Source organism: Schistocerca cancellata, chromosome 3, assembly GCF_023864275.1.
Source record: "Schistocerca cancellata isolate TAMUIC-IGC-003103 chromosome 3, iqSchCanc2.1, whole genome shotgun sequence".
NCBI classification, from domain to species: Eukaryota; Metazoa; Arthropoda; class Insecta; order Orthoptera; family Acrididae; genus Schistocerca; species Schistocerca cancellata.
In genome coordinates this window covers 10,437,275-10,581,453 of record NC_064628.1, presented here as the reverse complement: position 1 = coordinate 10,581,453, position 144,179 = coordinate 10,437,275, and the positions used below count along the sequence as shown (strand labels likewise).

At 39.4% G+C, this 144,179-nt stretch overlaps 1 protein-coding gene across 3 annotated transcripts; it reads left to right on the top strand.

The window, feature by feature from the left end:
• The first annotated feature begins 33,998 nt into the window (after positions 1 to 33,998).
• Positions 33,999 to 136,080, top strand: LOC126176780 (uncharacterized). Of its 3 annotated transcripts, XM_049923948.1 has the most exons (6): positions 33,999 to 34,283; positions 34,369 to 34,606; positions 36,762 to 36,950; positions 74,524 to 74,768; positions 98,887 to 99,041; positions 132,843 to 136,080. In XM_049923948.1, exons 2-6 carry the CDS (start codon positions 34,504 to 34,506, stop codon positions 135,343 to 135,345), a joined length of 3,195 nt encoding a protein of 1,064 aa, XP_049779905.1. In that variant the 5' UTR covers positions 33,999 to 34,283; positions 34,369 to 34,503; the 3' UTR covers positions 135,346 to 136,080. The 3 variants fall into 3 exon arrangements, with proteins under 3 accessions (XP_049779905.1, XP_049779907.1, XP_049779908.1); XM_049923950.1 differs by lacking the exon at positions 33,999 to 34,283 and having other exon boundaries at positions 34,304 to 34,606; XM_049923951.1 differs by lacking the exons at positions 33,999 to 34,283; positions 34,369 to 34,606; positions 36,762 to 36,950 and adding an exon at positions 69,723 to 69,839.
• The last annotated feature ends 8,099 nt before the right edge of the window (positions 136,081 to 144,179 follow it).

Genomic DNA, 144,179 nt, shown 5'->3' with positions numbered 1-144,179 from the left:
CAATATGATCATTTACTAAGCAAAACTTTATAAGCCTCAGTTTTAATAACTTTTAATTTTTGATTTGACAGCAAACTGTTATAATACCTGTTTGTAATACTTTATTACTTAAAATTCTGTTTTTCACTTTAGTTTTTTTTAGCAAGCTCACAAACTTTAAATTGCAAAATTACTTTCAGCAAACATTATTTTCTTCAGCTCACTCTTTTGCTACATTAACTTTTACTTTCTTTTCACTATGTTCATGAGGCATTAATTAGTAAAACAATGGGCTTTAATGTTCTTTCAATAAGGACACTCAGTATTCACTTTAGCATGGGAAGGATCCTAACTGGAAATGTGACAGAGGATAAATCAAGGTAAGTTTTCATAAATAGTATTTTGGTTTACCTGATAATGGAAAACAAAAAAATCATCCACATGTGATGATCCTTCACTGTACATTTCTGTAATTCCCTGGTTTCGTTACAGTGATTGCGCAACGTGGTGGCGAGTGCATGTTGGTGTTTCGATCTGCAGGTAGAAATGTTGGACTCTGTCATTTCTTGGTGGCGATGATAGAAACCAATTCCAGAATAGTTCCATCCAAGGCTTTGGCATATTGGAAAATGACACGAAAAGCCTCCCTCGGCACCAGCACAATACAGAACTTTTACATGACCAGTTGACAGTTTGGTAGCTTGTCCCTGACTGACTCTTTGTTCCACCTTTCTATCCATGCCAACCACATCTTGTGCACGTGACACAGTTCCGTTTCCAAAGGGAACCACACCACCTTTTAGATACAAAATATCTAAGAACCCTAAGTGAAGGTCAGCAGTTTACATAACAGCAAGCAATCACTTTAAACAAAACATATTGTTTACACATAGTGGTAGTTCTACACAAAATTATTTAAATAAAATTATTCAGTTTTAAAGATAACCAAAGTGATAATATGAGAAATACAAAACATATCATTTGCTCATATTGTACATATTACAATCTAAAAGACATCAAAGTTTTCAACTGAGAAAAGATTTTACATGTTTTATACAGTATTGAATTAATAATAATTACAAAAGCTCAACGATATAATCTTGAATAAACAAAAAGCAAAATGAATCAGTAATGGGTTAGGTAGGGTCTGACATGTGGTGTTAAACATGCCCTATGTTTCGTTGTGGTTTCCCGTAAGAGATACTTCAAGGAAACATCTATTACACCTAAGTGGTTTTGGCAAAAAAAAAAAATTATTCCATCCAACTTCAGTTAGGAGAAAAATACACACTAAGAAATTTCATACATTTCTTCCAAAACATTTTGAAAACAAGACCTATACAGAAATTTTCATTCTCACACTGGTTTAAGGAAACTAATTTCATCATTACACAGGGCATACATTAAAATTTTCTGTCTCGTCAACATATATGCTATATCACTGACAGACAAGCTGTATACAAAATAATCTGCACATTAGTAAAATAGGTATACAATTCTAGAAAAAGATATATATACATCTACAAAAACATAATTAGCAAAAACAAAAATATTTTTTTAATCTTATCAATTTTAAAGCTGCTCTTCGTTGATAGCAATCCAAAATGTTTGTTGTGCATAAACACATTACCATATTCAGAATCTAACTTTAATTATCATTGCTGTGTTTTAAAACAAGACAGTTCGAAATTTTAAGTTACACTAGAAAACCTAGTCTAAAAACATCTACAACTATTTGAACAATATTCCATATACATTTTACAATAACTTTTCACTGACTTCAATAAGAATAGTCAACCAATAACACATTGATCAAAAAACGTAACTTACTTCACTGCCTGCCTCAGCAGTAGCAGTCCATGTTATAAATAATTAAACACATTTTTCTATATACACAAAAAAATTTTCAAAAGAATCATTACATTATTCACATTCTGCTCATTATTGGTTTGGCAGTCTTTGTATGTAAGCAATTAGGCATATAAACACAATTTTGCACAAGACCATTAACAGGACACTTTTTCGGTAGATACACTGCCCAATACTAATCTTGGCAGTTCGTGCACACCCATCAATCACTTGCCCCATAATGGCAAGTCCTTCACTGCCTGCTACAGTTGGTAGTACTTACTTCATTATCTATATACCTGCCCTATATGAGCAAGTCCTTTGGCTATTGTTCATGTAGCATTTTAGGTAGTTCTCTGCTTCAGAACTAATTGGCATTTTTGTTGGTTTGGTCTGTTGCCCAATAACAAATATTTGAGCAGTTTATTGCCATCATCTCCAGGTTTTTTCATCATTTCGTCACATCTTTGGTATAAATTGCATTAACAGTATAAAACATAAAACCTGCAACTTTGAAACAGTAATTAGACACTGGTAATAATAAACCTTTCCATACACCATGACAACGTCAGGTAACATAGACATCATTAATCAAGAAAAATTTAAATGACATTTTTGGTATAATGACAATGTTAAGGAGATATCTGAGAGTACCAGAGTTGTGGTTTTTCTCCCCACTTCCTTTCTCAGTAATATTTCTTTTATAGTTAATATTCAGTTTAATTATTTTTACACACATTTAGGTTATCACATATGCCAAGATCAAGACAATAACTTTATATCCTATTGCAGGTGATCTCTGCCAACCTTTTGTGGCACTTGCACATACATCTCATATCTGAGGTTTATCTCCTCAGTTTTGAACACACATACAGTTTTTCAACATCATATTTATCCCTTTTTTCAAAAATATTTACATTTAGTCATATTATAGCGTTCATTTACCTTGTTACCATACGCTTAAATATATTTAAGTGGTAGAAATTTAAGTATTACTATGTAATGGAACATACAAAATGTGTGAATGTAACAAAAACCAACAATATTTTTAGTGTATTTTTTCAGTGACTTTTTCGGTTTCCATACCTCAGTCAGCAAAAACACAACCCATAGAGGATGACTTTGCTGTCTGTCTGTCCAGCTATTGACCCTTGTATGCATGATGTTGGCCTTTCAAGCCCAGGATTTAGTTAATCACCCACTTAATTACATTAAAACCACATAAAATTGGATCCTTATGTAATGCTTAAAACTGCATTTACGATGTCTCTCAGTACTATGGGATTTAACTGCTGAGGTCATCAGTCCCCTAGAACTTGTCAAACGCCCTCCTGGGTATAACTCGAGAAAAGGCCATGAACGTAAAATTAGAGAGATTCAATCTAACGTGGATGCTTGTCAACAATCATTCTTCCCGCAAACTTTCCGTTAATGGGACAGGAAAAGGGAGATGAGACAAAAAAATGGTTCAAACGGCTCTGAGCACTATGGGACTTAACATCTGTGGTCATCAGTCCCGTAGAAATTAGAACTACTTAAACCTAACTAACCTAAGGACATCGCACATATTCATATCCGAGGCAGGATTCGAACCTGCGACCGTGGCGGTCATGCGGTTCCAGACTGTAGCGCCTAGAACCGCACGGCCACTCTGGCCGGCTGCGTTTACGATTTATAAACACATTTAAGTTGTATTTAATGTTGCAAAGATTTTATGAAATCAGTGTTTTCTTAATGCTATGTGAATACTGCATGAAGGGGGCCTTTCAGGCCTACCTCGGATAATTTTATTCTGGCAATTGTTACACAAGTCAGAATCTAGTGACAACAGTAATGAACTTACTACTCATTGTAGAAGTTGACCCCAGATGTGAAAGAAGTCGCTCTCATAACTGATGTAAATAATTGTGTTTGTCACTCTCTCTGTTTTCCTTTCTTCTCTCATTCTCTGACAAAGTAATTATTTAGACTCCCTTTCTAATCAAGGTACGTTTTTTTCCTACAGTATGGAATCATCCAGTACATCTCGAAAGAGAGAATGTAATTCTGCTGTAAATGCAGATGTTCCAAATGTATCAATGATTATTTCTGAATGGTTGGATGAATCTGAATCTAGTATTGCTTTTGAAGATGAAACTGATCCTGCATATAAATCTTTCTCATACAGTGCAGAATCTGAAGAAAATAGTAACGAATATTCTGATGTAAATCAACTGGGCTTACTAGCAAAAGTGTGCCTGACAACAGACAGCTGCCAACAAATTCAAACAATGTAGGAAGTACACAACAGCCTGCAAACTTCTTATTGGGTGCGATTAGATAAGATTAGATTAGTACTTGATCCATAGATCAGGTTAATAAAAGGTGTCTATACAAGTTATTACATTACACAAAATATTACATGACACTTAATTTTTTGTGGGGGTTGGGGAAATTACCCTCTTACTGTATCCAAAAATTCATCTAATGAGTAGGAGTTGATATTAAGAAATTCTTTTAATTTCCTTTTAAATCCTATATGGCTGTCTGTCAGACTTTTGATGCTATTAGGTAAGTGACTAAAGATTTTAGTGGCAGTATAATTTACCCCCTTCTGAGCCAAAGTTAGATTTAACCTTGAGTAGTGAAGATCATCCTTTCTCCTAGTGTTGTAGCCTTGTAAACTGCTATTGCTTTTGAATTCGTTCAGATGGTTAATAACAAATTTCATAAGTGAATATATATATTGTGAGGCTACAGTGAAAATCTCTAGCTCTTTAAATAAGTGTCTGCAGGATGATCTTGGATGAGCTTGTAACACTACCGCCCTGTCGGACGTGCGTTAGCTCAATAAAGCCTGTACTGTAATAAGTTCACGGGCTTCACCTTGTAAACAAGGATTTAGTACATAAAATGACCGCGTGTACCTAATGGAAGCAAGATCGAACCTACATTCAGTTAGTAACTACAGTGATGCGTCAAGCAAATGTAAAATACAATTACGCGTTCGCATGGACAAGAAGTACACACAGTAGATATTACCAATGATTAATAATTCAGTCGCCAGCCTAATTAGGCATTGAATGAGTTTTTCCCTGTACAAGTGTGTGCATGTACAAGCATAACAACACGTAATACTGTTGCGTTATAAGACAAAGTTAGGAACCAGAAAGAATCTACTGAACTAATGTTCTCTCCTTTTGTACTAGTTTGGACGAGTTAAATTTACACCACACCACACAGCAATGATTACTACGAACTGCATTGTGTATACTGGTCAGACTGAAATCGGGCATAGATTACCCTAGAATTAGCAATTTTGACAGCATACATACAATGTCACTATTAAAATTGGAAAAACACTAATACACTTAGTGTTTGATATAGAAATTAATTTTACTGTTCAAATCTGATCAGTACACTTCAAGATGTGAAAGAATGGGCAAGAGAAGGGGGGGGCCCTGAAACTGTTATAGTTGTTATATTGAAACTAGTAAGTCCTGAAGGTAAATTAACACTCAAAATTATCAATCTGTGGATAACTGCTCTTTAGTCTTATTTTTGAATTAATTAGTTATCATTATTTCAGTCACACATTAATTAAATAACATCGCTAGCTCAATTCAAAATTTATCTTTCAATTTAATCACACTGTTGTTCTTTACTAACATTTACTTTACCATACCTACATTTAAACTGCTTTATAGCATAGCTTTGTCTACTGATAATTCTCGTTAATACTATCTTTGAACTTTCAGTTCGGGATACTCGGGTTGCACAATATGTGGTAAGGACCCTATCTAGGTCAGTGATAAGGATAAGTAACGGCTAAGGCAATTCTGATAAAAGTCACGTTATTATTGAACAGTCAAAACAGTTTCGACACTGGTCCACACAGATACACTTCTAAAGATGAAATAACTGTTTGACCTGTGCACGTCGGTGCGGCGGATGGCGGGCAGCGAGATAGCGGGCTGCACAGCACACATACAAGCACGGCTCAGGCTCTCACTGCATCGGCACTTTCCTTCTTCTTAGCGTCGTAATCTTTCCAATTTTGTGCCTGAGGAAATAGCCATGCCAAGTAGTCGTCGGAATCGGCCCATCCGAGGCTCAATGGAATCCACTTTTCCTAGATAGCCTCCTCAGTACAGTACATGTTCCTCTGACCGATGCCCAACTCCGACTGTAATACTGAGCCCGTTGTGCCGAACCGCGCCAGTGTGCGTTTTCCCGCGCTTGCCTGCATCCACCTTTTCCCGCTCCCCTACAGGTAGGGAATTCACCACAGGTTTTCTACTACACATATCCTAATGCATTACCTACGTATGGACCAAGTGTATAAATTACAATTTTCACATCATACAATAGTTTTAACATTAAATACACTTTCCTTTGGTTATCAAATTGCTTGAAATCTAACATAAATAATAACATTCATTTCAAAAGTTGTTAACAGTTTCTTTAACATGACACGAAAAGAAAAAGAAATTCAAAACATTATTTATATTACTTTACATAAATTCAGAAAGAAAAATTTATCTAAATTCATAAAGAAAGAAAAAAAAACTATTATAGGTATAGTGGTTAGTGTTACACATGCCTCTGTTTCCAGAAAATTTTCTTAAGTCTAAATTTTATGGGAACACTAAATTGAACAATTATACACTGGTTCTGAATCTTTACGTAAATGTCCAAGAAGATTTACACTACATATTTCCTTTCACTCACTGCATATAGGTTTACACTATTTTAACATATCAAGACCAATTTCTCGTTATTTACTTAAGTGCCTTTTGCACAGTCCAACTTCCCATCCTAACATTACTAAATTAGGAATTTAATCATTTTTTTTAAAGAAATAATTTAAAATTCTGGAATACAAACATTTAACTACAAAAACAAATGCATATTTCGTATACACTATAAGATAATAGGTCGCTGCTTGCTTTGAATAGCAGTCCATTTCTTAACTTACTAAACAAAACACACACACAAAATTTTCAGAAAATTATCTATACATATTTGCTGCCTATTATGCGGATTTGGGCAGTCCATTACACTTCATATTGTCACATCCCCTGGATCACACTTACAATTTTCCATCGATGGTATTTGGCAGTCCTTCATATTATGGTTCATACATCGCCCATTTTCATTTTCGACAGTTCCATCTTTTATCTGGCTAATAGCACTTATCCTTTCTTTTCAGTCCTTTTTTTCCATACATTTTTATAGTCACAGTACAATTGGTAATCTGAAACTCACATAACTACATTAGCAAACTTTCAATGGTATACAGACATTTACAAAGATTAGTTACATTTCAAATAACTTGGGTTCAGCATAAGATACAGCACATTTATTCGTTCCTGGGAACATACAGTTTCAGGTCCACAATATTTCTTACACCTAAAGGTCTTTTGGATTTAGGGTAGATCAGGTAGTAAGCATTATCGTGTGGAATGTTCTGTATTATATATGGTCCATTATAAATATATTTAAATTTTGAAATTTCATGGTTTAGTTCACTAGATTTTTCGTGGGTTTTTAAAAGAACATAATCTCCAATTTTAAATTTTGAAACTTTTAGATTTTTATCGTGTCTTCTAGATCTAGATTCGGCTTTTTGCTTTGCCCTTTTTATTACCAATTCTTACTTTTGATTCAATCCCAAACTTGTACAAGGTGGAAACTCTAGTTTTTCTTCAATTAAACTTTTACTACTTCTACCTAACAAAATTTCTTCCGGTGGGAATCCTGTAGTTTCATGATGTAAAGTGTTCATGACATTCTCAAAATCCGATATGAATCTGCCCCAGGTTCTAATTCAACAAAACAATAATTCACTTTCAGATAAAACTGAGTTACAGTAATAATAAAGTTACGCATAATTTTAATAATATATACAAATACAGCATCCTGCCCCTGCTCGTCTCTTTATTAACATGGCAGTCTTTTACAGTTCATAAAACATTCACATAGGTCTGGTGGCTTCTTTGGTTCCGGGAGTTCAAAGTCATTAATTACCTGAACTCTTTGCGAAATAAACTCTGAGTCGTCTGGTGGTTCTTTCTTTCTTTGTTCTGTTTCAACGTCTGGATTTTGTTTTGACACTTCGTCATTGTTAGGTACAATATCGCAATTAACTACATCCCCTTTATTTTCACTGATTTTCTCATACCCTCTTTCAGTAAAAGTATATTCACTTTCTTTTACACCTGAAAATTCATCTTCACTAGAGTCATCACTACTCTCTTCCTCAACATCAGATTCATTTAAGTACGCTACTCTTGTACAACAGGGAAAGTTAGTATATTCAATTTTGTCTGTATTTGCGTATGTTTCATCATCTGAACTATCGTCGGAATCCGACCATTCCGGATCGCTTTCAGGTTCTAACATAAAAGCTTTTCTGAGACAGGCACTAAGTTCTTCCTCGGTATTGTCGTCAGGCTTGGATTTTAATTCAATCTCCTCTTTTGGCAAAACGGCCGCATCCTCAACTTTATTCACATCCACTGTGACTTCATATTCGGTGTAATCCTCGTGGACTTTAATTACTTTCAGGTAATCATCTGTCCCTTCTCCACGGTGCCTCTCGGTAGCAGCTTGTACTATTGGCGGATTGTTAGCAGAAGTTATTTCTTCGTCAATGCTGAGGATTTCATCCTCCAACTCCTTCCTATTATTAATCTGCGTCCTATTGGCAGCACGCGTACTTTGCGCGGCGCTATTTATTCTTCCTTCTTCAACGTTGGGCCACGTCACATTATGGACGTCCCTACTATTTCTCTTTCCACCATTTAATTTCGTCGCCTCATACTCCTTCTTAAAATCCTCCCACTCACATTGCTTTAGGCCCTTGTACAGATCGTCGATCTGCACACGCCAATCCGTTATTTCTGCTAATTCATTATCGCCTTCTACCTCCTTGCAAACACTGCTAACCGCACCTCTCTGAGTACTCACAGTCTCATTTATTGTTTCCTTTGCCACGGAATTATCACTCGTAGAATTTTCATTATGTCTTACGGCTACGTTCGCACCTACTGCTGCCGTATTGCTAGCGGCTTCTCTTTGAACAGATGTTCCGCTAGGCTGGGCCGTTGCCCTCTGATGCTCCACTCGCCTGTTAACCTGGAGTATTCTGTGCGGCCGATATGACTCATGCTGGCTCGCACCTGACGCTTGTCTCGCCACAAAACGTTGCGTCGCTTCACGCCTGTCTCTAACCTGTCTCATTACATTACGGTCGGTCCGGTATTTTTCCTTAAATCGGGGCCGGTATGTATTGTCCGCTTCCGTTTGGCCCGCAACGTTCGCGGAAATTAGTTTCCCGCGTCGTTATTGTTTTGCGCGGTATACTCTCGATCGCGACCTGTATAATTTCCTCTGCCTCTTCCTCTGCCTCTTCCTCTCTGTACTACATTGACGCGAAATCCATCGCCGTCATTTCTTTCGTCATTGTGTCGGGTATTATGGTTGCCAAAATTTTGATAATTGGCACGACTTTCGCGCCAATGATCCTCGTCTTCGACTCTTTCGAGAAATGCTTGGAAGCTGCGATGATTGCTTCCTACATACCTCTTTGAATCCTCCGGAAGCTTTTTATATAGCTCCCAGATAATTTCCGAATCGGATTTTCTACCTCTTAAATGCGTCAATTTCCGGTACCAATACTCGCAGAAATCTTTCAAAGAATTCCTGCCCCTATTATCATGCTGTTTGGCCATGATGAACTCGCGCCATAAATGGTCCTGCTTTTGTTCAGACCAATATTCTTCCGTAAATTTTTGCCTAAATTCTTCGAACATCATTCGTTCGGTATTTAAATTGATTCCCCAGCGCTTAGCGTCACCTGCTAAAGCGCTAATTACAACGTTTATCTTTTCCTGATCAGACAAGTGCTCAGGAAATATTCTCTCGCAATTTTTGATAAAATCTAACGGATGCCACCCGTTATGTTTCTTGGCTGGATCGAAGCGTTCCTCGCCTTCTAACAGCTTTGTAATTGGTGTGTCATTACAGACAACACCAGGCCTATCTTTTATTTTGCTCTCCAGATCGAAAATTTTGCCTTGAATTTTCGTACAATTTTGAACACATCCGGTTACTTTTTCACCCAAATCTCTTTCATTGTCTACAACTACCTTTTTCAATTGTGATATCCCATGTTGACATTCGTTTACGATCTCAGTTTTAAGACCGAAAACTTTTTCGTCTACCTTAGTTTCAACCAGAGGTTCTACTTTCTCTTGGATGTTGAGAATTTCAACATCGAATCTACTGTTAATGTTACCAATTTCCTCCTGCATAGTATCCATATTTTTGTTAATGGTGTCAATTTCAAATTTCATACTATTTACCACAGAACTTAAATTTCCCACTTTTTGTTCTACCTGCTCTATTTGTTTACTAATTCTAATTCCTTGATCTTTGACCTGTGCTCTAATTTGATCAATGTGTGTTTTAAGCTGCTCGTTTTGTGTTTTGATCTGATGGCCCTGTGTTTTAAGTTGCTCGTCAACGTGCGTTTTAAGCTGTTCATTCTGTGTTTTGAGCTGCTCATCAACGTGTTTTTGAAGCTGCTCAACCTGATTACCGACTTGTCTTTGAAGCTGATCACTCTGTGTTTTTATTTGCTCAGTCTGTCCTGCAATTTGTCTGGTTAATTGTTCAAATAAGTCGTTCATGCTTAAAATTTTTACACTGTTTTGTTCTACAAAATCGGTATGTTCCGATTCTACTTCAGAAATTTCTTTCGGTTCTTTCTTTATCTGTGGTGAATCAAATATGTCAGTGGATTCGTTCACGTACCCACTATCCTTTACAAAGTCACCCTCTACTTCCTGTTTTGTCCCTTGCTGTGTTCGAGACGATCTCGATATTTCAATCTGTTCATTGACGTGTTCATGGTATTGTATGTACGCCAATTCTCTTCCGCTAATGCCATCTGTTATCTGGCCGCGTAAACTCCTGCTACTGCCAGCCGCTTTCTCCATTTCGCTCGGCACATCTACCCTGTCTACGTTCCTGTCCATATTGAATGCCAATTACACCACACTATTATACTTGACTTACACTGCGGTTTAATTTGCTGAACTGTATTGCTGTTCGAGCCACTGAACATCCACTGTTCGGTCTTTACTTTAATTTGTAACCAACAACACTGGATGTCCTGTCACCGGGAAGCCACTTGTAACACTACCGCCCTGTCGGACGTGCGTTAGCTCAATAAAGCCTGTACTGTAATAAGTTCACAGGCTTCACCTTGTAAACAAGGATTTAGTACATAAAATGACCGCGTGTACCTAATGGAAGCAAGATCGAACCTACATTCAGTTAGTAACTACAGTGATGCGTCAAGCAAATGTAAAATACAATTACGCGTTCGCATGGACAAGAAGTACACACAGTAGATATTACCAATGATTAATAATTCGGTCGCCAGCCTAATTAGGCATTGAATGAGTTTTTCCCTGTACAAGTGTGTGCATGTACAAGCATAACAACACGTAATACTGTTGCGTTATAAGACAAAGTTAGGAACCAGAAAGAATCTACTGAACTAATGTTCTCTCCTTTTGTACTAGTTTGGACGAGTTAAATTTACACCACACCACACAGCAATGATTACTACGAACTGCATTGTGTATACTGGTCAGACTGAAATCGGGCATAGATTACCCTAGAATTAGCAATTTTGACAGCATACATACAATGTCACTATTAAAATTGGAAAAACACTAATACACTTAGTGTTTGATATAGAAATTAATTTTACTGTTCAAATCTGATCAGTACACTTCAAGATGTGAAAGAATGGGCAAGAGAAGGGGGGGGCCCTGAAACTGTTATAGTTGTTATATTGAAACTAGTAAGTCCTGAAGGTAAATTAACACTCAAAATTATCAATCTGTGGATAACTGCTCTTTAGTCTTATTTTTGAATTAATTAGTTATCATTATTTCAGTCACACATTAATTAAATAACATCGCTAGCTCAATTCAAAATTTATCTTTCAATTTAATCACACTGTTGTTCTTTACTAACATTTACTTTACCATACCTACATTTAAACTGCTTTATAGCATAGCTTTGTCTACTGATAATTCTCGTTAATACTATCTTTGAACTTTCAGTTCGGGATACTCGGGTTGCACAATATGTGGTAAGGACCCTATCTAGGTCAGTGATAAGGATAAGTAACGGCTAAGGCAATTCTGATAAAAGTCACGTTATTATTGAACAGTCAAAACAGTTTCGACACTGGTCCACACAGATACACTTCTAAAGATGAAATAACTGTTTGACCTGTGCACGTCGGTGCGGCGGATGGCGGGCAGCGAGATAGCGGGCTGCACAGCACACATACAAGCACGGCTAAGGCTCTCACAGTCTCGGCACTTTCATTCTTCTTGGCGTCGTAATCTTTCCAATTTTGTGCCTGAGGAAATAGCCATGCCAAGTAGTCGTCGGAATCGGCTCATCCGAGGCTCAATGGAATCCACTTTTCCTAGATAGCCTCCTCGGTACAGTACATGTTCCTCTGACCGATGCCCAACTCCGACTGTAATACTGAGCCCGTTGTGCCGAACCGCGCCAGTGTGCGTTTTCCCGCGCTCGCCTGCATCCACCTTTTCCCGCTCCCCTACAGGTAGGGAATTCACCACAGGTTTTCTACTACACATATCCTAATGCATTACCTACGTATGGACCAAGTGTATAAATTACAATTTTCACACCATACAATAGTTTTAACATTAAATACACTTTCCTTTGGTTATCAAATTGCTTGAAATCTAACATAAATAATAACATTCATTTCAAAAGTTGTTAACAGTTTCTTTAACATGACACGAAAAGAAAAAGAAATTCAAAACATTATTTATATTACTTTACATAAATTCAGAAAGAAAAATTTATCTAAATTCATAAAGAAAGAAAAAAAAATTATTATAGGTATAGTGGTTAGTGTTACAAGCTCCAGCAATTATTCTGATTACACGCTTTTGTGTAATGAACACTCTTTTACTCAATGATGAGTTACCCCAGAATATGATGCCATACGAAAGCAGAGAATGAAAATAGGCGTAGTTAGCTAATTTACTGAGATGTATATCGCCAAAATTTGCAATGATACTAATAGCATAAGTAGCTGTACTCAAACGTTTCAGCATATCCTCAGTGTGTTTTTTCCAGTTCAACCCCTCATCAATGCATACAGCTAGAAATTTTGAATATTCTACCTTAGCTACCGATTTCTGTTCGAAGTCTATATTTATTAATGGTGTCATTCCATTTCCCGTGTGGAACTGTATATACTGTGTTTTATCAAAGTTTAATGAGAGCCTATTTCCAGGAAACCACTTAATGATTTTCTCAAAATCATCGTTTGCAATTTCACCAGTTAAGTCATGTCTTTTGGGTGTGATAGCTATACTTGTATAATCGGCAAAAAGTACCAGCTTTGCATCTTCATGAATATAGAATGGCAAATCATTAATATATATTAACAACAGCTGAGGACCCAAGACCGAGCCTTGTGGCACCCCATTCTTGATTGTTCCCCAGTTTGAGAAATCACTAGTTTTTTGCATATTATGTGAACTGCTAATTTCAACAAATGATTTAAATTCATACCACAGTACTTGAGCTTATCTAGAAGTATTCCATGATTTACACAATCAAAAGCCTTTCAGAGATCACAAAAAATCCCAACGGGTGACTTCCGGTTACTCACAGCAGTTAATATTTCATTAGTGAAAGTATATATAGCATTTTCCGTTGAAAACCCCTTCTGGAAACCAAAATGACATGTTGTTAAAACTTTATTTTTACAAAGGTGTGAAGCTACTCTACGATACACTACTTTTTCAAGAATTTTGGATAAGGCAGTCAGAAGAGAGATTGGGCAGTAGTTGTTGACATCAAACGTGTCCCCCTTTTTTTATGTGGTGGTTAATAATGGCATACTTCAGTGTATCTGGGAAAATACCCTGCTTCAGAGAGCTATTACGTATGTGGCTAAGAATCCCACTTATTTCTTGGGAACAAGCTTTTATTATCCTGCTGGAAATGCCATCAATTCCATGTGAGCTTTTATTCTTGAGAGAGTTTATTATCTTCCTAATTTCAGAAGGAGAGGTGGGTGGAATTTCAATTGTATCAACTGGTGTGGGTGAGGCCTCTTCCATTAACTGCCTTGCTTCTTCTGATGAACATTTGGATCCCATTTTCTCTACAACATTTAAAAAATGTTTATTCAAAATGTTTTCGATTTGTGGCTTGTTGTTTGTCAAGTTTCTATTCGCTTTGATGGTAATGCCAATCATCGTGTACACTTGGTTGCCCTGTCTCCCTTGTAATAATATTCCAAATTGTTTTGATTTTGTTATCTGAGGTATTAATCTCAGACATGATGCAACTGCTTCTGGACTTTTTAATAACCTTTCTTAATGTAGCACAGTAGTTTTTATAATATTTGGCTGTTTCTGAGCCATTGCTCTTTCTTGTTGTTAGATACAGTTCCCTTTTGTGGTTACAAGATATTTTTATTCCTTTAGTAAGCCAAGGTTTTTTTTGCATGGTTTCTTATAATTAGATTTAAGTACTTTCTTGGGGAAACAGTTTTCAAATTCTCTTACAAGTGTATCATGAAATAAGTTATATTTTAAATTAGCATCAGGTTTCTTGTACACCTCATCCTAGTCTAACTGCTGAAGATTTTCTCTGAAATTTCTAATTGTTGAGTCATTAATTGAATGCACAACTTTGGAAGGTAGTTTAGAATTACTGAATGGAGCTATGTCATATACTGTAACTAGCTGAGCACCATGATCAGAAAGGCCATTCTCAACAGGACAAGAATTTATGTTCTTAAACTTATCTTGGTCTATAAAAGTGTTATCTATCAATGTGCTGCTGTCCTTTACTACCCGAGTAGGAAAATTAATGACAGATGTCAAATTGATAGAACCGAGCAAGACTTCCAGGTCATTCTTCCTATTATACTCTTTCAGTGAATCAACATTGAAGTCTCCACAAATAATAATTTGCTTTCCCCTATCTGACAGATAGCACAACAAGGCATGCAAGTTTTCCAGGAATACATGAAAGTTTCTTGAAGGGGACCTACATACTGTTACAATTATAAAAGAACCCTCCTTCACTTTAAGTTGACAGGCATGAGCTTTTATAAGTTGCGCTAGACAAAACATTTTTGTATCTAAGCTTTTTACACAGTGATAACTTTTGACATATATGGCAACTCCTCCTCTCACCTTATTCTCTCTACTCATATGTGCAGCTAGTTTATAACCACTGATATATACCTTTTCCAGATCAGACACAATGTGATGCTCAGACAGGCATAGTATATCTATTACATTATCAGATTCAATGTCATCTAAACAAACCAGGAGCTCATCTACTTTATTTTTTACTTTACTTTTGTGAGAATCTACTTTTTTCTTTAATCCACCAATATTTTGGTTAAATATGGTGACATTATTAATTACTTACCTCTTGTGAGAATTTTGTGAGTTTTGGACCTCTTTAGCACCTGCCTGCCTTAACTTCTCATTGGACACTGATATTAGTCTAAAAAAGAGGTACATCCATGAGTACTAGTGGATTTCGCTAACAACCCTACCAGTTTACCCTTCCCTTTCCTATTGAGGGACTCACTGCAGCAAAGCACCACCTCCTTCTGGCAGAAAGCTTATGCATAATAATAATGAAAATTTCTCCAAGTCGTGTCAGGGGAAGTCACACACAAATATCAAAACATGCTGGGAGTTACTTCATCACAAATAAGATTGTGGATGAAAGACGATGATCAGCAGCTATAAAAGGTCAAACATGGCGTAATGTCACAAACGAGGAACTGAATGCATTTTTTGGAATTCTCCTATTAGCTGGCAGTTACTTAGCTTATGTTCCTATAGGGGAATTATTTACCAACTTTTCTGGCAACACTGTTCATATGACAAATTTGTCTATAAACAGGTTTGAAGAAATAAGGAGAGCCATAAGGTTCGATGATAACATACTTGACAAGCAAGGAGGCAAGATGATAATATGTCAGCTTTTCGCAATGTGTGGGAACTATTCATAAGCAACTGCAGGCAAAGGTTTCATTCTGGAGAGCGCTGCACAATAGATGGACAGCTAGTGTTTTTCACAAGGAATTGTAAATTTCTACAGCTTATTCTAAGCAAACCAGGAAAATATGGAATAGAGATGTTCTGGTTCTGCGATTCTTTGACATCATATGCTATAGATGAGCTAGCGTAATCACGAAAAACTCCAGATCGCCCTCGTGAAGCTAATTTGCAGTTCATGTGGTGAAGACTCAGGCAAAGTCGCTCAGAGGAAACTTTACCAGTATTTCCCTGTTTCAAGATTTATTGAAGGATAAAATTACAGCAGTCGGCACTCTTCGCCATAACAAACCACAAATTCCACCTAAAATGAACCCGTGTAAGACACGAGAGGTTTTGTCTTCAACATTAATATTCAGAGATGATTTGACTATTGTGATCTACATACCGAAGAAGAATAAGAGTGTTGTGCTACTATGTTCCATGCTTCATGATGCCACATTTGATGAGACTCATAAAAAGAAGAAGCCAGAAATAATTCTATTTTATGACAAAACAAAATCTAGGGTGTTGATTCTCTTGATCAGATGGTATGTACATACATTTGCAAAAGGCAGGGAAGGAGATGGCTGTTTGTATTGTGGGCTAATGTAATGGATGTAGCAGCTGTAACTGCTTTCTGTCTACTCACAAAACAACATACTGAATATCACAATGGAAAATCACATAAAAGGAGGATTTTCTTGAAAAACTTGGCTCTAGATTAGATTATATTAGATTTACTTTCATTCCAATTGATCCGTAGTGAGGAGGTCCTCCAGGATGTGGAACATGTCAGAGAAACAACAATACATGACAAATATTTACAACTAAAACAAATAAGCTAATGTACCATTCCACAGGTCCCAAGTGGAATGATCGTCATTTTTTAATGAACACTATATGAAAGTCATTTTATAAGTACTGATGCACTGAATTTAAAATGAGAAAGTTTTTTATTTATTTATAAGGTAATAAACATGTAATACAACTACTATCATACTTATTTACAATGAACACATTACTGCACTGAAATGGTGCAGAAGTTAGATTTTATATATATATATATATATATATATATATATATATATATATATATATATATATATATATATATATCAGTTGGTTTTACTGAGAAATTCATCAATCGAGTAGAAGGAGTTGGCCACCAATAAATCCTTTAGGCTTCTCTTAAACTGAATTTCATTGGTTGTTAAGCTTTTTATGGCTGCTGGCAAGTTATTGAAAATGTGTGTTCCTGAATAATGCACACTTTTTTGTACAAGACTAAGTGACTTTAAATCCTTGTGAAGATTATTCTTATTTCTAGTATTGATTCCATGTTAGTATATTGACATTCATGACCTGCTCTACTCATTATTTAAGTAGATTAGATTAGATTTACTTTCATTCCAATTGATCCGTAGTGAGGAGGTCCTCCAGGTTGTGGAACATGTCAGAAAAACAACAATACACGACAAATACTTACAACCAAAACAAGTAAGCTAATGTACCATTCCACAGGTCCCAAGTGGAATGATCGTCATTTTTAATGAACACTAAGAGTCATTTTACAAATACTAATGCACTGAATTTAAAATAAAAAAGTTTTTATTTATTTATAAAGTAATAAACATGTAATACAACTACTGTAATACTTATTTACAATGAACACATTACTGCACTGAAATGGTGCAGAAGTTATGTTGTACTTATATACAAATCAGTTGGTTTTACTAAGAAATTCATCAATGGAATAGAAGGAGTTGGCCACCAATAAATCCATTAGGCTTCTCTTAAACTGAATTTCATTGGTTGGTAAGCTTTTTATGGCTGCTGGAAAGTTATTGAAAATGTGTGTACCTGAATAATGCACACCTTTTTGTACCAGACTAAGTGACTTTAAATCCTTGTGAAGATTATTCTTATTTCAAGTATTGATTCCATGAATTGAGCTGTTGGTTTGAAAAAGTGATGTATTTTTAATGACAAATTTCATTAAGGAATAAATATATTGGGAAGCTGTAGTTAGTATCCCTAGATCCCTAAACAGGCTTCTGTAGGATGTTCTTCAGTTCACACCACATATAACTCTTACTGCACGTATTTGTGCCCGGAAAACTTTAGCTTGGCTTGATGAATTACCCCAAAAAATAATCCCATATGACATTATGGAATGAAAGTAACCATAGTATGCCAGCTTTTTCATTTTTATATCCCCTATGTCTGACAAAATTCGCATTGCAAACAGAGATTTGTTAAGACGCTTCAGCAGTTCTGTGGTGTGCTCCTCTCAGTTGAATTTATTATCGAGCTGTAATCCCAAGAATTTAACACTGTCCACTTCTTCTATCTTCTTGTCATCATATGTTAGACATATACTCTTGGGACACCCCTTACAAGTTCTGAACTGCATGTAGTGTGTTTTTTCAAAGTTTAGTGACAAAGAATTGGCTAGGAACCAGTGATTAATGTCCACAAATATTTTATTGGCTGATCTTTCTAAGACTACACTTGATTTGCTATTTATTGCAATGTTTGTATCATCGGCGAACAAAACAAACTTGGTATCTGGTAATGTTACTGATGAAAGGTCATTGATATTACACAAGAAAAAGTAAGGGCCCAAAATGGAACCTTGTGGGACCCCACATGTAATTAGTTCCCAGTTGGATGATGCCTGATAGATTGATACATGTCTCTTTCCTAATAACACCCTTTGTTTCCTGCCAGAGATATAAGATTTGAACCATTTTGCAGCATTTCCCGTTACACTATAATATTCCAGTTTACTTAAAAGGATATTGTGATTTACACAGTCAAATGCCTTTGACAGATCACAAAATATACCAGTTGCCTGCAATTTTTTGTCTAATGAATTAAGCACATTTTCACTGTAAGTGTAGATAGCGTTCTCAATATCAGAACCTTTTAGAAATCCAAACTGTGACTTTGACAGTATGTTATTTGAGATACGATGGTTATAAAGACGACTGTACATTACTTTTTCGAAAATTTTTGAGAATGCTAGCAACAGTGAAATTGGACGGAAATTTGATGCTATTTCTTTATCTCCCTTCTTAAACAGTGGCTTAACTTCAGCATATTTCAGCCACTCAGGAAATATTCCACTGATAAACGACTGGTTACACAGATAGCTTAATATGTTACTTAGCTCAGAATCACATTCTTCAATTAACTTTGTTGATATTTCATCATACCTACTAGATGTTTTTGATTTTAAAGATTTTATGATGGACATTATTTCTGTTGGGGTAGTGAGGGTCAAATTCATATTATGTAAGTTACTTGATATGTCTGGTCTAAGGTAATCCATAGCAGCGTCTACTGGACCTGACAACCCCATCTTTTCAGTAACAGTTATAAAAAGTTTGTTAAAAAGTTCTGCAACACTATACACATCTGCCACCAATGTATCATTTACTCTTAATGCTATTTGTTCCTCTTCATGTCTGGTTCTACCAGTCTCCTCCTTCACTATATCCCATATTGTCTTTATTTTGTTATCTGATATGACTATCTTTTCCTTGTAATATATTTGCTTTGACATCCGTATTACAGTCTTTAGGTTTTTGCAGTATTTCTTATAATGTGCTATAGCATCAACATTGGAAATGTTTCGGATTGACAGATACAGTTTTCTTTTTGTTTTACAAGATACCCCTATTCCTCGAGTAATCCATGGCTTCTTTGTAGACTTTACTCTAACCTTGGTAAGTTTTGGGGGAAAGCAGTGTTCGAATAAGGTAAGCACTTTATTAGCAAAAATGTTATATTTTTCATTCATGCCATGAGCACTGTAAACATCAGTCCAGTGAATGTCTCTGAGGAGTGTACTAAAATAATCAATTTTTGGCTTACTGATTACCCTCTTGAGCTCAGATTTAACAGATTTTATATCCTGTTCAGTATTAACATTTAACAGAAAGAACTGCATGTCATGTTCTGAGAGGCCATTGACTATTGGTTTTGTAATATAATTTTGTTCATTGGACTTTTCTATAAAGATATTATCAATGGCTGTTTGTGAACAAGTGGCTATCCTAGTGGGGAACTTTACAGTGGGAATTAAGTTGAATGATAGTGTTACTAACTCAAATAAGTTCTTATTGGGAGAGTCTTTAAGGAAATCTACATTGAAATCACCAGCAACCACTATTTCTTTGTTTTTGGTTGTTAAATGGGCCAGTACAGCTTCAAGGTGGTTTACAAACAGATTAAAGTTACCTGCAGGTGCTCGATATACACTTAATATTATGAAGGATTTTTTGTGAAATTCTAATTCTGTTGCACATGCTTCCATATGCTGTTCTAGGCAAAATTTATGAATGTCTATGTTCTTAAATTTATGACAGTTCCTGATGAATGTGGCAACTCCTCCTTTCTCCATTTCTGATCTACAAAAGTGAGATGCTAACCTAAACCCTGTAACATTTAAAAGTTCTATACTAGTGGTCACATGATGTTCAGAGAGGCAGATTATGTCAGCTGGGTTTGAAGACTAATTCATCTATGCAGATAGTTAATTCATTAATTTTATTTCTCAGTCCTCGCATATTTTGATGCAATATAAAGATAGCTGACATTTCACATTGACTGAGTTAAAATTGGGTGGAGTTAAAATATCTGCTGACATTTGAAAATTCTTAACCAATGGCTGTTTATGCTGATGTAATAAGCTGGAATTATATTTTTTGATTTCTTTCTCAAGCTGAAAGTTTGTCTCAGTTCTAACCTCTCTTAAAATTTGCTTTCTTTCTGTCCTCCCTACCTTAAAAAAGGGTCTTTTCTGAACCCCATAACCACTGGTATTTTACCACTCATGACAGTGCCTCCCCCCTTTAACTTTCCTGCTAATTCCCCAGCCAATTTACCCTTCCCCTTCCAGTTGAGGTGAAGGCCATACCTAGTATAATCCCACCTACTGAGAGAATCAACAGGAACCACACCAATGTGTGACCCTGCACCTGACATAAGCAGCCGTTCCAGCTCCAAATTAACTCTCTTGACAGAAGAGTTCAAATGAGGTCGGTCATGGCGCCCAAGAACAGATACAAACTTAACACTAGTATGCTTCGCTGCTGATACAATCTTCGCCAGGTCACACTCTATACTGTACCCAGGATCTCTGTCAATACTGTTGCCTGCCCCACCCACTATAACCATGGTGTCTTTCTTAGTGAAATCTTTGCAAAGTGATCCTAAATCCTCTGTCACCTGCTCCAGACCAGCACTAGGTTTAAAAAAAATTGGTGACATGGTATTCTGATCGTAGTTCATCCTGCAACTTATTTGTCCACATATGGAATCCAGAGCCAGAACTCGAAATTTGCAAATAAGTGTCATACAAGCATTAGCCAGATGTGGTGTTAAAAGGTGCCAGGAAGTGGATATCAACCACCAAAGAAGAAGGCCTTGAAGAAGATGCTTTTTGTGTCCACATGAACTGGAAGGGGAAATTGCTCAGTTTTGTTCAAAATGTTCCAACAATGTATGCAATGAACAAAATGTGATTTTTTGTGAACATTGTTTCCAGTAATGAGTAAAGCTTTGTGACAGGCAGACCAATCTTTATTTGTATAATAAATATGTTGTGTACCTCAATTTTGGTGAGCCCATGTTATGTGAAACTTAGCCATTATCTTTCTTCCGGTTTTGTATTTGGATGCTTTATGCATACTGATTTGCATTGTGCCTCTCCAATGTACAGTTCATAGTTTATTTCAATGTCAATAAAAGTTATTGTACACTATAATAATAAATTCAGTATTCATTGAATTAAAACTTATTCCATTGAAATTATTGTCCACACCTTTTCTTTAATATTTTTCTAATTAAACTAGCTACATACATGTTTTATGACTGTAAGATTTCATAATAAATAATGTAACAAAACTGAGAAATAATCATTTTTATGGAAATCCCATTGGGGGTGTCTGAGGCCCCATGTTCCATAATGTCAGTCCAAACGATCATGCATCCAAGGGTTAAGACATCTCTTTCTCAGGAAAGGGCAGAGGTAACAAGTTGAAATTTCTGTCCCATACTAAGATGTATGGTACCTTGGTGGTCTGACAACTTTCTAAGTCAATGCACTCAAAAGATGTGACCATATATGTCACATAATTCTATACTCGCATACACACTCAGCAGAAGTTAAATGGTACTTCCTGTTTACCTGTCTTCATAAATTTGGGAAGAAGCAAGGTTTCACAACACAAGTAATGGAAAAAATCCGAAAATTTGAAGTTCATAATTACTTCACACATAAAAATATATTTTGCGGTTTGTTGTCCACCTGTCTGTTTTTATCATGATGGGGTATACATTTCAAGTTAAAATTTATGTCTGACACTATAGTCTACTTTCCCTTGGTGGGGTAAAAAATTTAAGGTTCTAAGTAAATGCTGTCAAAAGATACAGCCATATATATATATATATATATATATATATATATATATATGACATGTTCTGATACTATCAAACTCACATATCAAAACCTGCAGACAAACGTTCTATATAAATGCCAGGCCTTGCGTTGCTGAAAACAAGAAGTTGTAGGATCGAGTCTTCGTTGGATGACAAATTGCTTTCGTCTCGACTTTAACCTAGCCATAACCTCTCAACAGCGTAAGGAGTCAACAGAAGCAACACATGGTTCAGATTCCACGTTAAACTGTAGGTATCTTTTCCCCAGCTGGATAACTGAAATAGCTTAGGGACATACAAATCGCCAAAGCGGCACCCAATAGAAAGACTTGCAGCACGCCACTAAGCCACACAAAATTATTATTATTATCTACAAATGTAATTGTGCCAGCAGCTTGCTGCAGTGGTAACACTGGTTCCTGTCAGATCACTGAAGAGATATTGGGATTGGTAGCACTTAGGTGAGTGACCATCCAGTTGTGCTGAGTGCTTTTGGGAAGTGGTGTCCTCTCAGCCCTTCTGAGGCCAATTCTTTAGCGACTTGGCTGAGAAATAGCGGCTCTGCTCATGAAAACTGTCAACAGCTGGGTGAGCAGTATGCTGACCACATGCTGTTTCATATCTGCATCCTGGGATGCATATTGGTCTGTGGATGAAAAGGTGGTCAGTCAATACTGCTGGTTCTTGCAAGGCTTGTTTGGACAGAGAATAAACATTCATAATTAAGTTTTATACAGAACCCTCAGGGCACCAGTCCTACTCACCTTTGTCTTGTTTTTTACAATCAGGGTATTGTCACCACTGACATTGCACATTGCAAAATGATTTATTTGGATCTCAAAGAGAAGAAAATGTCGGAAATGTTCCGACTTCTCCGCTTGCCACTCCATTTTCTAGCGTCCACAGTTCCACTCACAACTTCCAAATGATAATATGTAAAGTCAAATAGCAACAATTAACAATGACAATCGATAAATAAGCCCATAACAACAGAAATACCAATACACAAAACAGAAAGCCGGCCGCTGTGGCCAAGCGGTTAAAGGCGCTACAGTCTGGAACCGCGTGACCACTACGGTCGCAGGTTCGAATCCTGCCTCGGGCATGGATGTGTGTGATGTCCTTAGGTTAGTTCGGTTTAAGTAGTTCTAAGTTCTAGGGGACTGATGACATTAGACGTTAAGTCCCATAGTGCTCAGAGCCATTTGAACCATTTTTTTGAACACAAAACAGAAACGTTACTCTGGATGTCGAAAGGAAGCAATGATGGATGCTTGACGCTTGTACGGAGGTGGAGTGATAGTTTCAAACGTAGTTCCAGCCTCTTGCGCCACCTGACGTCACTCAGCAAACGGCGGCAGGAGCGTATATGACCGGCCCAACTCAGCTTCTGCACATATGTCTTTTCAGCTCTCTCCGATTTGTGCCAGATGTTGCAACTATGTCCTTATAAGAGGAAAACCATGTCAGTCCCTGAAGTCGGTAGTTTAATTCTTGACGACGATGGTCAGATAGCCACCAAAACCTTGAGATTTTTATTCGAACTGAGATGGCTCGAAAACCGAAAAAATTTTACCCAAAAATTCTACAAACTTATGTTCCAACCTAATACTACTACTACTACAACTACTATTTATTTTTACCTTTACGTCCAAAATAAGTGTCTATAACATATTCAGAAATTTTAATGAGATGATACAACCTGGAACATTTCAAGGACTTGATAATTGTGTACCACACTCTTTAATTTATACGTTGACTGCATCACAGAAATCTCAAAAATTATAAACAAAACCCTTTCAATAAATCGCCCAGGTAGACCGCTCTTTGCAGACAACATAGTGATTATAGCTGGACAGAACAGGATCTACAACTTGTACTGTACCTGCTTGCTGATATAACCACTGGCAAAATTTAACTATTTCCACATAAAAACAGAAAAGGATGAAAACCATTTAGGAATATCCTCAGGGTATTGGAGCAACTTAAATCAATGAAAGGTCTTCTGGGCCAGACTGTATACCAATTAGGTTCCTTTTGTACCCTGAAAGGAATGCTGATGCAGTCACAATCATATGCAACCGCTTGCTCAGTGAAGGATCCATGCCCAAAAATTGGAAAGTTGCACTGGTCACATCAATATTCAAGATGGGTAATAGGGTAATCCACTAAATTACAGGCCCACATCGTTAACAACGAAATGCAACAGGATTTCGGAACATATATTGTGTTCAAACATTATGAATTGCCTCAAAGAGAACACTGTATTGACTCATAGCGAACACAGGTTTAGAAAACATCCTTCTTGTATAACACAACTAGCTCTTAACTCACACAAAGTGTTGAGTGCTATCGACAAGTGATTTGAAATTGATTCCATATTTCTAGATTTTCTGAAGGGTTTTGACACCATACCTCACCAACAGCTTGTCATGAGAAGATAAAAATCAACTACAAAACGATTTAGATAAGATATCTGTATTGTGCAAAAATTGGCCATTGACTCTAAATAATAAAAGGTGTGCGGTCATCCACAGGAGTGGTAAAAGAAATCAGCTAAACTTCGGTTATATGATGAACTAATTAAATCTAAAGGCCATAAATTCAACTAAATGCCTCGGAATTACAATTACGGACAATTTAAATTGGAAAGAACACGTATAAAACGTTTTGGGGAAGGAGAACCATAGTCTGCGTTTTATTCACAGAACATTTAGCATATGCATCAGATATCCTAAAGAGGTTGCCTATATTACACTTGTCTGTCCTCATTTGGAGTACTATTGCACAGTTTGGGATCCTTACCAGATAGGGTTAATGAAGTACATCAAGCAAGTTCAAAGAAGAGCAGCACGTTTTGTATTATTGAGATATAGGAGAGAGAGTGTCACAGACATGATACAGCATTTGGGATGGAAATTATTAAACCAGAGGCGTTTTCGTTGCAGTGGGATCTTATCACGAAACTTCAGTAACCAATCATATCCTCCTGCAATGGAACTGTTCTGAGTTTCACTCTCACTGAAGCAAGCTGCAAATTGATATTCACCTACCTCAGATCGGCGTCTGCTCAGTGTCCCTTCTTCTCTGCACTGTAGATGCTTACAAAGCGGTGAAAAAGCAGCGTTGACGAAAACAGCATCTAATATCTACAATTGCTGAGGCCACGTAAAGCTCGTTATGATTGTTCTGTCAATATTCATAATAAATTCTTGGGTGCAAAACGGAGTCCTGATCTTCATTGAAAGTTCGGAAATATGCTAAAAGTAGGTTTTATTTTCTTTGCTTGGACATGTGTCATCAGCCCACATGTAGTATGCAAAACTCCTATTATAAGTTCCCAGTTTATGTCACACGTAATGCAGCCAGAATTGTCCTAAGTCCATTCCAAGAATAATCACGCGAATATGCACTCACTTTCTACACATAACGTTGACTTCTACATAAGTCATCAGTGGATTTCTTTCACAAAAATTTCCCGCCAAATATATTATTCTGTAGTAGAACACGTGGAATTTTCTAAATCCAAGTCACATGCATATATCTCCCCAACAAAATATCTCACGACTCTCAAACTTTTACAAAATGTTCATAGCAACAAAAGATACCATTACAAATCTATCTGAATTCAAAGGAGCGAACATTTCTTCATCTTACACATTTTATGGATGGACACATTTAACATGACCTTTGCATCTCAAAAGCGTCGGCAACTCTGTCGATGCCATTGCTCACAGTGCATATACTGCTTGATAGAGTGCAGGAAAGACTTCGCTCTGATAGGTTGATCAAATGAACAGCCAATCAGATCAATCTTTTAAGATCATATTCGTGCCTAAACTGTTCTGAGCCAATCACTACATCAGATTCATTGGCATCACTTCAACAAGCAAATTATTACTATAATGTTTATTAACTGAAACTAAACGAAAATTAATCTTGAGATAACTTTAGGAAATCATTACTCTACAAATATAGCTATTTGTAGAGTAATGTGGGCACAAACATCTTTCCCACACTGTGATTGCGTAACGCATTACATAAAATTAATCTTGAAATTTAACATCTGTCCTGCATACACACTCTCACTCACTCGCATTTACTCCAACAACAACAGAAGATTACAAATAATAATTTTGTCTGAATTTTACATTACGAAAATGAAAATTAAAGTTTTAATATGAAAATCTCAATTAATTAATTCTGCACACTGAGAGTTCTGGTTATGTTTTGAAATAAAACCAAAAGATAAACTATTATAGTTCCTAACTGAATTTAATTCCCTGTCGGTTTTTGGTATTTTTGGTAATTTTCTATAATTTTGAAAATACCCCAGCCAGAAAGCTGAGATTTTGCAACCAGCTTCTTTTTAAGACTACATATTAAGTTTTATCAAAATTGAATAATGTTTAGTATCGTTTATTTAGAATCTTAGGTGCTTGAATATTCTGTCGCCAGAACTGACACAACCAGCACTTCCGACGGCCGTGCTAGCGACAGGTGCGAATGAATCACGCCGAGATACAAGTGGCTGTCACCGCCACCGGCTCCAAAGCTACGAGCCCGTACTGCATTAAAACACTATTGCGGATTGTCTCGCGACATTCCAGTCCGAACGCGAAAATATTTTATTGACGTCGACCTACATAGGGAGAAACGATCTTCATAATAAAATAAGGGAAATCGGAGCTCGCATGGAAAGATATAGGTGTTCGTTTTTCCCCTGCTCTGTTAAAGAGTGGAATACTAGAAAATTAAAGTGAAGCTGGTTCGATGAACACTCTGCCAGGTACTTAAGTGTGATTTGTAGAGTAGCCCTGTAGGTGTAGATGTAGAGCTAAACGTGTAATTAATAGTAAGGCAGCAGACTAAGTTAATAAATTCCTTTATCTTGGGCACAATATTACTTACATACGAAATGACAATGTGAGTACAGAAATACAGAAATTCCAGTACCGAGGTCTTACAATGAAGCAGCATTTAATGTGAATGAAAAATAGTGAAGTACAAGAACAAACAGAAAGAGAAAGCAAAAAGCAAAAAAAAAAAAAAAAAAAAAAAGAAAACCGAAAAAAAGAAAGAAGGAAAAAAGGATTTATCAAAGAAAAGATGGTCAGAGTAAAATAATTGGGTTTACTAGCAAAAACTACTACTCCAAAAATCGAAAAATGATTAAAGGCGTCATCATGCTGTGTTCAGCATTAAGCACATGATTACACAACTGCTTTTGTCAAAAACACCTCAAGTCGTACTGCATAGGCTGCTAAAAATACGGCGAGTCTGCAAAAACCCCACAAGTCTAGACTGCAGCTAGCTAGAGCACCAATAGTCACTGGTGCTTCAGGCAGCTGCAGCTCTGCTGAACTCTGGATAAACCACTGACACATTACACTTTGTTTAGAATTTCCCTCATTCTTCTAGGTTATACTCCTGTTCTCCAAGTTTTTAAGTTAATATGGACACAAATCGTTCAGAGTGGCTGCAAAAGAGAACAAGAAAGACGAAAAATGTGGATAATATACATGATGCCAAAATGTATGGTGGGAAATACGTCAACCACACAGGAACTTGGTACCAGCTCGCATGACATTAAAGTACTGCAGGTTCATAGCAATATATTTTTATTATACCGTCATTATTCATTGGTATTGCATACATTACCATAAGGTGACCACTTTTAAAAATCCAAAATAACTACATTTGAAATAGCTCAAATGTCAGTTTTAATTCTATTTGTCTTCATCCTTCTTTTAAATTTAAGAGGAAGAATGACATAAAATGTACTTCTTTTACTTGTACTATAAAACTAATTTTGCAGAACAAACTGTATATGTGATGTTTAAAGCTTCCTAATTTTTTTTTCACAACTGTATTGGTTTTATTTCACAACAATCTAGGCATTGACCAAAGAACCAATACTGTACTGGTAAAACCAGCACGAATAGCTACCTTAAATAAGATCATTGTTCTTGTTACTTCCTATAATTTCTTTGGTTTCTTATCTAAGGCATATGCAGCGATTAATCAGTTTATCTTTAAAAGATAATCAGTTTCTTTGTCTGTTTTTAGCTGGGTTTGAGGCTGCACTCTTTTGAGAAAGTGGTGAAAGAAACCCAGCATAGCATCATTGAAGACTTTAACAAAATGATTTAGAAGTAATCTCAAGATAGTCATCTCAGTAGTTTAATAGGCATGCATGGTATTGCGAATTTTCGGCCAAGAACAGATGATGAGAAGAATATGACTTGTAGGGCAACGACATTCAGCTGTAAAGTGTGGGTAACAGGAGGAAATGTTGTTTGCAAAAATGTATTTTTAAGTTGTCTTGGAGATAGCTAAGAGAGATTGGGAAAACTGGAAAATAACTTAGTTAATTGTGGGAGCTCACCAAAAGACCACACTGGTAAATATTTGAACCGGCAGTGCCAAGCACCAGAGCAGCTTTAAAGATTATTGAAGAAGTCCATATCATATACTTCCCTGCCTGGAAATCCCATTTCCCACTCAGACATAATCCCAATAGGCGCTCTTTGCCAGAAGACCTCACTGTCAAGGATGTGCATGACGATTTGCTTAACGACTACTGAATAAATGTGCCCTATAAACTTTACTTGCAGATTTCCAGAACATTCAACAGCCATTGCAGATGACCCAGATCTGACACTTCCAAAGAATGCAATTCGCTTCAGTAAAATATTAAAGTAGCTAAAGAAGATGCAGGGAGAAACTTTTGAGGAAAAAAAAGCTGTTCACCTCAAAAAAGTGGAACCTTTGTTGGATTAAACATGAGTGTTAATTATGAAAACTGGACAGGGAAAAGTTAACTGCATCTCGATTGATTTTATGCAGAATTTACCTCTTCCTCATTTAATAACAAGTGTTGCAGTTAAATGTGTCAGTTGTGTATTATGTCTTTGGGACAAACGATTTGGTCACAATAAATGTCACAGTATAGAGATATTTGGAAAATGAGGGAAAGAAAAGGTCCCTATGAGGTCATCTTAATACTGCTACATTTCACAAACTGGATTTGACATTCAGATTTAACAGAGGAGCTGTTTTCAATAAATGACAGTTGTCCAGGGCATAGGAAAAATAAAACAATGGGTTACTCCTCTTCTGTGTGGTGCTCATTCTAAAATTTTTTAAAAGAATTGCACACTGTTTCCCTATTCATGGTCATAGCTACTACTAAATTGACAGGATTTTTCAATTATTTCTTCTCAACCCAGGAAGACTGCCACCACTGAACATCCCAAAACCTGGGATGAAAGGATTCTGCTGGCCTAGACGCAACCATCTCCATTTTTTGGAGGTATGCATCCACCATGATTTCAAGGATTTTAGGAAGCAACCACCAGGGTGTTTTTAAAAACGAAAAGCCAGTATTCTGGCAATTTCACTTAAACAAAGAAAGCTATATGTTTGCATACCATAGTAACTTGGAGCTGTCACATCATAATAGCTCTAAAGTTCAAAACTCCCAACACAATCAACTTACCAAGAGCTTCCACATCCCCTCCTGGAGTGAAGCCTGCAAAGGCTAAATATATATTAAATCTTGCAGAATATCGAAAATCGTCGCACTAAAGAGAACTACACAAGACTGTTTGGTACAGCTGCATCAAAGGATTGATATCTACAACCAGTAGACAATGATGACAATAGTGATGGAGATTAATGTTTTGAGATGTCATTGTATGGTGTATATGACTTTTTCGTTATCTACCTTTAGCAAATAAGTGTTTAACTAACACAAATCATAAGACATTACCTCAAATTTTCCAGTAACATATGTGTGATATGTAACTATTATATTATTCAGTATAATAGTAGCATTTACATTGAATTCCGCAGAAAACCCACTAGTGCAATCCATTTTCCTTCACCACACCCAGAGAATATAATTTGGTTCTACTGAAGCAGTTCTGATAGCATTCCTGATGCCTACAGGATATTTAGACAAAAGAAAATCGAATGAGCAACTTATGGGACGAAGACATTCGTTTTTTTCCACATTGTGATTTTTCTGACTAGCGGGTTTTTTCCTGGCAAACCTTCAACTGAGTGTGAAAGAAACTAAGATATTTTAGTGTTATCAGGAAACTGCCTAAAATTTCTATCTATAGTTGTAGCTTAACAATATAACTTGGTCCAAATCAAAGGCTGTAAACTAAGAAAGCGAACAATGGAAGCTACTAAATAAAGGAATTTTATTATATTTTATATATACTACAAAAACAAAAATTCGAAAACACTTAAAAAGAAAATGTTATTACAGAGTGGAAAATTTTAAGAAAGAAGTAGACATGTAACACATATTTCAATTTTTGCATTATAATAAAAGAAAATGGTTAAAAAATGGTTCAAATGGCTCTGAGCACTATGGGACTTAACTTCTGTGGTCATCAGTCCCATAGAACTTAGAACTACTTAAACCTAACAAACCTAAGGACATCACACACATCCATGCCCGAGGCAGGATTCGAACCTGCGACCGTAGCAGTCGCACGGTTCCGGACTGCGCGCCTAGAACCGCTAGACCACCGCGGCCGGCTGCATTATAATCTATTTGTGTGTATGTCCATATGTGTGTGTTTTACTTTAATATATGTCTTTTTTCTTACTATATGTGGCTATGTAGGCTATATAACTACATTCACTGATGAGCCAACAATGTTTCAGTCAAATGATTTTACATGACAATAAACATTCTGTTCTATACCTTTTCATTTGTACAAATGGTATGTGTACTGTTTATAAATAAAACATCTTCTCTACTTGATATTTCTTGTATGTAGTTGAGTCACTCATTGCTGGAGGATATGTTTCTGGAAACTGAGGAAATTTACAGTTGACGTTTTGCATGCAATATTTTGATTACTATGCTCTATTTCTTCGTTAAATGTTGGTAATTACGTCATTATATATTCTATAGACTTTAACTAGTCAATTGAGACTGCATGTCGAGCTTTACTTGTTTATTTGTGTATTTTCCATGTTATGCATTTGTGTGCAGTCTATGTCATCATGAGTAATGTACAAGAGGCTATATAAAGCTTACTAACATGTTAGGAAACATATATACTATAGTGCTACACGAAATTAAGATACACATAATAAAAGAAAATAGATGATGAAACAACATGGGTGATACACAAAACTTTCTCCACATTGTTAAGTTACTTCCAAAGGAATATACAACAAAAGTATAGATGGCGTGCATGACAATTTTCCCATTGCAGTTAATAGTAAAATATTAGCAGAACATTATTTAGGTACTTGTATATTCATTATGCACATATAACAAGAAACTAGAAGAAACAAAAATGTTTAGAATGGAGGTACAAATGTATCATCTTTTGGTCTGTTTTTAGATTCTTTAAAAGTATAAAACACTATCTTTTTCAGCCATTTGAGGTCTTATTTTTACAGGAATTAAGAGAGACAACTTGTGCCTGCACAGATAATGCACTGAAAAACCTAATACTTACATATTTGTAACTGCCCTTTTTTTTAACTTCGTGTTGTAGTCATGTCTGTCTTTAAGTTTTGATGTGTGTTATGACTATGAACAATTTGCCTATGGTTATATCTGCAGGAATTTTCCTGAATGTAAAAACTGTGATTGTGTATATAAGGTATTGGGATTGGCATTAGATCTAATAGTTTGAAATAAAGGAAATATGGTATAGCACTCCAGAGATGCTCCTGAGGCTTTCTTATGTCAACTGATTTTTTCCTGGACCCTAGATCTTTACACCATAGACAGACACCGTAGATTAGATAATGAAATAGATTATTTGTGAAAGCTTTTGAGACATATGTTCTTTGTGACTCTCCCAAGTTAATTTCGTATCTAGGTATATGCGACGTGTTTGGTAGAAGTGGACTCAACATCAACATTGCACAAGCTGAAAGAAATATTTACAGTTTTTTCGTAGTTAACAGGTAATCCATTTCATCACGCTACATATTGGGCAATCTAAGATTATCTTTACATTGTTCCTCCAGTTTATTTACGTCCTTTTCAGAACTAATGAAAGCTGTATCACCTGCATGAAGCATCGATTTGCAAGTCATGTTGTTGGGTGCATCATTTATGAATGTTGTTAACAGTCATCGCACAAGCACTGATTCATGGGTAACATCTCTGGTAACATTCAGAAACTGTGAATTTTGATCATTATAGTTTAAAATTTGTTTCCTGTTTCCGAAAAAATCATTTAATAAGGTAGAGTTCCAGCTCTATAATTCTATAACTTAATAGTTTCTCCAGTAATATTCTGTGGTTTACACACTCAGATATCTTGTTGAAGTCCACTAGTGTAGCTTCAGCAGATAATTCTGGTTCAAAAGAGGAATGCACAAAAGAAATATTGTTTTCAACCATTTTAACCATTAATAGCTGGGACCTAAACCCATACTGAGATTTAGTCAATATATTAGATTAGATTAGTACTTGAACACTCTTTTACCCAATGATGAGTTACCCCAGAATTTGATGCCATTCGAACATAGATAATGAAAATAGGCATGGTAAGCCAATTTACTGAGATGTATATCGCCAAAATTTGCAATGACCCTAATAGCATAACTAGCTGAACTCAAACGTTTCAGCAGATCCTCAGTGTGTTTTTTCCAGTTCAGCCCCTCATCAATGCATACACCTAGAAATAAATTAATTTTTTGACAAATAAATTCAAATAGGCAGTTGTAGCTTTTACACAAAGTACACCTGTTCATGATTTTACTCCCTTACATTTATTATTGGGGTTTTAAATGAAGTTATTATTTGCTCTACATTTGGCAAATCTGTCTTCTGATCTGTAGCGTCTTTTGAATGTAATTTAATACAATCATTTTCAATGTGTAATATTGACTATTAGGTCAGTTATCCAAATTTAGTGGACAAAAATGAATTATCAACTCTGCTTCACTAATCAAATGCTTTTATTTTACTGAATAACATATGTTCCCTTTCTCAGAACACATTTTGTTTGATTATACATACGTTCTCTACTTGCAAGGCGAGAGATTTAATGAAGGCTCTATAGTAAATGATTGAAACATTGGAAGTCAGTTCGAGAGGATCAGGTTTCAAATTTCTATCCGGTTTTCGGCACTTAACAAAATAAGATTACAATATCAATAAGTGGCAGTCGAAATCAGTCAACTCTTACAAATTAGCTGTATGTAACAGTTTGTAGGAATATGAAATGGAATCATCACATAAGCTCTGTTGTGAGAAAGACACCTGGATGATTTCGCTCATTTATTTGGTGAATTCCGAAGTTGCATAACGTGAATGTCAGAATGGTTTCATTGAAAGGAGACATTGCTGCTTCCTTCTCCACTGTCAAATTGTTCGCAGTCGTCGACGTAGGTTAGGCTCTAATCTGCTAGCACTCCGAGTATCAAGTTATACTTCCTCTGCGCTCTTCAGACAATCGCACCATTCGTGTAACGGAGCAAGGCCCATGTGTCCTTGAAAGCTGCGCATGACGTCATCATGATGTCATAGGCGATGCTAGCGCCAACACAAGAACGTTTGGAGAGATGTGGCAACGCAGATTATTCAAACCTTTGTTTCTTTGTTCAGAGATACTTCCTGAATAAAGTTTATAGCTTTCGAACAATCCAAACTCTTTAGTAACGGTTAAAAGCAGAAAGGATCGTAGACCTTTCTATCATTATATGCAAGTATTGAGAGAAGAACTGGCAACATCGCCTGTTCCAGCTCTCTATATACTGCGCATTATTTTTTTGACGCGACAGTAGCGCAAAAAGAGAATGTTGCGTTGTCTCCTGAATGGTATGTTCTTCGCATTACTCAATCCTGACGCAAACATGCTAATTGCACAAGGAACTATGTTGAAGGTATGGTAGGGAATATCTTTGTTATGTTGTGCGACAAATGTTTGTGGCGCGTTTGGCGGGTGACGTTTGTTTTGTTGCTTTGCAGAAAGAATGCAGATTTTATGGATTGTTGCAGAGCTGGTTGTTGTTAATAGTAACGGTGTAAAATAACAGAAAGCTAACTATATAGGAAGTTATACGAATATTTTGATGTGTATGCTTGCAAAGGGAAAGAAGAAATATGGATGAAGAAGGGGAGGAACCCTTTGTAGCATTGGACTCTTTACTAGAAGTGAATCTTGTTGAAGATACGACTGCTGGAACGCCTACACTTGGTGAAGGAGGTAATATGAAGAATCAGTTATGTTTTAGCGTTGTCTTATTCATAATTTAAAGAAAGATGTAGAGCTATCTCTTTTTAAGCGTCTGTTAAAGGTGCTTGTTTGGTAGGAAATTAATGGGTTACGTTTCGTAACAATCCGTTGTTGTTGTTTTAAGAAGATTAGACTATCGTATAAACCAATTTTTAAGAGGGTCGCTGTCTTTTGCTAAATAAAAAACGTGACAACTTTTATGTTGCCGTAGTATACAATGTGCAGGACCTCGGTTTACGCTGTAGACCAGTCTTGTCGCCGCAACAGATTACATTTGCTAGAACTGTGGATTAGCTTAGATTCAGTTTTTCTTCCATAGACCCAAAACTTATTTAAGCTGTTCTAACAGTCCTTGTTAAGACGTTCATCTATAAAATAGGAGTTCCTTACCAAAACGTCTTTCAAACTCTGTTTACACTGTATTTTATCTGAAACCCAAGTTTTTAATTTTTCTTGGCAATTTATTGAAACTGTATGTTCCTGAATATTGGTGAGTGAATTTAGGTTTTCATGTAGATTGTTATTCCTAGCATTGTTACTATGTTTTGAGCTACTGGTTGGAAATAGGCATATTACTTGCAACAAATTTAATTAAGGAAGAAATATACTGAGAAGTAGCAGTTAGAATACAAAGTTCCATAACAGGATCGTACATTACGTTCATGAATTTACACCGCAAATGAGTCTTATTACACGCTTTGGACGCTGAAAACTTTTTCTCAGTTTGACGAGTTACCCCAGAATATGATCCTGTATGTCATGATTGACTGAAAGTAGCCAAAATACGCAAGTATTTTTTTATATTTGTATCTCGTATATGTGACATTATTTTCACTGCAAATACAGGCTTGTTTAGGCACTACAGTAAATCTGTGGTAGTCCTTTCGTACTGAATGTATTATCGAGTTGTAATACCAGAAATTTAACTCTGCCAGTGTCTTCAGTCAGCATGTCTTCATATATTATAACCATGCTGGTTACAGGATCTGAACTGCTTAGAGTGGGTCTTTTCAAAGTTTAATTGCAGTTAATTGTTTTTAAACCATTTATTACTGTCAGTGAAAATTTGATTAGGAGCCATCTCGAAATCTGTACTTGACTGGCTACTTATTGCAATGTTTGAGTCATCTGCAAACAAAAGAAACTTTAAACATCTGGCATTGTAACAGACGAAAGGTTATTTCTGTACTGAAGAAAAAGCAAGGGACCCAACATGGGACATCAGGAACACCTCATGTAATTAATTTCATATCAGATTAAGACTGACTGCTTACTCCACAAGTATTTCTGCTTGCTCCACAAGTACTTCGCAATTACACTCCTTTTTTCCTGTTTGGTAGGTAAGACTCGAGTCGTTTTGCAGCACTGTTAGTGACACCATATTCTAATTTGCTTAAGAGTGTGCTGTGATTCACACATTCAAAGACTTTTGACAGGTCACAGAAAATGCCAGTAGCCTCTAATTTGTTATCTAATGAATTATGGACGTTCTCACTGTATGTATAAATAGCCTTCTCTATATTGGAACCATTAAGAAAACCAAATTGTTACTTGGACAATATATTACTTGCAGTCAGATGCTTAAGGAGATGCTTGAACACGTCCTTTTCAGATATTTTTGAAGAAGCTGGCAATAGTGAAATTTATTGAAACTTTGATGGTATCTGTTTGTCCCCATTCTTTTAAAGAGGCCCAACTTCAGCATATTTTAGCCAGTCTGGAAATGTTCTGCCAATAACAGATTGATAACACAAATAACTTGGATAGAACTCAACTTGCATGAGCACTGTTTGTTGATTTGTTGTCATAACGACTAGAATAATTTGATTTTAAGGATTTTGTGATGAATGCTACTTCCTTAGGGAGATGTAAGTGTTGATTTTACTAAAATTATTTGTAAAGCCTGGTCTCAGATATTCCATTGCACTGTTCACTGCACCTGATAACACGGGCTGTGAGTTACAAAACCAAAGTACTTCTTTAAGAGGTTTGCAACACTACATGCTGTTTGTTGTTGTTAATCGTTGTGTTTTCCAGTACCTTATAAGTGCTGTCATCAGAAATGACCATAGTCATTATGATATGATCAGTTAAGCAAAAGTTCAGTTGTGATTATGTTTTCTAGATCCTTTGAAAGATGGCGGTCTAGAGAGCAGGCCTAATAGGCTTGGAGAAGACGCTGTGAACAGTAACATAAGTTATGCTAAAAATACAGGGCTGGATAATTGTGTGCCAGACTGTAATTTGGATCCTATTCAGATTGCATGGGGAATGGATTTGGAAGAGGATACATTCTACAAGGATCTCTTCAAAGGTAAGGCTCAGAACAAAATAAGTTCAACACATTTATCATCCTACATTTGCTGACAGAATAGACTGGGAGTTACTGTGTTTGAATGTGCATATTCCGACATTTTTATACCGTTTCTCTGTAGAGTAACTCATTTATCGCGCAGTATTTGAAGGGTTGCATGCTAGCTGCTTTGGTTGAAGAGCATTGCGAGAGAACATGTAGGCCTTGTTACGCAGCATTACTCTGTTAGTGGGAATTGCAGATTTTGTAGTGACCTCCGATCTTGCTGTAAAGACACAAAACTGGTGGTTTCGCACCCATTAATTGAAATTGATAACAGTGAAATTTTTGGGGGAAATTCAAGCCGAAAGGAAAGGCACATGCAAAGTGGAGGTGCTGTATTTGTTGCATTAGACAAAAAACTCAAATCCACCAAGATATAAATTGAAGCTGCATGTGAAATTGTTTGGGCAAGACTCAGTATCAGTGGTGGGAAAAAATGATAATTGGTTCCTTGTGTCACCCACCAGACTCATCTCGTGATGTAACTGAAAGCTCAAGAGAAAACCTCAGTTCACTTGTACATAAGTTCCACAGTCATACTGTAATCATCAGTGGAGACTTTAAATCATCCACCATTTAATTGAGAAAATTACAATTATGTTAGTGGTGGGCAGGATAATCCATCCTGTGAAACTTCACTAAATACCTTCTCTGAAGACTACCTTGAACATATAGATAGGAACCCCACTGATGAAGGAAATGCATTGCATCTAATGGCAGCAAATAGACCTGACCTCTTCGTGGATGTCCACATTGAAACCAGTATCGGGGACCATGACTCGGTTGTGGCAACAATGATTACCAGAGTATCAAGCATTAAGATATATATGTTCAGTAAACTAGATAAAAAATCAGTAATGTCATATCTCAATTAGGAACTCAAAACATTCAAAACAGGTCAGCAGCAAGTTTAAAAGGACAGTTGATCACGCAGTGGATAGATATGTACCCAGTAGAACAGTTAATAATGGGAGGGAGACTCCATTGTTTACAGTCACTGTAAAGAAACTTCTAAAGAAACAGAGATTACTGCATAATAGATGTAGAACAAAGTGATGGTCTGCAGATAGAAAGATTCTGAATGGAATTCATTCTGTCAAGAGAGCAATGTGTGATGCGTTCAGTGACTACCGTTTGAGAACATTCTCAAATGACATTTCACAAAATCCAAAGAAATTCTCATCATATATAAAGGCTGTTAGTGGCACCATAGTTAGTGTCCAGTCCCTAGCGAATGAGACAGGAACTGAACTTAAGAGTAGCAAAGCAAAAGCTGAAATGCTTACCTTTGTTTTCAAATGTTTCTTTATAAAGGAAAACCCAAGAGAGCTGGCCCAATTTAATCCTTGTACCACTGAAGAGATGAATGAAATAAGTATTAATGTCAGTGGTGTTGAAAGACAGCTGAAATTGTTAAAATTGAAGAAAGCTCCAGACCCCAATATAATCCCTGTCAGAATGTATAATGATTTTTGGCTGAGTTAGGCCTTCTTCTCACTGTAATCTATTGTAGATCCGTCAAACAAAATACTGTGCCCAGTTCTCGGAAAATGCACAGGTCACACATGTCTACAAGAAAGGTAGTAGAAGTGATCCACAAAACTACCGCCCAATATCCTTTGCATCGATCTGTTGTAGAATCTTAGAACATATTCTGAGCTCAAACATAATGAGGTATCTTGAACAGAATGATGTCAATGCCAGCCAACATGGTTTTCAGAAACATCAGTTGTGTGAAACCCAACACACACTTTTCTCATGTGACATACTGAAAGCTTTGGATCAAGGCAGCCAGGTAGATGCAGTGTTTCTTGATTTCCGAAAAGCATTTGACTCAGTATTGCACCTACACTTATTGTCAAAAATATGATCATATGAAATTTGTAACTGGATTGAAGACTTTTCGGTAGGAAGGACACAGCATGTTATCTCGTATGGAGAGTCGTCGTTAGACGCAGGAGTAGCTCCGGGTGTGCCCTGGGGAAGTTTGTTGGGATCCTTGGTGCTCATGTTGTATATTAATGACCTTGCAGACAGTATTGATAGTAAAATCAGACTGTTTGCAGACGACACTGTTATCTATAATGAAATACTATCTGAGAGAAGCTACATAGATATTCAGTCCGTTCTTCATAAGATTTCGACGTGATGCAAAATTGGCAACTTGCTCCAAATGTTCAGAAATGTAAAATTGTGCACTTCACAAAATGAAAGGAAAAAAAAAGTTGTACCATATGACTGTATTATCACTGAGTCACCGTTGGAATTGGCCAACTCATACAAATACCTGGGTGTAACACTTTGTAGGGATATGTAATGGAATGATCACAGAGATTCATTTGTGGGTGAAGCAGATGGTGGACTTTGATTTATCAGTAGAGTACTGGGGAAGTGCAATTAGTCTACAAGAGAAATTGCTTAAAAGTTACTCAGGTGACTCATCCTAGAATGTTGCTTAAATGTCTGGGCCCATACCAGATAGGACTAACAGGGTATATTGAGTGTATACAGAACAGGGCAGCATGAATGGACACAGGTTTGTTTAATTTGTGGGAGAGTGTCACAGAGATTCTGAAGAAAGTGAATTTGCAGACTCTTGAAGAAAGATGTAAACTATACTGAGAAAGTCTATTAACAAAGTTTCAAGAACCAGCTTTAAATGATTACTCTAGGGATACACTACAAGCCCCTACGTATTGCTCACACAGGGATCGTGAGGATAAGATTAGAATAATTACTTCATGCTCATAGGCATTCAAGCACTCATTCTCCCCAGTCTCCATACGTGAGTGGAAGAGGAAGTACCCCTAATAACTGGTATGATAGGATATACCTACTGCCATTCACCCCATGGTGGTTTGCATAGTATATATGTAGATGTAAATGTAGATTAATTAGATAACTTAAGGGGTAAGTTGCAATGAAAGGAATATTTTACGTGTGTGTCTGAACGGAAGATTTTTTGGCAACTATTACCTCATTACATACTTAACCTTGTCTTCAAGTGGTACATAGTGGGGGCCATCGCATATTTGTAGATTCCTGAATGAATACTGTCTCCTGAAACTTTGTGGGTTGCCATTTCAAGTTTTTTACCATATCAGTGACACTATTGTGAATAAAAGAAACCTATCACCACTTGTGCTGCCTGTGTTTGTAGCCTATGTGCTCAGCAACTTCTGCTAGTCCAATTTGGTATGCTTCCCATACATTCTAGCAGTATTCTAGGATGAACCACACAACTGTTTTGTAAGCTATCTTTGGCTGCATTACAGATCAGCTTGTCACAACAACTGAGATTTGAAGTCAGGGGCCGTGGGGGATGGAGAGAGATTCTGCTGCCTGCCTTTCTCATAATTGAGCCTGTGTGATCATTCCATTTCATCTACACCAACACTATGCAAACCACCGTGTGGTGCATGGCAGATAGTAAGTCCCATTGTACCAGTTATTGAGGTTGCTCTGTGTTCCATTCACATATGGGGCACAGGAGGAATGATTGTTTAAATGCCCCTGCATGTGCAGTAATTATTCTGATTTTATCCCCGTGATCTCTATGTGAGCAATATGTAGGCAATTGTGCCATATTCCAAGAATCATCTTTTAAGGATGTTCTTCAAACTTTGTTAGTAGACTTTCTCGAGATAGTTTACAACTGTCTTCAAGAGTCGTCCAGTTTAATTCCTTTAGTATCTCTGTGATACTCTCCCATGGATCAAAGAAACCTGTGACTATTTGTGCTGTCCTTCTCTGTATACATTCAGCATTGCAGGTTAGTCCTACTTGGTATGGGTCCCACACACTTGAGCAGTATTCTAGAACTTGTCGCACAAGTGATTCGTAAACAATCTCCTTTGTAGACTGATTGCACCTTCCCAGTATTCTACCAAGAAATCGTAGTCTACCATCTGCTTTATCCACGACTGAGCTCATGTGGTCATTGCATTTCATATCCCTACAAAATTTTACACCAAGGTATTTGTATGGGTTGGCCAGTTTGGACGGTGACTCATTGATATTTTAGTCATAGAATAAAATGTTTTTTCATTTTGTGATGTGCACAATTTTACATTTCTGAACATCTGCAGCAAGTTACCAGTCTTTGCATCACTTTGAAATCTCATCGAGATTTCACTGAATATTTGTGCAGCGTCTTCCAAATAATACTTCATTATAGATAATAATATCATCTGCAAAAAGACTGAGGTTACTATTAATATTGTCTGCAGGGATCCCCACACACTTCCCTGGGGCAAACCTGAAGTTACTTCCCATATGACCATTTCACAAGTGTACCGTGAATATCAGGAATCTGGTAAAACATCAAATCTCCGACATTGATGTGGTCGGAAAAAGATTCTGCAAGAACAGGTCCATCGATGAGAAGAGAATTGTTCGACATGACAGAAGTGCGAATTGCTGCAGATTTCAATGCTGCGCCAAGTGTCAGCATATGAACCATTCAATGAAACCTCATCGATACGGGCTTTTGGAGCCGAAGGCACACTTGTGCACCCTTGATGACTGCATGACACAAAGCTTCACACCTCGCTTGGGCCAATCAACATCAACATTAGATTGTTGACGACTGGAAACATATTGCCTGATAAAACGAGTCTCGTTTCGGATTGAATTGAGCAGATGGACATGTACACTAATGGAGACAACTTCAGGAAACCATGGTCCCTGCATGTCAGCAAGGGATTGTTCAAGCTGGTGGAGGCTCTGTAATGTGTGGGGCGTGTGCAGTTGGAGTGATTACGTATGTAAGCATCCTGTCTAATCACCTGCATCCATTCATGTCCATTGTACATTCTGACGGATCTTGGGCAATTCCAGCAAATGAAGTGGAGCTTCGGGAGGAGTGTATTTATTTATTTTTTCTCATTTGTTCGGTGTCCTTAAAAGCAATTTGATTGTAATTGTGTGGTCCAATATGCAAAAATTGTTAAATGAGTTTTACTTGAAATCTATCATTCAAAGAAATTTAAACATACACTTTAAATTTTGACTTCTGAGTTATTTAACTGTTATAGAAAATTATTTCAAATTTGGTTTTACTTTTGTGTAACTCGCAACTGAGCAGCAAAAACATCAAACATAATGAACTGATTTACTTCCAAGAATATTACTTGAAAATGAAAATATAACAGGATTATAATTAGCCTCGGCATATTTGTACTTTTAAGAGCATGGACTCAAATATTGAAATTATTGTGGACTCGCACAACACTCGAAGAATACTCCTCTTACCATCATATTCAGGCTTTGGTAGTCGAATCATGGCTCTGCGTAAGCTGAAAAGTAAAATCTTAAAATTAATGTTGCTCTCCGCTATGGCTCATTGCTGTGAAAAAATGTTTGTTAAATGTTATGTTGGCGATCACTGCGATTCCGCTATGATTTCCCTTTCTAGGTTGACGTATAATGGTGTATGTTGAAGCAGCGGCTGCTAAAGTTGTGGAGCTTTAAACGTCTTAAGAAAAATTAATTCCCTGGAACGAACATGACAGGGGATTCACAATACATCAAAATAACTCACATATAAACTTTAATGTACCATATTAACAAAGTTAACAGTACAAATGCTTACATTATTTTCATGGTACAGTATGTCTGCTTCCTATTACTGGAAACAATCGAAAAGAGGGAGGGAGGGAAGAACAATCTAGGAGCGTTCTTCACCCTTGTTAATTGCATGCAAGTTATTACATTTAAGGAATTTACTCCTTGGTACTAAGATTAAATTTAATATTTGTTATAAAACAGGAAAATTTTACGCTGCCTATTCGGTCAGTGAATCACGTAAGGTTTGTTTGCATTTATTTCGATGCGAGATACACTTCTTGTTCCAGACATGAAGACTAGTTGAGCATATCTGGAATGCCTTGCAACGTGCTGTTTGGAAGAGATCTCCACCACCTCATATTCTTACAGATTTAAGGACAGCCCTGCAGGATTCATTGTATCAGTTCCCAGCAGCGCTACTTCAGATATTAGTAAGAGTCCATGCCATGTCGTGTTGCGGCGTTTCTGCATGCTCGCAGGGCCCCTACACGATATTAGACAGGTGTACCAGTTTCTTTGGCTCCTCAGTGTAGATATGGACATCCTCAAAGTGGTCAGGTATATTTGTTGATATTAGATCCAATATCTCTACAAACCGTTATCCGAGCTATTTGTAGCAGGTACCTAGTTCCAATTGTTACTTGCTTATTTATATATTTTATTCCATTTTATTTGTTTATTTGTCCGTAGACCATTAAGGGTACATTAGGCAATGATTGAATAGAATAAGGGAAAGGAATCAGTATAAGACGAATGAGTAGCTTTGAGAGGTGAAATTGTGAAGGCAGCATAGGATGAAATAGGTATAAAGGCGTGGCCTAGTCCTTGGATAACGCAGGAGATATTGAAGCTAATTGATGAAAGGAGAAAATACAAAAATTCAGTAAGTGAAATAAATTAAGCAGGTGAAATGGAAAATCCGTCAAAGAGAGAGAGAGAGAGAGAGAGAGAGAGAGAGAGAGAGAGAGAGAGAGAGACAGGATTTGCAAACTGGCTAAGCAGGAATGGCTAGGGGACGAATACGATGATTTAGAAGCATATATCACTAGGGGAAAAAATAGATACTCCCTACAGGAAAATTAAAGAAAGGATTATGAAATATAGACTGGTAATAGCGAGAGAAGTGTTTTCGAAGAAGAGAAATTTTTTAACATTGAATGTAGATTTAAATGTTAGGAAGTCCTTTTTTGAAAGTATTTGTGTGACACGTAACCTGTTGTGGAAGTGATACATGGATAATAAACAGTATGGAGACTAGAAGACAATAGAAGCTTGTGAAAAGTGGTGTTAAAGAAAAATGCTCAGGATTAGAGGGGTTGATCACATAACTAATGAGGAGGTACAGAATAGGTTTGGGAAGAAAAGAAACTTGTGGCACAACCTGACTACAAGAAGGTATTGTTGATAGGGCACATTCTGAGACATCAAGAGATTACCTATTTAGGAATGGAGGTAAGTATGGGGCACAAAAATTGTAGAGGGAGACTCTTAATGGCTTTGGACTACAATTTAAGTGCGAGGTAAATATACTAACTTCCACTTCTTTTACTAGATGACTTGCTTGACATGATTGGCCGACTTTCCTTGCTGGTTAGCCTGCTGCTGCAAACACTCTTTCACTTTCTTCTCCGAAGTATGCTGCTAGGTACAGAAATTTTCTAAGACCCTCCCAACTCTCTCAACTCTTTTTATAAGTAGACATAGCAATTTCATTTGCTTCAACTAACGATGTATATTTGAATTTCAGACATATTACAAATCTCACTTGTCATATAAATATATACTGCTTCGTAAGCCTCTCGTATCTCGAAACTTTGGAAACAAACAAATTTACATATAAGAGAAAGTTGGCTTAAACACCATGTCCAGTCTCAACATGAACCATAATACTCATCTTCCCTTCAACAAGGCTAAGAGAAAAGTTTTTCTCAAGAGTACCTTCTCGACTGTTCTTGTTATTATAACAACAGTCACTGACACTATTATCACAGAGTCACATAAATACCCCATGGTCCTCTCGTATGCACTTTCACTAAGACTTCTATGGATCACCCGACAGGTACTTGTCAGTACGGTTCGACCGCCGCGTCTACATTCTTCCTGCGACTGAATTTAAACATACACACACAGAGATGTGATGGGCAGTAGGTAGGATTCCATAATCCCACACTCACATCTAAAATATCGTGTGTTTGAGACGGTAGAAGGTTGAGTGGGTTCTAGAATTTACGCAGAAATTCTCGAAACGCTATATATAAATCCCCCCCTTCAGATCGGACACGCGATATTTTATACACAATCATTATGTAAATAATATCACTCATAGCAACATTTCGTATCATAACAATATACTTTTCTTAAACATGTTTATACATACATTTCACTTGGATGTCCAGACATGAGCACTTATTTGTGGTTCAGTCAGCTTCCCTAGTATTTAGGAGTTGTACGGACTCTTTCCTTATTTGTAAACTTCAGGTGTCCATGACACATGAGTAATCTACTTTCCGTTCTTTTACTTTTTATTTTTTTTTCCTGAGTATGTACTATTTTTTGTAGTTTGGAGGAACTCTGGGCAAAATGGAAGTGTTCTTTTTGACACTCGTAAACTTACACAAAACGTAACAATGCTAGTTGTGCATAGAATTCAAACTTTCCAACATAATCCCTATAAAATTTGTGACTTTTGTCACGATACTGTCCCCTTCTCCCAGGATCAGTACCTCTACCTTGCTTGTGGATTGACCTTATGAGAGCACTTCCTCTTTCCATTATGGTAGGTACGCCCCTTTATAAAACCCCTATTCTTTCGGCCACAGGTCGTCCTATCTTCATGTAGGTACGTCTGCCCTATATACTTCGCAAATGCTGGGTACGCCCCCCCCCCCCCATCCTTTTAAGTAGGCCTCATGGTTCATTACCCTAGTACACATTCCTGTGTATACTATAATTAAGTTTTCTCTGGTAAAATTAAAAATCTATTCTACACTTTGCATTCACTTTTTACTGCATCATTTACTCCCTAGAGCCCTACTCTACTTCTCAACTTCTGTACTCTTAGTAGATACTGTGTCTATATATACTATTCAAGTCCCACTATCCTACAATTCGTCAGTGTACTTATTAAGCTGATATTCCCTCTCTCTCTCTCTCTCTCTCTCTCTCTCTCTGTCTGTCTGTCTGTGTGTGTGTGTGTGTGTGTGTGTGTGTGTGTGTGTGTGTGTGTGTGTGTGTGTGGTGCATATTTCCCTTTGTACGTATATTCTTTCCCCTACAATACGTGGAGATTCTCACATCGTGACAGGCTTTTTAGTCTGTAATTTCAATGTTTGTGTCTAAATGTATTTTTGTATGTATGCGGATGTGTGTTCGTGTAGTCGGATTCTTCGGCCTTCTTGTCTAAAGATAAGATGTAGGTTATTAAAAACTACGGAAAAAAGAAAGGACTTCATCGATAGAAGTTTGTGAGTATGGAAAGAGGGAAAAATAGATAGGTCCTCAAATGAGAGGTAAGAAAGGGGGAGAAAAAAAATTGATATGGTTGCTAAGATCTAAGATGAGAAAGAAGATAGCCCCAAAGATAGGAAACCCTTCCCACCCCCCTCCCCCAGGATGCCTACCCCTCAGGTACTTGGGTGAGAGGCCGGAGGAGATTTGGTGTTAAATCATCTCCTACATAACAGACATTCCCACCTTCACCCTTGAGGTCCCCGAAGGATATCTTAGCAATCCTATGGAAATGGCAAATGGTGAAGAATTGGGCACACTTGTTTGCGAGGGATGTTTGAAAGGTGTGATGTGTGTTTTTTGTTAGCCATGATTTATTTACTCTTGTAAACCATGCTTTTATTTACAATACCCACCCCTTTCAAAACCTATACAACCCTCCCATTTATGTAAAATCTCATAAAAGGTATAAAATACTCTACAAAATAGAAAATTTATACACTATAGTATCACAGTTGTTTAATTATTCACCTCATATTATATTATCCATAAATATAATACTCTATTCATTTTATTTTGTGTCGGTATCACTTTCTTTCTTATTCTGTGATTCTCCTAAGTTTTCTTTATCTTGTAGTCGTATTCCAGTTTTTATAAGCGCTATGATTATAGGATAGTTTAAGATGTTAGGAATAGATGACAGAATAGTTTCAGATTTTAAAGGAATTCTGTGCAGGAAAACTGTCTAGTATTGCCGAGGTTGGGAAATATCTTTGATCCAGTGCCGATGCACAGAGCAGTCCGAGTTGTAGTGGGGAGATGTATAGTCTCAACGTGCCCCGTGTTTAAGTTTAATGATTTTGCTGTTTCCTCTTTGTTTATTGCTTTCATGTCAAATGAAAACAAATTGGATTTCTGTGGCCGGGAGCTATCAAGTGAATTAAAATGCATTCACATAATTACGGAAGGGTAAAATATATTATTAGTTTTAGGTTTTATTTTATTTCCATCTTTCTGATAGTTGAGCATTAATCACCTTGCGTAACAATGAAGTTATTTTTGTTGGTTTTCTAAAGAAATTTGGATTTTATTAATCTTTTCCTCTGAGGCAATCAATGTATTTGAAGCAAAGTGTTTCATATGCATGTTTTCATCTTCTAGCACCTATGCCATTATGCCATAATAAAGAACCAAACACGAGAATATAGTACTGGTACTCCAAGAAAATTTACCTATGAATCTGCACTGTAAGCCAAATTATGCATTTTAGTATGGTTCAAGAAATTCCGATGCTTGTGGGGTACCCTCTGATGGCCTGTTTCTTTTATAGTATAATGTAAGATCCTTTAATGTTTTACAATTACAAACACACGGGCTTCCTGCATCATTGTAGCTGCACAAGCGCAGTGATGCCTGTTATCTTGTGCTCTCTGGTAACTCCTGAAATGAACCTATTTCTAACAGTTTGCGGGAAAATATTGTGAATGATTGTTTGAAAAGCGTTACTTTCAAAGTAAATTTCCTTTAACGCAAGATGAACTATGTGCAAGAATATATGATGAATTTCTTACATCACAGAGCATTTGACTCTCATTTAAAAATCAACTCTGTGAGGACAATCATGAAAATAAATTTTGAGCCCAAGAGATCAAACATTTATGTCATTATTAAAAATTTTATTGGCACATTTGTGTGATGTATCTGAAAGTATAATGCACAAAAAAAAAATCAACATTATATGTGAAAGGTTCTCTTGCAGCTTATTCATCTTCGAGACCAATATTATATGTGAAAGCTTTGCTTTTCTTGTAACAACACTGTTGTTGTTGTTGTTGTTGTTATTGTTGTGGTCTTCAGTCCTGAGACTGGTTTGATGCAGCTCTCCATGCTACTCTATCGTGTGCAAGCTTCATCTCCCAGTACCTACTGCAACCTACATCCTTCTGAATCTGTTTAGCGTAATCATCTCTTGGTCTCCCTCTACGATTTTTACCCTCCATGCTGCCCTCCAATACTAAATTGGTGATCCCTTGATGCCTCAGAACATGTCCTACCAACCAGTCCCTTCTTCTAGTTAAGTTGTGCCACAAACTTCTCTTCTCCCCAATCCTATTCAATACCTCCCCATTAGTTATATGATCTGCCCATCTAATCTTCAGCGTTCTTCTTTAGTACCAAATTTCGAAAGCTTCTATTCTCTTCTTGTCCAAACTAGTTATCGTCCATGTTTCACTTCCATACATGGCTACGCTCCATACAAATACTTTCAGAAACGACTTCCTTACACTTAAATCAATACTCGATGTCAACAAATTTCTCTTCTTCAGAAACGCTTTCCTTGCCGTTGCCAGTCTACATTTTATATCCTCTCTACTTCGACCATCATCAGTTATTTTGCTCCCCAAATAGCAAAACTCCTTTACTACTTTAAGTGTCTCATTTCCTAATCTAATTCCCTCAGCATCACCCGACTTAATTTGACTACATTCCATTATCCTTGTTTTGCTTTTGTTGATGTTCATCTTTTACCCTCCTTTCATGACACTATCCATTCCGTTCAACTGCTCTTCCAAGTCCTTTGCTGCCTCTGACAATTACAATGTCGTCGGCGAACCTCAAAGTTTTTATTTCTTCTCCATGGATTTTAATACCTACTCCGAATTTTTCTTTTGTTTCCTTCACTGCTTGCTCAATATACAGATTGAATAACATCGGGGATAGGCTACAACCTTGTCTCACTCCCTTTCCAACCACTGCTTCCCTTTCATGCCCCTCGACTCTTACAACTGCCATCTGGTTTCTGTACAAATTGTAAATAGCCTTTTGCTCCCTGTATTTTACCCCTGCCACCTTCAGAATTTGAAAGAGAGTATTCCAGTCAACATTGTCAAAAGCTTTCTCTAAGTCTACAAATGCTAGAAATGTAGGTTTGCCTTTTTCTTAATCTAGCTTCTAAGATAAGTCGTAGGGTCAGTATTGCCTCACGTGTTCCAATATTTCTATGCAATCCAAACTGATCTTCCCCGAGGTCAGCTTCTACCAGTTTTTCCATTCGTCTGTAGAGAATACGCGTTAGTATTTTGCATCTGTGACTTATCAAACTGATTGTTTGGTAATTTTCACATCTGTCATCACCTGCTTTCTTTGGGATGGGAATTATTATATTTTTCTTGAAGTCTGAGGGTATTTCGCCTGTCTCATACATCTTGCTCACCAGATGGTAGAGTTTTGTCAGGACTGGCTCTCCCAAGAGCGTCAGTAGTTCTAATAGAATGTTGTCTACTCCCGGGGCCTTGTTTCGACTCAGATCTTTCAGTGCTCTGTCAAACTCTTCCCGCAGTATCGCATCTCCCATTTCATCTTCATCTATATCCTCTTCAATTTCTATAACATTGCCCTCAAGTACATCGCCCTTGTATAGGCCCTCAATATAATCCCTTCACCTTTCTGCTTTCCCTTCTTTGCTTAGAACTGGGTTTCCATCTGAGCTCTTGATATTCATAGAAGTGGTTCTCTTTTCTCCAAAGGTCTCTTTAATTTTCCTGTAGGCAGTATCTATCTTACCCCTAGTGAGATAACCATCTACATCCTTACATTTGTCCTCTAGCCATCCCTGCTTAGCCATTTTGCACTTCCTGTCGATCTCATTTTTGACATTTTTATTCCTTTTTGCGTGCTTCATTTACTGCATTTTTATATTTTCTCCTTTCATCAATTAAATGCAATACTTCTTCTGTTACCCAAGGATTTCTACTAGCCCTCATCTTTTTACCTACTAGGTCCTCTGCTGCCTTCACTACGTCATCTCTTAAAGCTACCCATTCTTCTTCTACTGTATTTCTTTCCCCCATTCCTGTCAATTGTTCCCTTATGCTCTCCCTGAAACTCTGTTCAACCTCTGGTTCTTTCAGTGTATCCAGGTCCCATCTCCTTAAATTCCCACCTTTTTGCAGTTTTTTCAGTTTTAATCTACAGTTCATAACCAATAGATTGTGATCAGAGTCCACATCTGCCCCTGGAAATGTCTTACAATTTAAAACCTGGTTCCTAAAGCTCTGTCTTACCATTATGTAATCTATCTGAAACCTGTCAGTATCTCCAGGCTTCTTCCATGTATACAACCTTCTTTTATGATTCTTGAACCAAGTGTTAGCTATGATTAAGTTTTGCTCTGTGCAAAATTCTATCAGGCGGCTTCCTCTTTCATTTCTTAGCCCCAATCCATATTCACCTACTACGTTTCCTTCTCTCCCTTTTCCTACTACCGAATTCCAGTCACCCATGGCTATTAAATTTTCGTCTCCCTTCACTATCTGAATAATTTCTTTTATTTCATCATACGTTTCTTCAATTTCTTCGTCATCTGCAGAGCTAGTTGGCATATAAACTTGTACTACCGTAGTAGGCGTGGGCTTCGTGTCTATCTTGGCCGCAATAATGCGTTCACTACGCTGTTTGTAGTAGCTTACCCGCACTCCTATTTTTTTTATTCATTATTAAACCGACTCTTGCATTACCCCTATTTGATTTTGTATTTATAACCCTGTATTCACCTGACCAGAAGTCTTGTTCCTCCTGCAACTGAACTTCACTAATTCCCACTATATCTAACTTTAACCTATCCATTTCCCTTTTTAAGTTTTCTAACCTACCTGCCCGATTAAGGGATCTGACTTTCCACGCTCCGATCCGTAGAACGCCAATTTCCTTTCTCCTGATAACGACGTCCTCTTCACTAGTCCCCACCCGGAGATACGAATGAGGGACTATTTTACCTCCAGAATATTTTAACCCAAGAGGACGCCATCATCATTTAATCATACAGTAAAGCTGCATGCCCTCGGGAAAAATTACGGCCATAGTTTCCCCTTGCTTTCAGCCGTTCGCAGTACCAGCGCAGCAAGGCCCTTTCGGTTAGCGTTACAAGGCCAGATCAGTCAATCATCCAGACTGTTGCCCCTGCAGCTACTGGAAAGGCTGCTGCCCCTCTTCAGGAACCACATGTTTGTCTGGCCTCTCAACATATACCCCTCCGTTGTGGTTGCACCTACGGTAAGGCTTTCTGTATCGCTGAGGCACGCAAGCCTCCCCACCAATTGCAAGGTCTATGGTTCTTGGGGGGAAGGTAACAACACTATATATATATTAATTTAAACCATTAACTTTTCCTATTTCTCTGTATGCGCTACTTAACAGTGATGTTGCTTTTGGCGGACTACATCACGTGTTCTGCTGTCATTGGCTGGAGAGATCACGTGACATGAGCCATAACTGGCTTACAAAAGTGCATCGCAATCTCAATTTCAATGCTTTGGAAAATAACATGTGGTGTTTGGTTGAATTCGAATTTATACTTTAGTAATACAAAAATATGCAGCGCACATGTTGCTACACATCAAATATCTTTCCAAAATGCTCTTTTTCTTTTTAAAAAAATGAAGGGTGTGCAGGTGAAGTGTATTTTCACCCGGGAGAAAGTGTATTTTTTTACCGTAAAATCCAGGAATTTTTTTTTCTTGTCCACGTTTACACCCTGTTTAATCTTCTTTTACAAGTTTTCCCAAGATTATAAATTCTCAATATTTACTGTACCCCATTCTGAGGCTTCGCCTAGAAGGTACACCACAGCAAATTCTATCTTCTTAGACTCTTCCCAATTTTTTGGTAATGCTTGGTTAAATCTTTTTAAGAAATGGGTCGGATGTACATCTCCGTCCGGCTTAAACTTACGGAATTATCTAGATAACCCTGAATTAGCCCCCCCCCCCCCCCAATAGTAGATCAGTCATCACTTCACTAGTTAATACCACATTAGGTGAAGTTACCCTTTTATCTACTTTATCCTGGATGAGCTTGAATTCTTTCCACAGGTCATCTATACCTTTCCTGGTATCATTAAGTTCAGAAGATAGAATAGGAGTTACGTTTCCGGACGTTACTCTCTCAGTAACTTTTCGATCTATAATTTCTTCAACCTGTTCCTCCAAACTACTTGTATTTATGATATCAGAGTTCACTAATTTCTCTTTGAAGTTCTTTTCCACATTATCTACTCGTGTATTAACACCTGTAATTTGCGATTGAATTAATGGCATTAAATTATCCTGCTTAACGACACTCTCTTTCAACGTACTCAACCCTTGCTTTACAGCATTAAATGTAACATTACACACATTTTCAAATGATCCTAACTTCTCATTAAGCTCTGATTCTACACTATCACATTTGTCTTCAATATTCAGTTCTAACCTTTTTATCAAATCCTGAAAATTATCATTCTGTTTCTGACTAAAGTCAGTGAACATTGATTTACATGAATGGTCGAGGAACTAGTCAATTCATTCTTTAAATCTAATTTTAAATTCTCTATCTTACTATTTAAGGCATTGAATTCAATCTTTAAAGCATCCATGCCTTCGCATAGACTACTAAATTCTTTGCTTTGTGAGTCAACTTTGGTAAAAACAGATCTATATTTGCTGCTTGACTACTTAACGTTTCACTCTGGTTATTTAACTGAGAATGTACTCAGTCTAGTTTTTCACTTAGAGTCGCATTTTGAGCATTTAAAGCTGCACTCTGGGCATTTGTTTGAGAATGTACTGAACCTGGTTTTTCACTTAGTCGCATTTTGGTCTTTGATTAAGTTTACTACCTCAGCCCAGTCTGGCACGTCTTTACTAACTCTCATGGCCACAGCTGGTTCTTGAGTTTCCTCGGCTTGTTGTATGTTATCTATATTATTGCAAGCTTTAGATCTTGTAAGCATTTAACTAACTGTAAGTATGGTAACCACCCTAATAAAGTTCACTGAACAGTTTGTACCACTTTGTACTAAAACAATAAAGTTCTGTTTTTTGCTCATCCAGCAGAGAATAAGCGCTGCGTCGGTGAGCGGATGTGGAGGCAGGTCAATACCGGTGAACAGCAGCTGGTGTCGGCAGCGTGAGAAACACACTGGAATCTTCTTCTCTATTTCTCAATTCAGAATTTTGCTCCTTTAAATACTTAAACATGTTCCCTTGTTTCGAAGTAAATTCTTTGTCGTATTTGGTTTAGTTACTATGGCAACATACAACAGCTTCTTTCCTCGATTTTTGGTCAAAGAATTCCTGGTTTTTCAGTCCTGTTTCACTGGTCGCCATGTTCTAACGTTTTGTGATAACTTCCTTAATAGGAGTTCTCTTCTAAAACTTTGCTATTTCGGCAACACCGTCGGTATAGTTGCCTTTCAAGCAGAATAAAATTCTTACTTTCAATACGCATAAATAACTTTCTGTAAGTACCTCATACCATCGAACATTAGAAACAAACTAATTTACACATAAGAGAAAGTTGGCTTAAACACCATGTCCAATCTCAACATGAACCATAATACACGTTTTCCCTTCAACAAGGCTAAGACAAAAGTTTTTCTCAAGAGGACCTTCTCAGCTGTTCTTGTTATTACAACAACAGTAACTGACACTATTATCACAGAGTTACATAAATACTCCATGGTACTCTTGTACGCACTTTCACTAAGACTTCCATGGATCACCCGACAGGTAATCGTTGGTGCCATTCGACCACCGCGTCTACATTCTCTTCCAGCGACTGAATTTAAACGTGCGCACACAGACATGTGACACGCAGTAGGTAGGATTCTATAATCCCACACTCACGTCTAAAATACTGTATGTTCGAGACGGTAGAAGGTTGAGTGGTTCTAGAATTTAAACAGAAATTCTCGAAACACTAAAAGACCAAGAGATGAATATAGTAAGCATACTCAAAAGGATGTAGGTTGCAGTATTTGTGAGCAGATGAAATGGCTTGCACAGCATAGAGTAGCATGGAGAGCAGCATCAAACACTGAAGATGATGACAACAGCAACAACCATATAAGTATGACAGTATCGGATATCTCAGATACATTACAGAGATGATAGATATGTATCTAACCCTTCAGCAAAGTAGGAGATGAGTAATTGAGGATAGGGCAGGAAGTAGGCCACAGCCTAATCAAAGGAACAATTCCAGCATTCATCTTGGCAACTTCGAGAAACCATGGAAAACTCTACTGAGGATGGCTGGATTGAGAAAACACTGCTCCTTCTGATTGTGAGTCCAGTGCATTAAGACTGACACATCACTTTGCTGTGTATATGATTGGAAAGGGAATCACAAAACAGTACACAGTTTACATTGTGATTGCAACATGCAAATAAGTAAATCAATGATATTGTAAGAACATGAAATTTTGAAAATAAAATCTCGTATGAGAAAATGTAAACACTCAAGCTGAAAAGTGTAACACATGAACACACAATAACCTGTTGAAGCTGTGTCCATAACTAGGCTGGCACGTCATCAGTGGTGGTGTATTACACTGCGCTTAAAACGGAAACCAGAAAACCAACAGTAGAAAGATCCTTTTGCAAAGACAAACACGGCATAGATGGTACATCAGTTATAACAATCAGAAGATATCTACGATAAATGAGATCCCAGTATTCGTGTAGGGTAACATATTCACTTACGTTGTGGAAACATTTCTCAACAAAAAATAATTTTAACTCTTGATCTAAAGGCTGTTTCCATCTCCAACTTCTTTATGTATGTTGACAGTGCATCATAAAAGAATGAAGCCAAAGTGGCTCATTTCTTTGGGTATGGGATATGGGTTGCTCCAACTTGTTCTTTGGACCCACAGTTGTGAGTATTTCAATTGGTAATTGGAGTTGATTTGCAGGTTACAAAGTTTAGCTCTTGTCATCAACACACATTTGTATATGTACAAGGAGAATTCAGTAAGCAAATACAACATTTTAAATTGGGCCCTACAGTGTGCCTTAGTGGACCTATGTGACAAGGTTTGAATAATCCTTTTTGGTAATATAAAAATTTCATTTTATTGACTTATTTTACCCCAGAAAACTATCCCATAAGCTACAAGACCACAAGACCCTTGGGGGGGGGGGGGGGGGGTGTAGCCATTCAAGCACCATCTGAGGAGGAAACATTAGAAATAATTCTCCAAGCAGAACTGAGTCCCTAGGAGAGATTGGTTACCTGGTCCTTGCAGTTTGTCTTGACCTGCATACATTCCTAAAAGTATTGTGCAAAATACCCTTTCTAACTCATTTCTGCCCAGTAGTTTTGATTCTTTTTTCCAAATTGTACATGAAGCACAAGGACTTAAAGAACAGTCATCTATTTTGAGATTTTAGCATGTATTGATGCTGCTGACGTGTTGATCTTATGCTGAACCAACTCTATCTGTATCTGTAGCCCCACGCTGTACATTGAAACATTCACGCAAAGCTGTTTTGCCAGTTTTTCAGATATTCATTTCCTTATGGGCGCAGACCACACAGTGTAATTTTGTTGCTCTGCATTTCTCATTTGTTGGCTGGGACACACAACATACTGTCTATATCATGTATGCAGTGGTAATACTTAATATTCGGTGGTGTATTGGCAATTTTATCTGAACCTCAAAGCCACAGAACATGCTTAATGAAATTGGTGATAATGAGGACCTTCAGGTATTGGCATAGGCCATCATTTTGTGTGTGTGTGTGTGTGTGTGTGTGTGTGTGTTGCATGCAATTAGTATCTGTTTGTCATGTTCTAATTGAGTTTCGCATTAATTCCAAACTTTGCTGCTGAAAAAAGACCCTGTCTGCACGTGCAGATTTTGTGAAGTAACATTAACAGTAAATATAATCTTAAATATTTAGTAATGTTTCATATCATAATGCAAGTACATTATTTTTTCATAGTTGGTACATCATTTTTTTCATAGGAATTATGGGATTTTGAGATATGATTGAAAAACAGTTGAGACCAGTGAGACAGGTAGTTTGTGTTCAAATTTGATTTTACAAACATTCACTTTTCTCAATACTTTGTTTCTGGGCTTTAGGTCCTAATGGTTATCAGTGCCTCATAAAACTGTTTTCTTCACATTAAGGGTCAGTATACTGGTGTTGAACCATTAAATATTGGTGTTGAACCATTAATGCAGGGGCTTGGGGACTTGATTAATTGTTATGGACATAGATTCCTTGACATCACTTACCTTGACATTAGTGTCATGTGTAAACAAATTTGAGTCTTGTGAATAAAAAAGAGAACATTTTCCAGAAAAGATTCTCAATTTTGTATCAGTACAAAATTCAAAGCATATTCTCTGACGTTGGAGTTTCTCCTCACAACCTCACCTCCTTTTTGACAAGATACTTGGTGTGTGTGTGTATGTTGTCTGCCGTGTCTGACATAGAACAAATGCATAATCTTAGATTTTGTTCAACATGCTCAAACAGGCAAACTATTCAATGTACAAATATGGAACTACCATCAATATATTCTGGAAAGGTTACACCGTGTTTCAATTTCACTTTTAACCTTCTGTCGGGTTGTCGCAGCGAGATCGGGTGCGGTGTATCAAATTGATCACACCGTTTATTCACTTGATCATTTATTAAATTCTGTTTACAAAACATATTATCAGTGCCATATATATTTAAAGAAAGACAAAGATGACATACGAGCACAACTGCAGTAGAAATATTCATCATTCAGATTTCTTATCGTCAATGTTGGGCTTTAGTAACAAATGATAAAAAACTTCGATTTTTCATTTGCTTCTTTATTATATTTCACTAATAAAACACATTACAAATGACAATTATCTTTACAGAAAGGCTATTATGACACTGGAGCAGAACAACAATGATATTACAACTCATTCATTTGTTTCATGGTCACTTTTTGACTGTGGTAACAAATGCGGAATTTTTCCATATTCAGAGCAAAAAGGTTCAATGTGTATCAAACAGATAGGCTTCTGACACATTTTGCAACAAAATTTTGTCAGTCTTTTTTTTTCTGTGCAGGTGTTACACCTTTCCCTCTTGATCCCAGTCCCTTGTTCTTCGTTTCTGCTTGTGTCTTCTGCTTCTTCTTCACTCGTTGGCCTATATTGTTGTAGCCACAGTTGAAGGTCTCTGTGAATTCCTGAGGTGCCCAAGCATCTACGAACCAAGTGAGGTAGAACTAACGCATGTGAGACTTGCTTCAGGAATCTTCTTCGGATAAAATTCTCGTTGTTGCCATAGTAAATTACTTGTGAATTGATTCCACTCATATTGATCATTGGAAAAAATATGACCATGGGCCAACGGCACACATTTCTTGCTACATTGTATGAAGCGGTCAACTTATCTGTAGTGACGACTCCACCCTTTGTGCTATTGTAATATGTTACAATGGATGGCTTCTGTTTATCTCCAGTGTCATCATCTACTGAATTATCTTCATGCAAACTTGATGCCAAGATAACACACTTCCCCTTTTTATGAACGTAGGAAACTAGAGTACAGCCTTTCTTGAAGCCAAAAAGTGAACTATGGACAGCCCTGCCTTTACTGGTAGCAAACTCCAGAGGAATCTCACGCTTGTTTTTCTTCATCGTCCCAACAAAAGAAAGATTTTTTTTCTTCTTAGCTCTTCTATCAAACCAATACTAGTAAACCATTTGTCTGCTGTCACATTTCGACCCGACTGATAAATTGGTTCACATAGTCGCAGAACAACATCTGAAGGTTTATTGCTAACATGGTACAATCCTTCTGGCTGCAGCCCAGCGTATATTTCCAGATTATAGAGATAAAATACTTTGGAATCCACAAGAGCATATATTGTAATTCCATATTTGTTTGGTTTGCTAGGTATGTATTGGCGAAAACTGCACCTTCCACGGAATCCTTCAAGTTTCTCATCTACTGTAATGTTTTCTCCGAGGGTGTAGGATTTCTGGCAATTCTGTACAAACAGAGAAAATATTTCCCGAATCGCTGTTATCTTGTCTAATTTTCTCCTTTCATCGCGAGTCAGACGATTGTCAAATCTAAGGCGCCGCATGATGGATCTGAAACGTTTAATGTTCATAACGAGTCGAAATTTTTCAATTCCATCCCAATCACCTCCCCACAGATCTTCTAAGCTTTGTCTGTTACTTTTGTTAACACCAGCCAAAAACAGAAAACCAATGAAAACTTTTAATTCAATAATATCTATAGGTTTTACCTCTCTCTCTCACTGAAAAGAAGCTTTGATGCTCTCAATATACTGATTGGTATAAAGAACTATAATAGACAAAATGTCGTCATCTATGAGGCAATTCCAACATTCCAAAGGCGTTCTCAATGCTTTCGCCGCACCTATAGGACCAGGTAACTTTCGAATAATATTCTGGGCCCTGAAACGTACTCTCTGCGATGGTGGAACTTTATTCCATTTTGTCTCTTTGTCCCTTCCAGTATAATAATGCTGGCTTTCTTCAAGTACTTCCTCGTCGTTTTCACTGCCGTTTTCCTCTTGTTTCTGAATCTTCCTGCCGAACTTCAACTGCGTTATCACAATCTGTGTCTACTTCATCTTCAAAATCCTCTTGAACTTCATCATTATCCTCTTCGAACAACGTTTTTTGTGTTTCTGCAACATGATTTCGGTCAAGGAGGTTGTACGTCTTACTGTAGCCTGCCATGATCAAGTGTCTCACACCTAAAATGATAAAATTCCTATAAAATAACGCAGTCAGGCTCAGTGTATCAATTTGATACCTGATACTCAAACATTCTTAACTGACGATTAAACAGTCTGATAAGAAAATAAGTGCATTACACATTGTATATTAACATTGTACTACTTACTAAGTTATGTTGATAACCAAAGAACTGAATTGTTGAAATGCAACACGAAAGGGCGCAGTGTATGAAACTGATCAATCAGCACATATATCGACAACAGAGCAGTCGTATCGACACTGAAGCACACAACAGTGACAAGCGTTCGGAAAAGGCTAGCTACTAGCGAGTAGGCGTCAGTGCTGCCACTCGTTGACAAATAATTTACAGTAAACTTCGAGGTGTATCAGTTTGAACAGCCGCACCCGACGGAAGGTTAATTGAGGCAACAAATTATTAAGACGATTATGGACACTTTACTAAAATGTGTTTTCTGACATTGTTACCAAATTTTCGATGTGCACGAAACTTTCTCTTTATTTAATTTATGTGAACTCACTATACGAACAAATTCTTATGAATTCATCACATTTTCATCTACACCAAACTGGAACTCTGTCAGAGCTTACTAACATGAATTAATTATGGTTGCGAGGTATTGAATAGAATTGTGGAGAAGAGGAATTTGTTGCACAGCTTGACTAGAAGAAAGGATCGGTTGGTAGGACATGATCTGAGGCATCAAGGGATCAACAATTTAGTACTGTAGGGCAGCATGGAGACCAAGAGATGAATACACTAAACAGATTCAGAAGGATGTAGGTTGCATTAGGTACTGAGAGAAGCAGCAGCTTGTACAGGATAGAGTAGCGTGGAGAGCTTCATCAAACCAGTCTCTGGACTGAAGACCACAACAACAGCAGCATGAAAAGATCGGATTCAGAATACAGCTTTCTCCTCCAGTTACTTGTTCAACAGAGCCTTGTCTGAGCAATGGCATCATACAGGGTACAAGGGGTTGTGTCATCTGTACAGAGTCATCACAGGCAGCTAGTCAAGTTGCAAAATCCCAATACACCACTTACTAGCCAGTGAGGATATTCACACACAGGTCAAAACCAGACAGAGCTACTACTAAATCTACAGTCAAATGTTACATTAGCAGTTGTAAATCAGAGCTACAGTTACAGAATAAACATTTGCTGGTACATAAATGAAAATAATGAATTCTTGAAAATGTATTTGGATAGATGAAAACCCAAGGTGCCGGGTGAATTTTCTATAACTCTCCTTATTTCCTAAACCTCACCAGTCCTTTTACTTCTATTTTCCTGACTTTTCCTTCCCCTTCGACGCTTCCGCCAGGAGAAGAAAACACTGGCTCCGAAAGCTTTGCATATTTCCTTAACTTTTATATTTCTCCTGCCATCACTCAGTAAATTGAGTTTTGATTTATCCACTTACATTAACAATAAACATGTGGAGATTTAGTAAAATATGAGTCTTCATGTATCAAGTCTCAAAGGTTACTTGAATTGTTTAGGAACAGAATCGTAATCCTTGTAAATACTTTTTTAAAAGAGAAAGAAATGACAATGTTATAAATCAAAAAATTTACTCACCAAATGGTGGCAGGAGAACACAAACATGAAAGGAGGTTATACTTATGCAAGTTATTGGAGCCTGTGGCTCCTCCTCCTGGCTGAAGGGTTCAAGGGGAAGGAAGAGGACTGGGGCGGATTAGACAAAGGGGTAGATTTCACTAGTGTCACTAGGAACTGTGGGTCAGGGCAGACTTACCAGATGGGATAAGGAAAGACTGTTGGGGACTCCACCGGACAAGTTGAAAACCTGAGACCTTAAAGGTGGAAGACAGGGTAATATGCTAAACAGAGATTACTGCTAAAACATCATGCATAGACTAATAAGTGTGAAAAGCTAAGTGCATTGTATGTAATAGAAGTTGGAGGGGGATGATGAAAAATAGACAGGTCATAAAATGAAAGAGGTAGAAAGCTAAAATGGAGTTAAGAAACGAGAAGTTACTGTGAAGAAATGGTTATACAGAAGAAATTATCGTAAATTGAGGTCAGGTGGATGGTGAGAACCAAGGACATACGTTAGTGCTAATTACCACCTGCAGAGTCCTGAGAAACTATTGCTGGGGGAAGATTCCAGATGTCACGGTAATGAAACAGGCACCGAGGTTGCCGGTAAACGTCCTCTAGCTATGCCCATTCGTCCTAACTTCACCCCTCTTCCTTCCTTTTCGACCCTTCTGCCGTAAGGAGGAGCTACTGGCTCTAAATGCTTGCATAAGTATAACCTTTTCTTTATGTTTGTGTTCTCCTGCCACCGCTTGCTTAGTGCTTTCTTTCGTATTCAGTCCAATTACATTATATTGTCAAAAATAATTTTCATTGTTATACTGTTATAAACTGTAACACCAATGACAGCTATGCATCCTCACTGGAAGCAGCGGCAGTGGTGAAAGACTGAAACTTTTTAGGATCGGATGTCCTTGCAAAACAATTGAAGCGTGTATTTAATTTATTGTTGTTTGTTGTAATCTTCAGCCCAGAGACTGGTTTGATGCAGCTGTCCATGGTACCCTATCCTGTGCAAGCTTCTTCATTTCCAAGTACCCACTGCAACGTACATCCTTCTGAATCTGCTTAGTGTATTCATCTCTTGGTCTCCCTCTTCGATTTTTACCCTCCATGCTGCCCTCCAGTACTAAATTGGTGATCCCTTGATGCCTTAGATCATGTCCTACCATCCGATCCTTTCTTCTAGTCAAGCTATGCCACGAATTCCTCTTCTCCCCAATTCTATTCAATACCTCCTCATTAGTTATGTGATCTATCTATCTATCTATCTAATCTACAGCAGTCTTCTGTAGCACCACATTTCGAAAGCTTCAATTCTCTTCTTGTCTAAACAGTTTATCATCCATGTTTCACTTCCATACATGGCTACACTCCATACAAATACTTTTAGAAAAGACTTCCTGACATTTAAATTTATGCTCAATGTTAACAAATTTCTCTTCTTCAGAAACACTTTTCTTGCCATTGCCAGTCTACATTTTATATCATCTCTACTTCAACCATCGTAAGTATTTTGCTCCCCAAATAACAAAACTCATCTACTACTTTAAGTGTCTTATTTCCTAATCTAATTCCCTCAGCACCACCCGACTTTATTCGACTACATTCCATTATCCTCGTTTTGCTTTTGTTGTTGTTCATCTTATATCCTCCTTTCAAGACACTATCCATTCTGTTCAACTGCTATTCCAGGTCCTTTGCTGCCTCTGAAAGAATTACAATGTCATCGGCGAACTTCCTCAAAGTTTTTATTTCTTTTCCATGGATTTTAATTCCTACTCCAAATTTTGCTTTTGTTTCCTTTAGTGCTTGCTCATTATACAGATTGAATAACATTGGGGAATAGGCTACAACCCTGCCTCACTCCCTTCTCAACCACTGCTTCCCTTCGTGCCCTTCAACTCTTATAACTGCAGTCTGGTTTCTGTACAAATTGTAAATAGCCTTTCATTCCCTGTATTCGCCACCTGGCATCTTCAGAATTTTAAAGAGAGTGCTCCAGTCAACATTGTCAAAAGCTTTCTATGACTCTACAAATGCTAGAAAAGTGGGTTTCCCTTTCCCTAATCTATCTTCTAAGATAATTCACAGGGTCAGTATTGCCTATGTGTTCCAACATTTCTACGGAATCCAAACTGATCTTCCCCATGGTCGGCTTCTACCAGTTTTTCCATTTGTCTGTAAAGAATTCTTGTTAGTATTTAGCAGCCATGACTTATTAAACTGATAGTTCAGTAATTTTCACACCTGTCAACACCTGCTTTCTGTCGGATTGGAATTATTATATTCTTCTTGAAGTGTGAGGGTATTTCGCCTGTCTCAGACATCTTGCTCACCAGATGGTAGAGTTTTGTCGGGCCTGGCTCTACCAAGCCTATTGGCAGTTCTGATAGAATGTTGTCTACTCCCAGGGCCTTGTTTCGGCTCAGGTCATTTAGTGCCCTGTCAAACTCTTACATGCAGTATCGTATCTCCCATTTCATCTTCACCTAAGTCCTCTGCCATTTCCAGTTCATCACCCTTGTATAGGCCCTTGATATACTCCTTCCACCTTTCTGATTTCCCTTCATTGCTTAGAACTGGTTTTCCATCTGTGCTCTTGATGTTCATACAAGGGTTTCTCTTTTGTCCAAAGGTGTTTTTAATTTTCCCGTAGGCAGTGCCTATCTTACCCTCTAATAGTATATATCTCATCCTCTTTACATTTGTCCCTACCCATCCCTGCTTAGCCATTTGGCACTTCCTGTTGATCTCATTTTTGAGATGCTTGTATTCCGTTTTGCCTGCTTCATTTACTGCATTTTTATATTTTCTCCTTTCATCAATTAAATTCAGTATCTCTTCTGTTACCGAAGGATTTCTACTAGCCCTTGCCTTTTTACCTACTTGATCATCTGCTGTCTTGACTTTTTCATCTCTCAAAGCTACGCATCCTTCTTCTACTGTCTTTCTTTCCCCCATTCTTGTCAATCGTTCCCTAATGCTCTCCCTGAAACTCTCTACAACCTCTGGCTATGTCATTTTATCCAGGTTCCATCTCCTTAAATTCCCACCTTTTTGCAGTTTCTTCAGTTTTAGTCTACAGTTCGTAACCAATAAATTGGGTCAGAGTCCACATCTGCCCCAGGAAACGTCTTACAATTTAAAACTTGGCTCATAAATCTCTGTCTTACCATTATATAATCTATCTGAAACTTTTCATTGTCTCCAGGCCTCCTCTACATATAGCATAATCCGTATCACTTCAGGCGGTGAGGGGTTCCTTCGTAGTCTTCGATGTTATTGAATTTAGCATAGGTTAAAATTCAGGAGTAGGTAAGAAACATGTATTTTTTTTTTCTCCAAAAAAATTCCTGCCCTGAGATACAGGCCTCCAAAGATAAAACTGCAAACACCATTATGAAGACACGGATTTCAGAAAAAACTAATTCACTGATCTGGCCTTGTAACACTAACCAAAACGGCCTTGCTGTGCTGGTACTGCAAATGGCTGAAAGCAAGGGGAAACTACAGCCGTAATTTTTCCCAAGGGCTTGCAGCTTAACTGTATGGTGAAATGATGGTGGTGTCCTTTTGGGTAAAATATTCCGGAGGTAAAATAGTCCCCCATCTGGATCTCCGAACAGGGACTACTCAGGAGGACGTCGTTATCAGGAGAAAGAAAACTGGCGTTCTACAGATGGGAGCATGGAAAGTCAGATCCCTTAATCGGGCAGGTAGGTTAGAAAATTTAAAAAGGGAAATCGATAGTTTAAAGTTAGATATAGTGGGAATTAGTGAAGTTCAGTGGCAGGAGGAACAAGACTTCTGGTCAGGTGAATAAAGGGTTATAAATACAAAATAAAATAGGGGTAATGCAGGGGTAGGTTTAATAATGAATAGGAAAATAGGAATGTGGGTAAGCTACTACAAACAGCATAATAAACACATTATTGTGGCTAAGATGGAGACGAAGCCCACGCCTACCACAGTAGTACAAGTTTATATGCCAACTTGCTCCGCAGATGACAACGAGATTGATGAAATGTATGATTAGATAAAAGAAATTCAGATAGTGAAGGGAGAGGAAAATTTAATTGTCATGGCCTCATGGGTGACTGGAACTCGATAGTAGGGAAAGGAAGAGAAGGAAACATAGTAGGTGAATATGGAATGGGGGTTAAGGAATGAAAGAGGAAGCTGCCTGGTAGGATTTTTCACAGAGAATAACTTAATCATAGCTAACACTTGGTTCAAGAATCATAAAAGAAGGTTGTATACATAGAAGAAGCCTGGAGGTACTGGAAGGTCTCAGATAGATTATATAATGGTAAGACAGAGATTCAGGAATCAGGTTTTAAATTGTAAGACATTTCCCGGGGCAGATGTGGACTCTGACCACAATCTATTGGTTATGAACTGTAGATTACAAATGAATAAACTGCAGAAAGGTGGTAATTTGAGGAGATTGGACCTGGATAAACTGAAAGCACCAGAGGTTGTAGAGAGTTTCAGGAAGAGCATTAGGGAACGATTGACAAGACGGGGAAAAAATACAGTAGAAGAAGAATGGTAAAAAGGTAAAAAGACGAGGGCTAATAGAAAACCTTGGGTAACGGAAGATATATTTAATTTAATTGATGAAAGGAGAAAATACAAAAATGCCGTAAATGAAGCAGGCAAAAAGGAATACGAACGTCTCAAAAATGAGATCGACAGAAGTGCAAAATGGCTAAGCAGATATGGCTAGAGGATAAATGTAAGGATGTAGAGGTACATATCGCTAGGGGTAAGATAGATACTGCCTACATGAAAATTAAAGAGACCTTTGGAGAAAACAGAAGCATTTGCATGAATATCAAGAGCTCAGATGGAAACCCAGTTCTAAGCAAAGAAGGGATGGCAGAAAGATGGAAGGAGTATATAGAAGCTATACAATGGCGATGTTCTTGAGGACAATATTATAGAAATGGAAGATAATGTAGATGAAGATGAAATAGGAGATATGATACAGCCTTGGGAGAGCCAGGCCTAACAAACCTGTACCATCTAGTGAGCAAGACATATGAGACAGGCGAGATACCTCCAGACTTCAAGAAGAATATAATAATTCCAATCCCAAAGAAAGCAGGTGTTGACAGATGTGAAAATTACCGAACTATCAGTTTAATAAGCCACGGCTGCAAAATACTAATACTACAGACAAATGAAAAAACTGGTAGAAGCCGACCTTGGGGAAGATCAGTTTGGATTCCGTAGAAATGTTGGAATACACGTGGCAATACTGACTCTACGACTTATCTTAGAAAATAGATTAAGGAAAGGCAAAACTTTTTCTAGCATTTGTAGACTTAGAGAAAGCTTTTGACAATGTTGACTAGAATACTCTCTTTCAAAGTCTGAAGGTGGCAAGGGTAAAATACAGGGAGGGAAAGGCTATTTACAAGTTGTTCAGATACCAGATGGCAGATAGGAGTCGAGGGGCATGAAAGGGAAGCGGAGAAGAAATAAAAACTTTGAGGAGGTTCGCCGATGACATTGTAATTCTGTCAGAGGCAGTAAAAGACCTGGAAGAGCAGTTGAACTGAATGGATAGTGTCTTGAAAGGAGGATATAAGATGAACAACAACAAAAGCAAAATGAGGATAATGGAATGAAGTCGAATTAAGTTAAGCGATGCTGAAGGAATTAGATTAGGAAATGAGACACTTAAAGTAGTAAAGGAATTTTGCTATTTGGGGAGCAAAAGAGCAAAATAACTGATGATGGTTGAAGTAGAGAGGATATAAAATGTAGACTGGCAATGGAGGGAAAGCGTTTCTGAAAAAGAGAAATTTGTTAACATCGAGTATAGATTTAAGTATCAGGAAATCGTTTCTGAAAGTATTTGTATGGAGTGTAGCGATGTATGGAAGTGAAACATGGACGATAAATGGTTTGGACAAGAAGAGAATAGAAGCTTTCGAAATGTTGTGCTACAGAAGGATGCTGAAGATTAGATGGGGAGATCACATAACTAATGAGGAGGTATTGAATAGAATTGGAGAGAAGATAAATTTGTCGCACAACTTGACTACAAGAAGGGATCAGTTGGTAGGGCATATTCTGAGACATCAAGGGATCACCAATTTAGTACTGGAGGGCAGCATGGAGGGTAAAAATCGTAGAGGGAGACCGAGAGATGAATACAGAATTCAGAATGACGTAGGTTGCAGTAAGTACTGGGAGATGAAGAAGCTTGCACAGGATAGAGTAGCATGGAGAGCTGCATCAACCCAGTCTCTGGACTGAAGACCACAACAACAACAACAACATCTCTGTAACAGTTTTAGATACTTTGTTAGAATTTTTTATTTATTTGAAAGATAATTGCAATGATTACAATGGTATCCTTCCTATGGACATATCTGTCAAAGTTCATTTACTGTCGCCTTTTGAGTTTTTTTATAATTTACGGAAAAAAATTATTTTTTTGAAAGATGTCATTGCAGAAAGTTAGTTTTTTTCTGTTGATTAGTACCATGTAGTGCTATATCCTCTGTAAAGAAGAGCTTCCACTTTTAAGTTGGATAGGTTTTATTTTAAAAATATCATTTTTTTAAAGTTTCAAGGGTAATGTATGTCTTCACTGAAGTTGTTTCTTACTAATTTCTTTGTTAGAATATTTATTTTCTTTGTTGCAGTTATTTCTGTTCACTTTCATTGTTGCAGATATTTCTTACAATTTGTCTCTTGTCACTCTCTTTGTTGTGGTCGTTCATTGCAAGTTTCTGTATTATAGTTGTTCAGTGCTAATTTGTTTACTGAAGAGGCTTCTAAGGAATCTGAGACCGTCCAGTGAGTTCTGTGTTTTCGTGAGGAATTTGTCAGTTGAGACAGTTGCAGTGTGTCTTATGGGAAGGACTGTTTGAAATGTGTTCTGACTGGGGCCACAGGAGTGTGAAGTGTGCTATTTGCATATCCATGAAAGAGTGATATATAAGACAAAGGGGAGAAAAAGGACTGACTTTGTTCAGGTTGAGAATAAGTGTTCTCATTTGAAGACTCTATTTCAAAGTGTAGATGTTTCCAGTGATGACTTTTTGTGTTCTTAATGTTTTGACAGAACAATGACAATGATAGTATCTGAACGAAGTGAAGCCTCTTGTGGTGCAGATGGTGTAGATTTTGCATCAATAGAGGAATAATTAAATACCCTGAATCAGCTAACTACAGAGGTAGGTATTAGTCTTGTTAAGAAACCTTGATCAGTAAAGTCAAGTCATAAGCTCTGTGCATCAAGAAAGTGCAGAGAAATTGCGAAAGCTATGGATGAATACACTACAGCAAAACTCGACACTCTTCAAAGTAGAAATTGCATCTTCAGAAGAAAATGAACCAAAGCACTCTTGCACCTCTTGCCGGGAATTTTTCATGAATATTGATTAAGCTGTTAAACTTTTTGCAGCCTACAGTGAAAAGGTGCAAGTTTTAACTATTATTCCAGAGACATTTTCAAAGAAAACAATTTTGAATCACGTTCCATCAGTATCAAAGTACATTGTAGACAAATCAAGAAATAAATACTAACAAAGAGATAGAGGGGCTGGCCAGTACTTACCTCAGCTCAGTACAGCCGATAGATACACACAAAATAAAACCGAAAATTTTCGGTTTTATTTTGTGTGTATCTATCGGCTGTACTGAGCTGAGGTAAGTACTGGCCAGCCCCTCTATCTCTTTGTTAGTATTTGTTTCACATCTCTATATGAGATTTTCCATTAATCATACAAATCAAGAAATGTGAGTTCTGTAAAAGGAGTCTTCGGAAGACCAAATCCCAATTATGGTCATCCTGTAGAAGCATCTCAAGTTCAAATAGTGCAGTCATTTTATCCAGAAGATAAATGGGACTGTTTTCACAAGAGTGTCAATAAAAAAGACACTATATCTGTAACAGTTGAAGGTCTAAAAGTTGTGAAAGTGAAGAGGTACATGACTCGCAATATTAAAGAAACTTTTGTGATTTATAAGAGCAACTACACAATTTCACGTATTGGAAGATCAAAATTTTATGCACTACGACCCAAGTGGGTTGTTCCACACCCACCTAGAGATGTCTCTTTATTTGCATACTGTGCAAATCTTGAACTTTGTGTGGTAACTTTGAAGAACTTACTGGAGTACGTGACATATGACATTATGGTTGGGTGTGTGAAGCCATTAGTAGTCTGTGACATAAAGTGAGAAATTTGTTTGTTTCAAGAATGTGGTGACTGCCCTGGAAAGGGAGGATTGTGTGAAACTCCGGGATAATCATTTCGATGAAGACACAGTGGAATTATTCCGCCATGCACTCACAACCACGTATTACCAGTGAGGGGTCAAGTTTTACCAACAGGTGGATGGAATCGCTATGGGATCCCCATTGGCACCATGAATTACCAATCTGTGCATGGAATACTTCAAGGATATTGCCTTGGAAACAGCACGCCTTAAATCCAAGGCCTTTTATTGGTACTTGGACGATACTTTTGCGGTCTGCCCACATGGCGAGGACACTTAATGGAATTTCTCAGCCATCTGAACAGCATACACGAGAAAATCAAGTTCGCAATGGAATTGGAAGAAAATGGGTGCCTACCCTTCCTCAATATCTTGATAAAGAAGAAAATGGACGGCACACTGGGACACTCGGTCTACCAAAGAAAAAAAAAAACACGTACAGACCTGTACCTCGACGCTAACAGCTACCATCACCCAGCACAACGGAAATCTATACTCACTACTCTTGTCCGCAGAGCTCATGACATATGCGACAAGGACGGTTTATCTACTGAGATTCAGCACCTGAAGAAAACCTTCCAGAAGAATGGATACACCAAAACGCAGATTAGATGCACTCTCAAGATGGGCAAGAAGAAGAAGAAGGAGAAGGACCTTAAGGAAGAACAGCAGAACAAAGGTCTGGTGTTCCTCCCGTGTGCAGGGCCGCCCATGGCCGAGATTGCTAGGATACTGGAGAAGTACAAGATAAAAACTACCTTCCATCCTCCATCAAAAATCAGAAATATGATGGGCTCAATGAAGGACAATTTGGGTCTAAGAACACTATGTGTTGACAGTATTTCCTGTGAATGTGGGGAAACAGTATATCGGATAGACACAGCATTGCATAACACAACGCATCTCTGAACATCTGAAAAGCGTCCGCCTCGGACAAAAAGAAAAATCCGTGTAGCGGAGCACAGCCTCAGTGAAGAACACACATTTCAATTTGAAGAAACCAAGAGACTGTGTCAAGTGAAAGGTTTCTGGGACATTAAAGAGGCGGTGGAGATACGGGTCAGTGATAACCTGGTCAATCGGGATAGTGGCTTCCAACTCAGCAGTGTGTGGAACACAGCATTATCAAGAATCAGACGAGAGCGCACCAATGGAGGCAGGTCGGTGGCGGAGGATGGAATAAACAGGCTGCACCGGGACCAGACGCCAGGACCCAACATCCCCCCCCCCCCCCCCCCCCCCCCCCTCCCCTGTCCCCACCACCACCGTGCGCCGCTGCGCCAGTTCTGCTCGTGCCGGACTGGCCCGACCGGCGGCGAGGATGCAGAGAAGCCTGTGGTCCAGCAGCTATAAAGATCTGGACTTTGCCTGAAGATAGCAAGTAAGAAACTTGCTGAAATGTTGCTGGTGAACAACACACTGACTCCGTTGTCAATCCGAGAAGATTCTGTCATCGAGATTTGGTGAGAAAGTCTGCATTCTCATATAAAATTATGTTGAATAGTTCCAGATTTTGATTTTTATCAGCCTGTTATGTGCTAATGTGTTAGTGAAACAGGTTTTATGTACGGCAGAAATTTCAGTTGCTTATAAAACCTGTTCAACCTAAATGTGGAAGCTCTCTTTTTCAGGGAACGTAGAACTATATGGTACAAACGAGCAGAAAAAAATCAAAATTTTATGTATTGGCATTTTTGGAAAGAAATTTTTTTCCCGTACATTATAAAGTAAGTTCAGAGTGCTATAGTAACAGAACAAAAAAATACGTATTCCTTATATAGTCCTTCATATTAACACAAGCTAAATCCAATAACATCCGAGACTATGAAGGTAAGATTTTTTCCTAGCCTGCCTGAATTGATATGGACCATGCTGTATACAACCTTCTTTCATGATTCTTAAACCAAGTGTTAGCTATGATTAAATTATGCTCTGTGCAAAATTCTACCAGGTGGCATCTTCTTTCATTCCTTACCCCCAATCCATATTCACCTGCTACTTTTCCTTCTCTTCTTTCTCCTACTATCGAATTCCAATACCCCATGACTATTAAATTTTCGTCTCCCCTCACCATCTGAATGATTTCTTTTATCTTGTCATACATTTCTTCAACTTCTTTGTCATGTGTGGAGCTAGTTGGCATATAAAATTGCAGTACTGTGGTAGGCATGGGCTTCGTGTCTATCTTGGCTACAACAATGCGTTCACTATCCTGTTCATAGTAGCTTACTCATGCTCCTATTTTTTTTAATCATTATTAAACCTATTCCTGCATTACCCCTATTTGATTTTGTATTTATAACCTGGTATTCACCTGACCAGAAGTCGTGTTCCTCCTGCCAACGAAGTTCACTTATTCCCATTGTATCTAATATATTCATTTCCCTTCTTAAATTTTCTTACCTGCCTGATTAAGTGATCTGACTTTCCATGCTCCGATCTGTAGAACGCCAGTTTTCTTTTTCCTGATAATGATGCCCTTCTGAGTAGTCCCCGCCCTGAGATCTGAATGGGGGATTATTTGACCGCCAGAATATTTTACCCAAGAGGCGCCATCATCATTTAGCTATACAGTAAAGCTGCATGCCCTCAGGAAAAATTACTGTTGTAGTTCTCTTGTTTTCAGCAGTTTACAGTACTAGCACAGCAAGGCCGTTTTGGTTTATGTTACAAGGCCAGATCAGTCAATCATCCAGACTGTTGCCTCTGCAGCTACTGAAAAGGTTGCTGCCCCTCTTCAGGAACCACACGTTTGTCTGGCCTCTCAACAGATACCCCTCCGTTGTGGTTGCACCTACGATACGGCTATCTGTATCACTGAGGCACACAAGCCTCCCCACCAACGGCAAGGTCCATGGTTCATGGGGGGGAGGGGGGTTAATTTATTATGAATAACATATTTGTCTACTCTGACTTAGTGACTTTAGCTTTAGAATACTCCCATATCAGAATTTTATGTACTTATGGTAAAACTGTATTTAAGTACTCTCTGGCGGTTTGATTGTAACTTAATGGCAAAAAAGTACTAGTAATAGTGTTAAAATTAAGGAAATTTCTCAGTTATTTCTTTGTATGGACATTCTCTTATGTATTGTTGAGCCTGATTCCGAAGCAACAGAGCATCATTGAAAGAGTAAATGATTTTTATGTTAAGGGAGAATTGGGCTAAAACCAAGCTAGTGTGTAAAGTTTGCATCTAGAATTTGTCTAATGAACAGTGTAAAATAATGCCAAATAAATGTGCAAAAGTAGGAAGTCGATGTGGAATGCACCAACAAAGATGTAGCCCATGCTGTCCAGTCTCTTATAAAGTAATTGTGTGCCATAATCCAAGTGTTGTTTAAATTGAAACCACTGTCCTTGTTTAATAGTTTTTCTGACATTTTTATGTTGGTAGACTACTTAATTATCCTGTCCCAGAAACTTGGCTTTTGCACAGTGATACTCGTCTCCTCATATTTAATTTTATGAGTGTATTGTAGACAGTGCTCGGTGACAGCAGATTTACTTGGTTTCCTTAGTTGGGCATGCCTTTGGTGTTCCTTGCATCTCTCCTTGATTGTACTGATTGTCTGCCCCATGTAAGACATGCCATATTTGCATGGGATGCGATACACACCCACTTTCGAAGATGTAGATTGTCTTCAACATTACAAAGAATACTTTTTATCTTAGTTTAAGGGAGCAAAATACAACAGATTCCATGTCTGAGGAGACTACCTATCTTTCCAGATGTTGGGCCAGCGTAAGGTAGATAAGTGGTTTTTGGCTTCTCTTCCTTTGACTCGGCCTCAACTTCTTTCTCAGGCGTTCTTGACTTTGACTGCATCACCCTTTCAATTTGATGATCTGAGTACCCTTTTCTTTAGAATGCTGTTCTTGAATGTGAAAATGTTGGAGCTCTATGGAAAAGAGTCTTGAGCATCAAATTTCTTTGTGACAGATGGCAATGGGTCGAGATGTGGAGATACAGGTCAGTGTGCATGGGTTTTCTGTATACACTGTGACTCAGTATCCAGACAGATCAGTAGGTTCCTACAGAAACTGGGAATTCAGTGTATTTAGCTCCCTTCAACTAAGTATCCATTGTAATATTAAGGATGATCTAGGTCTCCGAAAGCCGGGTGTGTACTGCATTTCGTGCGAATGTGGCTTATATGGGGCACACTATCAGAACAGCCAAGGAGAGATGCAAACAATGTCAGTAACATACCTTATTGAAACAACCAAACAAATTATCTGTTGCTGAGCACTGCCTAGAATATAACCATGAAATGAAATATGATGAGACCAGTATCATTGTGCAAACGTCAATTTTCTGGGACAGCGTAATTGAGGAGTCTTATCAAGATAGCGATATCAGGAAACCTAATAAACAGGGATGGCGGTTTCAATTTAAGTAACACTTGAGGTCGAGAATGCAATTTGTTAAAATCTTGCTGCTCATCACATCCACAAAATTTGGAAGACATAGAGGGAATTTGTGTTCGTGGAATATCAGTATGGGCTCTGAAAACAAAGGTGCACTATAGAGCATAGTGAACATAGGGACTCAAACTTGGCTGTAAATAGCACATGAGACCAACAATAGTCCACAGTCTGGTTGGAGTCCAGGAGAAAGTACACAGAGCAAAACTCGCATCTGAAGGAGATGGCAGGGGTGGCTGTTGAAATATTGTGCATAAAATGGAAACAACAACTCGGCAGAAAACACGGAAGTACAAGGTTAATGCTTATAATATAAACTTTGTTTTATTGAATGTAGATGCTACTGCAGTAAAATGGTAGCAAAAGTCTGATATGATGTGTTGTTGTAAAGTAATATAACCTTTACTTTGTGTAACTTCATTTTAATCTGAATGTTCATATTAATACAAAACTTGAGACCTAATGTTTATATGCTTTTGAAAAAAATATTTTATAGCCCGAGTGAAATATATTTGTGACCTGGCAGTGGCTGGGGCAATGTTGCCAGGCAATATATAATATTCCGTGTTCTCCAAAGATTTCTAATAATGCAAACATGGTGAAAATAGAAAGAATGTTGTGCTTGCGGATTGTTCTCACCACGGCCTGTCGGCAGTGGGGGTAACAGCAACAGCAGTAGCTATAGTGATTGTGATGCATATCTATCAGTAGTGTAACGATTTGTTGAAAGAGAAGTATCAATTTCACATACTAAATATCTCGAAATAACAAATAGCCTATCTAGAACTGTAGCAAGAGTGTAATGAAATAACGTGTAGCTCAATGTCAGTTTCAAATACATACCAATTCCCTCATATTTTCATTACATCTTACTGTGTGTCGAACAATTGTATGCCACTATGATAAAGCTTCTCAGTTGTTTGAGTTTTCCAACATATGTTTTATAGTATTCTTTCTTCGTAGCCCTCAATTTTATCCCATACAAGGTCTATGCAGTTAAAATGGTGTGACACAGTTGCAGTCTCAGAAACATGTGACCAAATTTTGTGCCACTTCATGTGTTACACATAGAGGCAACTGTCGGCTATTCAGAGCTAGGAGGCCCAATCATTTGCCCTTCCTATAGTTGTTTGGTATGGGAGGGCTTTTTAGTTTTAACCAGTCAATAATTTCCATTTTCTAGAGGCAGCTGTAGATGTCTTTCAGGGATGGTCAGATTTTATGAGTCATTATTCCTCACAGTTATGGAAGGGGAAAAGGGAGATTTGGATTTACGGTGATGGAAGGCATGGATGCTCTGATGATTTTCATTTCAAAACTCCTCCTTTTTTTGCTTAGCACTCCTGTGGACAGGTGTATTATCCTGAAGGCATATAATACTGACAAAATAAATTTATTGAGCATTTTCATACAATGTTCAGAATTTACTGTAACTGGACTTTGATTGTGGTCATGTTAACCATTTCAGGTAACACAGTGCAAAATTTCATTACTAAAGGGAAACTGCTTTGAAAACTAAAGTAATAGATTTTTGTAACAGCTGTTTTATGTTAATTTTAGTTTAAATATCGTGTGTGTGTGTGTGTGTGTGTGTGTGTGTGTGTGTGTGTGTGTGGGCGCGCACGTGTGTGTGTGTGTGTGTGTGTGTGTGTGTGTGTGCACACGCGCGCGCACTTTATAGTGGAAATAGGCACTGTGATTTATGATTCTTGGTTTCAGATGTGTCAACTGTGCGGTATCTGCGACTACACTGCACCGTCTGTGATACCCATTTAGGATGTAAACCAGGTTCTGTGCTCATGAGGCATCTTCGCTTGGGAACGCTCTTGTGTAAGGACTGCTTTACATTTTATGGTGCAGGTGAATTTCCAGTTGCAGAAGATGGAAGTGAATCATTCTGTTGCTGGTGTGGCCAAGGTGGAAGTGTAATTTGTTGTAGCAGTTGCTCAGCTGTCTTTTGCAAGGTTTGTTGTATGATCTAATTCAGTGTACATTGTGCTTGTGTGGGACCTGTGTCTGTGGGGTCAATTTATTGACTTGTTTAACTCAAGCTATTCATTTGTAATCATTATTTATATGTTGCTCGCTTAATGTCAAACTGAAAGGAGTAAAAGGACTGGAAACTGTTAGCAATGCCCTCAGATTCATATTGTATACTTACCAGTATCTACCTTTGGGTATTTTATTATATTTTTTGTGTACTTTATTATAGACTTCGATATAGATTTTTAAATTGTTAGGAATTGTTAGACTTGTTCATTATGAGTGCGTAACAAATACAGACAGTAAGTTTGTTAATCACTTGTTTGGTTTAAACCACAACTTTGATAGTATACAGTAAGCTCTAATTCTACTTCCCAGTTAATATAAAATTTTGAATCATTCACAAGCATCTAAAAGAGAAAGACATCAATCATTGAATCTTATAAAACATTCTTTGTGATTTCTTGCCATATAGGTCGGCCATATGGCCGAGCGGGTCTAGGCGCTTAAGTCCGGAACCGCGCTGCTGCTATGGTCACAGGTTCAAATCCTGCCTCGGGCATGGATGTGTGTGATGTCCTTAGGTTAGTTAGGTTTAAGTAGTTTTAAGTCTAGGGGACTGATGACCTTGGATGTCAAGTCCCATAATGCTTAGAGCCATTTGAACATTCTTGCCATATAGAGGATGCTTAGTCCATTTATGAAGTATGAAAACAACATAACTTTGTAGGAATCAATAATGAATGCAGTACAGTGCCAACAGACCAGTGATACCATTAACATAGTGGAGATATGAGCCTCAAGAAGCTACCGACAGATGACATTGTTCACAACATGAAAACAAAAGGAAAGCAAAATACTAATGAGATCTTCACATTAATAGGGATTTTTGGTTGGGAATGTTGTTATTAGTACCTTGAAACACATTAATAGCTTGAAAATACCAGACCACAGTGGAAAAATGGAGATTTATGGTGGAATGTGATTGTAACTATTGAATACTCATTGTATTTATGTATTTAAAAAATGTCATGAGTTTGGTTTGCCAACACTCAACCAATGTATCACGTAGCAGCCCAACTTAGACCTCAGGCTACACAAGAAACCAATCTGTCACCACAAAAAAAAAAAAAAAAGGGGGTAGAGAACAGAACAGCACTGTCGATACCTTCAGTAAACAATACACCCGCCATCCGTGCTAGAGTATGTACGTATAGTATGCAACATGGTCTAAGCTGCACCTGCAATAAATGACATTAAAACATTGCATGTGATTTTGAAGTTTTCTTATTGTAATGAATATTCCTGGAGGTTTTGAGGTGTCTGACCTAAAAAGTTCAGGGTGTCTCGCATAAAACCAGTACTCCTAACGTCTCGCTTACCCACCTCTAGTCAAATTGCTTGTGAAGTGGCCTGGATGCCTATATGGTGAGTAGCAATCTGTCCTTTTCATAATATTGTCATTATTCCATCCTGGGTTTTTCATAGTTTAAACAGATAACTACACATTTTTGAACATTACTGTTATCTATCCTTTTTTGGTTGTTCATTGTTACTTGAATCTCGGGCGTGAGGCGTACCGGTTTTATGTTGGACACGCTGTATAATAACAAAGGCTTGTTTTGTTCACCAGAGCGATTTCCTGTGTTACTTTCCGTCACAGATGAACTGAATAATTAATATGGTAAAATATAATGTCTCCAATACAGTGTTATTACTGACATTATCTAATTTCTGGGATAAGTATTAGGAGATTTCAACTGGTGTTATTTTGTCTTACTGGAATTTTATTATATGGTCAGTGTTTGTATGAATAGATGACTCACACGTTCTTGAAACCAAACTATGACAGCTATGTATTCCATTATTTAAGCAGTGAGTTTATCAACTCATCTCACTTTGTTTAAACAGTGTAAGTAGAATGACAAACTGATAGTGAACATTTGTGAAGGCTATAAAAGCACTCTTCTTGTAGCTAATGAGATCTGAAAGGTTTTAAAAATTTCATAAATTATAATTTCTCATCTTGTTTTGACTCATTACAAACTCTTGCTTAGGCATCGTAATTGACATGTGCCTGCTTCCCTCTCTGATGGGTTGAATATTGATGGCACATTAAATTCAGTTGCTGGTTAAATATGTTTAAGTCTGATTATTCATACATGTTTTCGGAGTTGAATGATTCAGCAATTTCTTTCTAAATTATGCTACAAAATGTGACTTATGCTAACAGTCATACAGGTATGCACTAATTTATGATGTCATGTCTCATGAACCTTGCATCATAAAATGACATAATTGTGCACTAAAATTCAGTGCCATATGTACATACTGTCTGTGAAAATGTACAGTTGGTAGTAAAGGAGTAATACATTTAACATCAAGCGTCATGAAGTACCTTTACTTCATGAACAGGGGAAAAGTAGTAAGTCCTTGTACATATTGCACTACTAATAACAGAGTAATTCAGCCACAGTACATTTCAGTCTGAAACATCAGACCATTGTCTTTATATAAAAAATATATTTAATTTTCCAACTACAGGGTATATGTTGAATTTGGTTCTCACTGTACATTTAGCGACACATTATTATGTTTGTATTACAAAGTAGTTACATTTTTCATCAAAGGATTTAGAGCCACAGACTACTCATAAAAGACTTTCTGTTAACTATAATTAGATGAATACATGTATTTTTATTTTCATGTTACTGATTTATATTACAAGGATGTTGACCACTTTCACATTAAATGCGTTACCATAGAATATGATTAAACCATTTACCCTCACAATATTTGTATTACTAAATGATTAATGGAAAATCTCAAATACTAATAAAGAGATAGAGGGGCTGGCCAATACCTGTCTCAGCTCAGTACAGCCGATAGATACACAAAACAGAACAGAAAATTTACATTCCTGGCTTTCGGAACTTTGTTCCTTCATCAGGGAGGAGAGAGGGGAAAAAAGGGAAGAAGGGAAAGTGGATTCAGTTACTCACAACCCAGGTTATGAAGCAATAGGGAAAGGTAAACAGGGAGGGTAATAAGGATGGAGGGATGGTCGTCAGAGGGAAGCCAAATATATTCTACTGTAAGTACTGTGCCAGCTTCAAACCAAAGAGGATGCATACAGAAGTAAAGAGGTATATAGTAAAAAGATAAACACAACTATGTAGGATGAAAAGATGCGTGAATGGCTAAAGAGGAGAGGTAAAAAGGAGAAGACTGAAGAGTAAATGGGAGTGAGGTTGGTTAACGTAGGTTCAGTCCAGGGGGATGGCGGGATGAAAGGATGTGTTGGAGTGCAGGTTCCCATCTCCGCAGTTCCAAGGGACTGGTGTTGTGTGGGAGAAGCCAAATGGCACATACGGTGTAGCAGGTTCGTAGGTCCCTAGACTTATGCTGGAGGGCATGCTCTGCTACTGGGTATTGGGCATCTCCTAGGCGGACAGTTCGTCTGTGCCCGTTCATGCGCTCAGCCAGTTTAGTTGTCATCATACCGATGTAAAAGGCTGTGCAGTGCAGGCATGTCAGCTGATAAGTGACTTGTTGTTTCACATGTGGCCCTGCCTTGAATTGTGTATGTTTTACCAGTAGCAGGGCTGGAGTAGGTGGTTGTGGGGGGACGCATGGGGCAGGTTTTGCAGCGGGGTCGGTTACAGGGGTAGGAACCGCTGGGTAGAGAGGGTGGTCTGGGAACATGGTAGGGTTTGACAAGGATGTTACGGAGGTTAGGGGGGTGACAGTAGGCAACTCTGGGTTATGTGGGGAGAATGTTGTCAAGGGATGATCTCATTTCAGGGCTTGACTTGAGAAAGTCATATCCCTGTCAGAGTAATTTATTGATGTATTCGAGGCCAGGATAATATTGGGTGACAAGGGGGATGCTTCTGTGTGGTCTGGGGGTAGGAACATTGTTGTTGGACGTGGAGGAATGTATTGCTCGGGATATCTGTTTGTGGACAAGGTCTGCAGGATACTTGCGGGAGAGGAAAGCACTGGTCAGGTTATTGGTGTAATTGTAGAGGGATTCATCACTGGAGCAGATACGTTTGTCACAAATATCTAGGCTTTAGGGAAGGGAGTGTTTGATGTGGAATGGATGGCAGCTATCAAAGTGAAGGTACTGTTGTTTGTTTGTTTGTGGGTTTGATGTGGACAAAGGTGTGGATGTGAGCTTCAACAAGATGAAGGTCAAAATACAGGAAGGTGGCTTGGGTTTTGGAGAAGGACCAGGTGAAATTCAGATTCGAAAAGGAGTTGAGGTTATTGAGGAAATTAAGGAGGATATCTTCACCATGAGTCCAGACCACAAAGATGTCATCTATAAACCTATACCAGGCCACGGGAAGCAGCTGTTGGGTCTTCAGGAAAGCCTCCTCCATGCGGCCCATGAAGAGGTTGGCATAGGAGGGAGCCATCCTGGTTTCCATGGCCATTCCCCTGACTTGTTTGTAGGTCTGGCCTTCAAAAGTTAAGTAATTATGGGTGAGGATAAAGTTGGTAAGTGTGATATGGGAGTCTGCAGGTGATAGGTTGCAGATGTTGGTCTACTAGAGCTGAGATATGTTCTGTAACATCCTTGTCAAACTCTACAATATTCCCAGACCACCTTCTCTACCCAGCGGTTCCTATCCCTGTGACCGACCCCGCTGCAAAACCTGCCCCATGTATCCCCCCACAACCACCTACTCCAGCCCCGCTACTGCTTAAACATACACAATTCAAGGCAGGGCCACATGTGAAATAACACATGTCATTTATCAGCTGACATGCCTGCACTACACAGCCTTTTCCATCGGTATGACGACAACTAAACTGGCTGAGCGCAGGAATGGGCACAGGCGAACTGTCCGCCTAGGAGATGTCCAATGCCCAGTAGCAGAGCATGCCATTCAGCATAATTCTAGGGACCTAGGAACCTGCTACACCATACGTGTCATTTGGCTTCTCCCACACAACACCAGTCCCTCGGAACTGCGGAGATGGGAACTTCTACTCCAACGCATCCTTTCATCCCGCCATCCCCCTGGATTGAACCTACGTTAACCAACCTCACTCCCATTTACTCTTCAGTCTTCTCCTTTTTCCCCTCTCCTCTTTAGCCATTCACGCATCTTTTCTTCCTACATAGTTGTGTTTATCTTTATACTATATACCTCTTTATTTCTGTATGCATCCTCTTTGGTTTGAAGCTGGCACAGTACTGGGTGATCAAAAAGTCAGTATAAATTTGAAAACTTAATAAACCACAGAATAATATAGATAGAGAAGTAAAAATTGACATACATGCTTGGAATGACATGGGGTTTTATTAGAACCAAAAAAAACCATATTGCTAGACGCATGAAAGATCTCTTGCGTGCCTTGTTTGGTGATGATCGTGTGCTCGGCCGCCACTTTCGTCATGCTTGGGTCCCCAGACCTCAGTCCGTGCGATTATTGGCTTTGGGGTTACCTGAAGTCGCAAGTGTATCGTGATCGACCGACACCTCTAGGGATGCTGAAAGACAATATCTGATGCCAACGTGTCACCATAACTCCGGACATGCTTTACATTGCTGTTCACAACATTATTCCTCGACTACAGCTGCTTTACAGTGCTGTTCAGAACATTATTCCTCGACTACAGTTATTGTTGAGGAATGATGGTGGACATATTGAGCATTTCCTGTAAAGATCATCATCTTTGCTCAGTCTTACTTTGTTATGCTAATTATTGCTATTCTGATAAGATGAAGCGCCATCTGTCGGACATTGTTTGAACTTTTGTATTTGTTTGTTTCTAATAAAACCCCATGTCATTCCAAGCATGTGTGTCAATTTGTGCCTCTCTATCTACATTATTCCGTGATTTATTCAGTTTTCAAATTTGTACTGACTTTTTGATCACCCGGTACTTAAAGTAGAATATCTTTGGCTTCCCTCTGATGACCATGCGTCCATCCTTACTACCCTCCCTGTTTACCGTTCCCTGTTGCTTCATAACCTGGGTTGTGAGTAACTGATTCCACTTTCCCTTCTTCCCTTTTTTCCCCTCTCTCCTCCCTGATGAAGGCACAAAGTTCCGAAAGCCAGGAATGTAAATTTTCTGTTCTGTTTTGTTATCTATCGGCTATACTGAGCTGAGGTAAGTACTGGCCAGCCCCTCTATCTCTTTATTAATATTTGTATTACGATAGTTTATGAAGTGGTATGATGAGTATAACATACAGTTAAGAAAATGGTGGTGTTTCTGACAAGCACTCTGGAAATACTTGTATATGTATTCAATTTATTAGTTGGCTATTGAAGGACCACAATAAGATTACAATTATTATGACAGTTATTGTCATTTTTTCCTGTTTAAGCCAAATGTTTTAAATTTCATTGTGTCCAGTGCATTGTTCACCCATGCATTTGGCATCAGTTGTCCGTTTACTATCTCATAAAGTCCCAAATGTCTGTTCTGAAAATTTTTCCGTTTTGTGCCTTCTGGTGAAATACGCAATTATTCTAGATATATTTTTGATGCCGATATACCGAGGAAACTTGTTTTAAGTCAAAGATGTTGAAGATGTGTTTTGTCCATGTGGAGTCATTCATTCTTCATATGTCGACATAAATCCGAAGACTACATTTGTGTTTTGAGTCTGTGACTTCTTTTCTCTTAAAAAAAAAAAAAAATTGTGTAAGATCTTTCTCTCTGTTTTTCTTTTTAATTTCTTTACCAAACATCAGTCAGAAGTGGATAAAACACTCAAATCCATAGCAACAGGCCTTATGACAGGAGTAATTGACATTCACATACACAAGACTGGAAACTTCACTAACTTTTGACCGATTCTCTCTCTCTCTCTCTCTCTCTCTCTCTCTCTCTCTCTCTCTCTCTGTGTGTGTGTGTGTGTGTGTGTGTGTGTGTGTGTGTGTGTGTGTGTGTGTGTGTGTGTCATGTCACACACACACACACACACACACACACACACGGGCACATGCAAGCGTGTCCCCCCCCCCCCCCCACACACACACACACACCTCTGTATGGTAACAGAGTGCCAGCAGAATACACTGTGCTGTGCAGTTTTACTGATAGACTGTGTTGACGGAGTGTGTGTAGGGAGAAAGAGGGGACCATGAGGGAGGATTGGAAGGGTTGGGGAAGGATGGCCCATGGCTGGCAGAAAGATGCAAGTAAACGTGAGGGAGGCAGAGGCAGCTGGTGCATGGGATATGAATGTAACATGGCTACTAGCCCTGATGAGCTTCTGCAGCTTGGTGTGTGGAGGAGCAGATTGGGAGGAGATGACAGAACAGTGTAGTAGAGATCTCAGGGAAGAGGGTTAGGGTGTGCAGGGTGAGTGATGCTAAAATACCTGGGTAGGGTTGAGTGGATGTGAGGCAGAGATTGAAGACAAGATGATTACAGGAATGAAGGATGTGTTGCAAAGATGGAGAGGGGGGGCTGGGGGGGGGGGGTTGGAGGCAGATGGCATGGGTTGTGAAGCAGCCATTGAAATCGAGCATGTTGTATTCAGCAGTGTGATCTGCCACTAGTTGTTTATACTGCTCTCGGCCATAGTTAAGCTATGGTCATTAATTTGGGTGGGTAGTTCCCTCCCTTATCACAAGGGTTGAAGAGTGGGTGTTGTATAGATTTCAGGGAGGGGTGGGGGTGGGGGGCAGCAGCAGAACTCCACTTTTAGAGAAGTGGGAAGGTTTGCGCGAAGTATGTTCCTTGTTTCCAGGCAAGACAATAAATAGTCAAAGCACTGACAAAGGAAATGATTCAGTTACACAGTCCAGGATGAAATCAGCCGAGAGGTAGAGCACTCCTGGGCAGTAGTTTCTTGAGGGGAGTAGGAGGATTAGGGTTGACTGGGGATATGGTCTGGGAAATTGTAGCACTCCATGGGGATGCCCTGGTGCTACTATGATAAACATACACTTTATTATGATAGGAAAAGCAGACTATACTTGTGATGATATATTATTTTGTAATTGCTATTCCACCTGCTTTGCTTAACGTACACAAAGGAACCAGTGGTTCTTACGGAAAACCAAAGAAAAGTAAAGTGAGCCTCAGATCGATGGAAAAAGCAACTTATAACCAGTAAAAGAAACAGTATTACTTCTTCCAGTAACTAATGAATTCAAGCACTGCACAAGCAGTACGATTTTATCAATCTGACATTTCTTTATGGGCTTACTGATATTTTAGCTTATTTCCTGATAACTTATATATATATATATATATATATATATATATATATATATATATATATATAGTCTTTAAATATGTCTGCTTGTGTCTGTATATGTGTGGATGGATATGTGTGTGTGTGCGAGTGTATACCCGTCTTTTTTTCCCCATAAGGTAAGTCTTTCCGCTCCCGGGACAGGAATGACTCCTTACCCTCTCCCTTAAAAACCACATCCTTTCGTCTTTCCCTCTCCTTCCCTCTTTCCTGATGAGGCAACAGTTTGTTGCGAAAGCTTGAATTTTGTGTGTATGTTTGTGTTCGTTTGTGTGTCTGTCGACCTGCCAGCACTTTCATTTGGTAAGTCACATCATCTTTGTTTTTAGGTATATATATATATATATATATATATATATCACTCAATCTTACATTCAGCATCTATAAACATCTTCTCTTTGGTATTTTGTAATTAATGAATTAATTAGTTAATATTTCATTATTCCATATGTTACGGATAAATTGCCCTTTTCCGTTTCTCAACCTTCATTTATCAGTTAAACATAAGCAACAAATCGGCAATATAATTTTCTTGAGAGATAACTCGCTCTGTATCATGTTGTATCAAATGGAAATGCCGTGTAGCTAGGGCCTCCCATCGGGTAGACCGTTCACCTGGTGCAAGTCTTTTGAGTTTTTTATTTGTTAATTTATAAGACAATGTTCCTTCATCATAAAAGAAATTCCTTTACATAATGATTTCCATCATACACGTGACTTAGTAATTAACTTTCCCAGAATACTGGAATTCAAATTCGTCTTTCTATAATTCTCCTTTAAATAAATAAATTTCTTTTCATGATTTTAAACATGGCTGTGGCAACAACTGTTAAAATTCTTCACAATAAAGGATGACAGCCAAAAACAGTTGCAGTCTCCTGCAACTGTTTTTGGCTGTCATCCTTTATTGTGATAAATTTCTTTTGATACTTCAAATAAGAAATCAGATATATATAATTCATGTATTATCAAAATATAATATTAAATCTATTTTTGGGGTAAATAAAAAATCGTGTTTCATGCTGTAATGCAATATTAATTTTCTTTTTCTTTCAGTAGTTCATAAGTTTTGACCTTTCATAAAAATAAAAAATTGGTTGCTTCTGCCACAGGCGTTTTACTTTTTAAACATTGAAGGGGAAGAAAGAAAATAACTATGCACTTCAAACATTGGCATATCATTACTAGTAAATATCCCAAATAACTGCTTATAAATAGTGGTTGATATTTGAAGCAGACTATTCTTTAAGTGGTAAATAATGCTGTTCCTTGATTCATAATGGAATGAGCATGAAAGAACTGTAGTAGAGGAGGCGAATGATTGAGTTTGGTTTATTGGGAATATTTTAGGAAAGTGTGGGTCATCCCTAAAGGAGACAGTGTATAGAATGCTAGTGTGAGTCATTATAGGGTACTGCTCGAGTGTTTGGGAGTTTGCCAGGTTACTTTGAATGAAAACATCGAAGCGTTTCAGAGGCGAAGATTTCTTATTGATAGGTTTTAACGAAGCACAATTACTATGGAGATGCTGTCGAAACTCAAATGGGATCCCTGCAGAGAAAGCAATGTTCTTTCAGAGGAACACTTGAGAAAGTTTAGAGCGCCTGGGTTGGAAGCTGAAGGCAGAACGAATCTACTGCCGCCAACGTACATTTCATGGTCCACAAAGGTAAACGAGAAAAATTAGGGCTTTCACAAAGACATATAGACAGCTTATATTTCCCTCATTATATTTATACACGAAACAGGAAAGGAAATGCCTACTACTGGTACAAGGTATCCTCCACCATGCACCATGTGGTGGCTTGCAGAGTGTATATGTAGATGTTCAACCATGAGAAATTTTGAGAACCTTCGAGAAATGAAAAATAATGAATAACAAGACATTGTTGATGGTTGGGTTTGAACTGGGAACCCACAGCATGCCACTGACACTAACCACTTGGTCACACTGCATGCAGCACAGCTCACAGCAGTATCAGTGTTAAAAGTAACCATTTGTCTCTTCTCTCCTAAACTTAGAGAAACCAGAAAACCAAAAACTATATTAACACTTTGACTGCTGTGGAAGAGTTAACTTGCCATGCTCTGCTGGTCTCCATTGCGTTGAAACTCGGCCTCTGGCTTTTCTTTGATGTCAATTGACGATGTCAGTTGACATGTTTATGCACTTGTTTCACTGATCCTCTCACCGCTGTGTATGAGTTGGTGTGACTGTTTGCCGGATAGAAAAACCAAGAAGTTGAATGAAGTGATATATTATTCTGGTTTCTGTTTTAAATAAAATTTTGACACGTTACCTACATTTCATACACAGAAATGTTTGAGCTAAAATCACATGCAAAGTTTGTGCAATGCATTTTTACCTCTTGCAACTCTTCACAATTTTGTGCTGTGCTTTACCTAATTTGATGCAGCACAGTAAATAATATGAATAATGAAAAGAGATGTCAGTTATCGAGTGAAGGTAACAGACTGTAGGAAGCGCAAACATCAAATTTTTACACTGAGTAGGTTTCTTAAAACTGGGTGAGTAGTTTGTAGCAGCCAGAATGCTGTCTCTTTGAACAGACAGGAACATAAGGCAAGCAGTACGATGACAAACACTCACTCAGCGCAGGATGCAGAGAGCACAACTGTAACTTTCAAAGAGTTAATTGGAACTCAACTACTGAAAACAGCAAGATGCATCCAATTTGTGTCAAAGATAATTACTTTCCTGCTACCAGTTTCATTACCATACTGTGCCACCACATACACCCAGTAAGAACTATAAAAAGCAAAGGAAGAGCTTGAATTGCAATGTTTAACAATGCTTGATTTCACTTTATGGTAGTCCGCTGGTTCTCTGCAGTAGCCAGTTTTGATGCTGTGACACTCCTTAGAATCCATGACGCATACTCGAGCATTTTTCTGTTAAGATAAGTTGGGATCTTCCTCCTCTCCTAAAAAAACTACTATGACATTGTAATAACATTTACACATTAATTCACAGTAAATTTTAAAAAATCACAATTCGTGTAATTTAGTCAACAGAAATTTCATTTGCAGTCAGCCTAATTTTGATGTATATATAAGGTTGTGTTACATCTTTCTTACATGATGCTTTATTCTCAATTTGGCCTGTCATAAATCCTTCTGTGGACTAGATTTGGGATGCAGTGCCTGTTTGTGAAGGGTGTAGTAAGATCTTCAGCTCCAGGTGTCTGCCAGCTGCCTCTCCTCAATCCTCCTTCCCACTCCGTGCCTCTTTCTCTGCACCAAAGTTTTCAGTCTTGTGTATTTGTCTGTTGAAGCCTTTACTATTCAGTGCACTGTTACCGTTACAGATAAATTATTTATATTCTGCAAGAACTTTTCATTACCAAAATTCGTCACAAAGACTGTGTGCTAATGGACCAGAGTGTTTTATCAGCTCTTGAGATATGTTTAGTAAAAAAGTTAAAAAGAAAAGAGAGAGAGAGAGAGAGAGAGAGAGAGAGAGAGATCTTACACAGTATTCTATGTCTAATTTATAGAACTGGTTCTACACAAAAATCATTCTTAAAAGACTGAAGGGGTGACATCTTTAGCCTAAAACTGAAAAAAGATTTCCTTGGTATATGAACATCAAAACATAATGTGTAGGAGAATAAATATGTATTCAACCAGGAGATACAAAACCCAGGTGGCACTTGTTATGGAGTACCTGAAATTCTCAGAGAGTTACATTTTACCTGGAAAAATCAGGGAAATCTCGGGGAATTTCAGCCATTTCATAAAATATCAGGGAATGCTGTGTTTTTTTAACCCAGCATTGAATTTAATTTTGTTTAGTTTTATAAATCACAAATTTAAAAAAAAAATTAATCTTCCAGAGGGTGTTAATTATAGGAATATGCACATAAAGTATCGATGTTTAAAAATTGTGCTCAAGCTGCTGGTAATGGCCAGTATATCTCAGCCGAGAGGAAACAAAAGTCGTTATTGTGAGATGCCCGCTCCTTTCCTCTTATGACACTATCTTGCTCCCCATATCTGGAATTCTTGTGTTTCTTTTCCAAGTTTGAATAGCCACCCTGCAAAACTGAAAAATTTTCCGAACAGTTATAGTGACATTTGCAGCTTTGAGAGATATTAAATGGACAACTGGCGCCACACTCCCTGCATATGGCGAATTGTGAAGTTTTTATGTAAATCATGACCAGATAAACACAGTGCTGGACACGATAAAACAATGGAAAAACCATGTGTCTTAAATGGGGAAAATGAGAATAGTTTCATAATTGTAATTTTATCATGAACCTTAGATAGCCAACTAATGAAATAAATAAATATTCAGGCACTTCCAGAGTGCTTGTCAGAAACACTCTGATTTTCTTAACTGTATTTTGCCCCAGTCATACTACTACTATAACTATTGTAATATAAATGGGAGTAAAAATGGTTTGTTCATGTTCTGTGGTAACATAATTAATGCTCAACTTTCTTTGTAAAGAAAATTCTTATGAAGAAAATAAAAATACTTGTGCTCATACATCAGTAGTTAGCTGGAAATCTTTGAGGCTCTAAATAATTTCGTGGAAGGTGTAACTTCTTTTGCAGTGGAAATGTAAAACTGTGTCTCTACATATACATTCAGGTCCATTGGCGATTTTTCACATCTAAGTGCTCATGTTCATTAAGTGTGTGGGGTGTGGTGTTTTTTTTTTTTTTACACTATCATTATCAAGTAGAAAACCTATTTTACTTATCTATTGTTAGAGGAAAGCACTGATGAAATAGGCAGTATGTTATTTTAAATCTTTGTCTTGCATTACCAGTAACAAATTAAGCTACTGTATTTCGAGATATGACACAGCAAACATTTGTCTCCTAGTAACTAAGCTCATCACAGCACTTTACTATCTGACATGTCAAACAGTTGTCTTGATTGATGTGCCACGTGTACAAATTCTGTGGCCAAATTAATTTATTACATGGAATGCAAGACATGACATAACCTCGTGCCCATTTCATATGCTGCTGTAAGATATAGTTAATGCTTTCCTTTAGCAACATTATGTGAAATAGGATTTGCACTACGTAGCAATGTTTTAATTATCAAAACTCATAGAGAATAAAATCAAAATGCTTGTGACTGTAACGACAGAATCATGAAAAGTTGCCAAGGATAAAAAGAAAAGAAGGAAGGAAAAATCATCTAAGCATGAATATTAGTTGTAAGCCTTGTAACTTAAGTTGATGCACACAGTGCATGCTGTTTTTATCCCCCATTAAGATGTCACAAGTACTGGGAAACTGCACTGATTTCACACTCACTGGTTATGAATTGAACATAAAAAGCGATACAAATCGTGTCATCTATGAGCAAATGGCCACAAACACTCTACATAGAGACCCTCAAACGCCAAGCAAGGTAGAGTTGGAGTTAAAGAGTTCCAGCAGATGACAGCAGCCTGCAATGAATGAGCCTGCAGCAGATATATGTAAGGGAGCATTGGACTCGATTAACTTTTTGCACAAAAAGAAGGGCTTGAAAAAGCTTGCCTGTATGTACCACTGGTCTTAGGTTACTGCTTTACAGCATAACATTTGCTATGTCTTTGTGTCACTTTTGTTGTGACAAGCACTTGAGCCTAAGGGTTCGATTGAAACAATAGGATTTGGCATCCATAGCTTGAAATCAGTAGTATCATATGTTACTGCGTCTTGACAAAAGGATCAATTGCTATTCACCATATAGCAGAGCAGGGTGTATACAACCCGGGAGATCCGGGAAAAACCGAGGAATTTTTCCATCCGGGAGAAAACCGGGAATTGTTTAGAATTCCGGGAATTTTTCATTGTTTTAGTTTTCAGTTAAATTTATGTGATTTTGACTGGTAAGAACCAATACTCTAACAAAGGATATTACTGTATCCCGCTAGTGCAGAATAATACTGCAGCAACAAAACACGAACAGGAGAAAAAGAATGAAAGAAAATAAAAAATAAAGTTGCAGAGGAAATGCGCTGTGTACAACAACAAAACAGTGCTCATACAAGCGTCTGCCAACAGCGAAGTGTGTCAAAGGCTTAAGGAAGACTATGCAATGCTTTGTAACAACAAATTGCCTCCGATGAGTGTGACGTGACAACTTTTTAAATTAGATGCATTTGAGCAGTTGCAGGCGGGCACTTGCGCATGTGCAGTTGAGTCGCGTATGAGTAGTATCTTCTCCCGCTTCTTGTTACAGATGTGTGGCTGGGCGCCACTATTTAATATTGCCCCGGTTCGGAAATTGGTAAATCTGGGGCTGATGCACAGAGTAGTCTGAGTTGTGGTGGGGCGGTGGGTCGTCTCCACGTGACTTGTGTTTAAGTTTAGTGATTTTGTTGTTTCCTCTTCGTTTATTGCTCTCACGTTAAATGATAACAAAACGGATTTTTGTGGCCAGGAGCTATCAAATGAATTAAAATACGTTCACATAATTACGGAAGGCTAAAATATGTTAATAGTTTCATATTTTATTTCCACCTTGACAGTCGCGGGAAAACATTGTGAATGGTGATTTGAAAAGCGTTACATTCAAAACAGATTTCCTTTTATGCAAGATGAATTATGTGTGAGAATATATGAAGAATTTCTTAAATCACAAAGCGTTTGACTCTCATTTAAAAATCAACTCTTTGAGAATGAACATTTAGAAGTATTTTGAGCCCAGAAGATGAGACATTTGCGTTGTCATTAAAAATTTCACTGGCACATATGTATGTGTATCTTAAAGTGCAACACTCGCAAAAAAGATCAACATTATATGTGGAAGCTTAGCTTCTCTTTCAACTTATTAATCTTCGAGACCAATATTATACGTGAATGCTATGAATATTAATTTAAGCCATTAACTTTTCTTATTTGTGCATTCGCGTTACTTAAGAGTGATCTTGCTGTTGGCTGACTACATCATGTGTCCTATTGCTGTCATCAGCTGGCGAGATCATGTGAACGAGCTATGACGCTTACAAAAGTGCATCGCAATCTCAATTTCAATGCTTCGGAAAGTGACATGCGTTATTTGGTGGAATTCAAATTTATACCTTCGTAATACGAAAATATGCAGCGAACATGTTGCTGCACATCAAAGGTCTTTCAAAATATGTTTATGTTTTTCCACTTGAGTTTCGTTATCTAAAGTGCTGGGAAATTCTACGTCGGTATATAAAACCATAAACATTCAAAGGATTGATGACTTTTATAGTGCTGAGGAAGAGTAAACAGTCACTTAACACGGATAAAGGGTATTTTCATCCGGGAGAAAGTGTATTTTTAACCGGGAAATCTGGGAAAAACCCGGGAATTTTTTTTTTTTCTTTGTCCACGTATACACCCGTGGAGGTATTGAGTCGCAGACGGGAACAATGAAAACACTGCTAAACAAGTAATCATTCGGTCAAAAGGCCTTCTTTTGACTTAGATGGGAGGTGGTGGTGTTTATGTTGTCTGTGTCAACTGCGGAGGGCACCAATCGCCTTGCTCACCAGACTACAGGATTCTCCAGAAAGAAAGAAAATCATGGAGTACAAGACCCTGGATTGACTGACCTCCACTGAGGTTAACAGAAAATTTGAACGCCTGCATCCTGTATGTATGACATCGTATTATGCCACCGCTTCAACAGTTCTGGTACCATCAGCTCCATCAACCCCAGTCACCTCTCAGAGCCGGAAGACTACACTTGCCTCCTTAATGGTGGGGCATTTCCCTCCATGTTGCTCCCGCACCACCTACTTACCATCGGGGACATCTGTCCCCACTTCTAAGCCGGAGAAACGTAATTCTTCTTCGGCTTCTCTCACTAGGAAGGGGTCCCTTGGGTCATTCCCTTCCCAGGTTTCTGCTAGTAGGAAAGATGACACCCACCAGTGGCTGAAGAGCCCAAAAGCAGCTGGTCACAGGGCTTCACGCTCATCCTCAGTCCCTAAGTGAAGTCCTCCCAGCTAGGGAAACCTAAGGAGCAGTGAGAGAAATCCAAAAAGAAGACCCCTAAGACCAAGGAAATAGCAGTGGCACCCACACCACCGCTACCTACAAACTCCGCATCTGAGGATTGGGTGGAGATTCTGGCGTCCGCCAGACCCTACGACACAATGGACATAGACTGCTCAGGCAATAAGTCGGTGGCAGCAGGTGACTCTGAGGTGTAAACTGCCGCATTAAATGTTCCATGACTTCCCAGTCTCACGATGACGTCATCTTTCAGTGGAATTGCGGCGGTTTTTTCCATCGCCTGTCTGAGCTACGGCAACTGTTAAGCTTTACACCTGCTATCTGCATTACTCTCCAGGAAACCTGGTTCCTGGCAATGTGGACCCCTGCCCTGCGTGGCTATAAGGGATATTACAGGAACCATAGTGACTATAATCGAGTGTCAGGTGGCGTTTGCGTTTATGTCCTAAACTCAGTCTGTAGGGACACTGTGCCCCTTCAAACCCCTCTTGAAGCTGTGGCTGTCAGAATAAGGACGACACAGGAATAACTGTATGCAATGTATATCTTCCTCCAGATGTTGCAATACCCCTAAATGTATTAGTTGCACTGATTGATCAACTCCCTAAACCTTTCCTACTTTTGGGAGATTTTAACTCCTATAACACCTTGTGGTGTGGTACTGTGCTTACCGGCCGAGGCAGAGATGTTGAAACTTTACTGTCTCAATTCGGCCTCTGCCTTTTAAATACTGGGGCTGCCACACATTTCAGTGTGGTTCTTGGTAGTTACTCGGCCATTGATTTATCAATTTGCAGCCCAGGACTTTGCCCATCTATCCACTGGAGAGCACATGACGACCTGTGTTGTAGTGACCACTTCCCCATCTTCCTGTCACTGCCCTGGCATCAAGCCCATGGACGCCTGCCCAGATGGGCTTTAAACAAGGCTGACTGGGAATCTTTCACCTCTTCTGTCACCGTTGAATCTCCCCCACATGGTAACATCAATGTGATGGTTGATCAGATGACTACAACAATTGTTTCTGCAGCAGAAAACGTGATCCCTCACTCTTTAGGGAGCCCCCGGTATAAGGCAGTCCCTTGGTGGTGGCTGGAAGTCGCTGAAGCAATTAAGGAGCATTGGTGAGCTCTACAGCGGCACCCTTCCCTGGTGCACCTCATAGCCTTTAAATGACTCTGTGCCCGCATTCGCCAACTTATCAAATGACGGTAGCAGGAGTGAAGAGATACGTCTCGACCATTGGGTGCCATATGTCACCTTCCCAAGTCTGAGCAAAGATCAAACATCTTTTCGGGTACCAGACCCCAACAGTTGTCCCTGGCGTTACCATCAATGGTGTGCTATGTACCAATGTAAACGTGGCTGCGCACTTTGCTTGAGCTTCTGCGTCGGAGAATTATCCCCCAGCCTTTTTGCACTCTCAAATAGTGGCTGGAAGCCAAAGTCCTCTCATTCACTACACGCCACAGTGAATCCTTTAATGCCCCATTTACAGAGTGGGAGCTCCTCAGTGCCCTTGCACGTTGCCCCGACACAGCTCCTGGGCCTGATCAGATCCACAGCCAGATGATTAAACATCTCTCATCTGACTACAAGCAACATATCCTCGTCATCTTCAACTGTATCTGGTGCGATGGCGTCTTTCCATCGCAATAGCGGGAGAGCACCATCATTGCGGTGCTCAAACCCGGTAAAAACCCGATTGATGTAGACCCATCAGTCTCAACAACATTCTTTGTATGCTGCCGGAACGTATGGTGCGTCAGCGGTTGGGTTGGGTCCTGGAGTCACGTGGCCTACTGGCTCCATGTCAGGGTGGCTTCCACCAGGGTCGCTCTACCACTGATTATATTGTGTCCCTCAAGTCTGCCATCCGAACAGCCTTTACCAGACGCCAACACCTTGTTGCCGTCTTTTTTTGACTTATGTAAAGCATACAACACGACCTGGCGACATCATATCCTTGCCACATTGTACGAGTGGGGTCTCCGGGGCTCGCTTCCGATTTTTATCCAGAACTTCCTGTCGCTCCATAATTTCCATCTCAGAGTTGGTGATTCCCATAGTTCCATCCATATCCAGGAGAGTGGAGTTTCGCAGGGATCTGCACTGAGTGCCTCTATATTTTTAGTGGCCATTAACAGTCTAGCAGCAGCTGTCAGGCCCTCCATCTCACGTTCGCTGTATGCAGATGACTTCTCCAATTCGTATTGCTGCTCCAGTACTGGTGTTGCTGAGCGTTGCCTACAGGGAGCCATCCACAAGGCGCAGTCATAGGCTCCTTCCCGTGGCTTCCAGTTTTCCGCCGTGAAGACGTGTGTCACGCATTCCTGTCGGTGTCGTACCGTTCATCCGGAACCAGCACTTTACCTTAATGACGATCCACTCACTGTAGTGGAGACATTTTGATTCTGAGGTCTGGTTTTTGATGCTCGTTTGACACGGCTTCCTCATCTTCGTCAGCTTAAACGGAAGTGTTGGCAGTACCTCAATGCCCTCCGCTGCCTGAGCAACACCATTTGGGGTGCAGATCGCTCCACGCTGCTGCAACTCTACAGAGCCGTTGTTCAATCCCGCCGTGACTATGGGAGTGTGATTTATGGTTCGGCGGCGCCCTCAGCATTGCGTTTACTCGACCCATTGCACCATTGCTGAGTTCGACTAGCGAGAGGAGCTTTTAGGGCGAGTCAAGTGACAAGTGTACTGGTAGAGGCTGGAGTCTGAATTGAAGATCAGACGTGCACAACTGCTTGCCATTTACATTGGACACATTCATAGCTCTCCTGAACGTCCTAATTACCATCTTCTTTTCGCAACCACGGCAGTTCACCTCCTGCATAGGTGGCCCAGGTCAGGGCTAACAATTGCAGTTCGTGTGCGATTGCTTCTGTCTTGAACTAGAGTCCTTCCCTTCACCACCTCTTCTCAGGGTCCACTCACATACACATCCGTTGTGTAGCTGTAGGCTGAAGCTTCGCCTGGACCTTTCGCATGGCCCTTAGGACTCTGTTAACCCTGTCGCTCTCCGCTGTCACTTCCTCTTGATTGTTGATGTGTTCCGGGGCTCTTAAGTGGTTTACACCGATGGCTTGATATCTGATGGTAATGTTGGCTTCACCTTTGTCCACAGAGGCCATATTGAACAGCATCCCATGCCCGATGGCTGCAGTGTATTCACTGCAGAGCTGGTGACCATATCTCATGTACTTCAGTATATCCGTTCATGCTCCGAGGAATCGTTTCTTCTGTGTACTGACTCCTTGAGCGGCCTACAAGCTATCGACCAGTGCTTCCCTTGCCATCCTTTGGTAGTGTCCATACAGGAGTTCATCTATGCCCTTGGCTGGTCCCATTGTTCAGTCGTGTGTGTGTGTGTGTGTGTGTGTGTGCGCGCGCGCGTGTGGACCCCAGGACTTACCAAACAATAGCGCTGGCAGGTCGATAGACACACAAACATACACACAAAATTCAAGCTTTCGCAACAAACGGTTGCTTCGTCAGGAAAGAGGGAAGGAGAGGGAAAGACAAAAGGATGTGGGTTTTAAGGGAGAGGGTAAGGAGTCATTCCAATCCCAGGAGCGGAAAGACTTACCTTAGGGGGAAGAAAGGACAGGTATACACTCGCACACACACACACATATCCATCCGCACATACACAGACACAAGCAGACATTTGTAAAGGCAAAGAGTTTGGGCAAAGATGTCAGTCGAGGCGGAAGTACAGAGGCAAAGATGTTGTTGAAAGACAGGTGAGGTATGAGCGGCGGCAAATTGAAATTAGAAATTAGCGGAGATTGAGGCCTGGCGGATAGCGAGAAGAGAGGATTTGCTGAAGGGCAAGTTCCCATCTCCGGAGTTCTGACAGGTTGGTGTTAGTGGGAAGTATCCAGATAACCCGGACGGTGTAACACTGTGCCAAGATCTGCTGGCCGTGCACCAAGGCATGTTTAGCCACGGGGTGATCCTCATTACCAACAAACACTGTCTGCCTGTGTCCATTCATGCGAATGGACAGTTTGTTGCTGGTCATTCCCACATGGAAGGCTTCACAGTGTAGGCAGGTCAGTTGGTAAATCACGTGGGTGCTTTCACACGTGGCTCTGCCTTTGATTGTGTACGCCTTCCGGGTTACACGACTGGAGTAGGTGGTGGTGGGAGGATGCATGGGACAGGTTTTACACCGGGGGCGGTTACAAGGGTAGGAGCCAGAGGGTAGGGAAGGTGGTTTGGGGATTTCATAGGGATGAACTAAGAGGTTACGAAGGTTAGGTGGACGGCGGAAAGACACTCTTGGTGGAGTGGGGAGGATTTCATGAAGGATGGATCTCATTTCAGGGCAGGATTTGAGGAAGTCGTATCCCTGCTGGAGAGCCACATTCAGAGTCTGATCCAGTCCCGGAAAGTATCCTGTCACAAGTGGGGCACTTTTGGGGTTCTTCTGTGGGAGGTTCTGGGTTTGAGGAGATGAGGAAGTGGCTCTGGTTATTTGCTTCTGTACCAGGTCGGGAGGGTAGTTGCGGGATGCGAAAGCTGTTTTCAGGTTGTTGGTGTAATGGTTCAAGGATTCCGGACTGGAGCAGATTCGTTTGCCACGAAGACCTAGGCTGTAGGGAAGGGACCGTTTGATGGGTGGCAGCTGTCATAATGGAGGTACTGTTGCTTGTTGGTGGGTTTGATGTGGACGGACGTGTGAAGCTGGCCATTGGACAGGTGGAGGTCAACGTCAAGGAAAGTGGCATGGGATTTAGAGTAGGACCAGGTGAATCTGATGGAACCAAAGGAGTTGAGGTTGGAGAGGAAATTCTGGAGTTCTTCTTCACTGTGAGTCCAGATCATGAAAATGTCATCAATAAATCTGTACCAAACTTTGGGTTGGCAGGCCTGGGTAACCAAGAAGGCTTCCTCTAAGCGACCCATGAATAGGTTGGCGTACGAGGGGGCCATCCTGGTACCCATGGCTGTTCCCTTTAATTGTTGGTATGTCTGGCCTTCGAAAGTGAAGAAGTTGTGGGTCAGGATGAAGCTGGCTAAGGTAATGAGGAAAGAGGTTTTAGGTAGGGTGGCAGGTGATCGGCGTGAAAGGAAGTGCTCCATCGCAGCGAGGCCCTGGACATGCGAAATATTTGTGTATATGGAAGTGGCATCAATGGTTACAAGGATGGTTTCTGGGGGTAACAGACTGGGTAGGGATTCCAGGCGTTCGAGAAAGTGGTTGGTGTCTTTGATGAAGGATGGGAGACTGCATGTAATGGGTTGAAGGTGTTGATCTACGTAGGCAGAGATGCGTTCTGTGGGGGCTTGGTAACCAGCTACAAAGGGGCGGCCGGGATGATTGGGTTTGTGAATTTTAGGAAGAAGGTAGGGGTGCGGGGTGTTGGTGGGGTCAGGAGGTTGATGGAGTCAGGTGAAAGGTTTTGTAGGGGGCCTAAGGTTCTGAGGATTCCTTGAAGCTCCGCCTGGACATCAGGAATGGGATTATCTTGGCAAACTTTGTAAGTAGTGTTGTCTGAAAGCTGACGCAGTCCCTCAGCCACATACTCCCGACGATCAAGTACCACGGTCGTGGAACCCTTGTCTGCTGGAAGAATGACGATGGATCGGTCAGCCTTCAGATCACGGATAGCCTGGGCTTCAGCAGTGGTGATGTTGGGAGTAGGATTAAGGTTTTTTATGAAGGATTGAGAGTCAAGGCTGGAAGTCAGAAATTCCTGGAAGGTTTGGAGAGGGTGATTTTGAGGAAGAGGAGGTGGGTCCCGCTGTGACAGAGGACGGAACTGTTCCAGGCAGGGTTCAATTTGGATAGTGTCTTGGGGAGTTGGATCATTAGGAGTAGGATTAGGTCATTTTTCTTCATGGCAAAGTGATATTTCCAGCAGAGAGTACGGGTGTAGGACAGTAAATCTTTGACGAGGGCTGTTTGGTTGAATCTGGGAGTGGGGCGGCTGAAGGTGAGGCCTTTGGATAGGACAGAGGTTTCGGATTGGGAGAGAGGTTTGGAGGAAAGGTTAACTACTGAATTAGGGTGTTGTGGTTCCAGATTGTGTTGATTGGAATTTTGAGGTTTTGGAGGGAGTGGAGCTGGAAGTGGGAGATTGAGTAGATGGGAGAGACTGGGTTTGTGTGCAATGAGAGGAGGTTGAGGTTTACTGGAAAGGTTGTGAAGGGTGAGTGAGTTGCCTTTCCGGAGGTGGGAAACCAGGAGATTGGATAGTTTTTTAAGGTGGAGGGTGGCATGCTGTTCTAATTTGTGGTTGGCCTGTAGGAGGATGCTCTGAACAGCCGGTGTGGATGTGGGAGAGGAAGGATTGAGGACTTTTATTAAGGATAGGAGTTGACGGGTGTGTTCATTGGCTGAGTTGATGTGTAGGTGAAGGAGAAAAACTATCCAACCTCCTGGTTTCCCACCTTTGGAAAGGCAACTCACTCAAACATTCAGGTTTGGATGTTACGTGCAACATTATTGTTGATCTTCTTGTATTGTTGTACATTAATAAGTATTTTTATTAATTAATTGTTGACTATGTTATTATTGTGACATCATTGTAAGTGAATGAAAATACATTTAAGATTTGTGTTCCGGAAGAGTATTCATGGTTGATAAATGTAGAACCACAATTCTATTCATCTTAAACCTTTCACTGCTGTGTGCTGCTACACCATTCCTCAGGAGCTGTGGATGTGTCTATGTGTGTGATTTTAAAATTCATTCACTGTAGTGTATGGACTAAAATCAACCATACACAAAGTTTCTGCAATGCATTTTTCTCTCAGCAAAATCTTTAAAATCATGTGCAGTGTTGTACTTAATTTGATGCAGTGCAGTAACTATGGCTTACAATGAAACAAAATTCAGTTCTTTGACGAGTGAAGATATCACACTGTAAGAAGTGCAAAAATCAAATTTCTTCCACCGAAAAATTGGGTGGTAAATACTTCATATTGGCTGAAATACCATCCCTCAGTTCAGCCACAGTGTTTGGTTAGCAGTACAGTCGTAACATAAGCTGCTCTCAGCATGGAATGCAGAGAGCACATCTGCAGTAGTGAAAGTGTTAAGGTCTAGAACCATGAAATGTGCGAGAAATATCACAGTGTATTGTAGTCAGTAAAGTGGACATGGGCTGTGTCATTTTGGGTTTGCTCCTCAAGCTGTGTGGTGTGGTTCTGTACCAGTGGGATTTTAATGTGTACCAAGGCTGCACATATGTACCTGCAAACAAACAAAAACATAACCGCATATCTTTGTTTTCAGGGTGGTAAAATTGGATGACTGCCCCTCATATATCACTATCCTTAGTAGGAAACTATCCAATAGAGTAAAATGTTACTACACCTGATGTGGTCAAAGGAAGACAATCATAAGACATTGTTTCTGTGTAGAATAAATTAAACAGTGTAAATAGGCACCAACAGAGATTGATCAGCAGTGGCACAAGTTTTGAAACATGATCAGTAATTTAAAAAATTCTAAGTTGTTATTACTATATTCATTCAAAGTGCTGGCATACACCTGTGTTCCATATGTCAATTTGTTGTGGAAACATGTCTTGCTTCTCGTGTTAACTGAGGTGGTTTAGTCTTCTCGGATCATTTTGCGTACCTTCTTAATGCACTGTTAGGGCAGTCGTTTGTCTCTTGTCTTACATAATTTTAGTTGTTGTAACATGAAATATTATGCATTGCTTGTGGTAGATAAAACCCCATGTTACTGTAGATGAACGGTGTATGAAATATAGGATTACTTGGACATCTGATATTTAAGTGTGCCCATGGACCTCTTTGGCACCATATCATTTCTCTGCTTGTGAGTTGCTCCCTGTCCTCATTACTTGTTTGTTATTGCCCTCCTATAATTTCCACTGTTGTAATAGGTATTATGTTCTCTTCACAGAAATGCATCAAACTAAATTATACCAAGAGTACTATAAAAGAAATTGAAACGAGCCCTGAATGGATGTGCTTTGTTTGTAATTATCGTTCGTTGTGGGAACACCGTGCAGTTTGTCGTGCAGCGATTACATACGAATCCTCAGACCATGTCTCTTTGTAAGTTGCCATTTATAATATTTTACTTCTGTAATTTTTATTCTGATTGCTAAATTAACTCTGTAACTGCTGAGCAGAGCCAACTTTGTGTGTGTGTGTGTGTGTGTGTGTGTGTGTGTGTGTGCGCGCGCGCGTGCGTGCGTGCGCGCGCACACGTGTGTGTGCCTGCGATGGGACATTTTATTGTATTACCAAAAGTATTTCGCCCATTTTATTACACTGTACGCATAGTGGAGACAGTAAGACGTTTAGCTCTCATTATAATTTTACACTGTCGTGTCAAGTTTCACTGCTGCCACAGAATGATGAGTGGTTGTAACCACCAGTGTCAGGAAAATTCAGGAGCCAGGTTGACATGTGTAGGTTGTTGATATGCTAAGAATGAAATTGATTTAGGGCTCACCGTGACATTTGTTTGTTGTTGCAGTGACCTAACCGTGTCATAGCACTTGGCTGTTCAGCATCTAGGGGAAGGTTGGTGTTTCATGATCGCAGGGTGAAGGAAAATTTATTTGGGAATGCAGGGAAGAAATAAGGCATTGGTGGCGGCAAGCCAGACGAGTCAAGCAACAGCCTGCTGTGAGACGTGGAACGGGAAGGCACTTTTAGTCCAAGAAATCGACATCAGAAACGAATCAAGCATATGCTGTAGGATTCTCTGCAAGTTAGCTGAATGTAGAAAAATCTAAGTTAATGCAGATGAATAGGTAAAACAAACCTGTAATGTTGTACATGGCGGTCATGACATGTAAGTGGGCATCCAGGGCTGCCTTTAAATGACAGAACAGAAAATTGGGTGGAAGAAAGAGAATATATTTTGATGTGTGGTATACAAGGGGCATGCCTAGGGTTGGAAGTTGACAGGTTTAGGCCACTGTGGGAGATTGAACAACTAATTGAAATTGGCAATTGAAGGGGAGGCGGTTCATGTTGATCGATGTCAGTGGCCAGTCGTGGAACACAGAGTCATAGCTGTACCTCCTATGAGGATGTCTGTTCTGCTTGAAGTGCAAATCATAAGAGAGAGAAGAAACTGTGTTCTGCACTGCAGAATCTTCATGCGTCCACACACGTGACCTGTATCTCGTGCACACTTTCTGCTAAAACCGATGGCGTGAATTTGCTAGTGATATCAGCAGAGGGCTGAGGGCATCTCTTGTTAGTAGCTTTAACGGGACAGAACTACCTCAGTTCTGACAGGCAGGCGGCTTTGTCACATCGGCATAGCAGAAGTTGCTCTGGGAGTTGACTGGGCCTATGAAATAAAGTTTTTTTAAACCAATTCCCTAAAATATTCCTTGACTGGCTGCCACCATGTACATTTCTTCCCCCTTCCATAGGAGTGGTGAATCACATTTTCACAAAAGGATGTAAGTTACTCCCCGGAAAGACAGTTTGCCCTAGTAGGGGCCTTAATGCTATAGGAGGGATCTGTTAAATATTTCATTTAGTGTAAGTGGGAGGGGACTTACACCTTGTCAAGTTTATCAAATTTCATGAGTTAAGAAAATAGTAAAATATTAACTGTTCAGATTTTGTGCAGAAATACAGTAACTTCTGGAATAATTGAAATCATTGTTATCCAGATCATCAGATCTTACGATAAATGAAGTAAAAATTGTGCCAGAGAGTTTCACAAAAGAGGAGTGAACTATTATGGTTTCTGTTAGCTTGAGGGAAAAAAATGTATTATTAATTTGCAGTAGCAGTGCTAAAGTCATTGCCATAGAAAGTAGATGCTGGCTGAACTGAATCAGCACTGATTGTGCAGTGGTTTCCAGGCGTTGTTTGTATTGTCTGGCAAATATTCATCTTGTTGCTACATAGTGGAACTAATACAAAATAAAAATCGCAACATCGACATAACAAAATACAGTGGAAAATCCAAAATTATAAAAAAAAAAAAAAAACCTAATTCTAGATAATCAAAATATTTGGCTAAAAACATAATAAATCAGCTTACTGCAGAACATTAACACCTGTCTTGGGTTAGAATTATATTAAGTACATTTGAAAAACAGTGATAACCTAAGTAAAATCTTGCTACTTTTTCTGACTATATTTTTGCAGTTACTAGTTGCACAGATTCCACAGGTTACAAAATACACTCCTGGAAATTGAAATAAGAACACCGTGAATTCATTGTCCCAGGAAGGGGAAACTTTATTGACACATTCCTGGGGTCAGATACATCACATGATCACACTGACAGAACCACAGGCACATAGACACAGGCAACAGAGCATGCACAATGTCGGCACTAGTACAGTGTATATCCACCTTTCGCAGCAATGCAGGCTGCTATTCTCCCATGGAGACGATCGTAGAGATGCTGGATGTAGTCCTGTGGAACGGCTTGCCATGCCATTTCCACCTGGCGCCTCAGTTGGACCAGCGTTCGTGCTGGACGTGCAGACCGCGTGAGACGACGCTTCATCCAGTCCCAAACATGCTCAATGGGGGACAGATCCGGAGATCTTGCTGGCCAGGGTAGTTGGCTTACACCTTCTAGAGCACGTTGGGTGGCACGGGATACATGCGGACGTGCATTGTCCTGTTGGAACAGCAAGTTCCCTTGCCGGTCTAGGAATGGTAGAACGATGGGTTCGATGACGGTTTGGATGTACCGTGCACTATGCAGTGTCCCCTCGATGATCACCAGTGGTGTACGGCCAGTGTAGGAGATTGCTCCCCACACCATGATGCTGGGTGTTGGCCCTGTGTGCCTCGGTCGTATGCAGTCCTGATTGTGGCGCTCACCTGCACGGCGCCAAACACGCATACGACCATCATTGGCACCAAGGCAGAAGCGACTCTCATCGCTGAAGACGACACGTCTCCATTCGTCCCTCCATTCACGCCTGTCGCGACACCACTGGAGGCGGGCTGCACGATGTTGGGGCGTGAGCGGAAGACGGCCTAACGGTGTGCGGGACCGTAGCCCTGCTTCATGGAGACGGTTGCGAATGGTTCTCGCCGATACCCCAGGAGCAACAGTGTCCCTAATTTGCTGGGAAGTGGCGGTGCGGTCCCCTACGGCACTGCGTAGGATCCTACGGTCTTGGCGTGCATCCGTGCGTCGCTGCGGTCCGGTCCCAGGTCGACGGGCACGTGCACCTTCCGCCGACCACTGGCGACAACATCGATGTACTGTGGAGACCTCACGCCCCACGTGTTGAGCAATTCGGCGGTACGTCCACCCGGCCTCCCGCATGCCCACTATACGCCCTCGCTCAAAGTCCGTCAACTGCACATATGGTTCACGTCCACGCTGTCGCGGCATGCTACCAGTGTTAAAGACTGCGATGGAGCTCCGTATGCCACGGCAAACTGGCTGACACTGACGGCGGCGGTGCACAAATGCTGCACAGCTAGCGCCATTCGACGGCCAACACCGCGGTTCCTGGTGTTTCCGCTGTGCCGTGCATGTGATCATTGCTTGTACAGCCCTCTCGCAGTGTCCGGAGCAAGTATGGTGGGTCTTGACACACCGGTGTCAATGTGTTCTTTTTTCCATTTCCAGGAGTGTATTAACGCAGTTATAGTTACAAGTGGAATTCAGTTAGGAAGACCGATAGATGATGAACCATAAAACATAAAGACATTTAACCACATTAACCCATGTTAATATACAAGTACAGAACTTTTCTTATACCCATAAAATACTGGAATTATGGATGAAATCAGGGGATAGCAAAGGCTACACATCAAAACCCATGAATTTTTAATATTAACATTCTACCTACTTAATTTAAAATACCTTAAATTACTTCATAGAGCAATCGTCCTACATGATGTCCTACAAACATGATGTACTAGAATACTTACAGTAACAGACAAAGACAGTGAAATATTACACCTACGTCAAACTTACTCAGTAATTTAATCAAAACTGGGTAGCTGTAATCAACATTTCTCGTAAGTTAGTGCTCAAGATCCCACAATATTGTCCGATTGCCAAATGAGTATCTGGTATGACCTCAGATATTTGTGGGGTGAATGCACGTAGTATAACGGCTTGCTAGTCATAATACAGTTTTGACATATACTCATTAATTGTAGAAACTGCATGAACTTTTAAATGGTTATCCATGGTGTATATGACCTGGGACAACCGGGAGATCCGGGAATAGCCCGGGAATTTTTTCATCCGGGAGAAAACCGGGAAGAACCCGGGAATTTCTTAGAATTCCAGAAATTTTTCGGTGTTTTAGATTTCTGATAAATTTTTGTAATTTTACTGGGATGAACCGATACTCTAACAAAGGATAATACTTTAGCCCGCTACTGCAGAATAATATTCAACAATAAAATATAAACGAGAGAAAAAACGAAGCTAACTTTAATTACAAAGGAAATGCGCCATATACAGCAATGACACACACTGCTCATGCAAGCGTCTGCCAACAACAAAATGTGTCAAAGGTTTTAGGAAGACTGCGGAATGCTTCATAACAACAAATTGCCTCCGATGAGTGTAAAGTCGCAACTGTTTACATTAGATTCGTTTTAGCAGTTACAAGCGGACTCCTGCACAGTCGCAATTGAGTCGCGTTTGAATAGTAGATTCTCCCACTTCTGGCTACAGGAATATGGCCGTTAGCTGAGCAAGCAGTCGCAACCAGCAGCTAGATGCTACTGGGAAAAGGTGGTGCCAGATTCGTATTCTTGAGGGAAAAAAAACTTGTTTCACAAAGCGCCTAGCATCCAGCGCATGTTGGCCTATCGACTATTCATATGATTTTGAAACGCATCCCTGTTGGTTTTTGGACATTTTTTGAACACATTTTAAGTTGATTTCTGAATGAATCATAAGTTGATTTTTGAATGCATGCATAGTGTACGTAATTTTTCTATCAGGAGAATACTTGTCGCATCTAGAAATAAACTTTCCGTAGACAGAAGAGGATGGGGCTATACGAGCTGAGCGGAGTAAAGCCAAACAGCTGAATACCAATCACTGTCTGATTATGTGGTTAATTGGGTTTGCGAATGATCAGCATTGTTATAATTACTAGCGAAATCCATAGATTCAGACTCCAGAATGGAAATAAAGGACTAACAGGAATAACAGGTGAGAAAGATTACGTATTATCTTCTCGGTGTACCCAAGAAAATGAAACTGACAAAATTTGTGGCTAGATTGCTACACTAGTAAGGACCAGTTGTACAGTCCCCGGCTAGCAGCAGCGTAAGTTATATTCTGGAAGTAACGCGGAAAAAAGGTTGTATGAACACGTAATAACGCCTAACCGGAGAATAATCGCGGGATAACTAAACCTGTGATTCCGGCAGGGTTAGTGAAGTCAATCGGCGAACAAATTTTGAAAATGTGAGGAATAGCTACAGCATTGGTGGTGGTTGTTTGTTAGAACGAGGAAGGAGAAGAAACTGGGACATCACACAAATTATGGAAGAATAAGACAATTCCAAATTTATATAAAAATGTCGTAATACAGCTTTTCGATCTCATGCTTGAGAAACTGGTGCGTATGAATGAAATGTGAAACTATTTCCTAACATAAAATTATTTGCTTGTAGTAGCCCTAACAGGCATTTGATATTGGTACTTCGTGAATTATATTCTGTCATGTTATAAAAATGGCCATCTGTGCCAAAACAGTCTCGTTTATTTGGTGTGTGTTACAGAGTTGCTGCAATATTAGAGAGGCCTATTTTGTTTTATCTAGCAGACAGTGACAAAATAGACGTAATCAGATCGAGAAACCACACCAGTCTTGGGTATTATTTGTATTAAGAGCTTTTTCAGTATTAAATAACGACATTTCGATTTTTCATGTAGCAAAATGTTTGACGATCTTTGATGAGGTAATAGATTCTTTTGCAGAAAGGAAGGCACGCCATGTAAAGCTGTAGCAAGATCAGAGAGAAAAAAAATCCTAGGATCTAAGGATTGAAGAAATGTGTAATTTCTCTTGTGTCTTATCTTTATTGGTTTTATGTATCCTATATTTAACTTTTGTCACATAAAACGGCAAGTTATTTGCTAATACGCAATAAAGAATGCAAATTTTCTGAAGAGTTCTTTTTCTCCTGATTAGAAATAATCCAATCCGCTATTAAGTGCTAGATTTTTTTAAAGAGGGGCAGGCTGTCAAACCGGCCGACTGGGAGCAGGAGAGGCACCACAGGACATTTCAATTTTCACTGTCCTGAACATAGTTTGATGGCATCCGTTACAAAATATACACGTTTCAATTCCACAGAGGGAAATACAGTGATGTGCGATAAAAGAATGCTGTATGAAGAGGCGTGGCACTGCACTTCGGCACACTTAAGAACAAATAACATGTCTTACATTTCCTCGAACAAATATGTTTAATGCTTCAGACTTTTCAGAAAGATGTGCGCTACAAGTTGAACATATTTTTGAAAATTCGATTTTTTTTGGTGTTGACCTGTTTAGCAAATATCGTAGATCTGGGGCTGATGCGCAGAGCATTATGAATTATAGTGGGTAGTCACCACGTGACCGGTGTTTAAATTTAGTGATTTTGCTGTTTCCCCTTCGTTTACTCTCATGTCAAATGAAAGCAAAACGGATATCTGTGGCCAGGACCTATCAAGTGAATTAAAATACATTCACATAATTATGGAAGGGTAAAATATGTTATTAGTTTCAGATTTTATTTTATTTCCACCTTTCTGACAGTCAAGCATTAGTTGCCTTGCAGAACAATGCATTTCAAGTGCATGTTTTCATCTTCTAGCACGTATGGCATTTTGCCATAATAAAGAACCAACCATGATGTAATACAGTTCTGGTGCTCCAAGAAAATTTACATCCCGAAAACCACACTGAAAAGCTTAATATCAGGTCCAGGTCTACTTCATTGGGAATCTGAACATACAAATGTGCACTTTAAGTATGCACTTTAAATGTGCACATTTAAGTATGGTTCACGAAATTCCGATGCTCTTGGAGTATCCTCTGATGTCTTGTTTCTTTTATGACATAATTTATTATCTTTCAATGTTTTATATGTACATACATACGGGCTTCCTACATCATGGTAGCTGCACAAGCGCGGTGTCACCTGTTACCTGTGCTCTCAGGCAACTGCTGAAACGAATCTATTTCTAACAAGTCGCAGGAAAAGATTGTGAATGGTCGTTTGAAAGGCGTTATTTTCAAAGTAAATAACCTTTTATGCAAGTTGAACTATGTGCGAGAATGTAGCATGAATTTCTTAAATCACAGAGCGTTTGACTCTCATATAAAAATCAACTCTCTGATGATCCATTTAGAAGAATTTCGAACCGTGAAGATCAGACATTTATGTCACTATTAAAAATTTCACTGGCACATTTGTGTGATATACCTATCTTAAAGTGTAATACGCGCAAAAAAGATCACCATTGTATGCAAAAGGTTAGCTTCTCTTGCAGCTTATTAATCTTAGAGACCAATATTATATGTGAACGCTTTGCGCTTTGTTTTTCTTGTAGCAACACTATGTTTACTAATTTAAACTATTAACTTTCCCTGTTTGTGTGTTCGTGCTACGTAACAGTGATGTTGCTGTTGGCTGACTACATCACGTGTCCCATGCTCTGAATATCTGCTGTCATCAGCTGGCAAGACCACGTGACATGAGCTATAACTGGCTTACAGAAGCGCATCTCCATCTTGATTTCAATGATTCGGAAAGTAACATGCGGTGTTTGGTGGAATTCCAATGTATACTTTCGTAATACGAAAATACGCAGTGTACATGTTGTTGCACATCAAAGATATTTCCAAAACGTTTCTTTTTCCCTGAGTTTCGTTTTCTAAAGTGCCGGGAAATTCAATGCCCGTGTATAAAATCATAACCATTCAAAGGATTGATAAGTTTCGCAGGGAAAATATGTCACTTAACACGGAAAAAGTGTTTTTTCATCCGGGAGAAAGTGTATTTTTAACCGGGAAAAATCTGGGAATTTTTTTCCTTGTCCACGTATACACCCTGGTATTGCTCAAGTGTTGGGATGCATACTAGGGCAGATTAAAGGAAGACACTGAAGCAGTTCAAAGGTGGTCTGTTAGATTTGTTACTGGTAGGTACTGCCACGAACATACATTACATATAAGGAACGTGAAGACAAGGTACAAGAAAATGGGGATCATATGAAGGCATAAAGACAGTCATTTTTCCCTTGCTCTATTTGTGAGTAGGAACAGGAAAGGAAATGACTAGTAGTGGTGGAGGGTACCCTCCGCCACAAACCGTATGGTGGCTTGCGCAGTGTGTAGATGTAGATGTTACCAATGGCTTACATAGATTAATCAGTGTCATTGAAAGCTGCTTGTGCAAATAAAATTCAGGAAAAAAAGATATTAATATTTTGCAAGGCTTTCTGTTGAATCCTCAACATCCACATTAAAATCTCCGGAATGTTGAAATAATGGTTTTGCAGGGAGATATTAGTACACAGGTCACTCCTGTTGCAGTACGCAGCATGAATATGCAACAACATACTGGCTGTGAGTGTACACACTTAGCATATTATGCTTCACCTCTTAATTTTGGTGGTGATGCTACTAATGTTAAATGCTGGACAATACTTGTAATTCAGCTGGAAGACGCAAATGTATGTGTTTCCAGATTATGTTCCCTTGATTACATCTGTTTTGTAATGGGAGACTTTAAAATGTTATCTGTATTGCCAATAGTGAGACATGAAAATATTTAAGCTGTCTGCATGGGGAAGCACAAAAGTAGATAAAAAGGTTGTGTGAGTATCGTAGAGTTAGGTGTGCGTGTTTCAGTAGTTAGATTGAAAGTGAAAGGGTACCCTGTAAGGAGTGGAGATAATTTGGTTTGATCCCATTTCGACATGTCCTATAGAATTCGTACTGTTTGTATAGCAGCCCATTAACAGATAGTTCATGTTGTTAGAAGTGTCTGAAGTTTAATGGAGCAACATAATTAAGTCTTAAGAGTACTTCCAGCCATCAACTTAGCTGGATCTCAGCCAAACTCGATATATTTGGACCACTTTGTCACATTTGATCTCTAAATTCTGCCTTGTTTCCTCCTCCTCCTCTTCACCACCACCACCACCACCACCACCACCATTACCATTACCATTTCCCAACTCCAGTTTCACAGTTGTACAAGTGCTCAACCTCTCCTCTTGGCTACATTGGTCTTTTGTTCCTGGACATCTTCCCACCGGAATCTTTCCTCCTCCAGGTCTAATTTCACTTTATCTGTCCAGCATTTTCTGTACCTTTCACATAGTCTTTTGTCTTGCTTTCAAAATGTTTTGTGTCTGATCTTTTCTCATCCATTCTCATAACGTGTCCATACCACTGCATCATGCATTTCTTTGTTGCACTAATAATAGGGACTTTGATCCCAGTTACATTGCTGTTTGCCTCATTTTTTTTATCTTGTTATTTCTAGTAATTCGGTTTGTAGTTTTTATACCTGTAGAGCAGTATCTTCCATGACAGACACCAATTGAAGAAGGGCTATCACCCCCTCTCTGACCAAATCCACAAACTACCACCACCTTAAACCTCGACAACAATCAGTTGCTGAAGGATGTACGAACTTTGGGTTATAAGACAACGTGTTCATCTTCAATTCCAGAAACCCATTCTGACATTTCCCAACTGGAGATAAAACCCCACAATGAAAAGAAGAAAAGAAGAAACCAGAGGGAAAGATGGACCTGATAATCTCATTGGACCTGGATTCCCAATGTCACTTAATAGAAATGACACCGATTGACAACAATCCCTCGCAACAGGTGATATCAGTAGATACTGAATTGTAATATAAAGTTTCCCTGCTATTCCTTGATGCTAGGAGATATTGGGGTAGTGTGGTCATTTCAGTATCTTTAATTCCCAGGTGTCCTTTTTGATCACCTCTCTCACTAAATGATTTTCTGAGATTTCAACATGGCTTGAGGTCCAGAGAAATAAAATCAACCCTCTGATCTTTTGTAACTCAGGAAAGAGTCGCGAATGAACGAATACAAAAAAGAAAGTCACGAATGGATGTATATCAGTGGGTGTAAGGGATAGCAGTGAGCTATAGCTTGTAAACTATTCAAAGAATCACTGTAAATTAGTCTGAACAGATACAGATGTGTTGAAGAGCCCATGTAAAGACTTCTTGTTCTGCACTGAAGACACTACATTCTGTGATTAGGAATTATTGTTCACTGTCACCGGTTTGTGTCAAGACGCAGACCATCTGCACATCACCTACATAGATAATTTTCGAACTTGGGACTTTATTCACAACCAATCAAAGTAGTCATGACAGAGTAGATTGGTCTGTGTATCTTTTGGACTGAGGGATAAGTCTAGATGAAGTTGTGTGCTACGGATATTCCAATGTGCTTGTGAGAATTATCATGTAAAATACTTAAGGTTTCCCACCTTCGGCCACTCCCGCTGGAGGTTCGAGTCCTCCCTCGGGCATGGGTGTGTGTGTTATTCTTAGCATAAGTTAGTTTAAGTAGTGTGTAAGTCTAGGGACCGATGACCTAAGCAGTGTGGTCCCTTAGGAATACACACACACACACACACACACACACACACACACACACACATTTGCCCCGCCCCACATCACCTCACCTCACCCATCCCCAACCCCACCCCCATCTCCACCCCCAACTCCACCTCCACCCCCACTTCCACCAACTGCCAGAAATGCCTTAAATGATGGTGAATTGGAACTACACTCCTGGAAATGGAAAAAAGAACACATTGACACCGGTGTGTCAGACCCACCATACTTGCTCCTGCCACTGAGAGAGGGCTGTACAAGCAATGATCACACGCACGGCACAGCGGACACACCAGGAACCGCGGTGTTGGCCGTCGAATGGCGCTAGCTGCGCAGCATTTGTGCACCGCCGCCGTCAGTGTCAGCCAGTTTGCCGTGGCATACGGAGCTCCATCGCAGTCTTTAACACTGGTAGCATGCCGCGACAGCGTGGACATGAACCGTATGTGCAGTTGACGGACTTTGAGCGAGGGCGTATAGTGGGCATGCGGGAGGCCGGGTGGACGTACCGCTGAATTGCTCAACACGTGGGGCGTGAGGTCTCCACAGTACATCGATGTTGTCGCCAGTGGTCGGCGGAAGGTGCACGTGCCCGTCGACCTGGGACCGGACCGCAGCGACGCACGGATGCACGCCAAGACCGTAGGATCCTACGCAGTGCCGTAGGGGACCGCACCGCCACTTCCCAGCAAATTAGGGACACTGTTGCTCCTGGGGTATGGGCGAGGACCATTCGCAACCGTCTCCATGAAGCTGGGCTACGGTCCCGCACACCGTTAGGCCGTCTTCCGCTCACGCCCCAACATCGTGCAGCCCGCCTCCAGTGGTGTCGCGACAGGCGTGAATGGAGGGATGAATGGAGACGTGTCGTCTTCAGCGATGAGAGTCGCTTCTGCCTTGGTGCCAATGATGGTCGTATGCGTGTTTGGGGCCGTGCAGGTGAGCGCCACAATCAGGACTGCATACGACCGAGGCACACAGGGCCACCACCCGGCATCATGGTGTGGGGAGCGATCTCCTACACTGGCCGTACACCACTGGTGATCGTGAAGGGGACACTGAATAGTGCACGGTACATCCAAACCGGCAAGGGAACTTGCTGTTCCAACAGGACAATGCACGTCCGCATGTATCCCGTGCCACCCAACGTGCTCTAGAAGGTGTAAGCCAACTACCCTGGCCAGCAAGATCTCCGGATCTGTCCCCCATTGAGCATGTTTGGGACTGGATGAAGCGTCGTCTCACGCGGTCTGCACGTCCAGCACGAACGCTGGTCCAACTGAGGCGCCAGGTGGAAATGGCATGGCAAGCCGTTCCACAGGACTACATCCAGCATCTCTACGATCGTCTCCATGGGAGAATAGCAGCCTGCATTGCTGCGAAAGGTGGATATACACTGTACTAGTGCCGACATTGTGCATGCTCTGTTGCCTGTGTCTATGTGCCTGTGGTTCTGTCAGTGTGATCATGTGATGTATCTGACCCCAGGAATGTGTCAATAAAGTTTCCCCTTCCTGGGACAATGAATTCACGGTGTTCTTATTTCAATTTCCAGGAGTGTATAAAGGCTGTATCAGTCAACTTGATGGTTTTAAACAACTGATAACACTCAATCCAGTGAATTGAACTGTGCTGCATCAAAACTGATTCCTAGCAAACTAATCCCATATTCTTAGACAGTGGGTCATTCCATGTAATCTCACAGCAGGTGATAAGACGACCCTTTCTGAATTTAGTCATATTTCGTATATGTACACCTACATGTCTTAATTGTAATACTGCCAAATAGAACTGTCCTAACTCTAACCATTTTTGATAAATTCAGGTTTGAAAGGTCAAGGGTGTGTTCCCAGTCATTAATCAGGCACCAGTTTCCCTATCTTCTGAGACCTACTACTGAACTCACGTGAGGCAAACTTAGGAGCTACTTGTCTGAGAAGTAGCGGCTCCAGTCTCAGAAACTGACATACGGCTGGGAGAGCGGTGTGCTGACCACATGCCCCTCCGTATCCACATCTGCTGACGCCTGTGGTCTGAAGATGACACAGCGGTCGGTAGGTACTGCTGGGTCAGCCAGGGCCTGTGATGGAGTTTACTACTTATTAATGAGATGACTTGCAGACCTCAACTATTTATGCATTTAGTATATAGCCCACTAAGTTGATACAATTTATAAAAATTAAACGTCATTCAGATTCTCATGCCTAAAATATCTACCTTTCTCCTTTCCTTCACAGCCACTATCTCCCCCACCTTCCCTGTCATATTCTTGCGCTTTTCAATCGCATCTGGCATGAGGGTGAGTTTTCCCCATGTTGGTGTGAAAGCATAGTTACTCTAGTTTTGAACAACTATTGCCCCATTTGGTTTCACAAATGTTTTATCTGAGTGGATTGAATGAAGTGCGTGATTTGGACCCTTGAGACTAAATCGGTTCAATCTTAGCTTCAGTATGGATCTTTGGAGGACTAGCCTGCAAGCAACCACATAATTCACATGAAATCTGCCATCAGAACAGCCTTTGCCCACTGTCAACATCCTATTGCCAATATTCTTGACCTACGAAACTTTTTGTGGCATCATATTATTAATACTGTGCATGGGTGGGCATTCCGTCCTTTCAATTTTTAGCAATAATTTCTTTTTATCTTCAGTCCTTCATCCTTCTGTGTTCAAGTAGGCACTTTCCACAGTCTTCGCTACACCCAGTAAGAAATTGCCCCATGTGGCTTCATTCTGAGTGTAACATACAGTTGCCCTTGATCTTACAGTCTCACCTTCCCTGTTTCTGGATAATACATCATTTACTCTATTACAGGTTTTCAAACGTGAGAAAAACAGAATGCTAACTGCAGGGCACCATAAAAATGCCCACTGTTCGCCATCAGTCGTGCTTACCAATTTACTACTTCCAAAACGTGTGTAATCCGTTATTACTTAACAGTCACCCACACTGTGACCTATATTTACGTGATGAGTTACTTAAGGTAGTAAAGATGTACTTTTTCTGTGATCATCTCTTGATGCTAATCTTGCATTGTTAATTCATGTATGCCAGCTTAAACAAAAGTGTTCGGCATAAACCGAGCGAGGTGACACAGTGGTTTAGGTTTTCCGTGATTTCCCTAAATCACTTCAGGCAAATGGCGGGATGGTTCCTGTGAAAGGACACGGCCAATTTTCTTCCCCATCCCTCCCTAAATCGAGCTTGTGGTCAGTCTCTATTGGCCTTGTTGTTGACGGGACGTTAAACACTAATCCCCTTAGTTAGGCAAAACTTAATACTCTACCCTACCTCAGCAATACTTTTTGAAGTGCCGATTACTTCAGCTTTCTGTTACTTTGCAGAGCTCTTGTACTCTCCTTTATGGTATATGGGAACATGGTGTATGAATCAGCATTTGTTATATGTCTTTTAGGCCCAGTTCATCAATGTGAGATACACAACTGGATGAGCCTCATGCCACCTCCTCCCCCCTCTTACAGCTTTGCTTAACTGCATTGTCCATGTATGCTGCATGAGAGATCTTCTGACCACCATGTTCTTTTCCTGGATGAAAGGACACAACTCCCGCAAAAATGCTCTCAATCTGGTACGCCAAAATTGGCTATTCTGTGATCTGTCCTCTCTGTACTACACAAGACATTTCTAAAGACCTCTACATCATAATTACCATAAACATCTTGGAGGTTCCCTTGCACACAGTTTCGTGTAGATTTAGACATCAGCCCAAAAGATATATAGACCCATCTAATCTACGATGACTATTTTGTTTGATGGTGGATGAATTCCTGAGTTCAAGAATTATTAACAATGTATGGTGTGGCCAAATGGGCTGTGCCTTGACACAGGCAAGTAACAGTGAACAACATCCCAGTTAACAGAATGTAGCGTCTTCAGTGCAAAACTATTATCCATTACGATGGGATTATGGTCCAAAGTGCAGAGCTCAACGCTGAAGTCACCAGAGACGAAGCACAAGCCCTGATTGATCAGCGGTATGGAAGGCAATTGGCAGACACCTCACAGAAGAAACCAAACCAACACTTCCTTTCAGTCACTAAGAAAAATCACAGAAAACCTGAATCAGGAAAATCGTACAGAGCTCTTTAACATATTCACACATGCTCACGTGAGACTTCTTGTCATCCATGTCATCCACTGGTATTCATCCATTCATGAGCTTTTTGTGAGCTACAAAAGACCAAAGATCAATCATATTTATCCAGACCTCCAGACATGTTGGAATCCCAAGGGACTGTATGTCATTTGGTTAGGGAGTTGAACAAAAGGGATTCCTTGAAGTTAACAATACTTAATCCTGATTCATGGACAACAATACGTGAACGACTCATATGGTCGTGGAATAGAGTGGTATATCATAGCTCCCACCAAGTTGTTATGTACAATAAAAGATGCTACAAGTGCACAGAAGTCTTCATACAAAGTGTCCTGTGAGGAATTACAATTGTATGTTGACTGCTGCTACCATTCCTGCCCGAATCAGCACATATCGTCATGCCCTACATGAGTGGAGCACTTCCAACTCTGTTACTTACCATGAAAGCAAGCAGACACTATACTTAACTTAGTGCTCAATGAAAGCAAACAGCGTAATTAGTATCTTCAGACGTAACAGTCCATGCTTTACATGAACATGCATAATGGATTTAAATTTTCATAAATAAAGTCGGCCATTGATTTTAAAAATCTTGAAAATTTATTCAAGCTTCTTGCTCAGCATATTTCTCAAAGTTACAAAAGTTGTAAACATTGCTCAATATCAGTGCATAGGGAGCGCTTATATAATGAGTCTCTCTTCCTAGCCCATCACATCGGCATGTCCCCATAATAGTTTGACACCATACGTAATAAGGCCAAGTGCAGATCGACTGCTTTTGTGGTACCAATGTGCTAGTACTAAAGTTGCAAGACGGCCACTTCTGCCCCAGAATGGTGTGTGCAAGGGCTGTGGGATGGAATCTTTCAGTACCACAGGTAGTGTGGAGTCGAGAATGCTTACTCGCCATCAGCACTCTCTATTAATTGTTGTGTACATACAGGAGGTCAGTGACTGGGCAGGGGCCAACTGCGAGTGAGTACATTAAGGAATGCGTAATACTGGGACAGCATAACAGCTGCAGCTTTTCTGATGCAAGACGTGTGTCAGTTCTGCAACAGGCATGGTAAAACTGCTGAATGATGAACACTGCATACAGCACAAGGTGGCTGGCAAGGATGTGCAGATGCCTCACGTCAAACCCAGCATTCCCGGAGACAGGAAGGAGCATCCGGTGATGGCACCCAGTACCCTTTCGCATGTTTCAATCACCTGCTTGAGGAGGCTGATACTGCAAATCCCTGCCCCTTCCCCTTACCCTCACCAGAGGTCTGCCAAAATTCAGGCTGCTGCTGAATCTGTGAACTACTAAAACAGTTTGGTAACACTGTGTCTACGTTTTTCCCTGCACCTTGTGATGTGCTGTTACAGTAATGAATATCTGTTACAGTAATGAATATCTGTTTGTTATGATGTATCCATTGTACGGATGTTCATCAGTTCTGGGTGAAATTGCTGGGCAACACCCACTTTCTTAAACTTAAAATTTTGTTGTTCGGGTTGTTATTTTGCTGGTCACATTGTCTCTTCTCAGGGGTATGATGGTAGATTTTTTCCTGTACGAAGATAATCTGTAATTTTTTAGGACAATTTGTATTGTTGGATCATTCAAACTACGAAATAATAATAATAGTTTGTCTTTTCATCCTTTTGTATTTCAGAATTCTTTGTGTTTGTTATATATGTACAAAACATATCTGAGCGTTTCAGTTAATTTCACAAGACACTTTTCTACAACTACCCTTCCCACCAAGCGAGGGAGAGATCGGTAGAGTTTAAATTATTTACATCACCTTATTTAGATTAACTGATAAATATTATTTACATAAATTTAGGATAACCTAGTAGAAAATAGATTTACATTTATTGGTGTTAAATGACTGGAATTAGTCTAATCACATAAAATGTAAACAGCAATGCATGAAACGTTGCATTTTCATACATATGGTTTGAGTGAGGTTATTGCCTTACAAATGAAATTATTGATACCCTCCAATATCAATGTGTTCATAATGTACATTAGGCTTGATTACATTGCAATACTTCCCAGGAATCCCATACATAAACATTTATGGGCGGGGGTTCTACTCGCAAAGTGATGCAAACAAGCAGATATTAATGAAATTTTAATAAAAGAATGAAAAATCCAAGATGGAATGTTTCAATATTATGAAAAGGATAGTTGCTGCTCACCATTTAATGGAATCACTTGTAGGCACAACAAAATTACTGTCAGAAAATGAGCTTTCGGCCAAAAAGGCTTTCATCAGAAATAGACAACATATGCACACACACTCGCGCAAATGCAGCTCACACACACATGACCGCAGTCTCTGGCTGGTGAAGCCACACTGTGAGCAGCAACACATGATGGGAGGACCAACTGGCTAGTGGGGGTAGGAGGTGGCTGTGGTGGGGAAAGGGAGGGATAACGTGGTAGGGTTTGGGGGGTGGTAAAGTGCTGCTTGTGGGAGCATACAGGGCCGAGGTGGAGTGAGGGTGGAGCAGCTAGGTGCAGTCGGGAAGTTACACGGAGGGCAGGAGGGAAGGACAGGAAAGTAGAGAAACTAGAAACATTGTGGGTTCACTGGTGGATCAGAAGGCTGTGTAGTGCTGCAATGGGAACAGGGAAGGGGCTAGATGGCTAAGGACAACGACCAACAAAGGTTGAGGCCAGAAGGGTTACAGGAATGCAGGGTATATTGCCGGGAGAGCCTACCACCTACACAGTTCAGATAAATTCAGATAAGCTGGTGTTGGTGAGAAGAATCCAGATGGCGCAGGCTGTGAAGCAGTCATTGAAATGAAGAACATCGTGTTAGGCAGTGTGCTCAGTAACAGGGTGGTCCAGCTGTTTTCTGGCCACAGTTTTTCGGTGGCCATTCGTGCGGAGAGACAGTTTATTGGTTGCCGTGCCCATGTAGAATGCAGCACAGTTGTTGCAGCTCACCTTGTAGATCACATGACTGGTTTCACTGGTGGCCCTGCCTTTGATGGTATAGGTGATGCTTGTGACTCTAGTCTGGTCAAACTGGATTCTTCTGACCAGCACCAGCTTACCTAAACCGCTCTTGCGAAAACTCTCCCTGCAACATATCCTACATTCCCAAAAGCCTCCTGGCCTCAACCTTCGTTAGTCATTGTCCTTACCCATCTAGCCCCTTCTGTTTTCCCATTCCAGCACTACCTAGCCCTCTATTCCACCAATGCACCTGCAATCTTTTTACTCCTCTCCTTGTCAGCTGCCTCTCTTCCCGCACTCTGTTCATCTTCTCGACTGCATCTGTGGTTGTGTATGTTGTCTATTTCCGACAAAGGCATGTTGGGCGAAAGCTCACATTCTGACAGTCCTTTTGTTGTGCCTGTCTGTGACTCAGCATCTCCACTATATGCTGAAATTTTAACAGAATTTTCTTCATTATCACAGAAATAAAAATAGAGAAGTTTTTAAAGTGGAGAATTACTAGTTTGTACAGTACATACGCTGTTATTTTTTTAATGTCTTGACTCACGATTGGTTCTTCTGATCACAGTTTTGCCAACATAAATGGTCATTACTCTATTCTTCTGTTCATTCCGTCATCATAACCCCATTGTAGCGTCCAACTGCTTAACTATAACGGTAGCAGTCTTTTACCTTATCGACTTACCATCAATTTTTACCTGTAAATTACACTCTTAGTACTAGAACTCAGAACCACATTCCCATATCACATGACAAAATAGACACAAAATAAAGCTTCCAACTGAAGTGGTGGTGGTAAAATTGGCAGTCAAACGAACCAGAGAATTTGAAGTGAGATTTCATAACAGTACACAACTTATTCTATAGCAATACAAGCAGCATTAGCAACAATTATTAACCTGAAACAAATTTCATCTATGAAGTTAGGTTGTTTCAGATAACTCATGATTAACTGTCTTTACAGCACAGTGTTAGGTTTATACCTTTTGTGAAATTGTTTGAAATGCAACAGTCGACTTTAGTCCGTGCGGATTGAAGATTAATCTCAGCTTGGGTGGAAAACTCAAAAATTCACTGTATACCATGCTATTAGATTCACAACAGTTTCAGTGAGAGTACAAGTGTCAGCACTAATCAGTGTTTGTAAGTACCTACATAAAATCACAAGGTCTCATTAAACTATAATCGATTAGGATGATCAAATGACAACTAAACAACTATGAGTATATATACATGTTGTATACAACATAGCGTTGTAAAGCGTTGGTGTTTATACCAACTGATATGTTGAAAGAACCACAGCAATATATTGACATATATCAGTATGTGAACACTGATAATTTAAATGCATTTCTCAACATTCAGGTAATCTGTTCACACGGAATCAATTAATACAGATAATTTATTATGGGCACAGTGGAAAATACTAAGAAATAATGTTTTATATCTAGCCAAGAAATGTCTATACACTGTTGCTCACTTATAGTGGGAAAGAATGTTAAGTTATTTTACATGGCTGTTAGTTATACTTTATTTAGGAAAGTTGGTATACATCCAAGCACATAAATGACATAGTTCTGAAAAATGTATTTTTCGCTGTCGGAGTTGAAAATTAATATATTCGTAGTGAATATGTACGGAAACCATATTATAACAGCTTACAGACAAGCCATGTTCACTACTTAGTAATTTAAGAGATGTCAAGATTCAAATCACTAGTCATCTGAGTGTGCAGGTGTAACTCGACACTTTTCACAGGTGTAACTAACACTCGTAAGCTTCCTGCAAACAAAACTATTACAAGAGTCACACTTTACTGTTGTGTTAATATTCATGGCCTTTACGCAAATAGCACAGCATCCCTGTTTCTTAACAGAATGCTTCTCAGCTTGCTCAGATGTTGTCCGGTACCTTTGAAGGAACAGCGATATGTCCTTGGGAAGGCTCTGAATTTTGGCTCTTACTATTAAATGTGGTTTCATGATGTCATAAGCCAGGTTCTTCAGAAATACTAATCTCACAAACTTTCGATTTTGTCAATTTGAGTAAAAAAGAACCTGGTCGTTGATACCAGCAGTGTCCATTAGAGCAAAAAAGATTAGCAAAGGCCACCTTCTCGTTACACGAGCCACAGAATATGTGCCACATATCTGGGTGACTGTTTCGACACCACCCTTAGTGGCATTGTAATCTAACGCAATCTATGGCTTTCGAGAATCTTCTTCGATAGTACCTGGATCGTGCATAGTTGACAACCACCACCTTGTTCTTCTTTGGTATGTACAAAACCAACGTCAAATCTTTTTATATCCGAAGAAAAGTACTTGATTTTTCTTAGGCAGGAACGCCAAGGGAATTTCTTGTTTATTCTTTCTGAGTGTTCCAATACATGTAAGCAGTACAGCCAAGGGGCAACTTGTATACCACTTGTCCATAGTTATATTACTGTTGGATCCCTCTATATGACTCACAAGTCTGTGAACTATTTCCAACACTGAATTTGATACTGCACAAGGTCCTTTGGGATGCTTTGCACAATATACCTTAAGGTTGCTTGTAAAAAATATTTTTGCATCACAAAGTGCAAAACTCTTCAGGCATTCCCGGCAATCTAATAATATCTTGGGTCGTCAGGTGTTCTGCCGGATATCAGCGTCATTCCTGTGCGAGAACAACGCAGACATCCATCAGAACACGTGAAAACCCAAGATGTCATCTTAATGCCATATTTGGCAGGTTTGTTGGGGATATATTGCACAAATCCAGGATGACCATAAAAAGTTTGAGGTTTCTCATCAATGGTTACAAACTCACTGATGCTGTAGGCACTTTTGCAATTGGTTACAAACTCGTCCAGAATCAAACATACTACGGCCAACTTATCAGACACAGCAAGTATAGAAACAGCTTGAAACTCTTCACAGCTCTTACAATTTTGATTCCTGATCCATCGGTATTCCACGGTTCCATTACAATGGTGTGGTTAGCTTTCTTCATTCCAAATAGATAAAGTTAGAATTCAGGGAATTTTTCATTGTTTTAGTTTTCAGTTAAATTTATGTGATTTTGACCGCTAATAACCAATACGCTAACAAAGGATATTACTGTATCCCGCTAGTGCACAATAATACTGCAGCAACAAAACATGAACAGGAGAAAAAGAAAGAAAGAAAATAAAAAATAAAGTTGCAAAGGAAATGCGCTGTGTACAACAACAAAATAGTGCTCATACAAGCGTATGCGAACAGCAAAGTGTGTCAAAGGCTTAAGGAAGACTATGCAATGCTTTGTAACAACAAATTGCCTCCGATGAGAGTATGGCGTGACAACTGTTTAAATTGAGATTTGTTTGAGCCGTTGCGGGCGGGCTCTTGCGCATGCGCAGTTGAGTCGCATGTGAGTAGTATCTTCTCCCGCTTCTTGTTACAGATGTGTGGCTGGGCGCCACTATTTAATATTGCCCCGGTTCGGAAATTGGTAAATCTGGGGCTGATGCACAGAGTAGTCTGATTTGTGGTGGGGCGGTGGGTCGTCTCCACGTGACTTGTGTTTAAGTTTAGTGATTTTGTTGTTTCCTCTTCGTTTATTGCTCTTACGTTAAATGATAACAAAACGGATTTTTGTGGCCGGGTACTATCAAATGAATTAAAATACATTCGCGTAATTATGGAAGGCTAAAATATTTTATTAGTTTTAGATTTTATTTCCACCTTTCTGACAGTTAAACATTAATCGCCTTACAGAACAATGAAGTTATTTTGACCAGTCTGCTAAAGAGATTTGGCTTTTATTAATCTTTTCTGTTGAGGCAGTCAATTTATTTGAAATGAAATGTTTAATTTCACACTATTGGCTAGTTTCAACTGTTCGCTGAATTTCAAGTGCACGTATGGCATTATGCTATAATAAAGAACCAAACACGAAATAATACAGTACTGGTACTCCAAGAAAATTTGCATACGAATGTGCATTTTAAGCCGAATTATGCGTTTTAGTATGGTTCATGAAATTCCGACAATCTTGAAGTATCCTCTGATGTCTTGTTTCTTTTATGACATAACATAAGATCTTTTAATGTTTTACACGTACGAACATATGGGCTTCCTGCGTCATCGTAGCTGCGCAATCGCGGTGACGCTTGTTATCTGGCGCTATCTTGCAACTGCTGAAACGAACCTATTTCTAATAGGTCACGGGAAAATATTGCGAATGGCGGTTTGAAAAGCATTACATTCAAAGGAGATTTCCTTTTATGTAAGATAAGCTATGTGCGAGAATGTATGATGAATTTCTTAAATCACAAAGCGTTTGACTCTCATTTAAAAATAAACACTTTGAGGACGACCATTTAGAAGAATTTAGAGCCCAGAAGATCAGACATTTACATCGTTATTAAAAATTTTACTGGCACATCTGTGTGATGTATCTTAAAGTGTAACAAGCGCAAAAAAGATCAACATTATATGTGGAAGCGTAGCTTCTCTTCCAGCTTATTAATCTTAGACACAAATACTATAGGTGAATGCTATGTATATTAATTTAAACCATTAACTTTTCTTACTTGTGTGTCTGCGCTACTTAAGAGTGATCTTGCTATTGGCTGACTACATCACGTGTCCTGTGCTGTCATCAACTGGCGAGATCACGTGACATGAGCTATGACTGGCTTACAAAAGCGCATCGAATGCTTTGGAAAGTGACATGCAGTGCTTGGTGGAATTCGAATTTATACCTTCGCAATACGAAAATATGCAGCGAACATGTTGCTGCACATCAAAGGTCTTTCAAAATGTGTTTTCCCCCCCTGAGTTATGTTTTCTAAAGTGCCGAGAAATTCTACTCCGGCATATAAAACCATTAACATTCAAAGGATTGGTGAGTTTTACAGTGCCGAATAAGAGTATAGTGTCACTTAACGTGGAAAAAGTGTTTTTTCACCCGGAGAAAGTATTTTTAACCGGGAAATCTGGAAAAAACCTAGGAATTTTTTTTTCCTTGTCCACGTATGCACCCTGAACAAATTATTTCCCTTGTTAACCCACAGGAGTTGCCCTGTACCTTGTGGCATGTTGCCTCACGAGTCGATTCAAAGAGCCCCTGCACACAGATTAGGTGGCTGTGTGGGGCCTGCTTTGTAGAAGTTCAGTGTCCTCGGCTATAGAACATAGATGGAAAAATTTACGTCCAGTTCAACTGTGTCCATTCTAAATCAACTTCAGCATGACCCTAAGATTGCACAGTAACCCTCACCTATACCTGGCAAAACTTCCATACAAACCCAGAAATTTTTTGCCCCAACCCAAAAACTAAAGTACCATTGAAAACAGTGAATGTATTGTTGTGGGCCCAACCTCCTTTTCCCCATGAGCTCCACTGACACCTGCAAACCTTGGTAACTTAATGCTACCTTCAATCCAATAAGCTATCTGATCAAAATTATGCTACTGCACAAGATTTTGCTGTGTTTATATTCACTGGGAGCACTAAGCAGTTGCTCAGGAACCCCCATTTTGGTTTAATGGTAAGCTGCTATTCTCATCCTATGTTCACCTGTCACACCCCTTGTTAGGCTTTCGCCTACAATCTCTTTTCCAGGTGCCCTATTTGTCCACATTACCTACATTGTCTCTCAAGGCATATCCACCATATGTGCATTGTTTGTCCACACCTGTAACATTGAACATCCACAGTTAAAATTCTTTTTCTATCCTGAACTCGGATCAGTGTGTCGATCTCTTCCAATAACTTCGCAGTTGCTGTGGGTTGAGCTAATTTCTTCGGAAACCCTGCCTGTACTTTTCTTAACACGTTGAGTAACACCACCATATAAAGATTTTATTCAGTGCCCTCTATTGTGCCTCTTGCAGAAGGAGCCTTTTGGTGTTATCGCTTTCTGTCAACTCTTGTGTATTTACAAAGTTTTCAAGGGACACTCTGTTTTTGTGATGTTGCTCAGCTGTTCCCTATCATATCTACTGCAATTTCTCTTCTTTATAAATATGCCAAGCCGCCCCTCCTCCCAACCACACACACGCACGCCTCATAATTTCAAATGTCAGTTTTCTCAAGTACTCTTGATACATTCCAAGCGTTCCAGGACCCTCTTCATACATAATTTTGCCATATTCTAAAGCTGTTCCTGGGTCCAATTCCTAAGCTTAGCGGCAGTTATAAAGTTCTCTAATAAAGCTAAAGTAACCTATCCTGTCTTCACAGTAAAAGGAGAAACGAGGGTAGCAGCAGTGTCTAGGTTGGATACTGATACACTGGATGGGAACCTATCTTGTCTTAATGCATCTAACTCCTTTCGCATCTCCGTAGTGTTTTCCTGCATTTGTACCATCTGATTCAACAAAAGTCTGAACAGCCTCTACAGAGGTAAACTTATTCCACCCATGTTTTGCCCATTGCAAAGTCTGAGTCCACAGTAAATTGGAAAAATACAATAGGAAAGGAACCAACACCAATAACACAAAAAGTCAGTTTTCACTTACTATGTTGAAGTTATGCTGCAGATCATCACTCCGCGATGTTACTCATATTGACCAGCTCCTCTGACACCACTTGTAATGTGGTTGTGTGTGTGTTCACTCCTTTGCTGATGCCAAAGCTGCTAGATGCCCACCTCTATCATAGAATGTAATGTGTGGAAGCTGTGGAGTGGAACTTCCAGTACCTCGGCGAACACAGGATCAGGAATGCTTACTGAACAGTAGCATTATTTTTTATTTGTTGCTTCAATACAGAAGGTTGATGACTCCAGTGAGTGAGTATGTTGAGGCAGTAGAATGCTGAGACAGCATAACATTGGCTGGCGACATGCGGCCTTGGCGATGCAAAATGGGAGTCAGTTCTGCAGCAGGTATGGTGATACTGCTCAGTGGTAAATATTGCGCACATGTCAAGATGACTGGTAGGGGAATGCAGATGCCTCATTTTGAGCCCAGGACTTTTGGAGACTGGCTAGAATGTTAGGTGATGGCACCCAATGGGTGACTTGCCTTGGCAGTACCTGTTCGAAATCCAGGTTCATAGAACAGTTTGTTCGCCTAATTCGTGCTGTTTGCTTGATGAGGCTTTAGTTACTTGGCAATGCATTTGACCAATGACTGACGTGGAGACTGAAGACACTGTTGAAAGTCTGAAGCGTTGCTAATCGTTGAGTGGGGAGCATTTATACTTGTTCTGGTGGTGTGTATTGTGACAGGAAATCACTTTCGCATTATGTAGCTGGCTGCAGAAGCACGTGCTGTGCTACAGTGTCCAACCCACCGCTACAGTAGATGGGTGTGTTGCAGAATGTAGCATTACTGTTTTTAACAGAACAAGGAACTCTATTTATGCGGGTTTTATGATACTTTAATGTTCACTTTTCCCTGAAAACGAATTTTAAGTTTTTCTATATTGTTTCAATATTACAAATAACCAATTAGGATGTTAGTGTCAGTAGTTTGAGAATTAAGTGTGTTTTACTATATGAATTTAGACATAATTTGTATGTTGAACGACCAACATAACCGTTTCATCATGACTTAAAGTGCATTGTATATACTCTGTCCTGTAAGCTTTACAGTCAGCTGTAAAGTATAAAAAGGTAATGACTTTTTACAAACTTGTAGCTTCTGAAGCTAAATGTTTTGTCATATTATGTATCAATCTGTATTATGTAAGAGTCTGGATGGCTTTTCGGTTTCTTTTTCAGGATATCATAATTAATGAAGCAAACGAGGTATTAGTCACTATTGAACTGCTTCTCAAAGTGTTATCTTTACATATTTATATGTCACAAACATGCTTGTAACTACAGTTTTAGGAAACTTTCCTGACTTTATTAACTCACGAGAATATAAGCTGAACATTATTAAATTATATAAGTACTGTCTGTCTAACCTCTGCCTAACATTTCCCCACATGCTCTCATCTCCTTTGTGGGTACTTGTGCGGAGAATGTCAGGGCCCCAAATTAGTTTTGACTTCTTATTTTTCCCTCCAAAAATTTCACTGTAGTGTGGGCCGACAAAAGACTCTTTTGAGACTGGTCGAATTAGGTGCTCAAGCTTCTTGTGAAACACAAATAGCTCTCTTACTCTCACAAAATGTTGAGTGCTATCAACAGGGGATAGCAAATTGATTCCATATTTCTAGATTTCCAGAAGGCTTTTGACACCGTACGTCACCAGCAGCCTGTAATTACATTGCATGCTTATGAAATATAGTCTTAGTTATGCAGTTGAATTTGTGGTTTCCTGTCAGAGAGGTCGCAGTTCGTAGTAATTGATGGAAAGCCATTGAGTAAAACGGAAGTGATTTCTGGCATTCCCCAAGGTAGTTTTATAGGCCCTCTGGTATTCCTTATGTATATAAGTGGCTTACGAGACAATCTGAGCAGCTGTCTTAGGTTGTTTGCAAATAATGCTGTCATTTATTGTCTAGTAAAGTCATCAAAAGATCAAAGCCAATTGCAAAATGATTTAGATAAGATATCTGCATGGTGTGAAAGTTGACAACTGACCCTAAATAATGTAAAGTGTGAGGTCATCCACATGAATGCTTTTTTGTTGTACAATAAATAAGTCAAATCTGAAGGCCATAAATTCAACTAAATACCTACGAATTACAATTATGAGTAACTTAAACTGGAGAGAACACGTAGAAAATATTGTAATGAAGTTGAACCAAATACACCCCTTCTCCTCATTACCAACCTGACTCTTCCTTAATGCCTCAGAATGTGTTCTAGCAACCAATCCCAACTTTTAGTCAAGTTGTGCCATAAATTTCTTTTCACCCTTATTCAGTTATCTACCTGTTTAAATCTTCAGCATTCTTCTGTAGCACAACGTATCAAAAGTTTACATTCTTTGCTTGTTTGTGCTGTTGATCGTCCACATTTCACTTCCACACAACACTGCATTCTAGGCAAATACTTTAGGAAAGACTTTGATGTGCTTAAATATGTGTTAGATTTTGAAATATGTTTATTTTCAGAAACACTTTTCTTGCTATTAATGGTCTACATTTATATACTCGGTACTTTTAGATTAGATTAGATTAGATTAATACTAGTTCCATGGATCATGAATACGATATTTCGTAATGATGTGGAACGAGTCAAATTTTCCAATACATGACATAATTAAGTTAATTTAACAACATACTTAAGTTAATATAACAACTTTTTCATTTTTTTGTGTTTTTTATTTTTATTTATTTTTTAAAATTTTTTTTATTTATATCTAAAAATTCCTCTATGGAGTAGAAGGAGTTTTGGTAAGTGACCAAAGACTTTAGTGGCAGTATAATTCACCCCTTTCTGTGCCAAAGTTAGATTTAACCTTGAATAGTGAAGATCATCCTTTCTCCTAGTATTGTAGTTATGCACACTGCTATTACTTTTGAATTGGGTTTGGTTGTTAATAACAAATTTCATAAGAGAGTATATATACTGAGAAGCTACTGTGAATATCCCTAGATCCTTAAATAAATGTCTGCAGGATGATCTTGGGTGGACTCCAGCTATTATTCTGATTACACGCTTTTGTGCAATAAATACTTTATTCCTCAGTGATGAATTACCCCAAAATATGATGCCATATGAAAGCAACGAGTGAAAATAGGCGTAGTAAGCTAATTTACTAAGATGTTTATCACCAAAATTTGCAATGACCCTTATTGTATAAGTAGCTGAACTCAAACGTTTCAGCAGATCATCAATGTGTTTCTTCCAGTTTAATCTCTCATCAATGGACACACCTAAAATTTTTGAATATTCTACCTTAGCTATATGCTTCTGATTAAGGTCTATATTTATTAATGGCGTCATACCATTCACTGTACGGAACTGTATGTACTGTGTCTTATCAAAATTCAGTGATAGTCTGTTTACAAGGAACCAATTAGTAATTTTCTGAAAGACAGTATTGACAATTTCATCAGTTAATTCTTGTTTGTCAGGTGTGATTACTATACTTGTATCATCAGCAAAGAGAACTAACTTTGCCTCTTCATGAATATAGAATGGCAAGTCATTAATATATATTAAGAACAACAAAGGACCCAAGACTGACCCTTGTGGAACCCCATTTTTGATAGTTCCCCAGTTTGAGGAATGTGCTGATCTTTGCATATTAAGTTCCTCAGTTTGAGGAATGTGCTGATCTTTGCATATTATGAGAACTACTTATTTCAACTTTCTGCACTCTTCCAGTTAGGTACGAATTAAACCATTTGTGCACTGTTCCACTCATGCCACAATACTTGAGCTTGTCTAGCAGAATTTCATGACTAACACAATCAAAAGCCTTTGAGAGATCACAAAAAATCCCAATGGGTGGTGTTCGGTTATTCAGATCATTCAAAATTTGATTAGTGAAAGCATATATGGCATTTTCTGTTGAAAAACCTTTCTGGAAACCAAACTGACATTTTGTTAGTACTTCATTGTTACAGATATGTGAAGCTACTCTTGAATACATCACTTTCTCAAAAATTTTGGATAATGCTGTTGGAAGGGAGATTGGACGGTAATTGTTGACATCAGATCTATCCCCCTTTTTATGCAAAGGTATAACAATAGCATATTTCAGTCTATCAGGGAAAATTCCGTGTTCCAGAGAGCTATTACACAGGTGGCTGAGAATCTTACTTATCTGTTGAGAACAAGCTTTTAGTATTTTGCTGGAAATGCCATCAATTCCATGTGTTTTTGCTTTTAAGCAAGTTTATTATTTTCCTAATTTCAGAGGGAGAAGTGGGTGAGATTTCAATTGTATCAAATTGCATAGGTATGGCCTCTTCCATTAACAGCCTAGCATCTTCTAATGAACACCTGGATCCTACTATATCCACAACATTCAGAAAATGATTATTAAAAATATTTTCAACTTCTGACTTTTTGTTCGTAAAGTTTTCATTCAATTTGATGGTAATACTGTATTTTTGTGCTCTTGGTTGACCTGTTTCTCTTTTAATAATATTCCAAATTGTTTTAATTTTATTATCAGAGTTGCTGATTTCAGACATGATACACATACTTCTGGATTTTTTAATAACTTTTCTTAATATAACACAGTAGTTTTTATAATGTTTGATAGTTTCTGGGTCACTACTCTTTCTTGCTGTCAGATACATTTCCCTTTTCCGGTTGCAAGACATTTTTATACCCTTAGTAAGCCATGGTTTGTTACAAGGTTTCTTACAAGTATATTTAACTATTTTCTTGGGGAAGCAGTTTTCAAATGCATTTACAAAAATGTCATGAAATAAATTATATTTTAAATTGGCTTCATCCATTGTCAGTTTTTTAATTGCCCAAGTAGCAAAACTCATCTGCTACTCTACTTTTAGTATCTTTTTACCTGGTTATAATTCTTTCGGCATCGCCTGTTTTAATTAATACCTTCCAGCACTTAGTTTTACTCGTGTTGGTATTCTTCTTATGACCTCTTTTAAGACACTATCCATTTCATCATCTGTTTTTCCAAGTTGGTTGCCATCTCTGACAAAATTATAATGTCTTCAACTAACCTGAAAGTTTTTATTTATTCTTATGTAATTTAAAATTCCCTTTCCAAAAAGTGTTCTTGGTTTCTTTTACTTCTTACTCAGTGACCACTGGTAGCAGGCTAAAATGTTGTCCCAGTGCCTCCTCAACTGCTGATTCCCTTTTATGTCCTTTGGTTCTTATAACTGCAGTCTGGCGTAGTACAAATTGGATATAATTTATTCCCCGTATTTTACTCCTGCTACTTTCAGAATTTCAAAAAATGTATTCCAGTCAACATTGTCAAAAGCTTTTTCTAAATCTATGAATGCTGTAAATGTAGGCTTGCCTGTTTCCAGACAATCTTGTAAGATAATTCATGAGGTCAGTATTGTCTTGCGTATTTCTGTATTTTTCCAGTCTTTTCATTCTGGTGTAAAAAGTTGATGTTACTGTTTTGCAACCATAACTTATTAAATTGTTCATTCAGTAATATTCACATACATCAGCAATCAGCACTTGTCCTCATTGCAGTTAAGTTTATGACATTATTCTTGAGGTCTGAGAGTGTTTATCTTTGCATGTCAGATGGAATAGTTTTGTCACCTTATATTCTCCCAAGGATCTCAGTGATTCTAAGAAATGTGTTCTAAGCCAGATGCCTCATTTTGGCATCTGTCCGACCTCCGTCAAATTCTTCTTGCAGTTTTGATTTCTCCTATCTCATCTTCATCTACTCCGCGTTCCCCTTCTGTAGTATTTATTATCTTCCACTTTTGTATACTACCGGCTTATCATCTGAGATCTTGATGATCATACAAATGCTTCCCTTTTCCCCAAAGGGTTCTTTAATTTCCCTATATGTAATATCATAGTCGTGTCCGTCTACAACTTAGTGTTTCTTCTGTAGCCTTTCCTGCCTAGCCATTTTGCGTTTCCTGTCAATCACTCTCTTTTTACCTTGTCTTTCTGCCTATTTGATACTCTGCTACCTTCACTATTTCACCTCTCAATACTATCTATTTATCATCTTTTGTATTTCTTTTCCCTGTTTTGATCAATCATTGCCTAATGCTTGCTTTGAAACTCCCAGCAGCCACTGGTACTTTCAGTTTATCTAGTTTACTCCTTAATCTTGTATCATTTTGCAGTTTCTTCAGTTTTAATTCGGCGTACATAAGCAATAAATTAGTCACTCCACATCTGCTACTTGAAGTGTTTTGAAGTTTAGAAATCTGATTTCAAAATCTGTTTCTAACATTGCATAATGTGTATGAAACCTTATTCTATCTACAAGTGTTTTCCATGTAAACAATCTTCTTTCATGATTTTTGAACATTGTGTTAGATATGATTAATTTTTTTATGCAAAATGCTGCCAGGTGTCTTACCCTTTATTCCTTTTACCCAGTCTGTGTTCCCCACTTTTTCCTTCTTTTCCTATTATCGAATTTCAGTGCCCCATTACAATGAAATTTCTGCCACCTTTAGTGAATTAAATATTTCTTTACATCATCATACATTCATGCAATCCTTTCATCATATATGAAATCGTTAGAACGTCCAGTCCCACTGTGAACGATAGTGTGTACCTGTGACCAGTTGAGGATATCTCTAAGGCTTGGCCTTCAGACTGTTTCCGGAAGGAATAATAGACACTATAGTGCCTTAGCGCCCCCTAAAAGTCTGGCAAATAGTTTTACCATATCAGTAACTTTCAAAATGCATAGGCTCTGCTGAAGAGTGACAACTTTATCCTGGAGGCCACTCATAGGCTGCAGCTTAGCTCTGTGATATTCTGTCTTCCAGGATTGCTAAGTGCACAAGAAATCTTTCGTTGTGAAGACTGGAAAGTAGAAGAGTGGTACCGGCAGGAATGAAGCTGTGCCACCAGTTAACTTAAGTCACTCAGAGCATTGTTTGCAAAAGACAAGGTTCTAGGTTAATGCCACAGTCTAGTATTCAGTATTAATTTTCAGTTGAAGGGGAGACAGTGATCAGTATTATTTATTATAAATTGTAATGGTTTCGTCCCCTGTGTCATGTCATAACACTAGAAGATAACTGGTTTTGGTTTACTAGAAACCATCTTCAGATCAAATTTACTCTATAATTGGTGTCTAATTACAGTGTTAACAACATCATCATTGCTAAGCATAACTTGTAAATATCTGAAGAATGACTGTTAGCATATGAGCAGTCTCCTACTGGTTTTATACATTAACAGTCACACTTTGATAAATCTTAGTATATTATCCAAGTTACGCTTTGTGGTTAACAATGTACTCTGAGATGTTACAGTGACAGGCTATTTCACTGTCCACACTCATTTCTGAAAGAAAGAAAGAAAGGGGAAAAAATGTAATCCCTGAAGTTGATGGAAAACATAAGTTGATTTATTATTGGTTGTAAAATATACTACAGGAAGTTTGCAACTGGTTGATGCTATCCACATCTGAACTCAACTTTTGGTCTGAGTGTTATGGAATTTTCAGTTGAGGAGAACAGCAGAATACTGGAAGGTGCAAGGCGGCTATGTTTGGCCATCGTTACATGAGGAGATGAAGAACGGCCACAGGAGAAGTGGGCAGAAGCTGTGTCGCGGAGAGGAACAAAAATGATCTCTCGAATGTTCTAGAAGGTTGTCATAGGGACACCTCTGGCGAAACAAGAAAGTAAAACACCGTGTGAGGGGAGAGGTACCCATTGGCACCAGCAGGATGAACTCATCCCTGTCTCTGAAGGGACAAAGAAGCAAAGCTCTGCCTTCTGACATTAATGGACCAGCCACAATCGACCGACGGCCGTGTCATTCTCAGCCAATGGTCTCATTGGATGCGGTATGGGGAGGCATAGGGTCAGCTCACTGCGCTCCCAGCTGTTGTCTGCTTTTCACACAGGTAGCTCCTCAGTTGAATCATAAGACTGAGTGCACCCCATTCCAGTCCTCCCGCCAAGGAAAAATCCCAGTCAGTATTGGGAATCGAACCTCGGTAAGTGTAATAGTAGTAGAGAATCTTTTGTGAATGGTGCCAAGCAGTACATTGATATCGTACCATTTGGTATATGAAGTCCTGCTGTACAGAATCTTTTTTTGGAGGCATCATTGAACGTGTGGGTGTAACGCTTGCCTGTTTCATCTCCCACTGGTGTCATTAGTTCATACGGAGCAAGGTGAAACGATGACTACTCGCAATTATTGGCTCCCATGAAAGCGCCTTGAATTCTGGTGTGCTGCACGTACATCTTTATTTTGAATAATAAGATACAGGGCCTCAATTGTAAAGACTGTTTTTATCAGAAAAGATTAGTACTTCTTTGCTGGCCAACCAACTTCTTTCCTGGCATATCATTTCATTCAAAGTGTATGCATATACCATCTGCGGGTGTGCAGATTCGTGCAGCAAAAATGAGGCAGGTGAGTTTTGCAGCCTACAGCATCAGTGTAAAATTGAAAGACAGATGAGTTAGTTGCCCTTAGCTGCCACATATAGTGAATCATGATCTGAGGATGGTTACACTGAAACTGGTTATCATTTAGTGTTATTACATTGTATTACAATTAAGGCCGTTAAAATTTGTAATGTATAGTTTTAATCAATCATGTAACAATATTAGGAAGGAAAGTTGCTACTGACCATACAGCGGAGATGCTGAGTCGCAAAAGGACAACAAATAGATTCACACAATACACACACACACACACACACACACACACACACACACACACACACACACACACACACACTTGTGTGTTAGTGTGTGTGTGTGAATCTTTTTGTTGTGCGTGTTGCAACTCAGCATCTTCGCTATATGGTGAGTAGCAGCTTTCCATCCTAATATTGTTATTTTCCAGCCTGGATTTTCCATTGTTTGATTTAATCAATCATGATTTTTTAGTAGCATATATGGTAATGATTGCATATTAGTTGTGGATCTTTTCTTTGTTTGTAGTTGTGGGAGGAAAGTGTGGTGAAAATAGATCAGGTTGTTTCAAAATGAACTTAGTACCAAAGAGGAGAAGGAGACCTGCCTTGTTCTGAAAAAGTTGTTTGGCGTGCTTGTTTTTTTTTTTTCCAGTTCTCATAAACTTAAATGAAGATTGTTTTGGGGCACCTCTCTGTGAGAACTTTATTGAATGTTGATTATAAAAGATGATGCCAGTTTATTCGGGCAAGGTCCATTCAAATCAGTTTTTGCACATGTTGAATACATTTACTGTATTCTTTTTTATCTAGCTTATGCTAGAATTTACTATCCCTGCAAGGGATGAGCAAGGGCATTGCAGTGCTCTCTCCAATGTGTTGCAGTGAGCACTACCTCTTACTGTAATTTTTTTGTTTTTTTTTTTGTTTTTGTGCACGTCTCCGTATTTTCATTCAAGGGCGCCCTGAAGTTTGTTACAAAAAATATGTACTTTCACAGACAGCAGTAAGTACTCATATTTTCCGATAGGCTGTGCGTGGTTACATACTTTTTTCTACAATTGGTCACACTGTTACGAATCTGTCACTGTTGGCTTATTCTTTCCTACTTGCCTGGAGGATTGTGAAGTTTGTGTGAGACACTTTGTACACATAGCAAGATGTAGTGTTTGCTCATCCTTTATTTACTCACAATAGATAATATGAGATGACCTGAACTCGAACAGAAATATGCCTGTTGCAGCAATCAGTAACACTGTTCTTTTGTGGTTCCATAGGAAAGGAGATGAAGAGAACGAAACCCCAGGTCATAATCAAGAATTCTGCTGCGGACCTACTGTCGAGCGGCGGATACCCCGTTTAAAGAGCAACATGCCTAGTGAGGTTACATTTGGAGAATATATCAAAGCAGGAAGAGTCAAGGCATCTGTAATGAAAATGTTGAGGAACATTACTGTGGACTCAAATGAAGATTTTAAAACTGAAAATACATCAGCTGACACACAAAAAACTCTTACTCACAGTGCAGCTTCCGAAGAAATAGTAAGCAGTGAACAAAGTGGTGCTGCTAGCAATTCAAACAAAGAAAGAGTACATGCTTCTATGGCTTCTCATAACATCTCATACATTGGTGTAGGTCCACTCATCAATCAGACTCATTTTTCCAGTATTAATTCTCAACCAACAGCAGGACTTCCATTTCTTAATCATGGCATAAGACCTAACATTCTCAGTAATAATCAGATTATACCTAGTGGGCGAGTAGTTGTGATGCCACCTGTCCATATCCCACACCGTACTTCAGTTATAAGATTCCCTCAGCAGAACTCGCCAGCTGATTCACTATCTTTAGGTGCACTTCTTAACAGTAGTCCTCCAGTTGGTTCAGTATCACAACAACCAAATCCAATGTTTCGTTTTCAAAGTGGAACATCCCCTTTGGTCGTTGTAAGGAAGAGTAGTGGCGCATATGTGCCCATGTATGTAAATAATAGTGCCAGCCTTCACTATATACCAAAGGAGTCGAGTCAGATTAGTGGAGTACCACACTATGTACAGAATCACGATACCAATGCAATAACAAGTCAGCCCAATCAACAGCAAGAAAAATCTGAGAACAGTGTTAAATTTGCCCATAACAGCACCATAAACAACGCAGCCCCACATCAATCCAACACAAATGGTCATACTTCTCAAAATATGTCGGCAACACTTGCATGTACAGTAAAAACATATGCAAAATCTCCTGTAAATACAAAATCGAAAACGCAAAGTAGGTATATTCAGGTGAGGAGTCCTACTGCATTGCAGTCTGTTAGAGTATCAGATATTGAACATAGTCCTTTGGCAGTGAGTGAATCACTTAGTTCTGTAAGTGCTGAACAGCAGTCCATACATAACTCTTTATTACCAGATTGTCCATCAGGAACAGTTCCTTCGGCACCTACATTGTTGGCAAGGGACCAAAGCATGCTTAATAGTTTGCTTACAGATCATCATTCAAAAAAATATCCACAAAATAAACCAGTAAGTGGGCTCACTTCCAGTACAGCCAGTTTAGAGGCTACCAGTGTGTTAAAAAACATATTAACTGATGTGTTGCCAGATTCCTCCAATCCAGTTAATGGTACTTCTTCGAACACAGAAGTTCCACAGGCTGCTGATATGAATCAGACCTGTCCAGAGTTGCCTTCGAGGAGAGAAATTCCACAGGCTAAAGCTGTGAATGAAACCTGTCCCGAATTGCCTTTGAGGAGTGAAATTCCACAGGCTTGTGTTGTGAATCAGACCTGTCCAGAATCGCCTTCAAGGAATATAGATGCCATAGAGATAAACTGGTTCAAAGAAAATCTGTTGGCAGCAGAGAATGTTGCAAAATACATGTTAACTCGCATAACGTGTGTTCAAGAAGAATTAGACAGTAAGCCTCACCAGAAACAAGCATATGATGACATGATTAGTAATTTTAATAAATTTTTAGAGATTGCCAGCAAGAAACTTACAGATGTGAACGGGAGTTTTACTGCCAATCTTCAAAGGTGGAAAGCACACTCACCATCCTCCCATATAGGCGTTTCACAGGAGTCGTGGGCAAACACTGATAAGCAGAGCAGTGGAGAAAGTATGAATGGACATAACAACACTCTTTCTCATGAAGATGTTGAAGTAATTTCTGAAAAAGTGAGTGGTAAAAGGAAAAGATCTAATTCAGGTCTAGAAATTTCTCTTCCAGTTACAAGTACAGTGAATCCACGTCCGGGCAGTGCCGTTGTGCAGGATGGGACGAGTAGCGACACCTGTACAGATTCATCACAGGCAGCTACTCAAGTTGCAAAACCTATAAACACCACTTACCAGCCAACAAGGATGTTTACACGTCGTTCTACAGCCACTAAATCTGCAGTGAAATGTTGCAGCAGTTGTGAGCCAGATCAACAGTTACACAGTAAACTGGCAAATGTTAAGCAGAATATGAGATCTTCACGTATTAGGCCTGAAAAGCTTGAGCAAGATAAATGTATTCATATCCCAGAGAAGAAACGGAAATTGAAAGATTTAAGAATAGTGTTAGAACGGATACAAAATCCTGGTCAAATAGTTTTTAAAAGAGAAGAAAGTGACAACCATAGCACCAATGACAGCAGTGCACAGTCACTCGAAACAGTGGCAGTGGTGAAAGACCAAAGGCATTTAGGAGTAGATGACCTTGTTAAACAATTGAAACCTTGCTCTGTTGTTATACATAGATTGAATCAAAGTGATATAACCCAATGCATTTGATTTCCAATGAGGAAACTTAACTTAGTGTCTTTAGCTTTGGAGCACTCATGTATCAGAATTTTATGCGCTTGTGGTGAAACTTTATTTAAGTATGTCTGGCAGTTTCATTGTAACTTAAGGGGAAAAAGTTGTAGTTATAGTGTTACATACACTCCAATTAAGCAAATTTCCCATTCATTTCTTTGTATGGACATTATCGTATGTTTTATTGAATCACATTCTGCAACAACAGAGCATTGTTGAAAGTGTAAGTGATATTTGTGTTGGGGGAGATTTGGGCTGAAAACAGGCTAGTGTATATAGTGTACAACCAGAATTTGTATGAGGAGTGTAAAATAATGACAAATGTACATGCAAAAGTAAGAAGTCAGTGTGTGATGCACCAATGAAGACGTGGCATATGTTGCTCAATCTCCTGTAAAGCGCTGAACCTTTATTGCTTCTACCATGAGAAATGGCAATTCCTTTGTGTTTACTCTAATTATTTGAATCACATCATTTTCTTATGTTCCTTCTTAAAGTGAACTAACATATTCATTCAAGTTTGAAGTATCATATATTTTTACTGTCCAGTGTTCTACAATTTTGTTTCTGATTTACTGAAAGTAATTGGTAGTGTAAAAGTGAAACAGAAGTCTGATCTGATGTGTTGTTATAAAGTAATCTACTGTTTACTTTGTGTAACTTCATTTTAAACTAAATGTTCATATTAATACAAGACTTTAAGATCTGATATTTATACGCTTTTGAAAAAATATTTTATAGCCCAAATAAAATATCTTTGTGACTGACCAATGACAGTGGCTAGGGGCGATGTTACCAGCTGATGCACAATGTTCCACATTTTCCTATGATACCTAATTGTGCTTGCATGGTGACAAAAACAAAAGAATGTGGTGCTTACAGATTGTTCTCATCATTGTCTGTCTGCAGTGGCAAGGGTGACAGTGCTGGTAGCAGCAGCAACAGAAGCGGATTTAATTGTAATAAATACATTACTATTGTAATTATTGACTGAGAGGAAAGTAGCAGCTATAAGAAGAGTATCCAGTCTCACATAGTAAATGTCCTGTAATAGCAAATTACCAAACAAATAATAATAAAAAAAATTGTAATGTGGGAGCACAACTAAAATGTTGGTGCCTCACCACCACCTAGTTCACACAATTGTATATCTGTCCGTGAATTGATTTTTATGTCATCCATGCTTACTCTAGAATTTTTGTCGCAGTGTTATTTAATAATGTATGACTCACTATTGTTTTCCAATACAAATTCATCCTCTCACCCTGTCCTAATATCGATGTCGCATAATATTATGCCACTATGATGATAAATTTTCTCAATTGTTCAACTTTTTGACCAGAAATTTTATAGAGAAAGGAAAGTGCAGTATACAATAACAAGAATATTATGAGAACAATAGATTGCTACTCACCATACAGGGTAGATGTTGAATCACAGTCAGACCAATGAAGGAGGCCTTCTTCTGAAATAGAAAATACACACATTCACACAAACACAACTCGCACACACATGGCACTGTTTGGCTGCTGTGGCCTTTTCAGCTGGAAGTGTCTTCAGCTGAAGTTCTATAGGTTGTAGCAGCAGCCAATGATGGTAATTCATTATTCAAATTCTTTTCAGAAGAAACTTTTATGGCAGCAAAATGCCTGAAAGTAATGAATGAATGTGTGATAAATGTCTCACATGAAATGCCACTGGCACTTCTGTCAAAGCCACATTTGCACAAAGTACACCTTCCTTTATATCAGTCAAAGCCACAATTTCCACTCCTGGGGACACACCTCTTTCGTGAGTATGTGCTTGGCACACATGGATCCCTTGCCCTAGCAGCTATCCTTCCTTTCCATGCTGCATGTCTGTCATCCTCCTGTTGTCTCTCCCTTCCCTTGGCGACCATGTGTTGTGTACAGTCGGAAAACAGAAGCTTGTGAAAGTGTCGGATGACTTGCAAGGAGAGATTCCCAGCAGTGGGATCGACTTCTTGAAACAATCTATACAGTTACGTAGGTTAAGACCCCAGGTATAACACACTGCAGCCATTGACCCTGGTGGGTTTTTATTTGCGAGTATTGATGAAGAAACAAAATTCGAAAGTTTGCATAATACTTAGCAGCATTAAAAAAGTGTTATTTTGTGAATCTTCACGTGTTTCATTTTGTCCATAGGAATTTAGGCTGTTTGTTTAAATGTTTCTTTGACACTTGCCATGCTAAAAAATTGCACATCTTGTAATGAAAAATACATTTTTCACACCTTTGCCCAGTCAATATCATCATCATCATCATCATTTAAGACTGATTATGCCTTTCAGCGTTCAGTCTCCTCCATGATGCCCTATTCAGTGCTGACATTGGTGCCTCTTCTGATGTTAAACCTATTACTTCAAAATCATTCTTAACCGAATCCAGGTACCTTCTCCTCGGTCTGCCCCGACTCCTCCTACCCTCTACTGCTGAATCCATGAGTCTCTTGGGTAACCTTGCTTCTCCCATGCGTGTAACATGACCCCACCATCTAAGCCTGTTCGCCCTGACTGCTACATCTATAGAGTTCATTCCCAGTTTTTCTTTGATTTCCTCATTGTGGACACCCTCCTGCCATTGTTCCCATCTACTAGTACCTGCAATCATCCTAGCTACTTTCATATCCGTAACCTCAACCTTGTTGATAAGGTAACCTGAATCCACCCAGCTTTCGCTCCCATACAACAAAGTTGGTCAAAAGATTGAACGGTGCACAGATAACTTAGTCTTGGTACTGACTTCCTTCTTGCAGAAGAGAGTAGATCGTAGCTGAGCGCTCACTGCATTAGCTTTGCTACACCTCGCTTCCAGTTCTTTCACTAAGTTGCCATCCTGTGACAGTATAAATTATTATTTTGTCTTTTGCTTTTTAACCACTAAACAGGAATTTTCAAATAATTGATTAGTTTAATACTTAAATATAATTAAATTCACATTCACAAAAATGCCGTGTAAAGAAAATAATATAAAGAAAAATGAAACAAATTAAAGAGTTCATATGGTGATTAAAATGATGTGACAAAGAAATAGGAATAAAAACTACATTTAAACCATTTAATTGAATAAAAATAATGATCGAAGTAATTTTGATAAAGATTCATGCACCTAGTGAGATTCAAACCCACAACCTTTTTCATGTTAAACTCTTACCGTATCCATAACATTTTTAATGCTATTGAGTGTGCAAAATTCCGTTCCCCCCACCCAAAATTATTCACATACGAGGGTCCAGAATGGTGAATGGCTGCAGGGGGCGACAACTCGGATCGTAACATACATCACTGTATATCTGTTTTCAAAAAGTTGTTCCTATCACTGGAGCCCTCTCCTTATTAGGTGGGTTTCATCTCTCTCTCTCTCTCTCTCTCTCTCTCTCTCTCTCTCTCTCTCTCTCTCTCTCTCTCTCTCTCTCCCCCCCCCCCCCACCTCCACCACCCCACTTCCCTCTCTCCCTTTATTTTCTGACTTCCTCTGTCCTTTCTCCACTTTGGCATTTGAGATCTCTCTTTTTGTCTTCTTTCCTGTGCATGCCTGGCTGACTCACGTGTTTGACACGCAAAGGGTGACAGGGTAAATGCAAAGCTCCTAGCACCCAGGGTTGACAGGTAGGGCATGCGCGTACCCCTTGGTAAAGGCTAGGCCCTGGGAGAGGCGGTTGCCTGGTACAAAATTATCTCTGATCAGGGCGTAGCCGCAGTCAGTTGGGTTATGAAGAGGGTTGATGTGCCTATCCACGCCCTTTTCTTATCATGTGATTAAGTAGAATTCCTCTCGAAGGCCAAGGTGGACTATGAAGTCATTAACATCAGACCCTACATACCGAACCCAATGCATTGATACCAATGCCAGCATTATAACCATACTCGCATGTTATGTTAAAACTTAGCCAAATGTGTAACTTGTGGCAATGATGTTCACGAGGGAGATTGCCCACCTCTTCCTCCCCACTGCGTCAAGTGCACTAGCAACTATGCCACTTAATCTCTTGAATTGCCCGGTGTACCTCGATGAGTGAGCCATACAGGTGATCCGTATGAATGAAAAGGTACCTATCAATATTGCTCGCAAAATGTTAGTTAGCCGAAAGCCTTGCATACCACTATCTGGTAGTTACAGTACCGTTGTTGCTATGTCACACGAAAATTATGGCCATGCAGACCTGCGACTTCCATTTCAGTGATCCAGTTGTGAAATCACCTAGTGAAAATGTGACGTCCTTATCTCCACCTACTACAGCTGTTCAACGCAATAAAAACTTTTGCCTACTCATATTTAGTCCTTTCTGATGCAATCAGGTGAACAGAAATTTCAAAAGGAATACTCCAGAGATGACTTTTTGCACACCTCAAATCAGCAAACATCTGGGTCCGTGTCTGACAAGCACAGACGTACTGGGAAGTCAAACAGAGGCAATCGTTCTTCCCTTCTCCAACTCGGAGATCCTCTACAACAGTGAAACTGTGTGACATCTCTGTCCAGCCAACCTCCATTTCACTGGTGAAAGTCACCAACTGATCCTCCACCCTGGTGTCATCTGACCAACCCAGGAAGGTTACTTGTACCTCTGAGAAAATTTGGAACAAGATCCCTCCGGCCTCAGAACCCTATACTAGTTTGCAACCAAAATGTGGGGCTCAGCAGCCACCGAAGTAATTATCCATTGCAAGAGAAATATATCCTAGCATCTAATATGGCTGTTCTCCAACGGGACATTTGTGGCATCAAATGCCATAGGGCAGACTTACAGCTGCTATTGCGATTGTAATGCCCAGTTTTTTATGCCTTCAAGAAACAAAGTTACGCCCTCAAGATCCCTTTGACCTCTTCACTCCACTCCAGTCCGTTTCTGAGGAAGGAACAGCTCCCAGAGGAGTCATGATGCACATTCGGGATGACATCCATAGCCAAACCATTTCATTGAACACCGAGCTACAGCTGTTGTGTCTGTCTTTCTCTCCCCAGTTATATCTCTTCTCTTCGTAATATCTACATACCCCATAATTTTATCTCACCAGGGCAGACATGATGCATCGTACCGCTCGGCTCCCTCAACCCATTTTGCCACTTGGCAACTGCAGTGCCCACCATCCCATTTGGGGCTCTATGAGAACCTGCCTGAGAGGCTCTCTACTAGCGGATGTTCTCTGCCACCTTACTCTCTATTCTCTTAACACTAGTGAACCACATTTCTTTCAGATTCCACACATACTTTCATGCATCTGGATCTCTCATTCTGCATTGCATGGCTTGCACACCATCTATAGAGTGGTCTGTACTCTCAAAACACATACTCGAGCGACCATTTCCCATGTGTAATTCATGTGCTAACTTGTGTCCCATCTGTGCGCAAGACTAACTAGCAGCTTTCTAAAGCTGATTGGAGGCTCTACTCTTCAGTGGCAACCTTTGATGAACAACATTTCCACAGCAGTGACGATCAGATAGAGTACCTTACGAATGTCATCCTTGCTGCTGGAGAATGTTCCGTCCCCCAAACATTTTCGATACTGTGATGTGTCCCAGTCCCCAGGTGGACTCAGGAATGCCATTTGCATTCAAAGTATCGTCACATTATCAGAGATAGCTAAAAACCTAGATGGATTTCTTTTAGTAATTCTTTTAACCGTTTGACTCTCTCACCTGTTTGCAGTAACCTACATCAGATTTCTGGAAACAAGGTACAGCTCCTCATTCCTGGATTGACTGCAGCAACTGTGTTAGGTGACTACCCTAGTACTGTTGAACAGCATAAAACCTTAAATTCCAGCCATGGGGTGGTAATGTGTGAAGACCTCATGGATGAGGATATCAGTGCCTTATAACAGAAATGGGCAGACGACAGTGTTACAGAATTTCAAAATGTGAAGAAGAGAGTGAATGGACAGCTTTTACCTTTCCATACGTAAGATCTGCCCAGCCACATTAAGGCAGGTTTGTTACTCTTACTGGTTCACCCTTTTTTGCAAATTGTATGTGATGTTTCAAGTGTCCAAGGTTGCTCATACACCCATTGCGTGTAAGGATCGTGCTACCTCATGGAACTGTGGTCAAGCAGCTCATGAACCAGGTGTGGAATATTCATCTCCATCAGTGTGTGTGAATTGCTAACTCAAATCCAGTCTGGAATAGTGTGTGCTCCTCTGTAGGGACGAAAAGAAAATTCAAGAACTTAAGAGTTACATGTCGCAGGTCATATGTCGAAGCCAAGAAGCTTTTTAAATCAATGCAGCATTGATCATTCGCTACCTCATTTGCATTAGCTGTGAGACAATCCATGTTAAATTTAGTGTGATGACACAAACAGCTGTGGCAGCTGCCACTACCAACAAGTGTTCCTGTTGCTGCACAAGCCTACAACCAGCCTCCAGTAACATGGCTCTTGCCAAAGACTAAGTTTCACAAACTTCTCAGAGTGATGCTGTGGAGCCATTGACCCCCACAGGAACTGTCACACTGGTGCCAACTGGTACACTCGTCCAAGGATCTTCCCATGTTTCATCTCAACGAGAAAAAGCCACCACAAAGACCAAGTCAAAATTCAGTGGAACAGTCCCTAAAGCACAAGCAGTGAGACCAGTTGCTGCTGTTGCCGCTGCTATTGACAATTTGACAACGCATGTGGTTTCAATCGGCGACCCACCTAGCCCTACTAGTCCGCCACCAATGACCTCACGTTTCCCACCAAGGTGCTTAGAGAAAGCGAAGACAAGCTTTCCCAATCGATAATGGACATCTTGCAGTGGAATTTAAATGGTTTCAAAGTTCTCGTGCATGGACTAAAGTTCTTCACACAGACCAGACCCTTATGTGTGTGTCTTCAAGAAATGCCTTTCAAGGAATCCGATACCCTTGTGTTTAGGGGTTATGGTCTTTATTGAAAAGGTGATCTCCATGTTGAGAGAGCTCAGGGAGGACTAGCATTGTTCGTCCGTGACACAGTTTACTCCTCCACTGTAACCCTAATTGTGAGACTACAGGCAGTTGCTGTCACTGTGCATTTTGTGTCCTTTCAGGTAACCTGTTCTCACTACCTTCCACTACAGGCCCCACTAGATGGCAGGCACTTTCCGAGCTGATCGATCAGCTTCAACCCCCCCCCCCCTTTCCTCTAAGGGGATTTTAATGCCCATAATATTCTATGTGGTAGTCTCTCCACCTGCACAAGGGGACGACTGGTTGAAAGTGTATTCCGATCTGACGCCACATGTCTCTCCTGAATGTGAGGGCCATGACATTTTTGCACAGCAACAGGGACATTCTCCGCCATTGATTTGACAGTTTGCTCTCCTGCTCTCGCGGACTCTGTTGAATGGAAGATGGCAGACAACCTCCACTCCAGGGAACCACATTCCTATTACAATCCGGCTTTTATAATGAATGGAGCGTGGGGGAACTCCACCCTAGTGGCTGCTATACTAGGCGAAATGGACGCTTCATAGGCAGCTGACTGTGCTTGAGCACAGGGACAGAGTGCACGACTGGGTGGGTCACATTACCAATGTATTCCATGCTGCCACTGTGCATCTATACCTAAATCGTCAGGCCGTCACAGAAGGCAATCGGTTCCTTAGTGGAACGATCAGTGTCATTGTGCTATAGGGGACAGGTGGACAGCGCTGCGCAGGTTCCGTCTTAGTCCAACAGCAGGGAACCTCTGAGCCTCTTGGTTAGCGAGAGCCGAAGACTGACGGACAGTGAAGGAGAGCAAGAAGCAATCGTGACACGAGCTTCTGAAGTCCATTAATCGGTCAACTTCCGCCACTGCAGTATGGGAATCTGTAAGGAAGATATTTGGGAAACAGATGACCTATCCATTAGGTGCCACAAAGGGCAATGGAGTCCTGAAAGTAACACCCGCCGGTATCGCTAACACCATGGCGTGATACTTTTACAATGTAACATCATCCATGAGTCCAGTTCTGGGTTTTCAAGCGTGTCGCAAAGTTCGGGAGAGAGAATGTCTTGCTTTTTTTTTCCTCCAACAATGATGAGCCCTATAACTTCTTGTTTTCCATGTGGGAATTGGACACAGCATTAACTGCAATTTGTGAGACCGTTCCTGGAGCAGACTTTTATACATTATGGTATGATACAGCATCTTAATCCTGCATCTAAAGAAACCTTATGTGCTCTCTTTAATAATATATGTGGAATATCCTCTCCTTTGTAGGAATTCCATAATGGTCCCCATTCTTAAACCAGGGAAGGAGCGCACACTGCCTGGCAGCTATCAGTGTGTCACTCTCGCCAGTAGAACGGATGATCAAGTCCCGCCTAGTCTGGACTCTGGAATCTCGAAATCTCCTCAGTCGTTTCCGGTGTGGATTTAGAACATACTGTTCCACTCGTGGTAACCTTATCCTACTTGGAGATAGCTATACAGGAGGCATTACTAAGCAAAAACAGCATTTAATACCCATATTTTTTGACATTAAAAAAGCATACGACACTTTGTGGTGACACAATATACATTATCAGGTACACGAATGGGGCTTTCGTGGCAGCCTCCCCATTTTCTTGTGCTTCTTTCTTGCTGAACGTTACTTTTGGTACAGAGTCAGGAATACTTTTCCCGATAGATTTCCTCAAGTTCATTGTATCCCACAGGTGAGTGTTTTAAGCGTGACTTTGTTCGCAGTTGCGATCAATGGCATATCGTCTGCCGTGAGAAATCTTGTGCACTGCTCATTGTGGATGATTTTTCTATTTTCTGTTCCACTTCTAGTCCCACATCTTCCTCTCTTCAGTTACAGCTGACACTTAAAGCGACTGGAAGAATGGTCT

Bases quoted from the DNA above. Each gene is read 5' to 3' on its own strand.
- LOC126176780 (XM_049923948.1), top strand. From the start codon at position 34,504: ATGGATGAAGAAGGGGAGGAACCCTTTGTAGCATTGGACTCTTTACTA. The intron at 36,951-74,523 runs GTAAGGCTCAGA...TCTTGGTTTCAG, and splicing joins CTACAAGGATCTCTTCAAAG to ATGTGTCAACTGTGCGGTAT. The intron at 99,042-132,842 runs GTAAGTTGCCAT...GTGGTTCCATAG, and splicing joins TCCTCAGACCATGTCTCTTT to GAAAGGAGATGAAGAGAACG.